Source organism: Podarcis erhardii (assembly GCF_964252035.2).
Source record: "Podarcis erhardii genome assembly, chromosome: 11".
Lineage (NCBI taxonomy): Eukaryota > Metazoa > Chordata > Lepidosauria > Squamata > Lacertidae > Podarcis > Podarcis erhardii.
Window position 1 is genome coordinate 8,738,991 of NC_138501.1, and position 121,712 is coordinate 8,860,702.

Sequence of the window (121,712 nt, forward strand, 5' to 3'; positions counted from 1 at the left end):
TACTTGCTTTCTGTTCTGCCCCCTGTCCCCAAATAATGTTACTTTTAAAAAGTATTTGGCTTTCTAGCAGCCAGATGACTTTTATATTCTGCATAATCGTTCCTGAGTTCTTACAGTGTCTTTCCCTATTTTAAAAATGAGATGCAACTGAAAGGAGAAGGGGGGAAGATTAAACCTTCCCAAGTGGATTTCGATATTTTCTATTCTCATTTTAAATAAAATGAGTCATCTTTCATTATTTTGATACATTATTTTGATACATTTACATTTCACTTTTCCTCCCAAATGGGATCTCAACAACAATTAAAAAACCAAATCATTAAGCATTTAAAACAGGGGTCAGCAAACTTTTTCAGCAGGGGGCCGGTCCACTGTCCCTCAGACCTTGTGCAGGGCCGGACTATATTTTGAAAAATAATAATAAACGAATTCCTATGCCCCACAAATAACCCAGAGATGCATTTTAAATAAAAGGACACATTCTACTCATGTAAAAAACACACTGATTCTCGGACCATCCATGGGCCGGATTGAGAAGGCGATTGTGCTGGATCCGGCCCCTGGGCCTTAGTTTGCCTACCCATGATTTAAAACATCAGTTAAAACTTTATAAAATTGTAGCAGTTGATACTTTCAGTTTCACATGAACCTATGCGATAAAGGAGAGATGGGAGACATGAGGCTCTGCAAATGTAGCTGGACTTCAACTCCCATCATCTCTGATCATTGGCCACGCTGGCTGGGTCTTATGGGAGTTGGAGTCCAGCAGTATCTAGAGGGTCACTGTTCCCCATTCCTGTTCCAAAGCTCTGGACAAATAAATTTGCTTTAACATTGTGCCTCATTTCGCCATGGAGTGAGTTCCACAAATGACATGCTGCCACCAAAAACTTCCTGTCCCGTGTTACCAGCCTCCTTACTACAACCACTGGTGATGAGCAGGGCTTCCTCCTCTGGTCGCAGAGTCTGGGTCAGAAGTGCGGAAGGCGGTCCTTCAGTCCCCCCAAGTCATTTGGGGCTTTGAACTGCTCTCTGACACAAACTCATTGGGAACAGCTGGCAGCAGGAAGGGAGGGAGTTAAAATGAGGTTGCACTGGTGAGCAGGCACTTGACTCGGAAATTACAATTAATCCAGAATGCGGCAGCTAGACTGGTGACTGGGAGTGTCCGCCGAGACCATATAACACCAGTCCTGAAAGATCTTCATTGGCTCCCAGTACACTTCCGAGCACAATTCAAAGTGTTGGTGCTGACCTTTAAAGCCCTAAATGGCCTTGGTCCTGTATACCTGAAGGAGCGTCTCCACACCCATCGCTCAGCCTGGACACTGAGGTCCAGCTCTGAGGGCCTTCTGGTGGTTCCCTCACTGCGAGAAGTGAGGTTACAGGGAACCAGGCAGAGGGCCTTCTTGGTAGTGGCACCTGCCCTGTAGAACGTGCTCCCAGCAGATGTCAAGGAAATAAACAACTATTTTACTTTTAAAAGACAACTGAAGGCGGCCCTGTTTAGGGGAGTTTTTAATGTCTGGTGCTGTATTGTTTTTAATATTTGGTTGGAAGCCGCCCAAAGTGGCTGGGGTATAAATTATTATTATTATTATTATTATTATTATTATTTAGAGATGCGCGTCCAACTGACCTTTCACACTTGACCAGTGGGAGGCGTACCAAATGGGAACTACTGCTCAGTCCTGGTGGTCTCAGCCCATCTAAGGCTGTCAAACCATGGACAGTCAGCTGCCTCCTTAGCCCATCTTTAATATGAGCAGGCAAAAATGCATCACCAGACTAGTCAGGGTGGAGTTGGCCAGGACAGGTAGACAGTGGGAGATACATGCTCCCCCAGTGTTGATCTGAAGTTTAGGGACCACACTGAAAGGTTGTTAGCCTGTCGCTATCATGTTTGTGCTCCCTGCAGGTCTTGTAAGTTACGAAAACTGCCCTTTTATCCTATTGGCTGTCTCCAGTCTTCATTCTTGGTTCTTTTTGGTTAAGGGCAGGGTCAAAACAACTTCTGCATACACATAAACACAGAGAAACATTTCTCCTCGCTTCCTCTTTTTCCACCGAAAGTTAGTTTATTGTTCATGAAGGCACTGATGCCAAAACACAATCCGTATATTTAGTAGATGCATTTTATCCCATTGGTCCAGCTTCCTCTGGAGGAAACTGCTCAAATGGACCATCCTTTGCAAGAATGCTTTCGTCTTATATCTGGATGAAGTCTTCAATGATCAGCTGAAATCCAACTATACTGATGTAATTATATGAAGTCATTGCCCCCGCATGCATTCATTTTACACAGATAAATGTCTGAAAAAGAATTAAAGTCTGAAGTTTATAGACTGGAACATTTATTTTCTTCCACCTGCCTGGATTCTGGGCTGTATCTATACATGCAGAGAAGGGAATAAATGTTCCAGTCAGACCTTTGAGATAATGATTGCATACCATGGGCGCACTCTGCAGAATTTCCAGCTGCCACCCCAGCCTGCAAATGCATCCCATAATGAATGTGGAAAACTGTATCCTAACAAAAACTAAATTTTCAAGAAGTAAATATTTAAAGAAGGACAGACACAGCACAACAAAGCGCATTCATTTATATTTCCATCCTCAGCTGCCAAGGATCTCTCGGGTTTATACCCATCTAATGTTCAGTGCACCATATGTTTCTGAAGCAGCGGATTAGAGAACTTCTCCATGCTTGTGAAAAACATTGTTGCATTTGTCCTGGCCATTTTCCCTCAGCATTTGTTGTTAATTTACAAGTTTCTCACATCCCTCTGATGATTTCTGTCAGCCTGTTTACATGTTTTAAATTTCCCATGGAATGTACGTTTGCCTTACTGGATCTGCGGCAGATTTTCCATAGGAAGAGTTGATTGAGCACAACTGTGCTTTGCCGAGCATTTCAGAGCACTGACATCAAGTACCTGTGGCACACATTGAGCTCAAATTCCCCAAGCATGACTGTCAGGAAGATATGTCCTCTGGTTGTGTGCAGCACTAGGATGAAGGGCTCTGTACATCCTTAGGAATGATAAAGTTAAAAGCCAGATATGGCTTAGGACCAGAATGCCCCAATGACTACTTGCTCTTGCATGAGCATCCCCAACCCAGATATCATCTTCAGAGCAACTTCTTCTGTCCCACCACAGATTGCTGGAGTCCAAAGACAGGGCCTTTGCTGTGGTGGCCCCCCCATTTTCAGCAGGTAAATGCCTTTCTATTTGCCCAAGGTCTTTTAGATGTGCTGATAAGCTTGTTTTATCTTACTAGCGTAGGGTTTTCAAATGATTATAATAATCTGCCACAATGGCAAATGTTCTGTTTTTTTTATTATTTAATGTGATGCTCATCGTTCTAAAAGGTCGGTTTTAACTATTCACCGCTGTATGGAAGCCTTTTATGGCTTGAAATGAAGAGAGGAGTTATCTGCAGGCAAGTAAATACCGTATTTTTTGCACCATAACACTCACTTTTTTCCTCCTAGAAAGTAAGAGGAAATGTCTGTGCGTGTTATGGAGGGAATGCCTACGGATGGCGGGGGGATCTGCTGCAGTCGTGAGCAGAGGATCCATGGTTCCCCTTCCTTGCCTGGGGCCACAGTGGTGCAAAAATGTGGTTACAAAGCATGGATCCACATGGATCCTCAGGATTTTTGCATTGGGCTACTCAAAACTCACTGTCAGATCACATGTCTGTGGCTACAGCATGAACTACAAAAAATCATACATCCACTGTTTCATTTAGAATATTTTTTTTTTCTTGTTTTCCTCCTCTAAAAACTATGTGCGTGTTATGGTCGGGTGCGTGTTATAGAGCGAAAAATACGGTAAGTAAACAGTACGCGGGTGCCGATCAGAAGGTCAGCAGTTCGAATCCCTGCGACGGGGTGAGCTCCCGTTGCTCAGTCCCTGCTCTTGCCAACCTAGCAGTTCAAAAGCACGTCAAAGTGCAAGTAGATAAATAGGTACCGCTCCGGCAGGAAGGTAAACCGCATTTCTGTGTGCTGCTCTGGTTCGCCAGAAGCGGCTTAGTCATGCTGGCCACATGACCCAGAAGCTGTACGCCGGCTCCCTCAGCCAGTAAAGCGAGATGAGCGCCGCAACCCCAGAGTTGGTCACAACTGGACCTTATGGTCAGGGGTCCCTTTACCTTTTTAAATAAGTAAATATTCAAGGCAAGGAAGAAGGCAAGGAAGGGGGAAAGGCAAATTAATCTCTGTAGAACTTGCAACACAAACCTCAGCCAAGAGACAAGTTGCTGAAAGGAGCCTCACATTCATACTTTTTGAATCTTAAAGCAAACTCCTCTTTTTTTTCTTTTTTAGTTAAATGTGTTCCTTGTCTGGCCTGCATATGGGTCAGTCTGGTTCAATGGAAAGTGTTGGATGGCTTTGGATCAAATCCTAACAGAGAAACAAAGTTACTGGGTGGCCTCCTATGTGTGACTCATACAGATCATCTTTGCAGAGTACCCTCCTTCTTCCTTTTCTCCCTTCCCTCCCATGTTTCCAGTTCAGATGTTAGTGTCAAACTGGCTGTGCACCAAAAAAGGAAGGCCTAATGGAATAATGTGTGCGAAATCCACAACCACCTTAGCTCAAAGGAAGCCCTGCTCTAATTCCCGTTTTCCGTGGAGATGGGGAAAGGGCCAATGCGTGTTAAGATCTGTGTGATTTCTGATAAAATGTGTGTAGTTATCCACACGTCTGATCTCTGCCTTCAGGCCTTAATTCCTTGCTTATGAAATTAGCAAAATTACTCATCTACCGCATCAAGCTGTTGCAAAGATGACTCACGAATGGGACTAAGGCAGTCCCATTTTTCAAAGAGGGCCAGATTTGAAGTGATGGGCCGTGAGTTGTTGACCTTTTTTAGCATTGAAGTTGTTGAGGTTTTTTTGGGATTTTACCCCAGGGAATAAACTGCCACAGACCCCCGGAACAGACTTTGGACATGCCTGGACTAGGGGACTGTTAATATTCCTGAGAATGAAGTATGGTATGGCCTATAAATCTCATCGCAACGGTGAATATGCCAACTTAAATGATTAAAAACAACATTTGAATATATTGTTATGAATTTTGAGGGTGGGGATGGGGCTAGAATGAATGCCTGGGCCTCTAATTCTTGGAATAACCAGGCTAGATTCCTGTTGAGGTAATAGGCCACTAATGGGAACAAAGGAAGGGGCTCTGTGCAAGATGGAAAATGGGTGAAGACCCCTCCTTCAACTCACGGGTTGTTAGAAGGACAAAAGCAGAGTTGAGAGCAGAGAGTGAAGTGACGTGAGAAAGAAGGAATACAGCAAGATGGGAACCAAGAGAGACAGAGAGATTTTGATTTCTGTTTGAATCCAAGGCTGCAACTATGGGAGACGCAAGGCCCCCTTGGGGTGTTAATACTGTGAATCTCTCCAACTCAGCTCAGGTTGTATATATAAAGAAACCATATATCATAAAGACACCACAGTCTCTGCTGTACACAGGGCCAGATTTAGGTTTGATGAGGCCCTAAGCTACTGAAGGTAATGGGCCCCTTTATATGTCCAGCTGTCCTTTGTCAACAACAAATTGTCACTGTTTTTTGTGTTGAATATATGCCATATGGTAATTTATGGACCTAAGAGGTATCTAAAGCCATTTGCACATGCAGAATGTAGGCACCCTATATATAGAAATGAGCAAACCAGTGATATTTTAGGGAGCAGGCTAGCAGGCGGGGGCCATTACTTACGTCATAGGAGCCTACGCAACACAAAACACTGTTGCTGTATGTAGGTTTTATTTTATTTCTTTTTTATCTTATATTTTGGAAATGTACATCCAGTTTTTTTCTCCCTTTACATTTTGGGGGCTCCCCAAGAGAGTGGGGCCCTAAGCTATAGCTTGTTTAGCTTATACATAAATCCAGCACTGGCTGTACAGTACCTCATTCTGAAGGAGAACCCTGGAATCTCACACCGCTAGGAGATTGGGGTGCCGTGCAACAATATAATAATGCCTTTTGGGACTGTTAAAGTATCATTCATTGTCATTCAGAATGAGGCACACCCAAATACCAAGCAAAAATAGAGCAGGTTGAGTACTGCCAAAGCCATCTGCCAGACAAACAAACCCTGAAATTTGCATTTGAATTTTTTGACCAATGTGTTTCCAATGTGTGCCTTCCCTTTGTTTTTTCTGTTTGGTGCATTCTGTGTCCCATACTTCCTCTAAGCAGTTCAGAGAAGAATTTTAGCCTTCCGGTGATATGCAGAACAGTCTGTAGACACGCCATACATTTAAAGCAGCCGCCTCCGCCCCCCAAGAATCCTGTGAACTGTATTATGTTAATGATGCTGGGAAATGCAGCTGTGTGGGGGTAAACTACAGTTTCCAGGATACTTTGGGGGGAGTGCTTTAAAAGTACAATGTGGCTTCAGCCCAGGGCATAAAGCTTCAAGGAATGGCTCACTCTTGCCTTGCTTCCATGTTCCAAGAGAGGAGAAAAGATGAAATATACTCGGAGTCAAGTGTGGATTTCATGCTCTTTATTCAGCTCATAGTGGTGAGGAGGAATGGAAGTTCTGCCAGAATGTCTGCTTTATATACATTATTTACACAATGGGCCCCACATGATTGGCTAATTCCGGGATTCTCCTGTAGGCCAATCAGGTTGCGGATTCACTTCCACCTGGAGTTGGATTGGGTGGCTCCTGCAGACCAATCAGACTGCAGCATTCTGAATCCTATTATTCTAGGGCCAATCAGACTGCTGCATTCTGAATCCTATTGTTCTAGGACCAATCAGACTGCTGCATTTTGGATCCTATTCAACTCAGTACATAACAAAAGAGTTGTGAGGAGAACTACACGGGTCAAGGATTATGGTAGTTGTAGTCCAAAACATCTGGCCCACACAAAGTTAGGAAGGCTGGTGTAGGCAAACAGCAGCTTTTAAGAGAGCGGAACACAATTTGAAAGGGGTTGTGAACTCATTCCAGTTGTGAACTCACATATTTTGTCTCATTGACTCTTCTCTTCAAACAGGGTTGACACATTTTTGTAACAGGGTAGCAGACCAAGCCTGCTGATCAGTGACTATTATAGACAGGTACACGTAATTGACCAAACTACGGGAGGCAGTGGAAGACAGGAGTGCCTGGCGTGCTCTAGACTAAACGACTAAACAACAACACACATCAAATACTGTGTTCATGATTTCAAACTGCTTTCAATTGTCTGAAAAAATCTTGCTCCTGCCTTGGAAAATGAACATTACATTAAAGTCCCTGTGGGCCCTGAAACTAAAATCAGTTATGGAATGATTCATTTGTTAATTATTTCTTCCCTTAGATTGCAAAGACGAAACAATATACCAGAAGCTATTCAAGTCCCAGTTCAAGTTTTCTGCTTTTTTTTGTGGGACGGATGTTTTTGCCCCAGCAAGAACTTTAAGAAAATTTCACCGAGGCTCTGCAGTTTGACCTACATTTGTTTCACCTCAAGATTTTAGTCCAATAAAACAGCTATGTTATATGGTTCCTGGCCAGAAGAACAGAACAGAGAAGTGTAATAACCACTGGCAAACATCTGTACTATGTTTGGGCTGTGTGTGCTAAAAAGACCTCAAATAAGCACCATTTCAAGGGCCAAGTTTGCTAAATCCCACAGCTAGATGGAGGGCTTGTGTGGTAGATAAATTTGCACAGTAATTTAAGCCCCTTGCTGCAGATGTTTGGAATTGCACGTGCTATCAGGAGGCACGGATAAAGAATCAAATATGGAATTAAAATGGCTGTAACTTAGGGAAGCATCACTAAAAGGAGGAAACGCATCACCAAAAATGAGGGCAGAAATTTGCAAAAATAAATAAATTGCACAATGCTAATTTATAGGTGTAGACGCAGATTAAGAAAGAATTACTGTTATTCAAATACAGTGGTGCCTCGCAAGACGAAATTAATCCGTTCCACGAGTCTCTTCGTCTAGCGGTTTTTTCGTCTTGCGAAGCAAGCCCATTGACGGCTTAGCGGATTAGCGCTATTAGCGCTATTAGCGGCTTTTAGCAGCTTTTAGCGGCTTTTAGCGGCTTAGCGGATAAGCAGATAACCAGCTTAGCGGCTTAGAAAAAGGGGGGGGGGAAAAACCCGCAGGAACTCGCAAGACATTTTCGTCTTGCGAAGCAAGCCCATAGGAAATTTGTTTTGCGAAGCACCTCCAAAACGGAAAACCCTTTCGTCTAGCGGGTTTTCCGTCTTGCGAGGCATTCGTCTTGCGGGGCACCACTGTATAAATAATATAATCTGGAGAAGGCTGGCCAGGGAAGTTGTGTGCCTGTTTAATTTACTACCCGGGTGCATTTTGATGGGCAATTTCAAGGCTTTTCCTGCTGTAGGGTTCCTTATCTTTAACTGGGGCAGAGCCATGGTGCCACCCTCCCAACCTCTGCCCCACCCCCAAGAATCCTGTGAACTGTGGCATTACTATGGTTTGCCTGGATATGGGTGAGATGCAGCAGGGAAGGAATGACAAGGTCAGATTTTTCAAATTCAAATTTCAAATTCCATTTGGAATTGGCATTTGAAAGATGAGGAAGTGAAATTGGTAATGATACACTGGGCAAAAGACTTTGGATATAATATATAGCTTGAAGAATGGGAAAGGTTGTGGAATGAAAGGATAAAATTTACAGCCTGTAATGTTTGAAAGAGAATATGATGAAAATGATGTATATTACACCAGTGAAATTAGCTAAAATGTCTAAGACAAATAATAAATGTTGGAAATGTAAAGAAAAAGAAGGAACATGTTATCATATGTGGTGGCAATGTAAGAAAGTAAAGAACTTCTGGGAAATGATATATAATGAGATGAAAAGGAGTCCTGGGAACTGTAGTTCCCCCCCTCACAAAACCATAATTCCAAGTACTTTTGACAGACTACAGTTCCCAGGAGCATTTGGGGGAAGTCATGCACTTTAAATGTCTGGTCCATTTACAGCGCATAATCTGGTTGAAGTGTCACAGTTAAAAACAACCAACAAAAGATATCCTGATCCGGCATTCTTGCTCACTTGTAGCCAGTTACAAATTGCCCTTTCAGACCTGACGGTATACCAGTTCCTCACAACATGCACCCACAAAAGTAAACTTGTGGCTTCAGCATGTGTGTGTGCAGGCGCATGCCTGGGTGCCAACGTATGCATGTTTTACGTAGAAAATAAGCGATGTGGACTTTTGCATGGCTATCTATCACAGAGTGTCCGGCTCAAGATGTAAACTTCTAGCACAGGGGTCAGCAAACTTTTTCAGCAGGGGGCCGGTCCACTGTCCGTCAAACCTTGTGGGGGGCTGGACTATATTTTGAAAAAAAAAAATGAACGAATTCCTATGCCCCACAAATAACCCAGAGATGCATTTTAAATAAAAGAACACATTCTACTTGTGTAAAAACACCAGGCAGGGCCACAAATAAGCCAGAGATGCATTTTTAATAAAAGGACACATTCTACTCCTGTAAAAAAACACTGATTCCCGGACAATCCGTGGGCTGGATTTAGAAGGCGATTGGGCCGGAACCAGCCCCCGGGCATTAGTTTGCCTAACCATATTCTAGCATTTTTCAAACAGATGCATCCGCAAAAATATTTATTTATTTATTTATTTATTCTTCACAAAAGCAATATATGCACTGTCTGCTCAGGCTACCGCCCAAAGAAATGACAGGTGCTTCTTCTCATCGCCCTCTTCATGTCCCAGCTCGTCTGAATATTAAAAGGGCCCATTTGTGCGCATGGGGGTAAAAGAAGGGTCAGGGTCATATTGTTCTCATTTTCCTTTGTTCCCTTAGAACAAAGCAAGGAGTCAAACTTGAATCCTCAGAGTGGAGGGAAGCCAAACAGCATGCTTGGGAATCTGTTTGCATCTGTAACTAGTGTAATGTTAATTAATTTGGAATAGACTCACAGGCACCCTCTGTCCTCACTTGGTTTGTTTTTTTGCTTTCTCAATATAATGCTCAGTTCACTCGTTTTCCTCTTATTTTTCATAGCTCAAGTGTTTTTTTTTAAAGTCTGCTATCTATTTATGTAGAGCTGCTGGTTAATTTTTTTCAAAATGCAAATTAAGAATTGTAGGGATGGTTAGGGTTTTGGATGGGGGGGTGTGTGTCACATTCCATTGTCATATTAAATTGCAATTCTGTTGTAAACCCAAACTGAGGTTTGGAGTTCTTTAAATCATACTGTATTCAATGGGGCTTACTCCCAGGTAAGTGGAGTTCGGTCTGCAGCCTTAATGGGTGATGTAATCTGTTGGGGTTACATTCAGACAGCACTTTATTCTGTTTTCCCATCCTTTCCTTACCTGATAATTGTTGCATCTTATGTGAGCTTTCAAATGATATAAAAGCCACTTCTAATGGAATCTACTAAAAGTCTTGGGCTCATTTCCATGCTAACTGCTTCCCCCTTAAAATATTTGCAACCCTGTTAAACTCAGAAAATCGCAGGATGACTTTCACTGTGCAGAGTGAAGTCAATAACCCAAAATGCATCGCGCTTTACCCTCAGCAAAGCTTTGTGATTTGACTCTTGCTTGCCACGCTAGACTTATGGGCACAACCTAAGAACATAAGGACAGCCAACTTGGGGGAGGCGAATGCGGCCTAGGGCCCACGTACCTATGGGACTGCCTCTCCTGATATGCCCCGCGGAGGACCTTACGGCCCACAAATGACAACATTTTGGAGGTCCCAAGTAGCAAGGTGGTTAGATTGGTCTCAACTAGGGCCAGGGCCTTTTCAGCACTGGCCCCAATGTGATGGAATGCTCTGGGACTTGACATCTTTCTGCAGGGCCTGCGAGACAGAGCTGTTCCGCCTGGCCTTTGGATTGGACTCAGTCTGACCCTTATGTTTCCCTCCCCTTATGGTTTTGGTCTATGGGCTACTTTTAAAATGAGGCTGCATTTTAAATTGCATTTTAACCTGTATTTTAAATTGGTCCCCCCCTCCTATTATGTTTTTACTGTAATTTTACTGGTGTTGGCCACCCTGAGCCCAGCTCTGGTCGGGGAGGGCAGGGTATAAATAAAAATTATTATTATTATTATTATTATTATTATTAATATTATTATTATTAATTGCCATTCTGGTCCAGCACCCTGTTCTCACAGTGGCCCGCTAGATGCCTGTACACAAAGTTCCAAGTGTTGCAGACTTCTCTCGTGGTGGGATTTGGAAAAGTTGGCCCAACAACAGCAGATCACCCCCCGCACTGTGACTTACGATTCCAAACATAGCTTTTAGCCGAGAGATTGGCAGAACCCTGCAGAATGGAAACTTAACAGCTCGGTGCCACATCTATTCACTCTGTGAGAGCTGAGATTACGGCTAATCCATAGAGGCTCTGGGCTACTTCCTATTGGAAACCATTCCAACAGTTTTGTGGGAACTTTCTTGAGGCTTTCTCAGTCTTTTTTTTTCTCCTTCCAGGATGCTTTCAAAGTCACCCCATGGCTGCCCTCCAAGTGCTAACAGGACACTGCTGAGGTCTGCACTGACACAATTTGGTCACCAATTGTTTGAAGGTTAGCGCTTAGTGGGTGGCATTGAATAGCTCTGGAATTCCCCCCCCCCATCTCCTTGTTACTATTTGGTTGTTTCTCTCCCCCCCCCCCATCTCATCTCCCCACCCTACTTTTCCCAAGGGAGGTGTATGGAAAGGGGTGTTTATGGTGGGTGGAAAGAGTCTTTGCAGCTAGCCTGAGACACTGACTGGTTTATTTACTCAAACAACAAACATTCGGCCTGCCGTGAGTGCAGTGACAGAGGACAGTTTCTGAATGGGATGGGACCGTGTGTCTTCAGAGGGGGCCACCCACGTCGAATGGGGCATCTTCCTTGCAAGGAAATGACAGCTTGAGTCACAGGCTGGCCAACAATGTACGTGTGTGATGCAAAGGGTCTCACAGGCTGTTTGCTAATAGCCAGGGGCGAAAACTGTGCTCCTTATTTTCCTTTGGCTCCTTCCTTCCCTCCCTCCACCCCCCAACTGCCTCCCCTCACAGCCCTCATTCTTCTCACACTTCTTCATGCAGCTGGCACTGAACACCAAAGTGGTCTCCAGGCTTCCTCCTTAGAAGGGCAGTGGGGTCGGGGTGCTGGGGGGGACGGACTGAAATGCTGGATAAACAAACAGAACAATAAGAACGTTTCTCAGTGCTGTGTCCAAAGCTGCCCTCTTGTTGGTTTTATGTCAGCCAGAAAACAAAGGGCTTCTAGGGGAGCCAAAATTGCAGGGAGGGAAACACGAACCCCCTTTGAGCGTCTGTGCCTGTTCCGAGATGACCGCGCGGAGCTCTTGAACTTGCGAGCTTTGAAAATTCAAGCTCTTTCTGTGTACAGTAAGCAAAATGTAAGAAAGCAAATGGGACATATTAAAAACAACTTGGCATTCTCAACCCACCCAACTCCCCGCAACCCGTCCCTGCTTGGCTTGATTTCTTGAACACACTTCGTAATCTTTCACTAACACCTCTGCTTGCAGTGCAAGCTTGCACATCGGGGGCCAATGGAGCAGTGACACCAACCAGTCCAGAGGGTGGCCCTGCCTGCCTGGTTCCACCTTCTTAGTCTCAGTGCATCCCCTCCGATGTTTCTCTGGGGAGAAAGTGTTAACAGAGAAATCTCCCAAGGGCTCCCTTGGGCAATAAAACAAGGACACCAGCCAGGAATACCAGAGCGAAACAGCAGCCAGTAGGTTTGGTCTTGATTGAAGATTGTTGCAACAGGACTCCCACCTGCCACAAGGTGAAACAAGATGGAAGCCCTGAACAAAAGAGAACCCAAACTTTTATTAGCTGCTAATCCCCATGTTAGGGACACGGGTGGCGCTGTGGGTTAAACCACAGAGTCTAGGGCTTGCCGATCAGAAGCTTGGCGGTTCAAATCCCTGTGATTGGGTGAGCTCCCGTTGCTTGGTCCCTGCTCCTGCCAACCTAGCAGTTCGAAAGCACATCAAAGGGCAAGTAGATAAATAGGTACCACTCCGGTGGGAAGGTAAACGGCATTTCCGTGCGCTGCTCTGGTTTGCCAGAAGCAGCTTAGTCATGCTGGCCACATGACCCATAAGCTCCCTCGGCCAATAAAGCTAGATGAGCGCTGCAACCCCAGAGTCAGCTACGACTGGACCTAATGGTCAGGGGTCCCTTTACCTTTACCTAATCCCCATGTTACACCCAAAAAAACTACATCACTAATACATCATGGTTACATCATGAAAGGGGAGGTCTGGTGGCAGTAATCTCAGCATCCTGGACCCTGCCCCATGGTTCCCCTTGTCCTCCACCAAACACCCATCAAGTGTAACAAAAGAGATATTTACATTTCCCTGTTTCCCAGCCAAGTTAATCACACCCTTTTGTCTTCATCTGGGTTTGGTATTTCTGGAATGGCTACCTGTCTGGCACTCAGGTATCAGGATGCCAGGGATTATCCCTCAGGCAGAGGGGCTGCTGAGTAGCTGAGCTCACAGGTCTATATGAATTTCTGAAGTGTTCCCAGTGAGCCAGTACATAGATACATTTATCAGTGAATTGTTACATTTGGTATTGTGCAGCAGAGACCGTTTGAATAGATAGGAAGAAACTGTGATGAAGTGTTTTGTGGGAACAAATCACAAAAATCACAAAAGTGATTGTGCTGATTTTGGTAGTGGGCTGCATGTGCATGATATCTGCTGGAGGGGCAACCGCCCCCCGCCCCCCCGCAACCTATACATAAATTCCTGCAACTAAAGTAAATCTGGTCTATGTGTTCCTGAACCCATTATCAGTATACAAACAGGCCTGAGTGTGCATTGAATCCATTGCACCAAGCTACTTTGAAAACTGAGGGGGAAATGCATTAACGGAAGGAATTAACCGCTGAGTCATAAAACTGCAGGCCCTGGAGCATATCTGACTGCACTCATGTACATCTGCTTCACAGAATGCCCAAGGACATAAGCCAGAACTACTGTACAAGTCCTTTCCGCTGGGGACAATGTGAAAGCACAGCAACCAGTCAGGCTGCCAGACTGAGTCGCATGTTGCACTGTAGGCGGCAGCACTTTCCAGATTAGCTGACTTATTTCTCTAGCCTTTTTTTTTTTTATTTTAAAAAAAGGTAGAACAATCACTGGTAAAATTCTAATCACTCTTCTCTTTTCCTGGAAAAAAAAAAGGTGTTCTAAAAGGTTCGAAGGTTGGATGTTGACAATAAGGGGGTGGCGGACAAGATCCAGCCAAATATATGCTATCGTGCTGAAACACTGGGAATGAAAAGCATTAGGTGTGGAACATAGGGAGCTGTCCTATTTAATCACCTCACCCAGAAATATCTCCTCTGACAGAGGTAGTAGATGTCTAGGGCTGCCATACATTACTGTGATTTCAATGGGCAACTGATGTCTGGGGCAAATCTCCAAAAGGCAGCGCTTTGACCTGGATCTTAGGTAAGTCAATGGAAAACCACATTTTGCCTAAAAAATGAAAAAGCTCAACAGCTCTTGGGGTGTCCTGTTTTTTATTTTATCATTTGAAATATGGCAACCCTAGCTTATGCCAACCTTGCCATTTTTCCAATCTGATATGCAGGCTCTGAAGTTTATGTGGACATACAGTGGTACCTCGGTTACATACGCTTCAGGTTACATACACTTCAGGTTACAGACTCCGCTAACCCAGAAATAGTACCTCGGGTTAAGAACTTTGCTTCAGGGTGAGAACAGAAATTGTGCTCCAGCGGCACGGCAGCAGCGGGAGGCCCCATTAGCTAAAGTGGTGCTTCAGGTTAAGAACAGTTTCAGGTTAAGAACGGACCTCCGGAACAAATTAAGTACTTAATCCGAGGTACCACTGTACCCTAAAGTACCATTACCAGCCTCATCTCTCCATCTCCTTGGCATAGGACAGGCTAAAAATCCAAAGAGAGAAATAGCCATTGTCTCTGGATAGTATTTAGAGACTAGAGGTTAGTGCCCATCATCTGTTATTGTTGCCGTTTGTTAAGGAGAAGGTACTTCTTGCTTCCTTTCTCTGCCCTGTTTCACGAGCCTCATTAATGAAAGGCTGCAAAAGAGAAAAACCAAGACAAAATTGGGCAGAGCAAAACACTGGGAGACCTGCAGCAGAGCATATTGAACAGCTGCTAGACCTATAGAATCCACACTGTTTCCTGCGCTGATTGTTCTAGGGGGTTGAGCTTATTGAAGTCAGGGCGACTTGAAAAAGCTGAGAGGGGAACTACTGACTGAAGAGCCCCTTTTGTATGGAACAGCATTGTCCCACAAAGGTTTTTTTGGGCCGGGCCACTTTTTTAACAGGAGGAATTTTAACAAGGAAGATTTCGTTCCTTTATGAAGTGGGTGAGCCCCATCCCTCGTTTCTCCACAGATTTAAGAGCTCTGCTCTAAGAAGCCCTCTCGTAATTTTGTGTGCTGCGAAAAGAAAAGACCAGCTTAGATTTTTGCGGTGCAAAACATTTAAGAGAATTTCTCCTTTTATTTATCGTTAGGCGGTTTCTGCAGCTTCAAGCTTCAGTTTTCTGTTTGCAAGGGAAGCCTCATGCAGGCCACAATCCACTGGCAACTTCCTGTGTAATGAGCTTGGTACTAAACCAGAAGCATAGAGTGATTTCATTAAAGAAGAGGCAGATATTTTCCCATGCTGTGTGTGCATGAGAGAGAGAGAGAGAGAGAGAGAGAGAGAGAGAGAGAGAGAGAGAAATTAGTTGTGTCAGCTGCATTCTGATTCTTCCATTTTGAGTTACAAGAGACACATGGACATTAATTGCAGACTAGAAATGCCTCTCTGTGCATATGTGAAAGCTGTCGAGTACCCTGTCCCAAGAATGCACCATACCCTGGCAGGAGAGCATTATACATGCTCAGGTTACGATTCCTCCCCATGTGCCCTGGATGGATTCAATAGCATATTGGATTCCTAAAGCAAATCCTTGTAGGGTTGCTATTTTTTTTTTCCTGACTTGCATTTTAACATCTCCAGGTCAGGCAGATATCCAGGAAGCTTCAGCTTTCCATAAGAATATAAGAGGTCTGTTGCGTCAGACCAAAGCACCCCCTAATCCCCACACCCTGTTTCCCACAGGTTGTGGGAAGCTCAAAATGTAGGACATGAGGGAGATGTTAGGATATAGTTCCGTTCCACCTTTAGAACAGGCATGTGGAGTTGTTGCATGTCACATGTCTGTTTACTTCCAGCACAGTCTGCTGGGAACTTCCATTGTACAGTATATAGCTTTTGCCTATGCTGTTTGCTTGGACACGAAGGGAAACAGACATGCTTTTTCCTTTGTCTTTGTTTTAAACAAAAATTGCCCTTTTCCCTTATGGGGTACCCAAGAGCCCATATAGAGTCCTTACATAGGTTCCCTACTGGTAGGAGAGAATAACAGAGGCCAACCAGAGAATATTGAGAAGCAAAGCAGCTAGTAAGCTTGATCTTTATTGAACTGTTGCAACAGGGTGCTCGCCTCACCCACAGGAGAGAGGGGGGACCCAGAAAAATGGCGTGTAAGGCCTTATAAAAACTTTTGAAATTTGCACCCTGTAGTTCAAGACCACCCCCAGAAACATCATACATACAACACAGAAAAAGCGGTCTAAAACAGAAATTTGAATATTGTTTTTCTCCTGTCGTTGTTTATCTCCTGTCTAGCAGGTTACCTGGCCAGTCTTTTGTAGTGATAAATACTTAGTTCCTGGGCCAGGTCACGGGCTCACACCCTATTCATATCTTAAATGTGTCTTTAAGACAGGATTTGTGAGGAAAGAGACAATGGGGAGGTTTCCCACTTTGACCTTGCAGAGAAAACATTTGGTCAGTTTAGGAATCAAAATGGTTCCAGGTTGGCCTTCCTGTGCTGATCTATGTATGTGCTTGGTTGGTACACTTATGAACATTACCATATATCTAAGACCATAAAATTCCTATCACATCTTGATGCTGAATAAATGCTTGTAAATATGCTTACATATGCCTCTGTCCGCTACTTCTGTTGCAAAGAGTTCTTATCTCTGCTGGCTTGTGTGCTAAGCTTCTGAAGGCTTCTGAGCCTTGAGTCGCAGTTTTGACGCTCTTCCAAGAACTGGAGTTCACCCGGCTGCCGGCCAGTGGGCTGGGGCCAGCCGGAGGCCTGCCAATTGCCCCCATCTCCCCGGACGCATCCCAACAGGAATAGGCTTATCATGTTGTTGTCCCCCAGCAACTGGCATTCAAAGGAAACAGCATAAGCCTTTATGGACAGCAGCCGCTGATAGCCTTACCCTCTATGAATTTTTCTAATTTCATTTTAAAGTCATCTAAGTTGATGGCCTTCAGCCCCAGCAGGCATGGCCAATACCCAGAATGCTACAAGTTGTAGTTTTGCAACTTCTGGAGAACCAAAAATTCCCCACGCCTGGACTATGCAAAGAAGAGCTGCCCCATCTCTGCCCCAAACCTTCCACCATTCAGCTTCATTGAGAAACACTGGGTTCTAATACTATGGGAGAGGAAGAAAACCACTGTCCACACTGTGCAGGATTTCCTTAATCTCTGCCATAGTTCCCGTTTTCTAAATGAAAAGGTGCAAGTCGTTGTCTCCTTTCTTCATGGAATTACTGCTCTTGTATGCCAGGCCTCCCAGAAAGTTTTCCAACCTTAAAAGCCCTGCCCAGATGCATCCTCCTATGGAAATAAATTTCCATTGGATTGTTATATGTTACTAAACCTTCTGGGGAGAATTATGAAACAATTCAGTTTTGGTTTTTGTTCATAGACTTTATGCATGTCTTGGAATAGCCATAATGGAATAGTACTAGGACTTAAAAACATGTGTTCTCTGCCACAGCAGAAGCAGCTAATTTATAGCATTTGAAGAAGACAGTCTAACCTGGAGGTACAACACTTCAAACAAAACCACCTGTATTTCATAGAGGATCTGTTGCAGAGAAAGAGCTGTTGAGGGCAGTAAATGGGAGAGAGCATCCCCACAAGCTCACTAATCTTAGCAGCTGCAAGATGTAGATTACAGTTATTCTGATTTCTGGATCAGATAAATACTGTGTTGGTTACAACGCTCTATGTGTGGTCTTGAAGGTGGAGTGTTTGCACTTGCAGTCTTCATTCTCCCTCAAAGTATAGGTGATTTGTGAAGCATATTAAATCTTAAAAAACTTCCAGGCTCTGTTGATATCAAACATTTGTGCTGTATTGAATTATATGCAGTTCTGAGACAGTAGAGTATTGCTTGGGGGAAAGAACCTCTGTCTGAGATGCCAGAGAGTTGCTGAGTTGGGAGTAGAAATATTGGGCTAGATAGACAAATGGTCTGGCTGGATGTAAGGCAGCTGCCCTATGTTTACCACACATGCACTCATTTCACCTGGTATCAATATCAACACATAAGAGACTTGCTGGTTTAGACCAGGGGTCCTCAACTACGGTCCGTGGGCCAATTCCGGCCCACCAGGGTCCTGAACCCAGCCCGCCCGCAAGCCCTGAAGCTCAGAAGTGGCTGAGTGGGAAGAGCCCTGAGGTAAAAGTGTGTGCATGTAACAAAGCCCTGGTAACGTGGTTGTTACCGCCGGCGCCATGGGACGCGGGTGGCGCTGTGGGTTAAACCACAGAGCCTAGGACTTGCCAATCAGAAGGTTGGCGGTTCGAATCCCCACAACAGGGTGAGCTCCCATTGCTCGGTCCCTGCTCCTGCCAACCTAGCAGTTCGAAAGCACATCAATGTGCAAGTAGATAAACAGGTACCGCTCCAGCAGGAAGGTAAACAGTGATTCCATGCGCTGCTCTGGTTTGCCAGAAGCGGCTTAGTCATGCTGGCCACATGACCCGGAAGCTGGACGCCGACTCCCTCAGCCAATAAAGCAAGATGAGCGCTGCAACCCCAGAGTCAGCCACGACTGGACCTAATGGTCAGGGGTCCCTTTACCTTTACCTTTTACTGCCGGCGCCAAGTGCTTGATAAAGGCGCACTGCACCTTTAAGCCGCCGGAGGGCGGGATGGCGGTGAAGGAACCCCTTCCATGCCAGCCCTTACCCTCCTCCCGTCCCCTCAGGCCAGCTCCATGCCCACCGGAGCAGCGCCTCACCGACTGGTTGCCCCCTTAACACACTCGTGGGTCCCATGCAGTGGCCTTCGCAACCTTAAAAGTTAGGGAAGCACCAAAAACACAGGCAACATATGCAAATAGAATTAGCAAGAAGAGAAGTCTGAATCACAACGGTTTATTGTACAAGAGAATCTCCATGTAAATAGTGGCGGGTTAATCTTTAAAATAAAGCTCTCCACCCAAACTTCCCCAAGTTTGAAAATAAACTTCAACAACAACAACAACAACAACAACAACAACAACAACAACAATAATAATAATAATAATAATAATAATAATTTATTTATACCCCACCCATCTGGCTGGGTTTCCCCAGACAATCTGGGCAGCTTCCAGCAGAATATTAAAATACAATAGTCTATTAAACATTAAAAGCTTCCCCACAGAGAGAGTCATATGCATGAATAACAACAGCATAAAAAATAACCCAGAAAAAGTGAAGTATAAAGGTGAGGTATAGGTAACTTATATTATTACTGGTAGCACCTGTTGTGTGTCTATTCTGGCTATTATTTTGAAACAAGGTTTTTTTTAATATAAAAAAAATATGAAAAAGATAAATAGATAAATGAGTCATGCGTACAGCTTTAAAACACCATTTCATCCTTTTCAAGTCAGCTATAGGACATTGGGCAGAAAACCTGCAGCCTTTCCAACTCTTCCAAACCACATAGGCTACTTTGATCGAGCCTCTTCTCTTCCAATATTCAGCTTCCAGCAAAACCTTCCTAGCCACAGCCTAAAATGTTAATATTGCTATCAACTTTCCAAAAATATGTAATGTAGTGTAATTCCTCCCCCCCCCCAAGTAACATGCTGGTGAGGCAGATCCCTGTGGCTTGTGAGTGGAGGGGGGTAGGGTTTCAATTCTGCTCAGTTTGACTGCATGTGAATGTGTTCTGCTAATGAGGACAGGCACCCTGTCAAAGTGTGGTGTGGGGCTGTTTAAAAGCCCTCTTGCAAACTTCTGTAGGCTGCCCTTTGGGGAGGCTGCTGGTGTCTCCTTGCTGCCCAGTGCTCTACCCCTGACAGCCCAGTATTGCCCTAGCTGGCCTAACCCAACTGGAGATCTGAGGTGGTCCGGACCCAAGTTGGTTGAACCTCATATCCACCCAAGTTAATCTGATTTGGTTTGGGATTTGCCTGGATCCATGCCAAATTTTTGTTAAAATCATTACAGTTTTGAAAGGTTCAGCTGGCCATCTTAATTCAAAATGGCAGCCAGTGGTATCCAGACATCAACTAAAACCTGCTGCTCCATCTCAGAAACTGTTGTGCTAAATTGTGCACATTATCTTCAGAGTTTGGAACGGTGTGGTCTACCATATTACTTCAAAATGGCATCTAACAGTATCCAAACATAGACCAAAACGTACTCCTTAAATTCAGAAACCATCACACCGAATTGGAATGACAGTATAATCTGAGGCATCCAAGTCAGTGCAGTTTGGAGTGGTTTGGTCGGCCACCTTTCTTCACAATCATGTCCAATTGTTTTCAAATAAAACCAGAAACCACTCCTCAATTTCAGGAACTGTCGTGGCAAATTGGGCAATGATATCTTCAGTAGCATCCAAATCAGCCCAATATGGAACTGTCGTGCTAAACTGGTCAACAACATATCCAGAGGCTTTCAAGTTGTTGCAGTTTGGAATGGTTTGGTCCACCATCTTACTTTAAAATGGCGTCCAACTGTTTTCAAACATAGGCCAAAACCTGCTCCTTGATCTTCGGAGCTATCACACCAATTTGGAATAGTGGTATCTTCAGATGTATCCATATTGGTGCAGTTTGGAACCAGCACACCAAATTAGGTGATGTTCTTGGCATTGCAGTTCACCATCCTGATTCAAAATGCCATCCAATAGTTTGCATTCCAAAACCCACTCCTTGATCTCAGGAACCATCACACCAGATTGGTGGACAGTATCTTCAGGGGCAGACGTGGGTGGCGCTGTGGGTTAAACCACAGAGCCTAGGACTTGCCAATCAGAAGGTCAGTGGTTCGAATCCCCGCGATGGGGTGAGCTCCCGTTGCTCGGTCCCTGCTCCTGCCAACCTAGCAGTTCGAAAGCACGTCAAAGTGCAAGTAGAGAAATAGGTACCGCTCCGGCGGGAAGGTAAACGGCGTTTCCGTGCGCTGCTCTAGTTCGCCAGAAGTGGCTTAGTCATGCTGGCCACATGACCCAGAAGCTGTACGCCGGCTCCCTCAGCCAATAAAGCGAGATGAGCGTTGCAACCTCAGAGTCGGCCACAACTGGACCTAATGGTCAGGGGTCCCTTTACCTTTATCTTCAGGGGCATCCTGATTGGTGCAGCTTGGAACTGACTTTATTCCTACTACTTACCTCCACCCCCACCCCCACCCTCTGCCTGCTGCTGGCGTGTACATCAATCTTTCAGATTCTAGAGAGGTGAAGTACCATATCCCTTTGAAAATGAGCACCAGAGGATTTTATATTAGGGGCCATTTTGGTCAGACTGATTTCATAGATGTGAACAGTGTGAAGTACATTGAAGTGCAATAGCTTCCACACTGTCCCTATTCAATTGCATATCAGCCAATTCAGGTTGCACAACGAAAGTGGATTGGGTGCTTTTGCATCACAAACCTTTCTCTCCCCCCCACGCCCCCCTAAAAAAGAAGATTAAAATGTGATGGGCAACGCGGCGAGAAGTGTTACGTAATAATTGCTTGAGAGGGTATCGTATAACTTTCCACATATGAAGGAGAATGAATGTTCAGTAAACAAGGAGACGCCTTATAATCTCCCTGCCAGCTTAGTACAAACAAATCAGGATGAACGCTCAATAAAACAGGATCTCTGGAAGCAGCCTCAGTCCCGCTGGGTCCAGCGGGACCTACCCCTGCATGAGCACGCACAAAACTGCAGCTGTAGTTAAAGCATGAGACGCTCTCCCCTTCCCTCCTCCCTCCAGCTTCAGAAGCATTTACAGGAATAGCCAAGCTTCCCAAAAGCTGCAGCTTTCCAGGGCCGTCTTTGAAGTAGAACAGCAGGCACGGTTTGGGGACACTTTTGAGCAAGCACTAATTGCCTGCAGCTGTGCGCTGCCTCCCCCTTGGGGGACCTCGGCCTGCAAGGAGGAGGAACCTCAGAATGGCGAACTGTGGCACTGTGTGAAGAAGATGCTGTGCCCCTGACAATTTAACTCTCGGCTGCCTGACTCTGGATGATGGCAGATGTGAAGCCCTTGCCGTTAAAAGCACCTCTCCGCGCTACTGCACAGTTGCTAGCCTGGCTTTGTTCCTGATGATATAACACAGCTGCGGGCATTAATTAACAACCCTCTTTTATTTTATTTCGCTCTAAAGGAAGTCATTCAGACCCTGGTGATGGAAGACTTCTGAAGGCATTTTAAACCTATCGCTTGTAATCACTGGCTCCCAAATCCACGATATGATCTTTTCCAAATGGGCGGGCAGAGCCTCCTATTTAATTTCCAAGGAAGTGACAACAGCCTTGGCAAAGAAGGAGCCTTAATGACACATCCAACACAAAGAAGCAGCGGAGAAGCCTTGGAGCCTCGGATTAACTGTTCACAGGGCAGCCCTTAAGCATCTTCATATGTTTATTATACTGGGGGTGGAGAAGAGATTGCTTTCTTCCTGAAAGCTCCCTGTGCTCATAAATCACATCAAAAAGAATACACAAACATGTACCTTCCATGCTAGTGTACCAGGACCAGCCCAATGTAGTCAGGTCTGTGCCAGAAAGGAAGGTGGCAAAAAAGCAGGATTTGGGGAACTCCAATTTTAATTCAGTCTCCCCCTGACCCTTGGAACAAGGTTGTCTCTAAGCTGTAGGGTCAGCTGCCCATTTCACTGCTGTCTCTTTCTGCTCGCTCCATAAAAACAAATGGAATGAAAGCCCCTTCACTCCACTTGCTTGCGTGAAGGTGGAGGTGCCACAAGGGTAGGACTTCAGGACAGAGGTCCAGGTCCTGGCATGATGAGCAGGACTGTGCCCAATTGCAAGTGTGCTGGTGTGGCATGCTTGGAAGTACAGTGGTACCTCAGGTTACAAACACCTCAGGTTACAGACTCCACTAACCCGGAAGTAGTACCTCGGGTTAAGAACTTTAGCTCAGGATGAGAACAGAAATCGTGTGGTGGCAGCGGGAGGCCCCATTAGCTAAAGTGGTACCAGGGGCGTCTTACCCATAGAGGCTAGAGGCGCAGGGCACCAGGGCACCAAGTTCTGGAGGGCACCAGGGAAGAGGCAGAGGCTGGAAGCAGTGCCTGCCGGCATCAGCTCGCTGCCCTCGCCCGCCTCCGCCATGCCGCTCCAAAGCAGCACCACGCCTGGAGCCTCCACCTGCTGTGGCCAGCACAGCACGGAGCGGCCAGCTGAGCCGGGAGCCGCCGCGTCCAGCCTCCACTTCTTCCCCGAGGAGCTGCCCTCCAGCTGCTGCCCACCTCCTCCAGCCCCGCCAGCAGTGCCGTCCTCCCTAAAACAGGTCGACAACTCTGGGAAAGGGGGGAGGCCACCGGCGGGATCTTCGCACCACGGCACCGGATATGCTTAAGATGACCTTGAGTGGCTGTTGTTGTTTAGTCGTTTAGTCGTGTATGATTCTTTGTGACCCCCTTCTCCTTGTGCCCTCCATCTTTCCCAACATCAAGGTCTTTCCCAGGGAGTCTTCTCTTCTCATGAGGGGGCCAAAGTATAGGAGCCTCAGCTTCAGGATCTGTCCTTCCTGAGTGGTACCTCAGGTTAAGAATGGTTTCAGGTTAAGAACGGACCTCCGGAACGAATTAAGTTCGTAACCAGAGGTACCACTGTACGGAAAGTGGTACACATTGCTGCCTAAAGCGGGGGGCTCCTGGAAGAGCAGTAAGGCCAGAATCTGAAGCTACCTGACTGTACTTCTGCATGGATCAGAGAAAAGAAACTCTTGAGGTAGCACTCCCCAAAGCACACACGCACTGCATAAGACGAGATGCTGGGGGTCCCATAAATTACACTCTGCCTCGGGCAGCAAACTAGCCTGAGCCACCTCAGCAACACACAGCAGATGCCAATTTGTCTTTCTCTCCCATTACAGAAAGTCAATCCCCTGACACGAGCAGGGTGGCCTCCAGGCTGATGATAATCACCTTGCTTCCCAGAATTGCTTCACTCTGTAAACGGTGCCGTCCACCCGCATCTGGGTTGCGAGCTAACTGTTTTGAGGCAACCACGGAGGATGTCAGTAAAATGTTGAATAATATTCTTTTAATGGGGAATAATCATGTCGACCTGGCAGCGCTCACGCAGCATCTCCATATGGCAGGCACATGATCCGCATTCCACACTCTGCACCAGTCCTCTCTCCGTCGGGTTTCAAAACTGCTTCAGTCTAGGCGATGATTCCGCAGCCAGCACGTGATCTGCGATAGCTTGCTGAAAGAATGACTGAGAGAGACAGAGAGGGAAACATGGGGAGATGAGAGCGGGACAGTATCATACACTGTTTGAGCCATGGGAATGCACTGGACTCCTGGAGCTGTCACTGAAAATGGCCTCCCCACAGCAAAGGCTGTCCATCTCACTCGTAGTGCTGGCGAGTTCTTTCCATGGGTGGGATTCAGCTAATGAGTCCCATCAGTGGAAGCCCTGCACAATGACTTCTGCTTGCATGACAGGGTTTGCCTCACTGGCTCAGGGTGTGTGTGTGTGTCAGAATCAATGTTGTGATTGGGGCATGTCATGCGAACTTGGCTGGTTGGGTGGGGTTATTCAACTTGTGGAGGGCATTTCCCCTATGAGAACCAGTGGTGCAGTTAGGTAATCACCCCCCTGGTTTACATGTCAGTGCCGGATTTACGTATAAGCTAAACAAGCTATTACTTAGGGCCCCACTCTCTTGGGGTCCCCCCCAAAAATTTAAAGGAAAAAAACCCTGGATGTACATTTCCAAAATATAGTGGTACCTCAGGTTTAGGTTAAATACGCTTCAGGTTACAGACTCCGCTAACCCGGAAATAGTACCTTGGGTTAAGAACTTTGCTTCAGGATGAGAACAGAAATCGTGCTCCGGCGGTGCGGCAGCAGCAGGAGGCCCCATTAGCTAAAATGGTGCTTCAGGTTAAGAATAGTTTCAGGTTAAGTACGGACCTCCTGAACAAATTAAGTACTTAACCCAAGGTACCACTGTATAAGATAAAAAAAATAAATTAATTAAAACCTACATACAGCAACAGTGTTTTGTGTTGTGCAGGCTCCTATGATGTAAGTAAGGGGCCCTGCCTGCTCGCCTGCTCCCTAAAATATCACTGGTTTGCTCATTTCTATATATAGGGTGCCTACATTCTGCATGGACTAGTTGCATGGCAACATGTGCCAATGGCTCTAGATTCCTGTTAGGTCCATAAATTACCATATAGCATATATTCAACACAAAAAACAGTGGCAATTTGTTGTTGACGAAGACAGCTGGACATATAAAGGGCCCCATTACCTTCAGCAGCTTAGGACCTCACCAAACCTAAATCCAGCCCTGTCTATATTATTGCACTGACTTCAAAATGCGGTAAGCCAGCATTGCTGTATCTGGGTACCTTCCTGAGTATTAAGCCAAGTGGGTCCTTGACTTCTGCCTAAATGGCAACCACCTGAGGTTGCTCAAGCCCAGCTTTCCTTCCTTCTCATCTGAAGAATGACTGTAGATCCTACTTTGCATTTGGGTGGGTGTTGTGGTGTCATTTTGGGGTGAATTAATAGAAGCAATCACTCACTTGCTTGGGTGGGTGGTGTTTCTGTGCACATGTATTCTGCAGCACGTCATTGACACCACCATAATGAATTAGCGGTGGATCAATACTGGACTGGCCACAAATCGTTCTGCTTTATTTAGCTGTTATGTTTTTGCCCCAGTGTTACTGCATTGTTGCTGTCGGAGGGGCAAACTCTTGTGGCATAGTACAACCAAACAGGACAAAGAAAACCCTGAAAAGTTATTGGTATTCAGCAGGAAGCTTCAGCAGGAAGCTACAGGACTTGCATGGATTGGAAATGAAGGAGGATATTTACCATGAAACCTCTGCAGGTGTCAATAGTATTGAAAGTGGGATTTCTGCCCTGATACCATCATGAGCACACATTCTCAGGAACGCACAATAAAAAGGACTTTTGGAGGGACAGCTTGGAAATAATATAGGAATCTGCTGCTCTAATTCTATCTACATTTAATCATATATGTCAGGATAAGTATGAAGGAAAGAGTGTGTGTGAGTGTGTGTGTGTGTGTGTGTGTGTGTGTGAGAGAGAGAGAGAGAGAGAGAGAGAGAGAGAGAGAGAGTTGTAACCTTTCCCTCAAGGCCATCATGATAAAATGTAAAAATATTAGGTAAAGGTAAAGGTACCCCTGCCCGTACGGGCCAGTCTTGACAGACTCTGGGGTTGTGCGCCCATCTCACTCAAGAGGCCGGGGGCCAGCGCTGTCCGCAGACACTTCCGGGTCACGTGGCCAGCGTGACATTGCTGCTCTGGCGAGCCAGAGCCGCACACGGAAACGCCGTTTACCTTCCCGCTAGTAAGCGGTCCCTATTTATCTACTTGCACCCGGAGGTGCTTTCGAACTCCTAGGTTGGCAGGCGCTGGGACCGAGCAGCGGGAGTGCACCCCGCCGCGGGGATTCGAACCGCCGACCTTTTGATCGGCAAGCCCTAGGCGCTGAGGCTTTTACCCACAGCGCCACCCGCGTCCCGTAAAAATATTATCCCATCTTAAAAGTTAAGTCCTAACAAATTACAGTACGTAATGCGCATGCAATGGGAGGTTAATGGGAGGTTGCCTGTTTTTTAAAACAACAAGCACAGAGGAAGCCAGGTCCAAAGTAAGTAGGTGGATTATTTTTTAATAGGTCATAGGACGAAATGCAACTCCAGCGAGAATTATCCACAGCTCATTGCCATTCGATAGCTCTTTGGTATTTCGCCTCCCCCTTTTTTAAACTGAAGGATCACAACATTGTCAACCAAAGCTTAGGCAACAAATCCATCGCTGATTGACTATTGTAATGTGAGAAGCAAGGCGGGGGGGGGGGGGAGGGACTTCATGGCTGTAATCCAACAGAGGAAGTGCAGAGCAATTGCAGGGGTGTGCAGGTACCTTGCTAAAGAAAGCTGAAACCCCACCAAGCAACTGACAGGAGGGGAAGGGGGAGGCTATTAGACTAAAGTCACCCCCTCCTCTAGTCCCTTTCCTGAGCAGACTGGCAGCATATGAGCTTCTAAAAAATAAATAAATTCTAGATATGCACGGCCTCGCTATTGGAACAGACAAGAGAATTGTGCTGTGTGTGTGTCTTCCTGTCCAGCAATGTGTGTGCAAGTCTGATTTCACACATATCTTGTCCCTAGCGGAGTGGGGCACATCAATGACTCCAGACCAGCATAAAACTAGGGTATTGTCGTCCCTTTCATACATTATTTTTAATATGCATTCATGACTGTTTGTGTTCATGATGGTTGTTGTTGTTTAGTCGTTTAGTCGTGTCCGACTCTTCGTGACCCCATGGACCAGAGCACGCCAGGCACTTCTGTCTTCCACTGCCTCCCGCAGTTTGGTCAAACTCATGCTGGTAGCTTCGAGAACACTGTCCAACCATCTTGCCCTCTGTCGTCCCCTTCTCCTTGTGCCCTCCATCTTTCCAACATCAGGGTCTTTTCCAGGGAGTCTTCTCTTCTCATGAGGTGGCCAAAGTATTGGAGGCTCAGCTTCAGGATCTGTCCTTCCAGTGAGCACTCAGGGTTGATTTCCTTAAGAATGGATAGGTTTGTTCTTCTTGCAGTCCATGGGACTCTCAAGAGTCTCCTCCAGCACCATAAGTGAAAAGCATCAATTCTTCAGCGATCAGCCTTCTTTATGGTCCAGCTTTCACTTCCATACATCACTACTGGGAAAACCATAACTTTTACTATACGGACCTTTGATGGCAGTTCATGATGGTATCAAGCCATTTATACACAATCACACTTTGAATACTGTTCGTGACTGCCAAAGTTTCAGAGTGGCATATGGCTTTGTTTCCATTTAGTAGGTACCTGCTGAAGACTTTTTTTCGGCCACCAATGTTCTGTTGCGCATGTGTTTTGTCCTGCATTTGTTGTGCCTCTTCAGATAGCGATGGTGCCCCAGCTGAAGCCTGCACAATAAACTCTCACGCTTAGCATTGCAGTGTGCTTCCTGCTTTGTGTGTGTGAGTGACACACACACACACACTCACACACACACACACACACACACACAGAGCGAGAGTTTACAAGTACAGCAATCCTACACCCAGTTTCTTGCCTGAGCTCAATAGACTTACTTCTGAGTATGCATGCATGCATAGAATTGCATTGTAAATATACTAGGCTCAGCATTCCTCTCCTCAGTTTCACCTGTCTGGACTCAGACCCTCCAAGTGTCCCTATTTTCCAGGGACAGTACTGGATTTACAGACGTCATCCCAGTTTCAGATATGATCCTGGAATGTCCCACTTTTCCTTAGGATGTCCCTATTTTCATCAGAGAAAGGTTGAAGGGTTTGGAGTTATGTGACCCCCTGAGCCAAGGAGAAAAGTAACTTTACAACCTTTAGAAGGCATCTGAAGGCAGCCTTGTATAGGGAAGGGGTTTTTTAAATGTTTAATGTTTTATGATGTTTTTATATATGTTGGAAGCCACCCAGAGTGGCTGGGGAAACCCAGTCAAGTAGGGTAGAATAATAGTAATAATAATAATAATAATAATAATAATAATAATAATAATAATAATAATAGAATAGGATGTCCCTATTTTCATTGGAGAAATGTTGGACGGTATGTGGACTGCACCACTTTTGACGTAGTTCTGCACTCAAGCAAATTCCCACCATATGGAGAACGAACTCTCAGGGAGATCTAGCTTATCGTTCCCCCAGAACTGCTCCTTTTCTATATTTTGGAAACTGTTTTTGCATGCAGGTGGCTGGGGGAAGCTTTTGTTGTATAAGCCCTCACATGTTAATCGTCTCCTCTATAGCTGCAAGAACAAGGCCACAGAAGAAAGGGAGCGAGAGGCCGATGGGTGGAAGCCGGCTGCTTGGAACTAGTAACATAAAACAATATTGCCCTCTAGTGGGTTCATGACAAGTTACTTGTCAGGCCATTCAAGAGAAATGGGATGCAGCAGCAGCAGTCAACTAAATGTGTTTCGAATCAGGATGGTAGAGAGAGAGAGAGAATAGGTTATCTCTTTTATAGAACCAATGTTTATTTGTTAGGAAAAACAAGCATGCTTTCCATTAATGTTTCATCATGCTCTTCTGTACCACAAAGAGCATGTGTGTTTTGCTTAAGCCTGGAGACAGGTCTGCAGAACTGCTTACATTGTGGAAAAATATTGTGTTTCTTTATCCCCAGGTGTTCCTTCATTCCATCATCCCTAGGTGTAACTTGAAACCTGCACATCACCCAGAAGATTACTAATCTATTAAGGCTTCTATCTCTTCCTCCAATGGATGGGGAAGAAATTTAATTTTTGTTTGCATTTTTGAACCAAGATATGAATGGAAACACAATCGCCCTTTGAAATTCATACTAAACGATTGAGTTCCTACAAATGCAGAACCGGTATTATGTGGCACCTGTAATTCCACTGACTGAAGCAGTCAAACAGGCATCTGTGGAGCAAGGTGATCTCATAGGTAAACTGGTCTCAAGGGCTTTATACGCAAATAGCAGCACCTTGAACTTGGCCCGGTAGCAAACTGGCAACCAACGAAGAACTCTGAGCACAGGTGTTCTCAGTGTTATATGCTGTCAAAGCTTCACTCCTGTCAGCAGTTGTGCTCCAGCATTTTTGCACTAACTGCAGTTTCTGGATCAAGCGTGACGGAAGCCCCACATAGAGTGCATTGAAGTAATCTGGTCTTGAAGCATGAACTACTGTGGCAAGGAATGCATGCCCTCCAACATTTCTCCGATGAAAACACAGATGTCCCCTCCAACATTTCTCCAATGCAAATAGCAGGTGGCGCTGTGGTCTAAACCACAGCGCCTAGGACTTGCCGATCAGAAGGTCAGCGGTTCGAATCCCCGTGACAGAGTGAGCTCCTGTTGCTCGGTCCCTGCTCCTGCCAACCTAACAGTTCGAAAGCACGTCAAAGTGCAAGTAGATAAATAGGTACCACTCTGGCGGGAAGGTAAACGGCGTTTCCATGCACTGCTCTGGTTCACCAGAAGCGGCATACTCATGCTGGCCACATGACCCAGAAAGCTGTCTGCGGACAAAACGCCGGCTCCCTTGGCCAGTAAAATGAGATGAGCGCCGCAACCCCAGAGTCATCCGTGACTGGACTTAACTGTCAGGGGTCCCTTTACCTTTACCTTTAAGGAAAAGTGGGGGATTCTGGGATCAAATCAGAAATCAGGACAGTTCCTGTAAATCCAAGACTGCCCCTGGAAAATAGGGACAATTGGAGGGTCTGGAATGGCCATAGCTGTGAAACCAGGCACAGTTTGTAAAAGGCTCTTCTAGCTGCTGGCATGTTTATTGCAATTTCAGTCTCTGGGCAATCCCTCAAATATGTGAGAATGTTAAGGACAGTAGGAAAGGATATACTGAATAAGTATTATCCTTCCTTCACTCATGCTAGTGAATATAATAATAATAATTATATAGTGAAGTCTATAATAATTATAATAATAATAATTATAGTGAAGTCATGTAGCAAAGCAAAAACTAGCTGGAAGCTAGTTTGCAGATTCATTTGAATCTCTTAGTTAAGATTATTTCCTGGTGTCCCCTTTAATCCTACTTAAAAGAATAAAGACACAAAAGTCTTTCTGAGCAAAGTAACAAAAAGTTTACTCACTTTATTTCAGTTCACGATATGATCCCTGAAAGGCAGACTCTACTTGGTAGTTACACAAAGAAACTGTGAGTTTATTTCCTATGGAGACCGAACTCATGTACTGCTAGCTGAGAACCAGCAGACAGCAAAAATTACATTGAGAGAATACAAAATGGCTGCAGGAGAGCAGCATGGCAGCAAGAGATAGGACAAGACAACAGACAAGAAGACAAGAAGACAACAGACAAGAAGACAACAGACAAGAAGACAAAACAGACTGATCAAGACTCAGAAAATAGCTGCATGACTGGGCTCTTTTATGGAGTCACCCACACGCCACAATCAGCAGCACTGATTCCACATTTAACCACCACCACCCCGGTCTGGAAGCACCCTCAGATAATCTGTCTGGAATTTACTCAATTAAATGCTGGTTTAGGTTCTTGATTGATGTTGCCTTGAGATTAATGCAGCCAGTCTGTGTGCTTGCTGCTGCTGCTCGTCTCATAATGCCTGTTCATGCAGGTCATTTGCGAATAAGTAGATCACTACAGAGGCAATATATATTTCTGGTGGAAGCCATCCCAGGCAGATTGAGCTGTGTAAAGGCTGACATGAATTCACAGGGTTTGGGGAAAGGAAGAAGCCAAAATGCTGTTCTTCAGGATCAGATTAGATGTGATTTTAATTGCATTTTTGTATCTTGAGCTTGCCATCAGCTACATATTTCTTCACAAAAAGCATCAGCAGGGGACAATGTGTTCCAGGACAGAAGCAGGGTATAGGGAGAGTTGCTATTTGCTATTTTTTAAAACAATTTATTGTCAGAAATACCATCTAACCTTAAGCATACAATGCATTGAGAAGGCAACCAGCTTTCACAACCAGCGAGTCGTTTCAAGGCAACAAAGTATTACTGTTTTTCAGATTCTCTAAATAGCCCCAAATGATAAGTTCACTATCAGCCCTTCTTGCATTTTTCGCGAAAACAATTGTGTTACTGTTGAAAGTATTTTTATGGAATAGGGGAAAACAACAGACCAGCACTACAGAAATTTCTGTACCAGTCGATCTCATTAAACAGAAGTGACATTGTATCTGTGCCACACAGTTTTGACAAATTAGCAGAAATAAGATTTCTGCCGCCACCCTCCCCTTATTGGAAAATTAATGCCATAGTGATTCCTATTCTCATTGCTCCTCTCCCTGATCAGAACTGTGGTGAAATTACATGGAACCCTCTCATAGGGTTGTTGTGTGGATAAAATAAGAGGATGAATAACCCTGAGTAACTGGGAGGAAGGATGGGATATATATTTTTTGAAGTGTAATCAAAATAGTGTAGTATTCATGTGGTTACTTTACCACAAAGTGGTCAGCAGTTGTTTGAATTATCGTGGCACTATAAACGTGGCTTTTGTTGTACGTTGTGCATTTCGAAGAGAAAGATGCTGAATTCTTTATGGACTCTCAGCATGTGGAACTGGTCATGAGGAAAAATGGGCCAATGGCTGATTTTGCCATAAGAGAAATACCGGTAATTTCCTTGAAGGAAGAGCTGCTCCATGGCTCAAGAATCTTTGCTTTCCGAAGCAGGAAATCCAAGAGTGCTCACCTCAGTAAGTGAAAAACATAGGAATTTATTTATTTATTCAATTTATATCCCCTCTTTCTTCCAAAAAGCTGGTTCTAACCCACTTCTCCATTTATCCTCAAAACAACTCTATAAAGTAGATTAGACAGAGAGACTGTGGCTGGCATAAGGGCACCGAGTTGGCCGCACAGCTGAGTGGAGATGTGAATCCTAGCCTCAGAGATACTAGTCCAGCACTCTAACCACTACCCCACACTGCGGTTTTAAAAATGGGGTTTTGTGTGTGTGTGTGCCCATCATACTCTGTGGTCCTCTGAAACTGAGTAGGCCATACTAAGGTAAATTCCAACCTGTTTTTACTTCCTTATTGACATTTGTGGCAAGCACTTCTCATGGGAAGGAGAGAACTCCTGATATAAACGCAGTGTAATGTAGCGGTTAGAATATTGAACAGAGAGTGGAAGAATCTGAATTCAAATCTTCACAAACTCGGTGAATTCACTGGGTGTACCCGCCTCCCAGCCTAAACTGCCTCACAGGATTATCATTAAGGATAAATGTGATTGGAGAACAATGTGCAAAACCCTGAGCTCCTTGGAGTAAAGGTGGAATAGGTAAAGGTAAAGGGACCCCTGACCATTGGGTCCAGTTGTGACCGACTCTGGGGTTGCGGCACTCATCTTGCTTTATTGGCCAAGGGAGCTTCCGGGTTATGTGGCCAGCATGACTAAGCCGCTTCTGGTGAACCAGAGCAGCGCATGGAAACGTTGTTTACATTCCTGCTGGAGCGGTACCTATTTATCTACTTGCACTTTGACGTGCTTTCGAACTGCTAGGTTGGCAGGAGCAGGGACCAAACAACGGGAGCTCACCCAGTTGCGGGGATTTGAACCGCTGACCTTCTGATCGGCAAGTCCTAGGCTCTGTGGTTTAACCCACAGCGCCACCCGCGTCCCAAAGGTGCAATACAAAGGTGATAAATAAAAATATAACTTGCAGCAGAAGCCATCCATTTTCCAGCAATAGCTGACCTATCTTAGAATAGTTGTTGTATGAAACAGTAGATTAATAATCCCCGTGTCATTTTCAATAGTTCAGAGAGCTGTAATAGACAGATTCCTGGCTTTATCATTTCAACAAGGTCAAGCAATGGGAGGATTTAAGACAAGTGTGAGAAAATGTCTCAGTGTATTTCATTATCTTGTCATTGATTTTGCAGTAGCATTTGGCACAGAAACCCAGCTGAATTTTTCCAAGCAGCTACTTTCGAAAAAGGCATGAATCCTGAAAATACATGCCGCCATTCCAGCTCCAAGGCCCAATCTGCCCTAGATCGCCCCAGAAGTTCCTTCAGGCTATGCTGCGACACCACAATAAAGTATTTCAGGCAAACGGCACATCAAATTCTTTCTCTTGCGGGTGGTCTTTTGAGAACAGTAGGGCCCTGTCTGTCTTGCCAGTCATGATAATAAGAGTGTTTACAACACTGGAGATCAATGGTTCACTTAAGCAAAAAGATTTACTGCACTGTAAATAGCTTGTCTAGACAGATTTGCTGCTCTGATCTCTGTAAAAGTAAATCTTTGACTCTCTTAAGGCTGCAATCCTCAAGCCACTTACCCCAGAAAAGTCCTACTAACTAGGGTGGGATTACACCACAGCAAGTGACTGCAGACCTGAAGCATTAGAGCTACAGGGCAGATGTAATCTGCTAGGCTGGGAGCACATTGTACATGGTCATGGGTTAAAAGCAGTTTCCCATCCTCTTAATCTGCTTTTCTTTGTGACTGACAAAGTGCAAATATTCTGCATGAAGCCATGTCCCCTTGAGGCAAGCTCAGCGACTGGAAAGTCTCAAAATGTAGTACACCTGACTGAGCAGAACCAGTTGACCTTTTTCTTGCAATTTCCTAGGGAAATACTGGCACCCTGTTTCCTGTGAGAGCTCATCCAAGATGCCACCAACATCGTCTTATGAGTCTAAGGCAGGCATAGGCAAACTCCGGCCCTCCAGATGTTTGGGACTACAATTACCATCATCCCCAGCTCACAGGACCAGTGGTCAGGGATGATGGGAATTGTAGTCCCAAACATCTGGAGGCCCGGAGTTTGCCTATGCCTGGTCTAAGATCTTGAAAGCTACTGACATCATGCCTCTCCTGGCTTGTCTTTTTTTGAAAGTAAAAAGCCCCTTACAGGAGTGTCAACTTGGCCCTGTAATTGTGGGTGTCCAGGGCTATCCAGCATGGCCCTGGCCACGAAATTTGTGGGTGCCAGGCCCCTTCATGGGAAATTTTGTGGGCACTCAGGCACCCAGGGCCCCATATGTCTCTAGAATATCACAACAGTTCAGGCAAAAGGATCCAACAGCGAGCTCATTACAAGTGTCTGGATTGAACCAAACCCAACCCAAATAAATGTTGAGAAATTAACTATAAACTAGGCCACATTTCACTGATGTTTTAATGTTTGTTATGTGGGTTTAAAAATGGAGGCAATGAACATAAAACAGTAAAACCAAAAGCAAACAAATGTAATATTATTTAGTTTATAAGACGCATTTATTAGTTTATCTTACTGGATATTAGCCATAACAGATGTATTAGTTAACAGTAGTTTGATAGTCTACGACTCGGCTCAAACTAGGCAAGATCACTACATTATAAATCAGCTAAGTTACCAGCCTAAAATGTTTAATTGGTTAATTGGTTAGATTAATAAACACTTTTAACCAAGTAAGAAGGTGTTCCTGATTTTAAAATTTATATATCATTTTAATACAAATGTTGATAAATACCGTTTTATAAAAGAGGCAGGTTCTTCTAAGATGGCACCTACTATGAAACAAGTTTCGTATTAGCTTCAAGCGGAGAAATTGTGCAACCCGATTCAGGACATTTGCTTTTGTCCAAATGCAACTTTAATCAATTAATTAAAATTTATTAAGTCATATGATCAAACAGCTAAGATTTGTTGACAATGGTCCCACAAAGCACTCATTTCTCCTGCTTGCTCCTCCTAATAACTAATAGAGTCCAACCCTTTGCAGGGCTGGGGCTGACGGAAGTTTAGACCAAAACATCTGGAAGTCATTAGGTTGGTGAACCTGTTTCTCATCCATGCTGGTGGAAAGAGCTTCTGAACATGCTCTTTGAGCCCCCTCCTGTCCTCCACCATCTCCTCAAAAACTCTATTCATATTTTTACATTTTAATTCTTTCAGACGTAGTGAAATAAATCTCCAGAACAATACTACACTGTGGCGATCAATGTTAAGATCAAATCAACATCAAAATCAATGTTGCAAAAATCAAATTACATCTAAGCGTGCGCCATCTGTAAACTCTGGCTCCAAAGGGACTACAGAAGCAGAAATACTTAATATATGGCATTGAAACAGGACAAAAAAAAGACAGAGGTTGTAGGGCTCTTCTTACTCATAGTGAAAGCCTTTCAACGAATCAAGCTCACTCCTGGCATGTTCATACCAGACAATCCAGACAGGATCTGCAGCAACATAAGCTCCAAAGAAGGCTTTCTCAGGTACTCTTCCCATTCTTCTTCTCTTTTTCTGCAAACCTGACTAGTATAGTCTCTTGTAACCATTCATTGTGGATGATCCATGCAGGAATGCACTTTATGATCCTTGCCTTTAGAAGGTATATATAAAAATGGGGAGACACATTAATACCTCATGCACGTGGTTAGGTTTCATAAGATTCAGGCTGATCGTTTTTGCATGTGATTTTTACAGGATAGCACATTGTGGGTGAATAGTAAACGCTACTGCTCGGATGAGGGCTTTCTTGGTGGTGGCGCCTGCCCTGTGGAACGCCCTCCCATCAGATGTCAAGGAGATAAACAACTATCTGGCTTTTAGAAGACATCTGAAGGCAGCCCTGTTTGGGGAGGTTTTTAATGTTTGATGTTTTATCATGTTTTTGAATATTCTGTTGGGAGCCACCCAGAGTGGCTGGGGAAACCCAGCCAGATAGGCGGGGTATGTATAAACAAACATTATTATTATTATTATTATTATTATTATTATTATCTGCCTTTTTAGAGTGGCAGTAAGAAAGGTGCAATGACAATCGGAGCTTCCAGACCAACTGTCTATTAAGCATCCATGCAGAGACGCTCGCACAAAAACTTGTGCTGAAATTATAGGACATTGCCTACTTATTGTGCAATGCACCTTACGTCTGCTTGCTCAGTCCACAAGCTGGCAAGGGGTTAGGATGTGGCAGATTGTCCACCATTTCACTCCCTAGCCCCCTTACCCATTTAGGATTGCACCCAAGGTTGCAATCCTAATTTTCATTGGGGGCTGAGTCCCACTGGACACAGTGGGACTGACTTTGGAATGGGCATGGATCGGATTGGGCAAGAAATAATGTTATTGAAGAATAGTCTTCAAAAGCCACCAGTAGCCCCTAGATGTTGATGATGGAGAATCCTAGCCATCTCCTTCATCTGATTAAAGTTTGCAGTTCAATTACCAAGAATTCATGAGCTAAGGATCCACATGTCTCGTCCCCAAATGTGACACACTCCAACGATTGTCGAGCAAAGTCTTCTGCTGACTTTACGAAGAGATTGGTCTCTACCCAGTTGGTCATTGGAGTAGAGACACCCAAAGGAGTCAAAGCCTAAACCAAGAAACAAACACAACAGCAGCAGCAACCTTTTCACAATCTTGAATGCTTTGTACATTATAGGAGGCTTAAATGACAATTAGTGAAAAAAGTGCATCTCCTAGGATGGACTAAAGGAGAGAAATGGACATGTTTCACATAATTAAGAAGAAAGAATAGAAAATGGCAAAAACATCCAAGGTCTCCCGGTATCTCATCTATGCAGACGATTTAGCTTTAGATTTATTGTAAAAGCAGAGAGATATAAATTACCTGTATGATAATTCCCTTTCCTTTATATTCTGCTTGAAGCACTTTGGAAAACATATATACAAAAGCCTAGACAGACAAAATTAAATACAGGTTAGTGTTTTGCACTTTAATTAATTGCCGAAACATCAAGAATCCCATCCCCACCCCCCAAACACTCTGATTTATCTTTCTTATCACTAGAGATAGAAGGATTTGTTAATTTTGGATATCTCCGTTTCTAATTTTTCCAATCTTAAATCCAGTTTGCTGGATCCATTTCTACAGCAAATTTGTGAATTTTATTTTTTAAAAAATCCTGATGAAAATTCATCAGCATTTTAGTGTGACTTTCTCCTAATAAACACAAGTTTTGCAAGTCATCCTTCCTCATATAGCACAATTTTGTAGTTATTAAATGAATGTATTCATTTATATGCACACTTTTACCTAATATGTGCATTTCTGTAAACATTATTTGGATGGAGAGGTGCATTGCCAAATTCGGATCAATGCAAATTTCAAAGGATACATGGTGTCAAATGCTTGGATTTTGGGTGATTTGTGATATGGAGGGAGAATATAAGCTGCAAAGGAATTTCTGGGTAGTCTGGCCAAACTAGGGCCATTAAGAGAGCCATTGTGGGTCATGACCAGAGACTGGAGTATCTACTCTGGAGGAGGCAAAGGGCTTCTGGGAAGAAGAAAGGGGAAGAAACAAACCAGAAGCTTTCTTATTAGGAATTTTAGGTCCAGAAATACCAAAACAGTTGAAAAAAACTGTTTATGTACGCTATGACAGCTGCGCGGATGTTGCTAGCCCAAAGATGGAAGGAAGTGCCTACAAGAGAAGAACGACTGTCAAAGATGATGGACTATGCCAAAATGGCGAAAATGACCGGGAAGATCAGAGATGAAGAAGATAATAAATTTAATAAAGAATGGGGAAAATTTATAAGTTACTTAAAAGAACATTGTAAACATTGGCCGGATTCTAAAAAACACACCTCCAATGTAACGAGACCTATGGTGAGAACTGAGTTTTAAGGAAGTATGGAGAACATTATAAGATGCAGTTGGAAAAGAATAACCAGGGAAACTATGGAGGGGTGGAGGGGAGTCAAGGAATTTGGAGAATCATACTGTACATGATTATGACTTATTTGTGATGCTAACTGTTAAAACGAAAAATGAATAAAAAATATTTTTTAAAAAAAGAAGAAGAAAGGGTGAAATCCATCTTGGCGAGGGAGAAGGACAGACTGCCTGTGATGCTTTGGGCCATGCTGTAAGATCTGGAACCCCTCCATGCAGACTGAGGGTGTAAATAGGTGAAAAAACCCTATTTCTTAAAGTGCGAGAGTCTCCACTGTGTCTTCTATTCTCCAAAGGGACACAGATCCTGTGCTGGTGCCTGTGACCCTATGTGCTCTGGACACTGCTTGACAGTGGGCTTTTGTAATAATACGTTTTGTTTCCTCTGTAGGTTGATGAGCATGCAGAAGAGAATCTTTTCTCCTTGTGGCACCCTCCTTGTGGAACTCACTTTTCCCTCAGAGATCTAGCAGATCCCCTACCTGATGGCGTCTAGACACCTAGAAAAACAGTTTTATTAGCGCATGCCCACAGTATATGAACAGTGTTTGGGTGTTTATTCTTATCTTAGCTTCTTCTAATGTGCTGCTTGTACTGTCTCTACATCCCGTTGCTCTGAGCTGCCTCAGGTGACCCATTGTTGTTGTTGTTTAGTCATTTAGTTGTGTCTGACTCTTCGTGACCCCATGGACCAGAGCACGCCAGGCACTCCTGTCTTCCACTGCCTCCCGCAGTTTGGTCAAACTCATGCTGGTAGCTTCGAGAACACTGTCCAACCATCTCATCCTCTGTCGTCCCCTTCTCCTTGTGCCCTCAATCTTTCCCAGCATCAGGGTCTTTTCCAGGGAGTCTTCCCTTCTCATGAGGTGGCCAAAGTATTGGAGGCTCAGCTTCAGGATCTGTCCTTCCAGTGAGCACTCAGGGCTGATTTCCTTAAGAATGGAGAGATTTGATCTTCTTGCAGTCCATGGGACTCTCAAGAGTTTGGTCAAACTCATGCTGGTAGCTTCGAGAACACTGTCCAACCATCTCATCCTCTGTCATCCCCTTCTCCTTGTGCCCTCCATCTTTCCCAACATCAGGGTCTTTTCCAGGGAGTCGTCTCTTCTCATGAGGTGAGGTGAATGGATAGGTTGGATCTTCTTGCAGTCCATGGGACTCTCAAGAGTCTCCTCCAGCACCAGAATTCAAAAGCATCAATTCTTCGGCGATCAGCCTTCTTTATGGTCCAGCTCTCACTTCCATACATCACTACTGGGAAAACCATAGTTTTTACTATACAGACCTTTGTCAGCAAGGTGATGTCTCTACTTTTTAAGATGCTGTCTAGGTTTGCCATCGCCTTTCTCTCAAGGAGCAGGGTTTTTTTAATTTCGTGGCTGCTGTCACCATCTGCAGTGATCATGGAGCCCAAGAAGGTAAAATCTCTCACTGCCTCCATTTCTTCCCCTTCTATTTGCCAAGAAGTGATGGGACCAATGGGATGGAAAGGCAGACAGGTAAAAAACCCCCCACATACAGTGGTACCTCGGGTTACAGACGTTTCAGGTTACAGACCCTTCAGGTTACAGAGTCCGCTAACCCAGAAATAGTACCGCGGGTAAAGAACTTTGCTTCAGGATGAGAACAGAAATCGTGTGACCGCGGCAGCGGGAGGTCCCATTAGCTAAAGTGGTACGTCAGGTTAAGAACAGTTTCAGGTTAAGAACAGACCTCCAGAGGGAATTAAGTTCTTAACCCGAGGTACCACTGTATTTACATAAATATACGTGTGTTGGAGTGTGGAGAATTCGGTTTGAGGTGTGTCTCCTTCCTTTCACAGAACTGCAGTTCTCAGTGTCAAAACAATTCATAGGAACTCAGGAAGCTGCAGGGAGACCCTTGCTCTATGTAGCTCAGTACTGTCTACTCTGACTGCCAGCAGCTCTCCAGACAGGGGACATTCCAAGGCCCACGTGAAGATGCTGAAAATCACGCCTGGGACCTTCTGCCTGCAAATCATATGCTTTACCCATGAGTGGCGACCTTGCCTTTGCTTCCAGTAGATCCTACTTCCACTGGAGATAAGGATAGCAGACTGCTGCTGCTGTAATTTCAATTTCCTTCTGGTCCCATAAATCCTAGAACGACACAGAAAATGTCTAAAACAAGCGCAGAATTCTTACCTTAGAGGCAGAATAGACTGCATATAGTGGACAGACAAAGGTGCCTGTGGCGGAAGAGACGTTCAGAATCAGTCCCTTTTTTCTGAAAAACAACATGACATAAAACTTGCAATGTAAACACTCTTTCGTTTTGTAACCTAATGTAAAGAATACCAAGGGCTTCCAATAAAAGGTAAAGGTAAAGGACCCCTGGACGGTTAAGTCCAGTCAAAGGCGACTATGGGGTTGTGGTGCTCATCTCGCTTTCAGGCCGAGGAAGCCGATGTTTGTCCACAGTGATCATGATGTTCTCCAGGGAGACATGGCCCTGGTTGCACCAAGTAACACAACTGGATTCTGGAAGTTAAACCAAAGTTCATTCCAGTTCGAAAGCTTCTTCTTGTGTTTTTCTGTTTGTTTGTTTGTTTGTTTGTTTGTTTGTTTGTTTGTTTGTTTGTTTGTTTTTTAAAATCTTGAACATAAGAAAGAGGTTTACCTTGACACCATCTGTTTCAAAATCATCCGTGTCATCTAAAAATATATATATTCATGAATAACAACAACAACAACAACAACAACAACAACAACAATTTATTTATACCCCACCCATCTGGTTGGGTTTCCCAAACCACTCTGGGTTGCTTGCAACAAAATATAATAATTTATATGAGCCAGAGCATTAACACAGAGTAGACCATCTGGAATGTGCTACATACCAAACTCCACAGCTCAACATTTCATGCAAATCCACCTAATTCACACTTCCTAAAACAATACTTGAGCCAAAACACAGCTATCCTTTTGAATGCAGGCTTCTCTGAATTTTGTGATCCAGTTCCCCAACCAAAAAACTGCATACAAAAATTACTGTATTTTTCGCTCTATAAGACGCACCAGACCACAAGTTTTTGGAGGAAGAAAACAAGAAAAAAAATATTCTGAATCTCAGAAGCCAGAACAGCAAGAGGGATCGCTGCGCAGTAAAAGCAGCAATCCCTCTTGCTGTTCTGGTTCCTGGGATAGCTGCACAGCCTGCATTCGCTCCATAAGACACACACAGATTTCCCCTTACTTTTTAGGAGGGAAAAAGTGAGTCTTATAGAGCAAAAAATACGGTAATATATTTGGGGACAGGGTGTAATTTGTAAGCAATTTTCCCAATATAATTTTTTAAAATGTTATATTTGCTAATCTGTGCCTTTTTATTGACATTTTCCGCGTTAAACACATTTTTAGCACATTTTTTGGTTAGAGAACTGCATCACAAAATTTGGAGAAGTGCCATTTTCAAAGCATAGCTGCATTTCAGTTCATGTATCATTTTGGGAAGTGGAAATCAGGTAGGTTCACATTAAACTGTGAACTGAACAGAATGTTCCTTCATCTTCTTGGCTCAGACAAGGCTTTCTAAGAATGACAAGCATTCCGTTCAAATGTTGCACTTTTGTTCTGGCAAGCACACAACCTACAACATGTATCCATAAAGTGTGAAGCAGCCCACAGCAACCACAATTCAGTTTGGTTCTCAAAAACTCCTCCAGGATCTTCTCAATGAATAAGAAACATAGCTATCACCAACTATCTACATTGTGTGAGAAAAACATCTTTGACCACAGCCGAGATGTCTGTGAAATCTCCCCCCCCCCAAAAAAATCTTTATTTTCCACACTGTGTGGTACATACCTTGGTGACAGAGAAGATGTTGCAGTTGATGAGGTCCTATAGGGAATAAAAAGTGGATTACATGAGAGGCTGACTGATCTGGTGGAGAGAAAGAGTTCCAGAAAGTTCAATTGCACATAATGTCTTAAACGGGAATGGAGAGCATTTGGCGCTGCAAGCGTTGTTGAATTTCATCTCCCGTATTCTCCTACCATTGGCCATCTGGCTGGGGCAGGACAGGGGTTGAAGTTCAACAACATCTGTAGGGCCACAGGAAAAAAAGGAAACATTTAAGGATGAATAAAGGTTGTCTGTGCCCAAACATGCCTTTTAATATAATGTGGTAGGAAAATAATGAATTTGTTTGCATGGGGCCACCCCACCAATAGGGATGAGGTGCCCTGCCCCAAATAACAGGCTTTGGGAGACCATTAAATGGGCCACAAAGTGTCAGATATAGCTTATTTATTTTAAAAAAAAAACCCACTACTCTCTCTGTGCGTGGGGTGTGTGTATTTTCTACCTTGGATATCAAGATGTTGTGGGCCATTTTTCCATCTGCAGAACCATCTTTTGAGCTATGCACTATCAAGAGCAGGATGATTGTTGTACTGTGCAACATCAGCTGCCCAGAGTGGCTGGGGAAAGCCAACCAGATGGGCAAGGTATAAACAATAAATTGTTATTGTTGTCAGCATCGCCCTGAGCCAGTGTCACCAACTGGACTCATGCACTTCAACCCCGACTGGGCTAGGCGAGCTGGGTAGCACTTCCAGAGACCACCTTTTGCACAAGAACAGGTCAAAGTGCTGTGGACTCACAGCTTAGAGTTGTGAGCACCGGATTCACTTCCACAATACAGTCGTCGCACAGCAGAGTATAGCAGAGTCTAGCAGTGTATACACGACTCGGAGAGCAGCTCTGTAGAATATCTCCTTTTATTCTATAACTACAACTATAATACAAAACTATATACAGAGCTAAATAGGTCTAAGCATAAATGAATGCTGCACTGAGTGTCTGCAGCTGCTCTTAGCAGCAACCTTATCTCTACACACGATCTCTAACACTCAGTCTCTCTCTCTCTCCGACACACTGACTGACTGACTGACTTGGTGCTGGAGCTGAATAAGTAGAAAGCAGAACACTGCTCCTCCTCTCTGGAGAATCAGCAGACTCGTCAGGAGATTCTTGGATATGGGAGGGGTGAAATCTCCTCAACTGTTGTTGTTGTTGTTAGATGCACAGTGAAGATGCACTTGATTTATTCCCCAGTGATTAGGGTCAGCGGCGGAGCAAGCCAATTGTGGTGTAGTGGTTAAGAGCGGTAGACTCATAATCTGGTGAACCAGGTTCGATTCCCCGCTCCTCCACATGCAGCTGCTGGGTGACCTTGGACTGGTCACACTTCTTTGAAGTCTCTCAGCCTCACTCACCTCACAGAGTGTTTGTTGTGGGGGAGGAAGGGAAAGGAGAATGTTAGCCGCTTTGAGACTCCTTCGGGTAGTGATAAGGCGGGATATCAAATACAAACTCTTTAAATTGGGTGCCTGGGATGGCACACATGCCCTGGGCCCTGGGCAGGGGCAGCCACCTGTGGGGCGGGGTGAGCCGGGGCAGGACGTCCCACGGGGCCTCCGGAGTCTGTCTGCCTTCTCCCACTCAGCCGCCCTACAGCTAAGGGGGAGGCGGTGGGCGGACCATTTGGGCAGCATGGAGCCTGCGGGCGCCCAAGCCACCGCATCACTCCCAGGAGAGGTGCATGGCTCGGGTGCCCTGCAGGCCCCGTGGTGAGTGCCGCCCGTCATTTTGTCACCCCCGTGGTGACACCCGGGATGGCCCGCCCCTACCGCACCCCCTTCGTCCGCCCCTGATTAGGGTGGCCATGTGTCCCACTTTGAGTGTTGACCAGTACACATCTGGTTTAAAGCGAAGGAATAATCAGGTCGCACAGGCACGGCTGAAACAGGAGACAGCTCAACTCTCCCTGTTTTACTGCGTGCAAAACTGCATGGCCACTACATCCTCCCCTTGCTAAAGGTACTGCAATCTATGCAGAAAAGATATAAATCTGGCTAGTAAATATAAGGCAGGGCACTGTCTGCTAGATCAGAACAGCTATTTGCTGGGACCAGTGAGATTTATAATATAGCCCTATTCATGTTTGTTCAGAAGCAAGTCCCATAGTTTTCATTGAGACTTACTCCCTGTAGGTGTACATAGGATGGCAGCCTCAATTTTGCTTTCTCTGTTCAGGCTATCATAAAGTTGGGCATTAGAGTTTAATTCTACTGCATTTCCCCATTCCCTTCCCTTGTGCTTGCAGGTTTTTTTCCTGTGGATTCTGCGGAGACTTTATCATTTCTGCACTATGGTCTTCGGGGAAATAAAGGAAGGTTTAAGGACTTTGGCTAAAAATAGCTGGTCCAATAACTCTGTGGAAATGTCTTATTTTAGGGGGAGTCCATGTGGTGCCCTTCAAATGTTGCTGGACCACAATTCCCATCATCCCTGTTCATTGGCCCTTCAGGCTGGGGCTGATGGAAATTTGCATCTAAGAACACCTGGAAGAACTTGTGATACTGGCTACACTTGCTCTGTTCAGATCAAATGTAACTTGATCGAAATTAATTCAATGAACAATAAATGTTGTTGTTGTTTAGTCGTTTAGTCTTCGTGACCCCATGGACCAGAGCACGCCTGGCACTCCTGTCTTCCACTGCCTCCCGCAGTTTGGTCAAACTCATGTTCGTAGCTTCAAGAACATTGTCCAACCATCTCATCCTCTGTCGTCCCCTTCTCCTTATGCCCTCCATCTTTCCCAACATCAGGATCTTTTCCAGGGAGTCTTCTCTTCTCCTGAGGTGGCCAAAGTATCGGAGCCTCAGCTTCAAGATCTGTCCTTCCAGTGAGCACTCAGGGCTGATTTCCTTCAGAATGGATAGGTTTGATCTTCTTGCAGTCCATGGGACTCTCAAGAGTCTCCTCTAGCACCAGAATTCAAAAGCATCAATTCTTCGGCGATCAGCCTTCTTTATGGTCCAGCTCTCACTTCCATACATCACTACCCTTGCCTACTATCACTACCCTCATGGATCACTGCCTTGCCATGGCGAAGGGGCTTGAATAACTCAGAGAAACTATGAGCTATGCCATGCAGGGCCACCCAAGGTGGACATGTCATAGTGGAGAGTTTTGACCAAATGTGATCCACCTGGAGCAGGAACTGGCAAGCCACTCCAGTATCTGTGCCAAGAAACTAATTTCTCTGTTCCATATGAAAGGAAAGTGTGGGCCTTCTGAGCAGTTGCTTTCAAGAGCACAAACATAGAAAAATCCTTACCCCGTCATTCTCTGGTCCATTAAGAAAACGGGTTGGAGAGGGGCCAGGAAGCATCCCAACGTTGTTAACTAATAAACAGAAACACAGTGAGTCACACAACTAGCTGGCACAACTACCTAGACCAGTTGCTGCTGGTTTAACCTGGTGCCTTCCAGAAGTTTGGGACTAAAGGACCCCTGGACGGTTAAGTCTAGGCAAAGGCAACTATGGGGTTGTAGCGCTCATCTTGCTTTTCAGGCTGAGGGAGCAGGTGTTTGTCCACAGACAGCTTTCTGAGTCATGTGGCCAGCAGGACTAAACTGCTTCTGGTGCAATGGGACACCGTGATGGAAGCCAGAACGCATGGAAGCGTTGTTTACCTTCCCGCCACAGCGGTATCTATTTAGCCACTTGTGTTGCTGTGCTTTTGAACTGCTAGGTTGGCAGGAGCTGGGACGGAGCAATGGGAACTCACCCCACCGTGCGGATTTGAACCGCCGACCTTCCAATCGGCAAGCCCAAGAGGCTCAGCGGTGGCGCTGTGTTTTGGACTACATCTACCTGGGACTGATAGGAGTTGTAGTCCAAAGCATCTGGAAGGCACCATTAGTAAAAGTTGCCTTAAACTGAGCTACTGTGAAGGCATGGCATCTGTTGAACTCATTCAGAAGATAATAGGCCTTTTAAACATAATACAAAATTGACCCCAGATCAGCCACTTGTAGGTCTGATGAGGACCAGTTTGACACTATATAATTTCAATAACTATGAGAGAAGAGTTTGGTTTGTTTTATTTACTTATTTGTTGCCTTTATCCCACCTTCCTCCCCTTCCAAAGGAGCTCAATGTGTTCCTGGTGTTCCTCCCTTTCCATTTTATCCTCACAATAACCATGAGAGGAAAGTTAGGCTGAGAAGCGGTGACTGACCCAAGGTCACCCAGTGAGCTTCAAGATGGCTGAGTGGGGATTAGGAACCCTGGTCTCCCAGGTCCTAGTCCAACAATTTAACCCAGGCATAGGCAAACTCTGGCCTCCAGATGTTTGGGACTACAATCCCCATCATCCCTGACCACTGGTCCTGTTAGCTAAGGATGATGGGAATTGTAGTCTCAAACATCTGGAGGGCCAGAGTTTGCCTATGCCTGATCGAACCACTACACCACACTGCCTCACTGCAACCCAAAAGGAACTCTTGAAAAGCGCTATTGGAAACTTTACCCAAAATTCCAATTTCTAATCCTTGAAGACCATCTTCAATGTCATTGTACACGTTCCTTCTGGTAAAGTCAGCTTGTATAATTTTCACTTTTCTCCCTGTGGACTGTTCTGCATTGGGGCGAGGGGGAGAAAGAGAGTCATTTTTGTGCTCTTTAAGAATTTCCTTGGCTACTGCTAAGACAGCAATGCATTTAGGCAATATGCTAGGTCAATGTCCCCTTCTCCCAAGACCTCTTGAATATTGTTGGGGTTCTCAGCAGACTACGTAACTTACTTATTTTGTTCTATAAAGCAAAACACATACATAAGTCATGTTTTAACAACTCTTTTCCTTAAGCACAGGCAGAACCACCAAAACTAGTGCTGTATTATGACAATCACAGGCCCTAGGCCGGGATATTGACAAGGGATTCTTTAACTGGGGATTTTGGTCACGACTGGACCTAATGGTCAGGGGTCCCTTTACCTTTACTAGTTGATTAATAAAATGAATTTTACAGGGCACTTTTAAGCCTGTTTATACAGCAAAATGTCCCACTGAATTCAAAGGCACGTCCTCCGGCACACTTAGGAAGTCTGCTTCGGGTTACAACCTAAGGCATAAAGATATCAAGTGATAACTTTTTCACATATTAAATACTTACCAATTTCAGAGGCTACCTTCTGCATTTTTGTTAGTGTTCTGCTAATCAAAACAATATTTAATCCACGTCTGGCGAGCTATGGAAGCAAGTCGTAAATATATTAGTATTTCAGGAATGATTGGGCTGCACTGATATGGCAGAAGCTACCCAGATGCTTGTTGAATTTGTCCTAATATCCGCAACTGCAGAGGATACACAAATGCAGATGAAAGGAAGCAATTGCTTTCCAGTTGTGGAATGCAGGTCAGAGTGAACTGGGAAATTCTGACTCCTAGTGGCAAAAGTATTGAAATGCTAATAAAGGGTGAGATTATGAGCACCATTCAAGGTGCTCATTAACTGCCTCTATTTCCTGGTGGGATTCAATCACATACTGGCAAATTCAGGTTGAACAATTATAGTGGACTGGGAAGTTTCATGTAACTAAAAGATGAAACTTTTTGCAATAAGGGAAATGATGGGGACCTGAACAGGAAGACGCAGAACACTTGCTCTGATGCAATGGCTTCTAATCTTCCCACAAACAAATCAGGTGAATGCTTTAAATAGCCAACACCATCTAATCTTCCTGCAAACAAATCAGGATAAATGCACAATAATCAGGTCATAGGGAAGTTCCCTAACTCTCTTCTTTACATTCTCTAACCTTCCGCCTCCCCCGGGGTATAAGAACTGGGAACCAAATAAGACAAGACTGGGGTGGGTGTGAGAAGTACAAGATATCACTCTTAAAATATTTGAAATAGTGTTACATAGCAGAGGACAAAGACTTATTCTCTGCTGTTCCAGAGAGCAGAACTAGATCAAATAAGTTTAAATTACAGGAGGGTGGGTTTTAGTTGAATATTAGGAGTAAATGAATGCAGGTCAATTATGGGACCATTTGTTTATTTGGAAATAATACCACAGGAAGTGGTGTTCAATAAAAAAACACACACATTCAAATTCAAAACAACGCATAAGCAATTGAATATACCAATAAAAAAACACCACAATAGGCAGATGAAGATGATGGACTATATGGAACTTGCCGAACTGACTGGGAGACTCCGAGACCAGAGAGAAGAGACGGTGGAAGAAGACTGGAAGAGGTTTAAGGAATATTTGAAAAAATATGTTAATATTTAAATCTTTGAATAGCTTTGGAAGTGGATATAGGCTGTAGGGTTAGAAGCAGAAGAAAGTGTATTTTAAAATAGTATTATTTGTGATAAAATGTGAAGTTATTTTAAGTTTGATTAAAAAAAAAGATAGTTAGAAACTATGATATATGTAAACTGGTAAAGATGAAGTAAAATGAAAATCAGATAGGTGGGACTTGGGGAAACCCACTTAACGATGTTTAGAAAAATAAGGATATGACAAGAATTTGTTTGTATAGAGTGTTTTTTTTGTGTGTTCTTTATTTGTGTTATAAAATGAATAAAAAAAATTGGGGGGGGGGGGACAAAATAAAAACAACCTATCTCAATTATAGCAGTCAGGAATCATTCAACTGGTATCAGGCCAAAGGAAGTTTGAGTAAATAAGTTGCATTTTTAACAGCCAGCAGAAGCTCACCACAGTTGGTGCACAATGTGTCTGGGTGGAGAAACAAGACCCTGGAAGTCTTCAAGCAGAGGCTGGACAGCATCTCTTTGGGATGCTTTGGTTCCAACACTTCTTGCATCCGACAGCAGGATAGACTAAGTGATCCACAAGGCCTCCACCCCAAACTCTATGATTCTCTGATGTGTCCACACAGGGGCGAAGAAAGGAGAACCGGAACCCGGGGCGGGGTGTCGGGGCGGGGCAAACTGCCCACCGGCGCATGCATGCGCGCCGTGCATATAGCGCATGCGCACATGCCGCTACTAGCACGTGTGGCAATCACACAGCGTCCCCGGACATTTCACCGTCTATTCATCCCTGTGTCACCACTTTATTTCTCGCTGCCACCACCCAGGCCCTACCTGGTAAAATACTGAGTCCAGTCAGGGTTAAATTGGAACATAAACTTCGGTTTATTTATTGCAGTTTAACAAGCGTGTGGTTTCATAAATGGTATCGGTCACTTACAATCATGGGGTGCCTATCCAGTCCTATAACTTCCGCTACCTGCTCTCACTCACTAAACCACCTCTCAGATATTTACTTGTCTTCCTAGCTCCTAAATGTTCCTGACTCAGCTTATTTCGCTACACTAACTCAACCTACCCACAGACTCTGTCCCAATCCACTCCCACTCCAACCAACCACCCAACTCCCAACAAACTCTTCCTCTCTGCTCCTCCCAGAGCTGGTTTTATAGTCCCTCTGACTCCACCCCCTGGGTTCTGATTGGGTAACCTGTTTAACTATTTCACCTCCAGCACTCTCATATGTTAACGTCACACCACGCATGCCGCTACGTATCGTGCATGCACGCACACAGTACGCACGGTGGTGGGATCCTCTGCTCGCGGCAGCAGCGGCGGAAGAGGGATCCCACCGCCATCCATACAGGGCAGGCATGCACGGTATGTAGCGGCATGGATACCGCCGCCGTCCATATGACGAATGTGTGCAGCCCGCGTGAGTGGTACGTACAGCACACGTGCATGTGCCACTGGGCAGTTTGTTGGTGGCGCCGCTCGAGCGCTGTATGGACGGCAGCGGAGGGTGCAGCCACGAACGGAGGATCCTTCACATGGGGCTGTGGCGGTGCAATGGCGGCAGCTTGTGCTGCTGCGCCCGGGGGCGGTGGGATGAGCCCCCCATGGTGTGCCTTCTTGTCACCCCCCCCTCAGAGATGGCACCATAGCTGTCAAGCGTCCCTTATTTGAAGGGACAGTCCCTTATTCCAGCGTCATGTCCCGCTGCTGTCCCTTATTGATGGATGTCCCTTAAATGATGTCCCTTAAATTTCAAAGGAAGCAGCTCCTCTCCCTCCCTCCCTGCCGGCCAGGGAGGAGGGAGGCTCCAACTGTGTTGCTTGGCTGTGTTGCTCACCCAATAAGAAGTCTAAGAACGACTGGGGGGTGGAGCTTGCATGCCTTGTGTGTGGCTAGTTAATGCAAGCTGAGGGGTTTTTTGAATGCTGGACAGCATTTTGTTGCACGTGCTGCTGCAAACTTTGCAGTGCAAAGCCAGGCCGGGGAGCCATCTTAAGTTGAGGCTGCATAGGCCTTGTGGTGCCTGTGATTCAGATTCTATTCAGTTGAACCTCTGGTTACAAAGTTGGTTGGACAGTGTTCTCGAAGCTACCAGCATGTGTTTGACCAGACTGCAGGAGGACAGGAAGACTGGAGTGCCTGGAACAGGTGAGGCTGCAGGTCCCTTATTTTGGCTGCTGGTCCCTTATTTTCAAGGCTGCTGGTCCCTTATTTTCAAATCTGTAAGTTGACAACTATGGATGGCACCCGGGGTGGACCGCCCCCCAACCCCTTCCTCCGCCACTGTGTCCACATCAGTCTGACCCTTATGTTTCCCTCCCCTTATGGTTTTGATCTATGGGCTACTATTAAAATTAGGCTGCATTTTAAATTATATTTTAACCTGTATTTTAAATTGGTTTATTTTTATTTTTAATTTTTAATTGTAATTTTACTAGTGTTAGCCAGCCTGAGCCCAGCTCTGGCCTGGGAGGGCAGAGTATAAATAAAAATTTATTATTATTATTTATTATAGAAGCTTCTCTTTTCCTGCCTCTTCAATACATCAGTGTTATGCAGAAGGCAATCCCCTTGCCCCAAAGACTGTTGGTTCCATGTTGCAGGAGCTTTGGGATAACATTTTCCCCAATTTCCTTTGTGAGTCACCATGGGGAGGCTGCAAAGAATGACTTTCTGTAGCAGAGAATCCCTGACCTGGCATGTAGCACTCTTTGCAACTGCCGCTAGGAAAATTAGAGCAAATTATATAGCCAAGATAGCCACCAACTGTAAAGGAGATGAATTTATTTGACCCTATCTACATCAAGCTATATTCTATCTTTATCACCAAACTCTGAATATAATTGCACATTGTACTAATTAATATTATTTTTTAATATATTAGTGGCCATGTGACGATTTTAGCCTATAAATTTTATTGTTTAATGTCTTAACCTGTATATTAAGGTACTTTTATAGCTCTGTTTACAGTAGGTAATGTCTTGATTATATAAGTGTTTTAAGTTTTTTGTATTAATCCAGCATATTTTAATTGTTGAATGATTCTTGTGTACATTGTGGCAGCCTTTGGCTATGTGCAATAAAACTGACTGACTGACTGACTGTGAGAAACATGTATGCAAAGCCCTATGAATAGTCCAAAACATGACATAAATGCAAAGAGATTCTGTACATATTTATCATACCTCAAAGGAATAGGCTTTTCCAATCCCGTCGCCAGATCCTGTGATCACTAAATGATGAGACAATAAAGACAGTATGTGATTTTTAGCTGGCTTGTTCTTTCTTGCATTTCAAACACTGTGGTTCCACGTGATTTTATTTTTTTCCCATCCCAGTCTCATTGATGGAGAAATGCAGAGACGGCACCCCTTGAGATATTGCTGGGCAATAGCTCCCATCATCTCTGACCATCGGTTTGGATGTTGGTCGGTTTCAATTATATAAAATAGCACAACTCCTAAACGACCTATATGCTGGGATTTGTTTGCTTTTTAAGCAGGGTGGAATCTAGACACATATAAAAAATGTTGTGAAAATGCTTTTTTTAAAAAAAAAAGTTTTGAAAAATATATTAATTTTGCCATAGCTCACCATCACCATCTAGTGTCACATTTGTATAATGCATTTTTTCAACACACTTATTTGCAGCCATACAGCCGTACCATATGGAACTCAAGGGAAGCAAGTTCCCTTACCTTTTTAATTTTAATTGTTTAATTGTTTAATTTTAATTGTTATTTTTGGTCTGGTGGGGCTGTAACGGATATACAGTGGTACCTCGGGTTAAGTACTTAATTCGTTCCGGAGGTCCGTTCTTAACCTGAAACTGTTCTTAACCTGAAGCACCACTTTAGCTAATGGGGCCTCCTGCTGCTGCCACGCCACCGGAGCACAATTTCTGTTCTCATCCTGAAGCAAAGTTCTTAACCTGAAGCACTATTTCTGGGTTAGCGGAGTCTGTAACCTGAAGTGTATGTAACCCGAGGTACCACTGTACCTCGATGCCTGAGCCAAAAATTCCCTGTATCTGTAATCAATAAAGTTGTGGCCATTTCTAATCCAGATCACTGTCTGGGTGTGTGTGTGTGTGGCAGCACTGTGACTGGGTCCACAACAAACAAACAAACATTTTGGCGAGTTCCTCCCTTTTTTTCCAGAAGAAAAGCACTGCATATGTATGTGTACAAGCTACTCAACTCCTCACATGAACAGAAGACAGACTTCTAAATATTGGTTCTACTGGAAAGAGTTTAGGGCAGCACTATATATTTTGGAGGTCACTATATATTTTGGAGGTCACTATATATTTTGGAGGTCCCAAGTCGCAAGGTGGTTAGATTGGTCTCAACTAGGGCCAGGGCCTTTTCAGTACTGGCCCCCACTTGGTGGAACGCTCTGTCACAAGAGACTAGGGCCCTGCGGGACTTGACATCTTTCCACAGGGCCTGCAAGACAGAGCTGTTCCACCTGGCCTTTGGTTTGGACTCAGTCTGACCCTTATGTTTCCCTTCCCTTATGGTTTTGGTTTGCTACTTTTAAAATGAGGCTGCATTTTAAATTGCATTTTAACCTGTATTTTAAATTTGTCCCCCCCCCCCCATTATGTTTTTACTTTAATTTTACTGGTGTTAGCCGCCCTGAGCCCAGCTCTGGCCAGGGAGGGTATAAATAAATGTTGTTGTTGTTGTTGTTGTTGTTGTTATTGAAATGGTAAGTAGTATGACTAGAAAACTTGTGAGTTTGAAACTAAATTGGGAAACAGACTTTAATTATGATACGTATTGAGAACAGAATGTGGACCAATAGACTAATAACCGCAGGTGTTCACTTCATCAAATCTGGCCCTCTTTGAAAAAAGTTTGGGCACCCCTGGAAGTTTTTGAAGAAATCTCTAAAATTATTAAGGAACCTATTCAATTCACCCCACAACTGGTACTCCTTTCTTTATTTGAGGAGGGTAATCATGACACAAAAGCAAAATAAATAATAAAAATACCACTTCTCTTATTAGCAGCAGCATGTCTCTCAATTGTACAAAAATGGAAAACTTTGTCTAACCTCTGTGTTTCTTCTTGGTTGAAAAATGTTTGGAATATTGCTCTTCTGCAAAATATTCCATGGCATGTGAGAGCTTTGTTGGACGTTTGGAATGTGTGATTCTCATTTTTTCAAAACCCCTGGGGACAAAATTATTTATCTGGTGTTTCTTGGCACCCTTGACAAAAGCTGTGCAACATGTCCATGACCTCTTTTTCTTTTTCTTATATTGTTATATTTTGTGTTTTACTTTTGGGGACTCTTTACTTTTTGTTTCTTTGAAAAATCACTGAAAATTATTGTTTTTAACTACTTTTACTCAGAGTAGATGTATTGAAATTAACGAACACGACTAAGTTAGGTCCATCCATTTCTTTGGTTTTGCTCTGCCTAAAGGTTTACAAAGCATCCATTATCTTAGCATCCAAGCCCATGGGTTTGTTTTTATTTTAAATTATCAGTTTGTAGTCACATCACTGAGTAGGAGATATGTCTATTCACTCATAAAAAATGATAATGCCCGGAGAACTTAGGTTTGTAAATCGTATTAAGATGATGTGGGCTAGGAAGCAGCCACAGGCAAACCAGTCATTGCCACAGGCAAAAGTAATTCTCATTGCTGTCTTGAATGTGTCTGTTCCAAAACAAGTTCCACTGAGTTAACTGGAGCTTACTTCCAGATAAATTTGTGTAGGACTGCAGCCTGAATTTCTTTGTATTTCAAAAAGATTGAAGTTGCATATTAATGTTTCTCAATTACATAACTCCATTAAAAAAACATTTCAAGGGTGCATGTGTCAATATTATAATATGTTTTTTGTGTTGAATATATGCTATATGGAAATTTATGGACCTAATAGGTATCTAAAGCCATTTGCACATAACAAAATACGTATTTTATCAAAGTAATTGTTGAACTAAAATACAATTAAGAAATACAGTGGTACCTCTGGCTGCGAACAGGATCCGTTCCGGAGCCCTGTTCGCATCCTGAAGCGAAGGCAACCCACGTTTGCATGTGCCTGGGTTGCGATTCGCCTCTTCCGCGCATGCGCGTGATGTCATTTTGAGCGTCTGCGCATGTGTGAGTGACAAAACCTGGAAGTAACGCATTCCGTTACTTCTGGGTCACCGCTGAGCACAACCCGAAAACGCTCAACCCGAAGCTACTTCAACCCGACATATGTCTGTATATTAATAGTGAAAGAATTATTGAGTTATTCTTAAAATGATTGGTGGCTCATTCCTTACATCATAGGAGCCTATACAACACAAAACACTGTTGCTGTATGTAGATTTTATTTTATTTGTATATTATCTTATATTTTGGAAATGTACATCCAGTTTTTTTTTTCCTTTAAATTTTTTTGGGGCCCCCAAGAGACTGGGGCCCTAAGCTATAGCTTGTTTAGCTTATACAGTGGAACCTCGGGTTACAAACAAGTCGGGTTACAAACACTTCGGGTTACAGACTCCGCTAACCTGGATGTACAGTGGTGCCCCGCAAGACGAATGCCTCGCAAGACGAAAAACTCGCTAGACGAAAGAGTTTTCCGTCTTTTGAGGTGCTTCGCAAGACAAATTTCCCTATGGGCTTGCTTCGCAAGACGAAAACGTCTTGCGAGTCTTGCGAGTTTTTTCCCTCCCCCCCCTTTTTCTAAGCCGCTAAGTCGCTAATAGCCGCTAAGCCGCTAAGCCGCTAATAGGGGTGCTTTGCAAGACGAAAAAACCGCAAGACGAAGAGACTCGCGGAACGAATTAATTTCGTCTTGCGAGGCACCACTGTAGTACCTCAGGTTAAGAACTTTACCTCAGGATGAGAACAGAAATTGCACGCCAGTAGCGCTGCGGCAGTGGGAGGCTCCACTAGCTAAAGTGGTACCTCAGGTTAAGAACGGTTTCAGGTTAAGAACGGACCTCCGTAACAAATTAAGTTCGTAAACAAGGGTACCCCTGTACGTAAATCCGGCACTGTCCATGAACCTTCAAAGATTGAGAGCTAGTGTCATGGTTAGAGGACTGGATTAGGTCCATCTAGATTCTAGCTCAATACTTCCCCACTCTGACTGGCATCAACTCTCCAGGATTGCAGACAAGAGTCTTTCCTAGCCCCGTTTGGTGATGCCACAAGCTGGGACCTTTTGTGTTGCAAAGCTGGTGCCCACAGAGTTGCTCCCCTGCTCCCATCCCAACACATCCGTTCACATTTCCCCAGAAATAAAAATATGAGGAAAAGTTGCTTTACCTGCCCATTCTCCCATGGAGCGGAAAAAAGACTCAGGCACAGTACTCCATACAAGCGGAGAGAAATATTTCAAAAGTCGAACGCATTTCACCAGGAAAATGAGACAAGTGATGGCCCCGAGGCAAGAGAGAAACTGCTGCAGGAATTCACCCATGATGAACCGATGCTGTGGGGCTCAGACAAGATACTGCCACTGTCTCTCTTCTGGTGCACTGCTACTTTTCCCTCTGGTAAAAGGAAGAAGAAGCCTGTCTAATCATAAACGTGTGAGTCATGTGAATTTTTTTTTTACCCATAGAGATCATAGAATAACTTTCTTGGCCCAGATATGTAAACTACCCAAACAAAAACATTATTTTTTTTTTGCATGGAGAGATGCTCATTCTCAGGGCACATTGTGGTCAGGGTCAGGCCAGCTGGTTTGCAGGATGATGTTGCCTTTGGCTCTCTGCTGTCTGTCGCCGAGATAAAAGATGTCCCGGAACATAACCCCCCTATGGATACAATATGCCTACTCCTATTTAAGATACTCACATACAGCTACCGAAATCACAGTCGTCTGTTATTCCAGACCTGGAATAAATCTCATTTCCAGCATCTGGGCTTTTTTCTCTGGGTGCCAGTGGTGTGCTCTCCTAGTTTTGTGACAGGACCACTTAGCTAGCTCTTGAATGAGCAGCGCAATTTTGTACACTCTTAGTTGGCTCTGCCCTTGAATCCGGTCTGGAAGCCGAAACTAGTAAACAATGTAGCAGCCAGATTTCTCACAGGAGCAGGTCATTGGCAAGATGTTATTCTACAGTGGCAACCAATCTGCTATCAGGCCAGGGGCCTGTGTTAATTCACAATGACTTAAATAACTTGCACCCAAGGTTATTTAAGAACCACCTCATTCCTTACATTCTGTCTCAGTCACTGAAATCTTCTGAGCGGGGACTGTTTGTGGTCTCACATGCCCCTGAAGTCTGGCTGGCCTTTACTTCTTTTTTCTTCTTTTTTTAATAAATTTTATTAACGGGCCAATCAAATCAAATTAAAGCACATCACATAAATTCCAAATTACAAAGCCGAATTTTAAATTTTGTTGGGGGGACCCATATTTCAAGATCTGAAGGGGGATTCTGATCATCTTCTTGCTACTGCGTTAATGTCCAAATCAATCCAAATCAGTCCAAACAGAGTTCATAATTCTATCCAGTCTTATCTTGCTGTTTCCACATCACATCCTGTTCATATATTTTCTCTTTTTTCTTTATGATCTCTTCTGATAGTCTCCTTAAGCCGATAAACACCAATAATAATCCTGTGTGAATTTTCCGTTCTTCCAATTCTCAAATCAAGATGGTTTCCATATATCATCTTCTTCATAGATAACATCGCTCTTTCCATCATTGATCTCGTAAAACTGTCGCTCTTAAGTCCTACTGAGGAGTTTAATCCACAATATATAAACAGCTTTGTTTCTCTCTTTCTCCTCCCAGACTCAAGACCTCTGACAGAGCTTCCCAATATGGCGACGGCATTTTTAACTGCGTCATTCCAAAGCTCTTATACATTCCACGCTCTTCTTAAAATATGCTTTGGTTCGAAAGTTTATCTCCACACAGCCTTAAATCGGCCTTTACTTCACTTCACTTCACTGCCTGGTGGAGGGGCTGAACCCCTAGTATGGCAGGCTGTGCCTTATGGTACTCCTTGCTAATAGAAGTTCAGCAAGAGTCATACCTTTCTCTTTATACATGTCTTCTAAAAACTATATTTATTAGGCAGGTTTTCTGAATCTCTGTTTCTTTGCCAACCCTCTCTCACTGATGTCTCTGATTTTCATTTTGTAATAGGGTGCTTTTAGCCTTATAGGAAAGTGCAGTGCATAAAATTTTAAAATAAATGCTCAAATGTAAATCTCACTAATTTCAGTGGGGCTACTTCTCAGCCTTTTGCTGTCGTTCAACTGTGTGATGGTCTGTTTTGCCTTTAAGCAAAAAAGTGAGGGTGGTGCTGTGGTCTAAACCACTGAGCCTCTTGGGCTTGCTGACTGGAAGGTCGGCAGTTCGAAAGCATGTAAGTGCAAGTAGATAAATAGGTACCACTGCAGTGGGAAGGTAAACGGTGTTTCCGTGCACTCTAGCTTCCATTATGGTGTCCCATTGCGCCAGAAGCAGTTTAGTCATGCTGGCCACATGACCCGGAAAGCTGTCTGAGGACAAACGCTGGCTCCCTTGGCCTGAAAGCAAGATGTGGGCCGCAGCCCACAGTCGCCTTTGACTGGACTTTAGCTTTAGCTTTGCCTTTAGGACAAAGGACTCATTACATGAAGGCACAAGGATTCATCACCAACCCTGGTGGCTGAGACCACCCAGGATCCAGAATGACCATCACAAGCCAGTTATTATGCAACCCCCTGAGGCTCCCATATGGACCTCCTGCCAGCATTAGAAACAGCAGAACAGCAACCAGTTCCTTGAGAAAGAAAAACTATAGCACAGAGCAGAGGGTGGAGGCACAAGACACTTTCTTTGACCATTGCTGACTGCTGGAAAAACCTGCTTTATCTCAAGGCACCTTGAAAGCATGTGCATAATGTGGGCTGAATCATGCATGTTTTTAGTGCTTACTACCACCAATCACCTGCTTGAGGGTGTGTGTGTGGGAAATGGCAACTGATCTAACACTCTACGCTAGAGTTTTCCAAACTGTGTGTTGTGACACACAAGTGTGTTGGCTGCAGGGTGTAGGTGTGTTGCGCGAATGCTCCCCACGCTCTTCCCGGGGCGGGAAAGGGGTTAGTTTAACCTCTGGTTTGTCAGTAAAACTGAATTATTGTGTTGCGAAATGATGCATGTCTGCAAAGTGTGTCGCCAACATGAAAAGTTTAGAAAGCTCTGCTCTGCGACCTACTCCCATACCCTGATCAGCAGTGCTAGGCCTTGTCAGTTGCAGCCCAAGCTCCTGAATCGAGCATTCAACCTGGGGATTCTCAAGTGCAAAGCTCCATTTCCCACTCTTACTAGGTCAGGGTAAATAGATTTTGGGGGTAAGTCACTTTTGATGATACTGGCACAAGATTAAGGGTCAAGCTTCCTCTCACTGCATTGCAGCCCCAATCCAATTCCATCCTTTTCTTTGGGTGCTCATGAGGTGCAGTGAGGCTGTTGTCTCAGGTGGGAGTCTGGAAAGGTGTTGATTGCAAATGAGACTGCTCATGGTAGACTTAGAATCATAGAACAGAGTTGGACCTCAAGGGTCATTTAGTCCAACACCTGAACGTGCCCACAGGCTCATAAAACTCATAAAAACACAAGGGAAAAGGGACAAGGAGGGGAGAGGCCAGGGCAGGGATCAAACTTAAGTACCAGCTTTTAAACAGTTATTTTTATAATGAACAGTTGGAATTAGGAGGTACCTAATTTCTTCTACTGAGGCAGACAAATAATATTTTATTATTGTCAACATATGCATTCTTATGTATACAGTGTTACATACTCGGGTTACATACGCTTCAGGTTACATACACTTCAGGTTACAGACTCCGCTAAACCAGAAATAGTGCTTCAGGTTGAGAACTTTGCTTCAGGATGAGAACAGAAATCGTGCTCCGGCGGCACGGTGGCAGCAGGAGGCCCCATTAGCTAAAGTGGTGCTTCAGGTTAAGAACCGTTTCAGGTTAAGAACGGACCTCTGGAACGAATTAAGTACTTAACCTGAGGTACCACTGTACTTTACCCTGTTATGGCTGGAGAACCGTATTGCAAAATTCAGAGAGGATCACATTTCAAAGGATGGCTGTTTGGGTTCTCATATTGCTTCTGCAAAAATGCAGATTTGCATAGCTGTCAACGTTTCCCTTTTTTAAAGGGAAATTCCCTTATTCTGAATAGGATTCCTCGCAAGAAAAGGGAAAAGTTGACAGCTATGGATTTGGTTGGTTTGCCTTTAAATGTGAACTGAATCGAATTTACCCCCCCCCCAATGATACTTGATCTGCTTAGTAAAATCCAGCACCCATTTTTCACTCACCCAGGGTTGTGCTTCCACTGGGAAATCAAGGCACAATGGAGTCTGATGATATGGTTTATTCACACATACAGTACCTGTGATTCTATGATATACACCTGAGTTTTTGGAGAGTTCTGCCCACTTCCTGCTCCTTCCTGTGTTGTAAAAAGGCACCCTCTCTTCCCGCGGTAACATCGTGGCCCCTGTTACCCTGGCAGCTTCTCCCTCTGTGCCTGGCACAACCTTCGACCTGGTTGAGGACTTCCATCGAGGGGCTGGCTATCAGCACCATAATTTCGACCCACCGTCACCAGGATGGCCTCATGAGGAGGTTAGTTGGCATTGCTCTCAGCCAAGTCCAGGAATCTGTGAGTTTGCTCAAATTCCCCGAAGGCAGAAGACATTATGGGGAGTCTGACTGGCCTGCCAAATTAATTACAATACGAAATGTAGCTCGACTTACATGCCACGCACTCAGCAGTGGGCCACAGTACACAGCGCACTTGCTAGCAGCTCAGAGGAAGCTACAGGTCAACAAACTCTCACCCGTCACATTCCCTCACCCGTCCTTTCTTCAGTTGGAGGCAAAAGGTGCCAGGGAAACCTGTCACACCCATATCCGATAAGCAGCAGCCTATCGTGTAAGAGGAGGGGAACATTGAAGTTTAACTTTTATAGGCTAAGGTTCAAAGGGTGCTGCATTTTTATGCATCTATCAAGAACGTGGAAACGAGAGGAATTTGAAAGTGCCCTTCTCAAACAAAAATGCCCCTTGCTTCTTCCATAGACTTAATTTGAAACGAAGGGAGAGGTCTTTTAAAGGGTGCAAAATGCGTCTGAGTCTTTGGCCTGCCTAACTAGATTCTAGTCGTAAGCTTTATCCACAAGAACTGTTTCAAGCTCATGCTCAGCAGCACCCCAAGAATTCTGGGAAATGTAGTCTGTTAGGGGTGCTGGGAATGGTAGCTCCGGGGGAGGGGTAAACTACAGTTCCCAGGATTCTTCGGGGGGGAGGGGTTACTTTAAATGTGCTTGAGAGGTATGGTGTTCACAGCCATAGACTGCATTTGAAATACCACGTGTTGCTAATACTTTCAGAAAATAAACCCTCCCATCCACAGTGAGAAAGGGTAGTATAAATGACCTTTGACCTGTGAAAGTTGGGCTCAGGTGATGAAACTGTGTCTGGGTACCACTTTAGATTGGAGGTATGAAGAGTCCCATACGTTGGTGCTGACCTTTAAAGCCCTAAAAGGCTTTAAAAAAAATAAAAATTAAAATGTGTCCACAAGCCCAGAAAGGTTGGTGGTATCTGCCTTAAGTGAATTCAACTTTCCTTTTTACATTACAGTGGTGCCTCGCAAGACGAAATTAATCCGTTCCGTGAGGCTCTTCATATAGCGGTTTTTTCGTCTTGCGAAGCAAGCCCATTGACAGCTTAGCGGATTAGTGCTATTAGCGGTTTAGCGGCTTTTAGCGATCAGCTGTTAAGCGGCTTATCAGCGGATCAGCTGATAAGCGGCTTAGCAGCTTAGGAAAAGGGGGGGAGGGGAAAAAACCCACAGGAACTCGCAAGACATTTTCGTCTTGCGAAGCAAGCCCATAGGGAAATTCGTTTTGCGAAGCGCCTCCAAAACGGAAAACCCTTTTGTCTAGCGGGTTTTCCATCTTGCGAGGCGTTCGTCTTGCGGGGCACCACTGTATAATCCTGCATTTAATAAATTCTTCTTCTTTTTAGATGCCAGGCTTTTAGAAGCTGGTGGGTTAAGTAATTTTAATGATGTTGTTACTTATGGAATTTAGGGAAATTATTTTAATGTTTCTGTTTATTGTATACAGTACTATGTTTTTATATTACCCTAGATTTGTAAACCACCCTGTGACCATTTTTGGTGATATATAGATTCCCCAATAAATAAAGATGCCATAGCTCTTTAGAAATTGTATGAATTTTTAATTATTGTTCTCAGCAGTTGACTGGTCACATGGAACTTTAGGTCAGATATACAAAATATTAAGAGAATTGTTATAAAGCAAGATGGCAAGCAGATTTGTCTATTCAAATACTGACAGACAAATGGTATTTGATTTGGAAACTCTTAAAGGAACGTTCTGTACGGATTTGACAGGATGGTACCTGACTCCTGCCAGGTTGAGTAAAATATTTTTGAGGGCCAGTGGCCCATGATGGAGATGTGGAATTTCTGATGTAAACATGTTTCATGTCATGTGGGCATACAAATTTGGGAATTTGTGCCGACAGAAATAACAAGCATCCTGGGCTATCATTTCCCAAAAGATCCTGTTGTAATTATAATTGGACAGAGTAAGGATATTAAAGCAGAAGAGGATTGGGAAATGACTTTCAGCTATTAATAGCGGCCAAAGCAGTCATGTGTCAGAGACAGAAAACTCCCATATTATCATCTCTAGATGCCTCGGGAGCTAAAGTTTGGGAAGCTGCTTAAATGATGAAATTTGCTAACTTCTAGGAAAGGGCAGACAAGGCAGTTGGAAAGGGGAGACAAAAAGACAGCGAATTCATTGCAAAAAGGATTTTATTTATTTTTAATTAAGTACAAGATGAAAGAATCCCCATTTTTTATTTTGAGACATATAAAAGGTCATAGTACAATGTGGTAAAATATAGGCAACTTCGTTCTTATAAGAGTGGTCTATAAATTTTAAGTAACAGAAATATCAATGTAGCAACCCTTTTCTTGAGGTTTTCTGTACCAGTGCACCATATTCTCTACAAACTAAGATGAAGTATTTGGTTGCTTCCATAAATTTATATGTGTATATAATCATTCTATCTATGGATTTATTTGTAATTATTTTGCAAAAATTTAAAGGGAAAGAACCCAAAATAATAATAGTGTCCAGGATCTTTCACACTATACTTGTCCTGGCTAATGTAAGATTCCTCCCCAGTTAATACTGGGGCTCTTTTCATCAGATCATTCTGAATATGGCATCTCTGTTGAACATACAGAGTCGTGAAAGTGTACTCAGCTTTTAACAAGTTTTGACTCATTGGGCAGGGAGGGAGCAGCAGCTGTGGTCTTCAAAAGTTGTTGGGCTAGACCTGTCATCACCCCTGGCCATTGGACATGTTCCCTAAAGCTGATGGGAATTGGAAAGTAATATATACAGAAGGCCACAGGCGCCTAACTTTAAGGATCACACAATCAGGCTGGGAGAAAACAAACAGGTCTCCACACTGATGTTTTAGAACAGGCATAGGCAAACTCAGCCCTCCAGATGTTTTGAGACTAAAATTCCCATCATCCCTGACCACTGGTCCTGTTAGCTAGGGATGATGGGAGTTGTAGTCCCAAAACATCTGGAGGACCGAGTTTGCCTATGCCTGTTTTAGAACCTGGCCTGGATAGAAAAATCTAAAGCCCGGGCTGGGTCAAAGTGAAGCTGTAGCTTTGCCCAAGTGGATTTTTCTGAACCTCGGAAGAAACGTGGTCTGGGTGTTTGTTTCCTATTCTTGATATCTCCTGCCCTGCACAGAGTTCCAGAAACCAGCTCTGATCTGTGATGGAAGATTGATGGTCTCTTACATGCCCAGATGCTCCTCATCTAGCATGGGTGAATCAAACCCAGAAGTGACCAGACCAACAGCCATTTAAGCCTGGAGAAGCTACAGGCCAGCTCTGCCCCTTCCATTGCAAGGTTATGAATGCTCTGCCTACATGTTTATGCTCTTTGGCTGTCCATTGCTTTTTCCTCAAGTGATCCAGCAGCAAAAGGGAAAACTACCTATCTGTGACTGTACAGGAAATGATTATGCAAACAGGTTTGGATATTGCTGAAGAAAACAGTTTCATGGAGAGAATTAAATGACTAATAAAAATGAACTCTCGTACTCAAGTATACTGGCTTGGGTCAAAAGATGCCATTGCCTAAGAGGAAATGAATAAAGGGGCTCCCTGATGTTGTCTATTTCCCAACTCCCACTGAAGTCGGCACCAAATTCTATGACATTCCATATAGTCCCTGTGGCATTTGCCTCCTAGGATGGGTCATAAGGAAAGGGTTAAAATAGGTGTGATATGATTGGCCAGTGAGAATGCAAGGGAGGAATAAAAGTTAGAGTGGGAGGTTTTGAAAGTCAGCTGAGAGTTTATTTGAGTTCAGTTCAGTTGAGGTTTGGGAGTTCAGTTGAGTTGAGGTTTGGGAGTTGAAGAAGGAAGAGGGAGGTTTAGGTGTGGGTTGGTAAAGTTGTATTGTGAGAGAGTGAGAGGAATTGTTAGGTGGAGTCAGATAGATAGTTGGGAATAATCAGTTTGGAGTTGTAGGAACTAAGAATAAGAAACTGACAAGAGAAAAATTAACTGAAACCATAAGCTTGTTCCTGCATTTAAAAATAAACTTGATCATTTTTTTATGTTAACAACTGACTAGACTCCGTGTGTCCCCGTGAGATACAGGGTGGTGGCAGCAGAAAAAGCAATCGCAGTGGTGACACAGGGTCAATAGACCGCCAAACGTGCAGGGGCCCTGTGTGTGTGATCACCACAGTCCCCTAACCAGAGAGGCTCTTCAGTGGGTCCAAGAGGGTGTAGCAGACAGGTGGGAAGTAGGGAAGGGATCCCATATCACTCATATCTCCACTGGGAGAATCACACAAGGAGTGTTGGGGCAATAAGAGAGAAATCCTCAATGCAAACATATTGAACACTTAAGCCTGTCCTTCAGGCACAGCAGTTTTGGGGCATCAGATCTGTTCGTTCAGAGTGTGCAAGCCTCACACAGTTCACTGCACCAGGTAGAGAATGGAACCATACATGCCCCCAAACCTGAAAGGGATTCTCATGGCACCATCGTAGGTTATGCAATCAGCAAAGGACATTTCTTTCCTTTATTTGACAGTGGCATCACAGAACTGACTGGAGCCATAGGGCATATACTCCAACCACTTTTCATGAGATAGGATATTTTGTATGCAAGAAACAGTTGAGAGAGTTGGGCTTCTTAATATATTAAGAAGCCTGATACCGGGAGGGATGGAAGTCAATAGGTGCGTAGAAGAACAATTCAAATATTTAAAGATATAAAGATATAAATGAGAAGACAAAGAAACGTAACGGAAATTGATATTATTTACATGTTATGTTTAGATATTTATTTAGTTTTTTTATGTGTTTTGGTGTTTTTTGCAACTGTTGTAACTGTTGATTTGTTTTTCTTTTTGGTGATTCAAGTGAAAAATAATAAAAAGAATTTAAAAAAAAAAGTTGAGAGAGTTGGGAATGTTTAGCCTGGAAAAGAGGAGACTGAGAAGAGATATGGTAGCCATCTTCAAATATCTAAAGAGCTTGCTTTCTTTTGCTCCGGAGACTAGGACCCAAACCAATGCCTTCAAGTTACAAGGAAGGAGATTCCAACTAAATATCAGGAAGAACTTTCTGGCAGTAAGAGCTGTTTGACAGTGGAACAAACTTCACTGAGAGGTGGTGGACTCTCCTTCCTTGAAGGTTTTTAAGCAGAGGTTGGATGGCCAGCTTAGTTTATAAACCTGCATTTAAGGATCCCTTCAAACTCTATGATTCTATGATAGTTCAGTATTGACTGTTTTGACTGTCAGCAGTTTCTTCAGGGCCTCCCAGCCCTCTTGCATTCATTTTTTTTCTTTTTTAGCTGAAACATCCTTCATACAGACCACATACTCTACCACAAAGCTGCAGGTCCCATTTTATGTATTGTAACATGTGTGAAATGTGGAATTGGTTACATGAATGATATATAACTGATACAGTAATTTGAATTTTAAAAATTTCTTCTTAGATTTTTCGTTTCATATTCATTCATATATAGCATAACGTAAATCTTATTCCTTTTCATCATCATCATCATCATTATTATTATAGAAAAGCCATAGAGGGAATTGACAGTTTAATTATAGATATGAACAAGTTATAAACAGAACAGATACTATTTTCATGACTTACAAGAAGGTATCCCATTACAAGATAGCTGAGTGCTTTCATATTTAGGGATATTTCCATTTCAAGATTTATGTCTGACTATCATCAATCACCACATAATTATCTCCTTTGGCAACTTGCCGACAAAATACATTCAATCCGCCATGTTCCTCTCCCTGAATTTCTGGATATTTCCATTTCTCTAGAACAGGCATAGGCAAACTCGGCCCTCCAGATGTTTGGGGAGTACAACTCCCATCATCCCTGACCACTGGTCCTGTTAGCTAGGGATGATGGGAGCTGTAGTCCCAAAACATCTGGAAGGCTGAGTTTACCCATGCCTGCTCTAGAACATATGTGCCACAATATTCATGTACTTAATCAGAAGTACTTACAGCATCTCCTTTCAATGCATTTGCACTGTGAAGACTGGCTAGCAAAAGAGACCCAAAACCTGATTGTCTCAGATATACAGTGGTGCCCTGCAAGACGAATGCCTCGCAAGACGAAAAACCCGCTAGACGAAAGGGTTTTCCGTTTTGGAGGTGCTTCGCAAAACAAATTTCCTATGGGCTTGCTTCGCAAGACGAAAATGTCTTGCAAGTTCCTGCGGGGTTTTTTCCCTCCCCCCCCCTTTCTAAGCCGCTAAGCCGCTTATCTGCTTATCCGCTAAGCCGATAAGCCGCTAAAAGCCGCTAAACCGCTAATAGCGCTAATCCGCTAAGCCATCAATGGGCTTGCTTCACAAGACGAAAAAACCGCTAGACGAAGAGAATTGTGGAACGGATTCTTTTCGTCTTGCGAGGCACCACTGTATTAATGAAAACCATTCTAGTACCTCTTGCTTCCTTAAACTGCAACCTATTTAAAGCTCCCAATTTAGGGTTTTTATGGGTGGGGAAAGGTAGCTGAATGAAATATTAAGAACATTTCCCCAAAATTTCTCCAAATGGTAAAGGAATATTAGAATCTCCTCCCTACTTGTGTCATTTGCTGGTGGTGTTCTGGGCAGAATCCTGAGGGTCAGACAGAGACCTGGAGGGGCCACATTTGACTCCACTTGGCCTGAGGATCCCAGCTCCTGCCAGGGAAATTTAAGCAAAAGCCAAGTGACTTGATCTGAGGTATTAAGCAGCAAACGGCAAGCAGCCAATATCTGTACCTGTGTTATTATTTTATGCCACTAGCTATGAACGTTCTGTACCCCAGTCTCCCATCTAAAACATTGCTGTACTAAAGGTGAAAAATGTCTGAGAAAGGAATTTTAAGAAACTTTGCCCTGCACTGTAGCTTGCCTAATACTTCAACCTCCATTGGCTTTCTCCCAATTAACCCAATTAGCCCAATTAACCTGGAACAGCCCGACCATGGCAGCATAGCAAGAGATGACGGAGGCAGGTTTGGATCTGGCTGAAGACAATTGTCGCACTGGGAGAATTAAACAAACAGAACCAGCACAGTAAGAAGGAAAGCCCTTAATAAAAACACTCCGGCTTGAACCCAAAGATTGTGTTGTGCCATTTTAGAGGGTTCCTTGACCCTCGTGGGCTGTCATAGGCTCAGCTGGAAGTGGGAGAGGGAAAACCCTAATTCCATGAGCAGAACTCCATTCAGAGAAATTTGGGTCCATGCCAGTGAACATCAACCTGCTACTCATCCTTAAGGCACAGAATGTATTTGGTATCGGATGTGCCCATGCCCTGCATGGCATATTTGGCATCCAGCGAGATCATTCAGTGCAATCAATCCCCAGACTGCCCAATGTATCTGGAGGTTGCAGATCACACTGGACACCTATGCTCCCACAAAACTGGTGGGGGACATTCACAAGATCACATTAATCTCTGCAATTGAATGGCTAGTTTCTGGATAGCACAGGAGTTGCCTTTGCAAATGACATATTTCTTGCCCTTTCGTCTCCAGCATCCTAGAGCTGGGGGGAGCCAAGGAGACATCTAAGTCCAGGGGTCAGCAAACTTTTTCAACAGGGGGCCGGTCCACTGTCTCTCAGACCTTGTGGGGGGCTGGACTATATTTTGAAAAAAATAATGAACAAATTCCTATGCCCCACAAATAACCAAGAGATGCATTTTAAATAAAAGGACACAATCTACTCATGTAAAAACACACTGATTCCCAGACTGTACGCAGGCTGGATCTGGCCCCCGGCCTTAGTTTGCCTACCCATGTCTAAGTCTATCCTTCAACCAGTACAATGTAGCCCAGATCTCTAAAGCTCTGAACTGAGGCAGCTAGATGTCGGCATGATAGATGTGTGCTGTCGAGTTCTTAACCGAAGTCCACACATGTGTGGCTGTTAAAAAGGTAAAGGTACCCCTGCCCGTACAGGCCAGTCGTGTCCAACTCTAGGGTTGTGTGCCCATCTCACTTAAGAGGCCGGGGGCCAGCGCTGTCCGGAGACACTTCCGGGTCACGTGGCCAGCGTGACGAAGCTGCTCTGGCGAGCCGGCACCAGCACAGCACACGGAAACGCCGTTTACCTTCCCGCTATAAAGCGGTACCTATTTATCTACTTGCACTTGGGGGTGCTTTCGAACTGCTAGGTGGGCAGGAGCTGGGACCGAAAGACGGGAGCTCACCCCGTCGCGGGGATTCAAACCACCGACCATGCGATCGGCAAGTCGTAGGCAATGAGGTTTTACCCACAGCGCCACCCGTGTCCCGTGTGGCTGTTAGCACAACAATATTTTGCAGTCTGTATCTTCTGGTCAATCCTTTTCAAAATGTAAGCAAGGAGTCTACCCATAGCTACAGGCAGTCTGGGAGAAAAGGCGATTCAACACGCTCGACAGAATAAACATGGAGGAAGGACCCCTGGATTTGACCCAGTGCAAAGATTTCCAGTGGAAGGAGCAAATTCCCAAACCCTGCCACCCATCCATCTATTGCAATTAGTCTTACTACATAAATAATGATCAAACATGCCTGCGGCTGGCTGTTTTCCAAGATCATGCCTTGTCTCACAAGGATGCCCTGGACTGCAATGCGAGATGAGGTAGAACGTCCCCTCCATAGCCACTTCTGTGTTGAACTTCCACAGGAGCCTGCATCCTCCCAGCTTCTCTTGCCTTTTGTTTCTGCTAGCTCTTGGCATCTGGCAATGCTTTTTCTTCATCTGTGGAGATCTTAGGAGTGTCGTTTCCCCGTATGGTTAGAAACGAGTATCTCAGTCCTCCTGCCATGCTGAAGGGGGAAAGCAGAGAACACACACACACATGGTCAGAAAGCCATGTCTCCTGTCCTCCATGTGAACTGGACATGCAATTCAAAACCCCCACTCACCAGATATTGAGCCCTATGAAGTTCAGCACGGAAAAGATATAGTCTCCACCAATTAGCATTCCAATGTAAGCGATGGACACATTCTGAAAATAATAAAGAGGCATGCTTTAACTTATTAACCAGTGAAGGCGGTGAAGGTCCTGTGTGAGTGTCTGGAGGCGGTTGGAAGATGGATGGCAGCTAACAGATTGAGGTTGAATCCTGACAAGACAGAAGTACTGTTTTTGGGGGACAGGGGGCTGGCTGGTGTGGAGGACTGCCTGGTCCTGAATGGGGTAACTGTGCCCCTGAAGGACCAGGAGCGCAGCCTGGGAGTCATTCTGGACTCACAGCTGTCCATGGAGGCGCAGGTCAGTTCTGTGTCCAGGGCAGCTGTTTACCACCTCCATCTGGTACACAGGCTGAGACCCTACCTGCCCGCAGACTGTCTCACCAGAGTGGTGCATGCTCTAGTTATCTCTCACTTGGACTACTGCAATACGCTTTATGTGGGGCTACCTTTGAAGGTGACTCAGAAACTGCAATTAATTCAGAATGTGGCAGCTAGACTGGTGACTGGGAGTGGCTGCCGAGACCATATAACACCGGTCCTGAAAGATCTTCATTGGCTCCCAGTATGTTTCCAAGCACAATTCAAAGTGTTGGCGCTGACCTTTAAAGCCCTAAATGGCCTCAGTCCTGTATACCTGAAGGAGCATCTCCACCCCCATCGTTCAGCCCGGAAACTGAGGTCCAGCGCCAAGGGCCTTCTGGTGGTTCCCTCGCTGTGAGGTTACAGGGAACCAGGCAGAGGGCCTTCTCTGTAGTGGCACCTACCCTGTGGAACGCCCTCCCACCAGATGTCAAAGCAATAAACAACTATTTTACTTTTAAAAGACAACTGTTTGAGGGACGTTTTTAATGTCTGACGCTGTATTGTTTTTAATATTCGGTTGGAAGCTGCCCAGAGTGGCTGGGGAAACCCAGCCAGATGGGTAGGGTATAAATAAATTATTATTATAATAATTATTACAATTATATTCTCCTAGTATCACTGTGCTGTAAGGCATACTTGTTCCCAAGAATTACAAGCAGTTAAGAAAATATTCTGATCTAATGTTGATGAACTGAAACTAACATGTACTTTTGGGTTGTCAGTAATGGCCACTACAGTGGTACCTCAGGTTACATATGCTTCAGGTTACAGACGCCGCTAACCCAGGAATAGTGCTTCAGGTTAAGAACTTTGCTTCAGGATGAGAACAGAAATTGTGCTCCGGCGGCACGGCGGCAGCAGGAGGCCCCATTAGCTAAAGTGTTGCCTCAGGTTAAGAACAGTTTCAGGTTAAGAACAGACCTCTGGAACAAATTAAGTACTTAACCCGAGGTACCACTGTATGTCTCAATAAAACTTCAAAATAATAATAATATGTGGGATCCATGGCAGCAGAAGAAAAAGATTCCCCCATGCTGTTCTGTTTTTTAATGCACACAGCAATCTCCCTTCATTTGAAACATTGTGTTGCCCTCCTGGGGAAACAAGAGATATTCGTTCAGTGAGTAACATCTCATCAGGCTATGAACTGCACAGAATGCAGATAAGAAGTATTTGGCCTTCATGATGGCACTGTCCACATCCTTTAGAATCCTAGGAATGTCCACAGTATTTATAAGCCCCCAGTTCTCATGATAAAGGGTTTTTTTTTTTTTAAGGGCAATTAATGAATACCTCTTTGTTCACCTCTCAGGGTTTGCTTTTCTTCCCCAAAATAAATAAACCTTTATCATATTTCTAAATTTTGATTTTCAAAAATAACAATACCAAAAATAGAAGAGAGGCGAAGAAAGCAAAAATGGTAAGAAGTGCCGCAGTACAATGTCAATAGAGCATAGCAACACATAGTACAGATAAGTACAGACATATTAGAGTCCTAATATGGTTTCCCCTTAAGAAATCATGTCTGGAAAAATCCTAAGCATTAATTCCACACCCCCCCTTTCCAATTTATTCCCTGTATAAGATTACTCAGACCAGACCCAGTCTTCATACGTCTTGTACTGTCTCCTATTGTATAGAAACTTGACCTCTTAGGTGTTTGTCTTACTGGTCCAAGATGCCTGTTTGCCTATCATGATAATATAGGCTCAGGAACGATTCGTCTCTGCCATTTTACAAGCTAACCAAAATAAAATTCACGCGCCCACAAAAAGAATCGTCTGTGGCGTATCCCGTCGAATCCATTTCTCTTTAGCAAACGGACTGTCACTCAAACAAATTAAGTTTCCCTATCGGAAGACGAAAATGAAATCTGAATGGATTCCATAGCTAGTTCTGATGCTGTCACTCATCAACAGGTCCTGTTGGTTTCGCTTACCTTTATAGCACCAACCACTGTGGTTGTGAGGGCAGAATTATAATGGCTGCAGAGGACTGTAGAATACATCAGAAGGAACCTAAAGTAATAATAATAAAAAAGTATCTTGATCCTGTGCTCCTTTTCCCAGAAGCAAGCATGCACAGGACTGCAAACTTATGATACCATCATTTCACTGCTCCTCTTAAACAGGGCTGTATATATTTTTAACACCTCAAGCATGATCTAAAAGAAGTTGAGCTGGAAGACTTATGTATAAGATAATTAAATAAAAACCTGGGCTTGTGTGGACTTCACCACCCATGTTTGACTATACAATTTTCACATCCTTCCATGTGGGCCAGAGTGGATAAAAATAAATGATTTTTTTAAAAAATAATTTTAAAAATCGGATTTTTTTTTATTTAAATACATTTTTTTTTATTAAAATCCATTTTTAAAAAACAATATATATTGGATTTTCAAAATAAAATGCTTTTGGAGGAAAAATCTTACTAAAGATAGTTTTCTATTTCAGTTACGTTATGGTCCAAAGGCTATTCAAGAGGAAATAAGAATTTGTTTTAAGTTTCTCATGTGTGCTAAAACTCAATCTAAGTTTTCTTTTTTTAAAAAACTGTTTAACTACATCAGTTAACAAACATGGATACATATGCAGTAATGTTTTCGTTTTAGTTAAATAAATTGTTTAAATTGTTCTTAAAGAAATGATTGTTTTTCTCCTTCCAATAAAGTACAGCAGAAAAGTTGTACAGATATAAACATTTAACTTATTAAACCTCACAGTTTAATAAGTTAACAGTTAACTTATTAAACCCCTGAAAATTTATTATGCCAAAAATGAAACCTTCATCTGGTTGTAAATATTAAGATTATACCAGTAAGAATGAGTCTTTCTGTAAAAAAAAATGATGTAAATCAAGCCTTAATGACTTGTGATTTAAATTGTGATTTAAATCAATTTGTTTTAAATCAAATCCACCCTGATGTGGGCTATCCAAAACTGCCACACAACTTGCTGTCAGAGACTTGACTGAAGGGGACGAGATTGAGGAGGAATGGTGGAAATGCCTGCCCCCTTTCTCCGGAAACTTCCAGACAATAGGAAGGCAGTACAGTAATACCTTAGTTCTGGAACGCCTTGCAACTCGAACGCTTTGGCTCCCGAACGACGCAAACCTGGAAGTGAGTGTTCCAGTTTGCAAACATTTTTTGGAAGCCGAATTTCTGACGCGGCTTCTGATTGAGTGCGAGAAGCTCCTGCAGCCAATCGGAAGCTGCGCCTTGGTTTTCGAACTTTTTTGGAAGTCGAACGGGCTTCTGGAACGGATTCCGTTCGAGAACCAAGGTACGACTGTATTGAATTAGAGCGGCGGTTTGAGGAAGGTCACAGCTCAGAGACAGGCGAACAGAAGAGCTGGGAGGTGTTGGGAGAAGAGGAAGGGGAGACAGAGTCAGAGCAGCCTGCTGACACGTTATAACTGGAGAGTATTTCTGACCCCTCTTCTCCCAGTACAAGAGCAAAGGACTCAAGAGACAATTAGCCCTTGTCGGCCACCCTAAGGGAAAGTGCTGTTGCTAGGAAAGGACGGGGAAGGAGCTCAGTTGGAGCAACGCCATTCATGGGAGACAGACTGCATTCTTTTGTCTGGTTGTGATGATTGAATAAACTCATTAGTCAGAACTCTTCATTGTTTTCTTTGCTTCTTGCTGCCACTGAGGGAGGGATAGAATTCCCAGAAGCCTGACGCTTGCTCAGTCAGAGACAAATGAAATAAGGGCCGCTGCTCTGCATCATATGATCACAGAGTCATAAAACTGTTAAGTTGGCAGGGGACCCCAAGATCATCTAGTCCCATGTAGAAATCGCAGCTAAAGGATCCCTGATAGATAACCACCCAAACTCCAACCAAGAGTCCACCACCTTCACAACCTTCCTTGTGCTTCAGAACACATGGTTCTGAATTTCCTGGCATTGCCCTAAAGATGGGGAATTAAAACCCTATTTGAACCTGTCAGGGGTTCAGGAGCAGAGACACAGGAGATGGAGCAAATGGAGAGTGAGGAGGAGGAATCCGAGGGGGGTGTAGGCAGTGACAGTGGTCAGAGAGATTCCACGAGTCTCTCCAGCGAATCGGAAGATTCACAGAGAGGAGCGCTGATGGCCAGGGCAAGGGGGGTGCCAAGGGGGAAACCCCAGAAGGAAGGGGCCAGCGGGGACTCCCTGAGCAGCAGTTGGAAATCAGGACCAGCTTCCCCACCAGAGCGCAGTGGGGGGGAGGAGTCCCAGGCATCGGGACCAGTGTTCTCACCACCAGAGAGAGGAGATGAGTCAGGATTGACCACGCCTCCATCGGAGAGCGGGGAAACGGTCAAGGGGAAAGTCACCGGCTGGGCGCGCGCGCCAAGTTCAAATGTACAGGCAAGCGGCACAGCAGGTAGCCCGGATAGGGAGCCAGGTCCTAAAGCCCGCCGGAAGGAAGGGCAAGACTCAGGGGGGTCAGCGTCAGAAGAGTCCAGGAAGGAGGAAACCCCAGGGGGCAGAAGGACCCAGAGGAGGAAGGAACAGCGCAGGAGGTGGAGCCGGGCTAGGATCTTAAACTGGTGCGGAAGGGGTAGTGACTCAGAGGGGACTTCGCCGATCTAGAACCAAGACGTAGGGCTGCACGCTCTGGGGTTTGAAATGGAAACTAAACTTCAATAAAGACTTTTGTACATTACATCAACCGGGCGTTGGTCCTCTGTGAGCTGGGACCTAGAGGCAGCTCTGACAGAACCAATCGGGTTTCTGATCTTTCTAGGTTTTTGCTGTAGTTATTAGCTGTTATCCCAACCTGCTGACTATATAAAGGTCAAGAGCAGATTTACCGGATGAAAAACAAAACAAAACAAAAAACCCAGTCAGCGATTACTTGTCAAAGACGCCTTACCCCAGTACACAGGAAAGAAGAAATTGAAAGATAAATAAAACATTTGTCCACTCCTTGAAGTTGGTGGCCTATAAAAATAAAGAAGGACATGTTTTAGGTATGTTTTATTGAAAATAGATATTCTAATAACCCAGTTAAATAAACAGAAAGATGACAAGGCTGATATATCTGATGCTTGAGAATTGCACCAAGGTGTCTCCTCTGAATTTAACCGCCAGCATTCTTTGAATATCACTTGCAATCAAGATGGATCTAAAGACCTATTCCTTAAGACCCCCCCCAAAAAGGTTAGATATGTGCTGTTTTCATGTCAGTTTCAACCCCAGACATGCATTTAGAATGTACAGAGAAGATAAAACAAAGGAAATTTAAGTTGCGCCCCATGTTTACTTGCGATCTCTCTAATTTCTCAAACCTGTTGCACCAAGTTTGCATAATGAGGACTTGTTTGCTGTTGGCCGCTCTGCAGTTGGGGAACTCCCTTGTAAATTTGAATCAATTCTTTCCATTTACATTTGGCTTTAATGGCCATTTTCAGGAAGACTTTGATTCTGCAAGATTCAAAGGATTAACCCCTTCTTCTTCTTCTTCTTCTTCTTCTTCTTCTTCTTCTTTCAAAAAGTGTTGCTACCCAACCCCTGAAACCATCTGCATAAAACATTTCCCTAGTTAAAACACACTTGTTCTCAATTGGGCAGAAAGACTGTTAATTTACATTTTTTTGTTGCAAATTGTTATTTGCAATCATGCTTCTAATTTCCAGTGGTTATAGTCCCTCTTCATTGTCAGAATTATGCCTGCCTTGATGAATTTTAGGGAACCGTTCCATAATGCTGACCTTGGGCTTTGTTGACCAGCTGCACATGGTCATTGGAAACCCTCTCTTCCTGGATTTTTTACTCAAAACTTCCCTAAGTTATCTTCTTTCCATGAGCTGAAGAGAACAGAAATGAGGATTCAAGTCAATGGATGTATTACAATGACTTAAGTGGTTTGCAAGCACAGCTTACCTGTTGGAAGTCTCCACTGAAGAAGCTTATGAGAACTGTAGGAATTACCATAAAACAGGCATTATAAAAAATGACTCCATATTTTCCCAGCTCCTGTATAAAACAGACACACCTGTTTGACAAGCTAGTTAAAGATCACTTAACAGCCACGGGTGGGGGTTTGTATTTAAAGATCTAATGGTACTCTAGCAAGAAAGCAATTCATCCATTTAATATATGCTTGCAGTTTCTGTAATATATGCTTCTGTAACAAGAGGTTTCTTACTAAATAATCAACTCAGTGAAGTCCCGCCTATGAAATGCTTGTGTAGGCCTGGTTAAAACTGACCAAAATTGGAGTAGACACTCACTCAAACATCTTACCATCTTTTGTTTATTTATATACCACTTTATTGTAAAAGACCTCAAAGAGAATCACACACACACACACACACACACACACCTCTCATATTGGTAAAAACAATTAAAACAATGATTTAAAACCTTCAAAAAAATTAAACCCTGCAATAAACTAAAAAATGCATTCCAGGCATCTAGGCAAGTTTGTCTAAACAAAATGTTTTTGCAGACGTCAAAACGCTGCTTGCCTAATATCAATAAAATATTGATTTTTTGGCAAACACTGAACAGGGATTATGTGGCACCTATCATAGGAAAAGGGACGTGGGTGGCACTGTGGTCTAAACCACAGAGCCTAGGGCTTGCCAATCAGAAGGTCGGCGGTTTGAATCTTCACAATGGGGTGAGCTCCCATTTCTCGGTCCCAGCTCCTGCCAACCTAGCAGTTCAAAAGCACGTCAAAGTGCAAGTAGATAAATAGGTACTGCTCTGACGAGAAGGTAAACGGCATTTCCGTACGCTGCTCTCGTTCGCCAGAAGCGGCTTAGTCATACTGGCCACATGACCCGGAAAAACTGTCTGCGGACAAACGCCGGCTCCATTGGCCAGTAAAGTGAAATGAGCACCACAACCCCAGAGTTGTCCGCGACTAGACCTAACTGACAGGGGACCCTTTACCTTTATCATAGGAAAAGTTCTGCAGATAGAAGCAGTCAAGTGGGACTATATGGAGTAAAACATTATGTCAGGTAAACTGGTCCCAAGTTGCTAAGTGCTCTGTATACTAATAGTAACGTTTTGAACCTGGCCTGGTAGCAAATAATCAAATCAGTGCAGGTCTCTGAGCACAAGTGTGATATGGCGAGAAGGTCTCACTCCTGCCAACAATCGTGCTTTGTCTAGCCGGTGCTCTGTCTATCATATATGATGTGAACTTCCTTTCTACCCTCCCTCCCCTAAAACAAGCTGAACCCAGCAAAGGTGGGGACAGCAAATGGCTAAGATAGCAAACACAGAAGTAGATTTCCTAGGAAGCAGAAGATCAATATTTGAGAAGTAGGCGGGAGGATGGAAGAGAAGTATGTTACAAGCAGGTGGGGAAGAAACTCTCAGACTGCCAGTAAAAGCCCATTTACATGCTACTATGCTCTGCTCATTTTTTCTCATGAAGAAACATGACCTGAATTTTACTATCTAGTGGTTATGTGCCTGTTCTAACCATCTCCAAACTGCAACACACCAGGGCTGTTAAAAATCTTCCCAAAGTGAGTTCAGCAAGGATTCAAGGAATAACATTCTAAAATGTTATTGCATAGCTGCCATACACCGTGCATTTTTTTTTAATCCAGAAAGATCTCGTAACAGTTATGTGAAGATCTCTTGAATTAGTCTAATGAAGGATACAGGAAATTGGTGTAGTGGTTAAGAGCGGTGGACTCGTAATCTGGTGAACTGGGTTTGATTCCCTGCTCCTCCACATGCAGCTGCTGGGTGACCTTGGGCCAGTCACACTTCTCTGAAGTCTCTCAGCCCCACTCACCTCACAGAGTGTTTGTTGTTGGGGAGGAAGGGAAAGGAGATTGTTGGCCGCTTTGAGACTCCTTCGGGTAGTGATAAAGCGGGATATCAAATCCAAATCCATGTAAAGGCAAGAGAAGCTAATGATATAACTGAATTTTGCTGATAGTTGAATCATGGGCTGGTCAACCTAGCAGCAACTCCTTGGGCCCCATGCAGCCCAGCTTTCCCAATACTTTAGCCCAGATTTACAAAGCTGCCTGTGTCTATGTTTGCATAAAGATCAGTTTCCTTCTTGATCTAGCAGCTAGCCAATCTTAGATTTCCTTTTCTGAGATGTTTCTGGCTTCTTAGAAAGATGACACATGCTTTTAGAATCATGACATCAGTCTGAAGGCCAAAGCTGGAAAACCATTAACTAAATACCTAAATATTTAACTCCCGTACTGTCAACCTCATAGAAGGGACAGTATGTACAAAATTGAAGTTGACTTTCACAATCTTACTCAAGTCCTAATTAAGGCTGTCTATGAACATATTCATAAATTCTTAGAACAAAGATGATCATTCCTTGGTTTTCCGCAGAAATGAAATCCCCACATAGTTACCTTGGGGTCAATTTTTTGTTTTGTGTAAACACCGTTTGCTGCTGTGAAGACATCATTCAGCAACACAGAGGCATAGCCTTCCATGCTGAAAGCTAGATCTGATCTGGAAGAGAGAATATAGAGATGAAGGCATTTAAAAGGCATCCTTTGAACAGTGTTGTGCGTTGCTGGCTTCCCAAACCAGTTCCATATTATAAAACCTGATGACACTAACAGCACGTTCAGAAGTCCGTAGCAGTAAAGACAACAGCAAATGAAACGAAACAGCTGGACAGTTCCAGATAGCATTTCACTCAGAAATCGCTCCGATTCATTCCTGGCAACTTCTCTAATGGTGACTTAGCTGATCTATGCAACCAAGAGCCAAAATCAGACTAATTCTCAAAAGAGATGGGCAGGAAATAGCCATGAGTGGACTTTTAACAGGTGTTACAGCTAAATATACCCTGTTCACTTCGACAGAGCTTGTGCTGTGCAAACCTCTCAAACAAGTTGGTAGCAGTTTATTGGTGGGTCATGACTAGGGTTTGAATCTTCCCTTAGGTCTGAGACCATTTCCCCACCTATATAACTATTGCAGACTCATAGAATTGTTGTGTTGGAAGGGACCACAACTATCATCTAGTCCAGGGTTTCCCAAACTTGGGTCTCCAGCTGTTTTTTGGACTACAATTCCCATCACCCCTGACTACTGGTCCTGCTAACTAGGGATGATGGGAGTTGAAGTCCAAAAGCAACTGGTGCCCCAAGTTTTGAAAACCCTGTTCTAGTTCAACTCCCTGCGATGCAGAAATCTTTTGCTCAGTGTGGTACCTTCCTTTTTTGTGGTGATACAGGAAAACCATTCACCTACTGTAAAAAGGTAAAGGTAAAGGTACCCCGGACCATTAGGTCCAGTCACAGACGACTCTAGGGTTGTGCACTCATCTCGCTCTATAGGCCAAGGGAGCCGGCGTTTGTCCGCAGACAGCTTCCGGGTCATGTGGCCAGCATGACTAAGCCGCTTCTGGCAAACCAGAGCAGCGCATGGAAACGCCATTTACCTTCCCGCCGGAGCGGTACCTATTTATCTACTTGCACTTTGATGTGCTTTCGAACTGCTAGGTGGGCAAGAACAGGGACCGAGCAACGGGAGCTTACCCCGTCGCGGGGATTCAAACCACTGACCTTCCCATCGGCAAGCCCAAATCTCAGTGGTTTAGACCACAGCACCACCCGTGTCACCTACTGTGTCTTGGGGCAATTCCCAGCAGAAGTACAAGGTTAGTAAATGAGAGTGAAGTGAAGAAATGACTTTGCTTAGGAGAGCAAGCACTTTTTATGTTGAGCAGAAACACGAAATGCAGTACTGACTCAGCTGAAGCTAGTTTTTAAGGGATAACAACAGCCCATCTTTTGGAACTGAAGAGAGATTTAGTTGTAGTTTTTATATGGTATGGAAAAGGCAGTGTGCTGTCAAAGGAGAGGAAATCAGTGGACCAGTGCTGAGAGTCGCTGAGGCATGTGCAGATCAGCGCATTGCTCTGCTGTCTCCAGCACCAATCATCAGGGAAACAGAGGCGGTTTTAGGGCGGCACAACTGGTGCGGCCGCACGGGGCTCCGTGCTGCGGAGGGCAACACAACAGCACTGCACAACTGAGAACGAGAGTTGGAGGTGTGCCAAATTTTAGGGCTGCTGAAATTTGAGAGCCCAATGTCCGCCACTGAGGGCAGCAGGGTAGGGAAAGAACCAGCTGGAAATGGTGACTGCAGGCCACATGGACATCAGCCAAATGGTCGCATGTGGCTCGTACATTATGTGATGTAAAAAAGGACTACGGAATAAAAGCATTTTGCACCAGCCATCTCCTGCACTAATTCTTCTGACAGTTCCTGACGAAATGGTTTCATTCTCGTGGTACACTCAAGAAACAACGATCCAACACAGAAGGAAAGGACTTTAAAATCTTACCCTGCTGCTATGAAAGCTCCAAGGATGATTGCGAACACACTAATTACAATGCTCAGTGAATAGCGCTTCCTGTAAAGAGAAACCGTATGGTTGATCCCATTCAGTTTATAATTAGGATGAACACTAATCAAACTAAACACTTATCTGAACCAGCATTATGCATCTCAGAAAGTGGTTTGTGATACAGCAGAATGAAACAAAAGAATTAGGCTTATTTCTTTTAATCATACAGCACCTGGAGGCTGACAAGATTCCAATTTCCCCCCATTCTAAAATATTTTGAAGCTTCCTTTAAAAAGGGTTGTAGATCCCAGATTCAATCCCTGGGATCTTCAGGAAGAGCTGGCCAACATTACCACCTGAAACCCTGGATGACACAGCAAAAAATGCTGAGCTAGATAGAGTAATGGTCTGGCTCAGTAAAAGGCCTATGCTCCCATTCTGTCTTACAAATAGGTCAGTCAAAGCCAGGGATCATTTGTGATGCCTTTCCAGGGATTTGTTTCTGATGCACATGCTCCAATGGCTTAGTGGAGTTCGCAGGGGATAGCTCAAAGAAGAGGGAAACTCCAGCCATGGAAAGGGGTAATGAAGTATCTCACACAAACAAAATCAAATGCATCTCCAGACAGAGTCATCTGTATCTTACAATGCAAATCTGAGACAGGTTTACTCACAATTTTGTCCCGTGGTACAGTCTCAGACAATTGTGTATAGGACTGCATACTTAATGATTCAGTGACGAGACAGTTACAGTAAGACATGGGTAAGCAAACTAAGGGCAGGGGGCTGGATCCGGCCCAATCGCCTTCTAAATCCGGCCTGCGGACGGTCCGGGAATCAGCGAGTTTTTACATGAGTCGAATGTGTGCTTTTACTTAAAATGCATCTCTGGGTTATTTGTGAGGCCTGCCTGGTGTTTTTACATAAGTCAAATGTGTCCTTTTATTTAAAATGCATCTCTGGGTTATTTGTGGGGCATAGGAATTTGTTCATTTTTTCCCTTCAAAATATAGTCGTCCCCCCCAAGGTCTGAGGGACAGTGGACCAGCCCCCTGCTGAAAAAGTTTGCTGACCCCTGCAGTAAGACAAGAGTATATGTAAACTCCTGAAAATACTCTCTGCAAATTGCTAACTGGTTTTACGATGAACTTCTTGCAATGCACTGGGCTTCTTGCAAAAGCTCAGTGCTAACTTTGAGTTGGGATTACATCCTCCCTCTCCGCTATGAAAGCATTTGGGAACTCCCATAATAAATCCCAATAATCTACATTCCAAACTTGTACATGATTCATCTGATTTTGGCAAGAATGCAGAGCCTTGCAGCTCTAACATCTTGCTTATGGCGGTGTCTGACGCTCCACAGAAAAGAGAAATCCTTCTCCTTTCATGTGTGAGTGAAATAAATTCAATTTGGGACATTAATAGGAGAAAACCCCTTTATGACCCAATCATTAAGGAGCCTGACTCAAAGGCATTGCAATCTTTACTGTATTGTGTGACACAGCCTGGCTGAGATGGTGTGACGTTATCATGTTCACAAATATTCCAAATGCTCTGAAACCAAGGAATCTTTGTGATCCAAATTCTGTGAGGTGGAGAACAGTTGTCAGTTTCGTTGGGATCATCTCTCCCAGGCCCTAGGAACAGGAAAAGCACGATACGCAGGCTACTGACGGGAAAGGAAAGATGAAGGAAGGGTGTCATGTTGGCAACGAACTGAGAACAGGAACCTGAAGAAGGTTCGAGAAGATGGAATACAAGGAGGTCAAGGTAAGTAAAGGAAATGAAACGAAGAAAGCCGTGTGCTAAAAAAATCTGGAAAACAATAAGTGATTGGGGCATGGATAAATCAGGAGCCAATGAGAAGGAGAAGATAAGGGAAGTCTGGGAGAACAAGGTTATGAGGTCCAGATGCGTACCATACCTTTGAGAGTTTTGTAGAAGATGTGGCTTCTGCTGTCATTCTACTGTGGGGCCAAGAAACCAGCGGGGTATTGTGGGGTGGAGGGCTGAACTTCACATACTGAGTCAAACTAACAAGCCAATTCTTTTGCTGCAAGTTTCTAGTGCTCGTAGATTAACTGGTGTCTGTTTTGTACCCGGTGCACAGTGTTCCGAGAAGCCCGAATATTATCGTCAAAATTCAATTAGCCAACAGGAACTACTCATCCATGCATTCTGGCCAGATAGCCTATCTGATAGATGGCAGTGGTATTTAAAAAATGGGAGGCAAATACTCACCCAAGAACAATCACTTCCAGCAGTAATGTGAGAGGAATGGTAAACTTCCTAAGGACTGTAAACATTGGCAAACTGGATTGTTTAAAATAGAAAGAGAGGAAAAAAATATCCATGTCATGTCAGTTTCAAGGTTTTTTATTACAATTAATGCTTCTTTGTCTCTGCTAATGATATCATCCTGCATTAAGAAATGTGCCTGAACAAATTCTCAGCCTCTGTCGTGGCCAAATGTCAGTCTGACACCACAGGCTGAATACATAACAGAATAGCTGGAAGTGACAATTCAAAAAATTAAGCAAAACTTGGAACTCTGCACAGCGCAATATTCAATGAAGAAAAAGTCATAGTATCAACCGATGAGGGCTTTAAGATCAGCTGGGGAGGCTCATAACATACAGCAGAATAATTCTTAGTGGCTGTACCCCACTTACGGAATTCCCTCCCAGTACAGATCTCCAATTGTCCCTCACTTTCTATGGATGTCAGGTGCCGAGTTAAAGTGAATTTATTTATTTTCATTGGCTTTTGGAGCACCAGGAGGATGGCTTTGTTGCAATGTTTTATTGTGCCACCGCCTGCTTTGGACTGCGGCAATTGTATTTCATGCCAACTAATTCATTTTAATATTGTGCTGTTTACTTCATCCATTGTTAGCCACTATGGGCTCTGCTCAGAGAAAGAGCAAATTATAAGCAAGAAATAAGAAGCAATGAGTCAATTAAGGTTTTGTGTAAACCATTTAAGAAGATGTTTTTTTTAAAAAAAAATATTCATTTATGCTTCTTGTTAAATAAATAAATGACATAATGTCTCCCACCAAACACTAGCTGTAGGCCAAGGTGTCAGGGCAGTCACTGCCAAAGGTATTGGGGCTGAATCAGCCTTGGTTGCCCTAATGGATGGTTTTTATTGAGAGAGGGTGTGCCACTCATGTCTTTCAGCCACTTTTGAGACCACTGACTATGGTAACCTCCTGGGCTGAGTGCTCAGGATGGGTGCTGGAGACACTGTATTTCAGTGATTTCATTCCTCCTTGCACTGAACAGTCCGGAGACCAGCAGATTCCACAAGGCGCCATTTTGTCCCTGAGGACAAACATCAACATTGGGTAGGGTCTCCCCGAACCCAACTCCAGAAGTGGCAGAAAAAAACACACACTCTATTTTCTCACACAAAAAGCTGAGAATAAGTCCCAGATACCTGCACCTCCCCTCCTCAGAAGGAGGATGGGGAATCCCCAGCGTAGAATCATATTACATCACCAACCAAGTACACCACATAATCCGGCATATTCTAGAAGACAAGGCGAAACAATGGGTCCATTTGGAGAGAGACGCCATCGAAAACATCCCCCACAACAGCATACCCATTTCTCCAAAACAACCTAAAGAAAATCCCCACAACTCTGAACAGGTTCACACAGGGAAAAGTAGGCAACTATCCCCATCCCCCTGGCCTATCACCCACTATTCCAACCCGCAGCACAAAACTTCTCGATAAAAACCTGGAAAGCCAAAGGCTTACACTGTCTAAAAGACTTCTACAAATACAACAACCCCATACCAAGGCAGCATTGGATATGGTCATTAGGAGTTTTGGAGCATGATGGCATCAGTACACCGGTGACACCTAAGCATTATTTCTCATCTGATTCAGGAGTGGCTGCCCAAGCCCTGGGCCAGTGCCCAAATGTTGTTGTGAGCAGGCTGAGCTCCAATAAGTGGAGTCAGAACCCTGGAAAGATGGAGGCTCTGTGGGCGGTAGCTCCTATAAACACAGTTCAGGCGGCTGACAGCATGGGACATCTCTGCTAAAGCATGTGCACCAGTCACCCACGTGTAATGATGGGGGCTAGTCTCAATTTTTAACGTGCTTTATTTCTGGAGATCATGGAGCTAGCATGAATCAAATGTAAAACACTAGCTTTTATCTGAAACATGGCCAGGAAGGTACAGCAAACATCATGATCGTTAATGCTTACGGAAAACATCAGCACACTAAACTTGAAGTCACCAGAAAGTTAATAATCACCCTCCTGTACGTAGGAACCAGGCTTCACACACACAATAAAATCCTCCTTCAAGGGTAAAATTATGATTTGGGAAGCATACGGTCTATCTGAGATTAAGGTTGTGTCCCTTCTGCTTCAAATAAATCTCAGCAAACAGGAATATACAATGGTTCAAATGACTAACGTATTGTGATATTCGCTCAGCCAGGAAGTCCCCTCCTCTCTCCACAGATCACAGTAGAACCCAGTGCTTTCTTCCTGGGGGTAGGCATACCCCTAAATGCAGTCATACCTCATGTTACGTTTGCTTCAGGTTGAGCGTTTTCAGGTTGCGTCCCGCGGTGACCCGGAAGTACCGGAAAGGATTACTTCCGGGTTTTGCTGCTCGTGCATGCGCAGATGCTCAAAATGATGTCACGCGCATGCGCAGAAGCGGCGAATTGCGACCCGCAGGCGCGGGTTGCATTCTGCTCATGTTGTGAACAGGCCTCTGGAACAGATCCTGTTCGCAACCAGAGGTACCACTGTATTTTGTGAATCTAAGTTTGGCCTCATTGAGGGGCAGTATTTCAATATGAGTAGGAAAATGAGAGTACAGTGGTACTTCGGGTTAAGTACTTAATTAGTTCAGGAGGTCCGTTCTTAACCTGAAACTGTTCTTAACCTGAAGCACCACTTTAGCTAATGGGGCCTCCTGCTGCCGCTGTGCAATTTCTGTTCTCATCCTGAAGCAAAGTTCTTAACCCAAGGTACTATTTCTGGGTTAGCAGAGTCTGTAACCTGAAGCATATGTAACCTGAAGTGTATGTAACCCAAGGTACCACTGTACCCCTAAACATTTTTTTTAGAAAAATAGCACTGGTGGAACCTAAACAATAATTAAACCCCAAGTTTTCAATGGTCAGGTAGCTCACAGCTCCAACAGGATCCCTGTAGCTGATTATCTAGGTTCTCTTACTGGAGGTCATATTTTGGTCTCTTACTCCCCCTTCCCTCCCTCCCTCGGCTTCCTCCCTCTTTGCTCTATGATCTCAAGAATTATCCCTGCACTTCACTAGACCACAAATCAGAGAATGGGTGTGAGATTCTGCTGCCTTGCTGGCATAGGATACGGAAGGGGAGAGCTCAACTCACATGGAAAGCATAGATCTCTATAGACTTGCACTCAGTTTGCTTCAAGACCAAGTACAGTACAGCCTCCCCTTTTTCTTTTAGCATGGGCCTGTGGCACATCGATACACCCACTCTCCAGGCTGAGGTAACTAAGGACTCTCTTTGCACTTTACAATTAAGCTGTGTGTGTGTGTGTGTTGTGCGATTTGCTGCCTGGGTGTTTGCTACCTAGCACCCTGAAGGAGCATCTATGTGCTCAGTCTCTTTTATTTTCATGCAATAAACCTATCTTCCTCTACATCCTGGTGCATAAACTTCTTTACTGGGTATAAGGTTCAAGGGAGGGGCACAATGACTCCAAATAAAAGATTCAGTTCCTCTCAGAGCTGTACTTTCGGTAGGGTTCCTCTTTTTCCAGGACCCACCCTCTTTTTCAGGGGTAAAATTTGAAACAAATTGCATTTATTTGCTTTGAACGGCCGTCATAGCGTCCTCTTCATTTTTGCTCTTCAAAATATGGCAACCCTAACTTCACATAGATGGTGGACATACACCTGGTTACACATATGCCACAAGGCCAGGTTCTAGGCTCTTGTATTGATAAACAAAGCCTTTATACCCCATCTCAGTCACTGAGTTCATCAGGAAGAGCTCTGCTAGTTCCCCATGTTTCAGAAGCCCAACGGGCTTCAACTAGAAGACAGGTCTTTAATGTTGCTACTCGCATGCAGAGAATACTCTCCCTGCCCTCTCTCTGCAGGCCTCCTTGCTGTTAACTTTCAGACGTCTCTTGAAGATTTTTCAATGCTTTTCACAGAATCATACAGCTGGAAGGAATCTTTCGAACCCTTGACCCTGAGATTAAGACTCTCATGCTCAACCGACTGCACTATACTGATAGGCATATTCAGTGGTTTAGATTTTTTATTTTTTTTGGCCAGTCCTTCTTCTTATTTTTATTGCTTTATATAGCTTATGTTTTACAGTGGTACCTCGGGTTACATACGCTTCAGGTTACAGACTCTGCTAACCCAGAAATAGTGCTTCAGGTTAAGAACTTTGCTTCAGGATGAGAACAGGAATTGGGCTCCGGTGGCGCGGCAGCAGCAGGAGGCCCCGTTTGCTAAAATGGTGCTTCAGGTTAAGAAGAGTTTCAGATTAAGTACAGACCTCCGAAACGAATTATGTACTTAACCCGAGGTACCACTGTATAGACATTTGTATATATTGTTGAACAGCACCTTGATATTTTGAGTGGAAGGTACATAAATATTTTTTTAAAATAAATAAATAAATAATAAATAAAATGAAATAAATCAACGGAAAGTATGTACTAATCCTTTCTAACTGCCTCACGCAGCACATAAGAGCAATTTTGCCCAGTGTGTGTTGTCCAAAACAATCTGTGGACGTGGCAATATGGCTCTCATTCAATCAATATGTAGCTACAACACGGCTTTCATAGTCACTTACAGGGGCTAAATAAAAACCAAACTGCCCGGCAACAACCCAACTTATGCTGTACCTTAACTTGCTTGTACTTGATAATCCACTTATGTGATTCCCGACGTAAATCAGAGGAAGTGGAAACAGCTGCAACAAAATGAGGGTACCATTTAGAATGAAACCAGTTTTTTCTCGAAACTGTGGAAGAAATCTATTCAAGTTAGTTCATACACTCCAGCACAGAGAGAAAAAAAGTAAATACACCAAGCGGCAAACTTTGTAAATGATTGCCACTTTTGAACTTTGGCAATGTTTTATACAACATTCCAGGCCCTGCTTTTTTCAATAAAAGAAGTTTGATCTCACAAAAATTAAGATTACCAGGAACCATGAAAATAAAATAAAGTAAAAAAATCAACACGTCGTGTTTACACCAACCACAATTTTGACCCTGCTAAGCCTAACAAAGGGATGCGGGTGGTGCTGTGGTCTAAACTACAGAGCCTAGGGCTTGCTGATCAGAAGGTCAGTGGTTCGAATCCCCGCAATGGGGTGAGCTCCCGTTGCTCAGTCCCTGCTCCTGACAACCTAGCAATTCGAAAGCATGTCAAAGTGCAAGTAGTAGATAAATAGGTACCACTCTGGCAGGAAGGTAAACGGCGTTTCCGTGCACTGCTCTGGTTTGCCAGAAGCAGCTCGGCCAATAAAGCGAGATGAGAGCCGCAACCCCAGAGTCGGTCATGACTAGACCTAATGGTCAGGGGTCCCTTTACCTTTACCTTTAAGCCTAACAAAGGGACGTGGGTGGTGCTGTGGTCTAAACTACAGAGCCTACGGCTTGCCGATCAGAAGGTCGGCGGTTCGAATCCCCGTGACGGGGTGAGCTCCCATTGTTTGGTCCCAGCTCCTGCCCACCTAGCAGTTCAAACGCACGTCAAATTGCAAGTAGATAAATAGGTACTGCTCTGGCGGGAAGGTAAACGGCATTTCTGTGCGCTGCTTTGGTTTGCCAGAAGCGGCTTACTCATGCTGGCCACATGACCCGGAAGGTGTCTGCGGGCAAACGCTGGCTCCCTCGGCCTGTAGAGCGAGATGAACGCCGCAACCCCAGAGTTGTCTGCAACTGGACCTAACAGTCAGGGGTCCCTTTACCTTTAAGCCTAACATGAGGGCAGCAGAAGGCAACCATTTCACATTATAAAGCAGGGGTGGACTCCAAATCCTTTCATCCCACATTGACTAGGGTTGATGGGAGTTGGAGTCAAACACCCTCTGGAAGGCCAAAGGTTCCACACCCCTGCTGTAAAGACGCAATAAACACGGGCCAAGTTGAAAGATTAAAAATCTCACGGAGCACTTTGTGTTGAATGGTGCTCATTTCCGGGTGACTGTAGAGAATTGCAGCCTATGTTTGTTCTAACGTTTCCAGCCCAACATCTGGGCTGAAAAAATATGGATCTACACAACACACAGTTCGCCAGGTAGGGACCAATTCAGAGGCAGCATTGAGCACAAAGTCCACTCTTTAACTGAATGAATAGGAGCGCAAGAGAGAAGCTGGCTGTTATCCTCTGCTCTTGCACGCGAGTGCTGCTGTTTTGGCTATATAAGAACTGGTACAGGGAGAAGCAAGGATGCTATTCATATACAGTCGTACTTTGGAAGTCAAATAGAATCCATCCCAGAAGTCTATTCGACTTAAAAGAATTAAAATATAATAAGATTTATTATTTATACCCCAGCCATCTGGCTGGGTTTCCCCAGCCACTCTGGGCGGCTCCCAACAGAATATTAAAAGCGCAATAAAACGCCAAACTTAAAAAACTTCCCTAAGCAGCCCTGTGGAACACCCTCCCATCAGATGTCAAGGCAATAAACAACTATTTTACTTTTAAAAGACAACTGTTTAGGGAAGTTTTTAATGTCTGATGCTGTATTGTTTTTATTATTCAGTTGGAGGCCGCCCAGAGTGGCTGGTGAAACCCAGCCAGATGGGCGGGGTATGAATAATAAACTATTATTATTATTATTATTATTATTATGCCTGCAGTAAACCATGGTTTAGCATTACATACTTTGTTGGAGAGAAAAACTCAGTACTCCCTATGGCGGCTAGACAAGCATGGGGCAAAAAAGCTCTAAAGCACTGATTATATTATGCAACATATAATATAGCATCAGATTAGGATTTTCGCTTTCTAAAATTATGCACTTTCTCTTACCTTCATAGGGATACTCTTATCAAAATCGGGGAAGTGAATGATTCTATTCAGTTTTGACACATATAAGATCAGAATAGTGGTTACCATCTAAAAAACAAAATAATAACAGTCAGGTACACAACAGCAAAATACTATTTCAAATATACGGGGGGGGGGGTGAATCACAAAACACTTTGTTAGTCTGCAGAAAAGCTGCATTGCTTCACAGCAAAAGTGGGTTCTCCTTTCAGTGACTCTAACAGGCATTCCATGTTTGCAGACTTCATCAACAGAGGCAGATCCTAACCTTGGATAGGCAGCAACCATTTTAGGCGTGTCCGATATGTGTGTGACCGCGCACATTTGCACTGCGCCAAACCCGGAAGTGACCGCAAAATGTCACAAAAACATTGCTAAAAGGGGCAGAATGGGGCAGAGCTGGAAGGGGGAGGAACGGAGGGAAAGGATTTGTTGATAATAAATCAAAATTTGAAATAGAATATTGAATAACAAGTATAAAACTTTGTCCAAAATGTATAAATTGCTGCTTGAATCACATCTGAAAGATGAAGAGGTAAAGTCAGTTATGATACATTGGGCCAAAGATTGTGGGTATAACATACAGTTAAAAGACTGGGGGAAACTATGGAAAGAAGGATTAAAATTTACTGCTTGCAATACTTTGAAAGAAAATGTGATGAAAATGATGTATAGGTGGTATATTACCCCTGTGAAATTAGCTAAAAATGTATAAAAACAAGTAATAAATGTTGGAAATGTAAAGAAAAGGAAGGAAATTTCTATCACATGTGGTGGGAATGTAAAAAAGTGAAAAACTTATGGGAAATGATATATAATGAGATGAAAAAGATGTTGAAATATTCATTTATTAAGAAACAAGAAGCATTTTTACTTGGCATTGTAGGAGATGATATTAATAGACAAGATGTTAAATTGTTTTTATATGCAATGACAGCAGCAAGAATATTATTGGCACAAAAATGGAAGCAAGAAGAATTACCGACAAAAGAAGAATGGCAGCTGAAATTGATGGACTATGCAGAATTTGATAACTAACAGGAAGGATTCAAAACCTGCGGGACCAGAAATTCTTAGAAGACTGGAGTAAATATACGAACTATTTGAAAAGTAACTGTAATGAACAGACTATGCTAGTAGGACAGCAAGAAGTTTTGTAAGGAGGACTATTTGAAATATTGCAAGAAAGACTATGAGAAGAATTATTAGTTAATAATAATTAAGAGTAATAGAGAAATTAAGAAATGCAGAATAAGTGATAAAGAATGAAAAATCATCAGAGGTGTTGATGGAAGTCTAAAACATTATATAAGATAAGAAGTTATGTTATATGATTGTTGGAAATGATATGTTAAAAAACCCACTAAAAATGTATTTTTTTAAAAAAGGAAGGGGGAGGAATGAGGCAGAGTGACCTTAAGTGGGCCCACACATGGGGGTCCAGAACATAACCACCGTGCAAATTGGTCACAGTCTGCACTGCACATCCAGAACGGCAGTGCCACTGGGAAGCTTTGAATGTCCCCTCTGCCACATTACTGTCACATTTCACATGTTGATAAGGTGCATGTCTGTAGCACGAAACCTTCAAGAGTAGAGAACGCCCCTGCGACAGACATGCACCTTCTCAACACACGAAATGTGACATGTGACTCAAGATCCTGATCAGGTGATGAAGCCAGAGATGGTGGTGCAATATAGGGGAAGCTACAGGGGCCCTGTCTGGGCTCTCCCATCTCACATGATGGGACATAGGAAGCTATCATGTCCTGAGTGAGACCATTGGTCAACGTAGCTCAGTATTGACACTGACTAGCATTATGGTGCTGGAGGAGACTCTTGAGAGTCCCATGGACTGCAAGAAGATCAAACCTCTCCATTCTGAAGGAAATCAGCCCTGAGTGCTCACTGGAAGGACAGATCCTGAAGCTGAGGCTCCAAGACTTTGGCCACCTCATGAGAAGAGAAGACTCCCTGGAAAAGACCCCGATGTTGGGAAAGATGGAGGGCGCAAGGAGAAGGGGATGGCAGAGGACAAGATGGTTGGACAGTGTTCTCGAAGCTACCAGCATGAGTTTGACCAAACTGTGGGAGGCAGTGGAAGACAGGAGTGCCTGGCGTGCTCTGGTCCATGGGGTCACGAAGAGTCGGACACGACTAAACGACTAAACAACAAGAACAAAGCAGTTCCACTCCAGCTATACCTGGAGATGCCAGGGTCTGAACATGAGATCTCTTGTGTGCAAGGTTCTACCACTGAGCTTCAGCCCTTTCCCACCCAAAGTTACAGAATTGTGTGAATAGGCCTCAAACCTTAATTGGAGGTCATGCAACACTGATATCCCAAGCCACTGACATCAACAAAACCCACATTTTGGAACTAGCCTTAAGCTACCTGTCATTTAGAACCTTTTAATCTTTGAACATACCTGTCCTACTCCAAGGAACACTGGAGATGGGAATCTAGAAAGAAAAGAAAACTATATCAGATGCAATTTAAAAACAAAACAAGATTTAGACAACGCTTTTTTATTTCAGAAAGAAACAAAGCTCTTGAAGATGTTGATAAAACGAAAGAAAATATAACAGCTCTTCAAGTTAGGTTCTGCTATTGCTTGATGGAAAATAAAATTGGCTTATCCCCTTTCAAAGAAGGTTAATGCAAATTAAGGGGGGGGGCAGTTAGCTTTTCAATACAATATTTTCATGACAATTGAAAGACAAGACAAGCAAAAGTCGCCAGTACAGATTATTTGGCAATTTTTCTGTGCAATTCTCATCAACAGCATATGAACCTATTTCTCTAATCTGGCAGGACTTTATATTTATATGAAAAAGCTGCCTGATTCTGCCTGATTTATATGAAAAAGCTGCCTGATTTATATGAAAAATTCTGAAGTTACAGACTAAAACTTCCATTGTTTTCACAAGCTGCTTGGAATCGTACTTTTGTGATCGCATTGAACACTGCCTGCTACAGAGATGTGGTATAATAATAATAATAATAATAATAATAATAATAATAATAATAATTTATTATTTATACCCCGCCCATCTGGCTGAGTTTCCCCAGCCACTCTGGGCGGCTCCCAATCAAGTGTTAAAAACAGTACAGCATTAAATATTAAAAACTTCCCTAAACAGGGCTGCCTTCAGATGTCTTTTAAAGATAAGATAGCTGCTTATTTCCTTCACATCTAAAGGGAGGGCGTTCCACAGTGTGGGCGCCACTACTGAGAAGGCCCTCTGTCTGGTTCCCTGTAACCTCACTTCTCACAATGAGGCAACAGCCAGAAGGCCCTCGGTGCTGGATCTCAGTGTCCTAGAACTTTATAGTTCCCAGCAAGCCTTGGGGAGAAACCACAACTGTAAAACTATTTATCATTACTTAGAAATAATTTTTAAAAAATGTTACATGGTGGGATGCAAAGATGCCCTTCTACAAGCAGAAAGTCTCTTCCATTCTCAAAAGGCTATTTCTGACTCGAGGGAAGTGTTTTGCACATGGAAGGTGACCCCAAAGCCAGGAGTTATTTTGCTTGTACAGGCTCAAGACTGTGATCCAGTGGAGTTTACATGTTACAGAAGGAGTAGGGAATCTTTCATCCTCCAGATGATGTTGAACTGCAACTCCCATCTTCCCTGACCATTGACCATGCTTGCTGGAGCTGATGGGAGTTTAATCATGAATCTGACGATCTTTCACGTCCAGCTCCCATATCCTCTCCCAGCAGCCACCACAGGACTTTCTGAGGACCATCTGGCCCTATGGGGAAAGCTGCCCCCCATCTAGCTCTTGCTGTTCTGTGTGAGATGGACTCTTTCCCCCTGTCAACTGCAACCACAGGCCTATTCAACAACCATCTTGTCCTATGGGAAGTTCTAGTTTTCAAAGAGCCCCCTCTCCACACAGCTCAAGATGGAAGATCTATGGTTGAGTGGCTCCTACGTCCAGGAGATAGGCCTGTTGCTGGTTCTAGATGGGGCTGCACTCTCTTTGTAGGAGAGCTCCACATTCTGGGGGTGCTACTTGATCTATCTTTTGTCGCCTCGGGTGCAGGTGCCCCCTGAGGCTAGGAATGCCCATTATCAGTTCCGGATGATGCAACAGCTGCAGCTGTTCCTGGACCAAGGCCATAGTGGTCCAAACACTGCTGGTTAAAGATCTCCGCTGGCAGTCAATATGCTCTCAGGCCAAATTTAAGAGGTACCTATTCACATATAAAGCCCAGCCCATTTGAAGGACCATCTTTATCCATACATTAGGGTTGCCATGTTTCAAAAAGTAAAAACCAGGACATCCCAAACTTGCTGAGACCCACCCCCCAAAAAGTGGTTTTCCTATTGACTTGTCTAAGATCAAGGACAAAGTGCCACCTTTCAGAAATTCTCCTTGGATGTCAATTCCATCTTTGAAATCCCAGTAAAGTTTGGGAAAATCAGAATGTATGGCAGCCCTAATACATGTCTGCCTGTCCTTTGTGATCTGCTGGAGAAGCACTGCTAGCTGTTCTGTGTGATATCTGAGTTTGACAGCTAAAAGAAATGGAGTTTATAATGTAGTACAGCCTGTATTGAGGAATTCACATATGAGGTGTCTTCTGTGCTTAGTTTTAGATACCATCTTAAAACATCTTTATTTGCACAAGCTTACCTTGCCATGTGGCCTGCGGACACTGCTTTGAGAAGCTTTTTTTTTGCATTTGATTTAAGGCTTTAGAAATGTATGGATAAACAAAGTAAAAAAGAGAAATTCCTGAAGAATGCATTCTTGAACAATGAAAGCTGTTAGTTTTGACTGTATGCGTATGATTCATGAAACACATTCCTGCATTTCCACTCTCCCAAGCTGGCTAACCACCAGAAAAAGCAACAGCTGAGGAAGAACTTTGGACTGAGAAGCTCTGGAGCTCAGTTCAACCTTTGCCACCAGAGCAAAAGTTGTCCAAATTTTGAACGATATTTATTGAATTCTATATCTCACTTTTTCCTCTAAGGAGGGACACACTGTTCTCTGCTGCCTCATTAATCCCTACAATAACCCTGTGTGGCTGAGAGAGAGGGACTGGCCCAAGGCCACCCCAGAGCTTCATGGCCCAGCAGGGATTTGAACCCTGGTCTCTTCCAGCGCCTAGCCCAACACTCTAACCACTACACCACACTGTCTCCCCAAAGAGTCCTGAACAGGAAACCTGATGTTCTCACACTGAGCTTCCCAGTCACCAAACACTTTGCAAAATGCAAGTGTGAGTTCCAGAAGAGATGGGGGGTGGCATTATTTGCAGAGGGGGTGAAAGAGAAGCACCGATGGAAGGAGGTTTGTGGCCCAGCCAGGAAACTACGAGACCAATGGGGTGGGTGGGTTGCCGTCGAGTTAGCAGGATCGGTGCCCAGAGGCGGCGGGGACGGACGCTGCAAGGAAGTCTTGGGTAGAAAAGTAGCTTTTGAATGGGGCAGAAACCGGATCTCACAACCACGATCGGGGAGGAGGAAGTTGGGGGGGGGTTGTCCCCCCACCTCCTCCGACGGTGCGCGGGATCGCCAGCCCTCCAGGTGCTCGTCCTCCTCCTCCTCCTCACCTGTAAGCCGTCAGCACCGCCTTGTTGACCAGGACGATGCAGAAAGAGCAGATCCCGTAGAAGAGGGCGGAAAGCAGCCGGAGCAGAGGGGAAGGGGCGGCGGCAGAAGCGGCCGGCTCCGGCTTTTCCTCTGGGCTGCCTTTCATCTCTTGGCGAGACCCGGGCGCCTGGCCATTCCGCGCGGCATCCCCGCCGCCGCCGCCGCCGGAGGAAGCCGAGCCAAACAGGAAGGAGATCGCAGCCAGCCAGCCAGCCAGCCCGCCCGTCTCCACCCACTCGGCGGCGGCAACGCGCCCTCTTGCGCTCCCGCGGAAACTTCTCGCCAGCGCTGAGTTTGGGGCGCCCTCTGGTGCCGCTTTCGCCTCTCCAGGCAGCGCAGAGCGGAGGCCGCTCGGGTTAGGGCGCACTGGCATTTAACGCGCCCCCCGGGACCCGGGCAAGAGTTATGGGGACTCAGTGCCGGATTTGTTGCTGTTAAAGAAATTGGAGTTCTTGTTGGAAGTACACTGAAAAGGATATGCCAAGAGCTCTGGCCAAAAGTTTCAATACAAGGAATAATTCCTACTCGAGAGTTGAAAAGAAAAACGTGTAGATTCTGCTAAGAATAACAGTTTTAAACTATTAGTAAATTGAAACACAACGTATAAGTGCGACAGTTTTAAAATATTAGTAAATTTAAACACAACGTTTAAGTGCAGAAATAATGTAGTTTCAAATATGCAGTGATATAGTATAAAGGTACATAAAATACTGTAGCACCCTGCTTGTGGTTAACGCTTAGCTGGAATGAAATATTCAACGCAGCAATAGAGAAATTAAAATAGTAATTTATTTGTCAGACAAATAAATAAGAGGCACAGTGGTACATGGTTACCAAGCTCTGGCCTGGCCTCCTGCCATTCTGGCCAGCACTTATATTCCCTTAATCCAGCCCCCTTTGCTCCTCCTGTGGCTGCCTCTGTCCAATCAGCCTGGTTGAAATTCCTATTGGCTGTTTGCTAGAACCAATCACAAAAAATACACCCACAAAAGATACACCCATTTCCTTGCCCTTATAAGGGAGACAAAGAGCTATATATATGACATATAAGTAATAATATATCTTACATGGAATCTTAATTACCAGCTCACCTCTTGCCCTTCTTGCCCTATTGCCTTCTAAAACAAATGTTTAATCTTACATTTTATGTTCAACAGATGTCAAGGATCTTGAGTTTCACATCAACATTGAAAGATTTCCTTCATTTAATGTTTCTAAACAAATGCCTGACAACTATATATCAAGACTGCTTAGATGGCGTCTTCTGTCTGGCAGGGGGGGGGGGGGCTGGTGGCTGACTTAATTTCAGGATAAATACAACTCTTACAACCATATGAAATAAGAATCTAGCATTCCTTAAATCCTTTGCATAATTACATTTAAGCCAATATATTTAGGCTAATATATTTCATACATTTATCATAGGTAGCCTCTTAAAAGAATAAAGCTTTTCAAAGTAAAAAGGAAGAAACTCAGTAAAACACAACTTTTAAAAGAAGCCTCTTCAGTTTGCACCCCTCCTTTCACAGCCAGCTAGATGCTTCTCCATTGCTCTTGGCCTTTGAACCTTAGAAAGAAGATCTGGCTCATTTTACTGGGAGGCACATTGGTATTATCTTCCCCATTCCTAATGGTGTTTTCTCAGCCTTGGGGCAGCATATGTAATTCTCCCTTTTTATGACTTTGAGAATTGTTTTTCTACTATAAATCAATGGGGCCCTCTTGTCTTAGGAGAATGGCCAAGGTTTCTTCTGCCTGGCATGAAACATTTGAAAATCCTTTTTTAAGCTCATTTTTAAATACAAGCCTTGATTGAAATATATAGAAGCTTTGATAAAAATGCAGGCTTATGGTTAGGTGCCTCAATACCAGTACACAACAATTGTTTTATACAAGTCTCAATGGCAGTCAAAAAGAGTCCATGTTATATAAAGTCAGAAGAAAGAATCAAATAGGGCCAAAAAGAAGTATCCGGAGTATGAATTAGATGTACGACTCAGTAGTGGTGACCAGGACAGGGCCCTGTTTCGGAGTAAATGCCTTCTTCAGCTCGGTTTTTTAAGGAATATAAATCTGTTGGAAGTCTGTATCATTCAATTCTTTTGTGTTTCTTTTTCAACATGCGTCTTAGATAAATGAATCCAAATTTTCTTGCGTTTCTCTGTGCGTTTCTCCAGGCAGCGCAGAGCGGAGGCCGCTCGGGTTAGGGCGCGCTGGCATTTAACGCGCCACCCGTGACCAGGGCAAGAGTTATGGGGACTCAGTGCCGGATTTGTTGTTGTTGCTTATTTGTTGGAGAAAAATCTATCAGAAATCCTCCATGTGGTCTACGGAATATTTTTCAGTAACTTCTAGGTGACAGCTTGGATATTAAGTGCTAGTGTAGCAAATGATAGGATTACAGTGGTGCCCCGCAAGACGAATGCCTCGCAAGACGAAAAACCCGCTAGACGAAAGGGTTTTCCGTTTTTCGAGGCGCTTCGCAAGACGAATTTCCCTATGGGCTTGCTTCGCAAGACGAAAACGTCTTGCGAGTTTTTGCCCTCCCCCCCCTTTTTCTAAGCTGCTTAGCCGCTAATAGCGCTAATCCGCTAATAGGGATGCTTCGCAAGACGAAAAAACTGCTAGACGAAGAGACTTGCGGAACGGAATATTTTCGTCTTGTGAGGCACCACTGTACGTTGTTATTTAGTCGTGTCCAACACTTCGTGACCCCCTGGACCAGAGCACGCCAGGCACTCCTGTCTTCCACTGCCTCCCGCAGTTTGGTCAAACTCATGCTGGTAGCTTTGAGAACACTGTCCAACCATCTCATCCTCTGTCGTCCCCTTCTCCTTGTGCCCTCCTTATGCCCTCCATCTTTATATGCAACTCTGCATATACAGGAATTCAAACTGTATGGCAGCAAGTTTGCCCTCTTCTATAAAAGCTGAAGTTTTATCAGTTTGTTGGTCTGGAGCATTCAGGCGTGTTTTAACACAATGCCAAGGAGGAAAGACGACAAGGCTCTTAGAGAAGCAAGTGCTTCTCATGAAACTGGGCTATCTCCAACCAATTTTACGCCCATCATTCTACCGTGGGAAAGAAAGGCTATTCAAAAATGGAAAACATTCAAGACAGTTCCCAATCTTCTCCGTGTGAGGGAGGAGAGCATGTTTAGGGAAGCTTTTAAGGTTTGATACATTACTGTATTTTATGGAAGCCACCCAGAGTGGCTGGGGAAGCCCAGCCAGATGGGCAGGGTATTAATAATAATAATTCGCAGCTGGCACAAGTGACTCAACATCAACACACCTGGCACTGAATTGCTAAAGAAGTTTGGATGACTATTCGAAGAGCTCAAGAATGATAACTACAAACTGATCAAATATATAGAACAATGACAAGTGGTACACTTGCTGATGATCAATTAAGCAAGGGCATTTGATTAGCAACCCCTGCCTGCTACTTAAGCCTCTTAATTCCTACGGAAGCAGTCAGGGTGTACTTTGATTTTCACACATGATTTCTCCATCTTGGCTTTATTTCTCTCAAATAAATCATGACATGATGTAGTATATGTGTTGTTGTTCATCACCTTAGGTTTTATGTACCCAATTTTAAGACCTGCTAAGGAACAAATAATTGCTTTTATGTCCTGATATGCAAAACCACAGAATTCAAAGAGCACTTTCTTTTTCCCACAGCTGTATTTGTAGCTCCTTCTCCTTACTCACACAGTTTAATAAAAATATTTTCCAGTGCTAGAATAAGCCCCTAAGAAAGCATATGAACCAAAACAGGCTTACAGTGGTACCTCAGGTTAAGTACTTAATTCGTTCCGGAAGTCTGTACTTAACCTGAAACGGTTCTTAACCTGAAGCACCACTTTAGCTAATGGGGCCTCCTGCTGCTGCTGCGCCACTGCCGCGCGATTTCTGTTTTTCATCCTGAAGCAAAGTTCTTAACCTGAAGCACTATTTCTGGGTTAGCAGAGTCTGTAACCTGAAGCGTATGTAACCCGAGGTACCACTGTATAAGTCAAGGTTTCAAATGCACACAAGGTGCTTTGCATTTCCTGTTAAATAACTTTTTAATTAGAGAGAGAACTGTACCAACCAGTTCTTCAACATACAAGAGTCAGAGACACAGAACTATTGTGCATGCACCAGAACTTCTGAATGTAGCATACATTCTAGGATACAATGCAAAGCAACAGTATCATCATAAACAGTTTTAAAACTCAGGCAACTTTTTATTCAAAGCTTATTAGAATTACAGCATTTTAATTCATGCCAAAAGTACAGCTTAATCATATGAAGCAGAGAATTCTTGAACCACCATTTCAAAATGCCAATCTTTTTCACAAATCTAACTTATTCTAGAGTTTTTCCAAAGATGTATTTTATACATAATTGGTAAAGCAGCTAAACTAGCCTAGAGCTAGTCAGTATGCAGGGTTTTCTTTAAAAAAATAATTAAATGCATATTTTCAATATGCATTCTGTGTAAATATAGATTGAAAAAAGGGGAATGTGTTTGTGTGTACCAACAATGAATTAGCTCTTGCTCGCAATACCAGATGTTGCAGTCCTAAGTTTACCTTTAAGTTATCAGTTGGATTCCATGAAGTGCAAAATGTCTTTCCCCTTTTGGGGAAAGCATCAAAGTTGGCATTTGAGGGTCCTTAGCCTTTTTTCCCCAAGGACTTCATGTGAATTGTTATGAACTCGAAAAATTCCAGGTTGAAGTGCTTTGCTTTAAAGAATCAAGAGGTGGCAAACAAACATAAGAAATTAACAAGCCAAAAAGTGACAGTGTAATTTTAATCCATCTACTGCACTACCTTCCCCCTTTCTAGCTGTTTGCCAGCATTAATACATAATTCTTAAGGAAATACAAAAATGACTTTGACACTAGATAAGTATAACCCTGGAAATGTATCTTTATCTTGCCAATGACAAGACATCTGTAATTAAACTTTATATTGGGAAATAACATTCTTTGCTCATTTGTTGTGGTCAGAAGGAATGAAGTCCAACAAATGCTAATAGGTGGTTGTTAGGTCAAGTATCACATAGTTTATATTTTTATGCCAACAGCCTTAATTTTTTTTCTAAAAACAGGAGCATAAAATTCTCTTAGTCTATTATGCACCTCTACTCAATTTGATCACAAATCGCTATAAAAGGCACATGCCTGGCATATGATAACTTAAAATATTAAGGCTATACCTTTTTTCCCCGTTGAGTGCTCAAGAGCACTAAGTGCTATCCCTATATCTTAATTTGGGGGGAAAGGGGAAAAAATACTAATCCATATATCTCACACTTGCAACTACTTCCAGAAGCCTAATTTACTAATTGTATAGCAAATATTTTTATCAATAACTGTACTAGCTAGTGAACACAAAACTTGGTATGTAACGTTTCAAATGGAAGCAATAAGGTGGCGTTATGCAAGAAATATCTATCTGCAATAAAATCTTCTGAAGCAGTATTAGTGTTTGCTGTCTTTTACTAAAACCAATGCTACCCTGTAAATATCCCCATTACCAAAAACAAATCCCATTGCTCTAGGGTCTAAATCTGAAAGAAATCCTCAATTGATGGAATGTTACCATGATGCCTAGAATTTGCAAGATGTATCACTCAGTTATAGGTGAGTCCAACAATGTGCAAATGCTCCCAATATTTTGTTGGGAACAAGAAGTGCTACTCAACCAAGAGACTGCCAAGACCTCAGCCTACTAAAAGGAAAGTCAGTCTCCATGTCAGTAGTCACAGTGAAGATTCTGAACGACATACTACCCAGTTATTCTATGCTGTTACAAGGTTACAACAGCTATTTCTAGCACTCTTGCGAGCAATGCTAGGTAAAATATTGATGCTTGAAAAACCATGGTTGCATCACTGTTTACATCCAATTTTTTTAAAAGAAGTTTCAACTATTTTCTTTGAACATACGTACCATTATTCTAATCTAGTGAGTTCAGAAAGTGCTTCCTGTGAAAACTTTATCAAAGAATGACAGGAATTCTGACTTTACACACTTTTACATAGAGGCAAGCCCCACTGATTGCAGTGACTTACTTCCACATAATTGTGATCAAGAGCAAAGCCCTAACTTTGCAAATCTAGCTTTCCATAACATGAGCATTCCCCACTCTGCATTATACAGTCTCCTATTTACAAAATACTTTAAAAAGCTTTACATCTGACTTTCTCATACAAAAAAAAAAAGTGCAATTCTCTTACCCCATTTTCTGGGGCAACAACATTCTTCATAAATTCTACAGAATAGCAGCCTATAGAAGCAAATAAGGTGCTTAGCTTATGCCCAGGAGCTAACTGGTTTTAAGTACCAAATGCAGGTACTTTTTATCAGCAGGTCCAGTTTGTCTATTACTGTCGTAATGGTGCCCCAGCCAGGTTGGCAAGCTCAATTAGTGCCAGTGCTCCATGCAAGCGTTCGCGCTGTTCTTGGAGGCGGCTACAGGAAACTGAATGGGCAATATTTTTTTCCTCCTCCTCCTCATCTTCAGACTGAAGATATTCCATGGGATCCTGCTGCTCCTGGTCAGGCTTATGAGTAGTTTTGCTTTTCAACGTAGGAGTGCGCTGTTCTCTCATCTCCCAGTACCTGTCAGTAAAGATGAATGTTAGCATTAGAAATAGCAACTGAAAACACTGTAGCCTGATAGTCCCTTGGATTTCATTTAATTAAGCTAAGGAAAGGATTGGTTCATTCAAAGCAAAGACGACTGTGAAGTAAGAAGGAATAAGAAGCCTTTAAAAAACAAGACTTGCCGAGTGTGGTTTGAAATGCCATACTTACAATACATCCAACCTGACGTGACAAAATGTTCTCAATTCTCAAGGCTTTTAAACTTATTTCATTTACGAATTGCTTTTAAACATTGCAAAGTATTTTAATAATAATAATAATAATAATAATTTAAAAAAAAACCAGCTTTGCATTTTATATGAAATAACTTACTTTGCCAGCCATTCAGCAACAGCTTTGTTCTCTGCAGTTTGCTTTTTATTCAGTCTGTCTGTTGGTTCTTCTCTCCTCAGCTTTGCATATGGATGTTTGGGACAATGACGGTTTGCATGCGTGAATCTGCTTACGCATCCTTATTAAAAAGACAAGACAGACATACCAATAATTTAAACAAAGACATTCTACTTTCTTCCCATGTTTAAAACACAAACACTGCTTGGCCCAGAAAATATAACATTAAAAACATACACCAAGTGGAGTTTTTCTGTAGTTAGTGTTACAAAGTAGACACCAGCGCTTGGCAACCAAAATTCTGGCTTACGTGTTCCAATCAGTGTATAAAACTCTCAGGTTCTGGGCCCCTTTAGTTTCCAAATTTCTCTTGCATTCCCTCTCCACTTATTCCAAAGATGTATTGCCCTATGGCCACACATGCTGACTGGCCATGAAATGGCTTTCCCCCCTTCAAGCTACATAATCCCCATAGGTCCTTCCTTCTAAGGAAGCAAGAGGCCTACACAAAATACTCCCCTCCTCCGTATTCAAGCACACAGCTTCAGCTTTCACCATTTTCAGCGATCCCAAACCCCCCACGCCCAGTCCTAGTGCCTCACTACATGATGCATTATTTAAAAAATGCTTTCTTTTCACACATTCCAGGCAAAGTAAAGCACTCAGTATCAGCAGTTTTATCTGAGAAATTAAATATTAGCTGAATACCCTCCCATAGATTTCAATGGATTTTTAAAGCACTTTATTTTACTGTTAATACTGTTCTTTTTTCAAGCTAGTAGTACGCATAATTTTCCTTCCCTCTCATATAATACATATTAGAAGCAGGACATCTTATTCCCAACTGTATTCACAGCAGTTTATTTGAACAAAGGTTAATTCTGTCTTGGCTCACCATTTTCTGCGCACACAAAAGGTTTTTCCCCTGTATGGAGACGTTGGTGCGTTTTAAGTTGACCACTCTGAACAAAAGCTTTCCCACACTCTGGGTAGTCACACAAATAAGGCCTTTCACCTGGGGGAAAAACAATCATGGGGTTGAAAAGGGTATTTGTAGAAATAAAAGCACTGAAAAGTGTATTATTTTTGTTAGTATTGTAAAGCTGTCAAATTTTAAAACGTTTTTAGTTGCTTTGAAATACAATTAAGGGACAACAGCAAAGATGTACATAAAATTCAGAATGGACCAAGTTCTGGTGCTCTAGCTGGCATGCTACTTGACTACACACCTTTAATTAATCTCTCTGATATACAGTCTCTGCTTCCAAGTTACTGCAAAAGGTACATTCCATCACGGGCGTAGGCAGGATTTTTGTTGGGGCGGGGGCAGAACCTCAGTTTGCTATTTTTATTGCTAGGGGCATGGGCATATTTTTATCCCCTGGGCTGGCTATGCCCATGAATCCTGTATTTCCTCATTCAAACAATTTAACAGAATGGGCATTATTCAAAGTTAAGATTCTTTGAAGTCCCATTGGTTTAAAGTTCTCCCATTGAAATGACAATCCTATAGCTCATGGGCAGGCAAACTAAGGTCTGGGGGCCAGATCTAGCCCAATCGCCTTCTAAATCCGGCCCACGGACAATCAGCGTGTTTTTACATGAGTAGAAGGTCCCCTTTTATTTAACATGCATCTCTGGGTTATTAACCCCCCAAAAATATAGTCCAGCCCCCCACAAGGTCTGAGGGACAGTGGACCAGCCCCCTGCAGAAAAACTTTGCTGACCCCTGCTATAGCCCTTTGGAGGGTGCCAGAGATGACACAGCAGGGAGTTCTGCTGTTGGATTTCCCTTCTGCATCAACCCCGAAATCTGAAGTGTGTTAGTCCAACATATGTCAGAACTTTGATGCTGTAGGCCCGATATGGGGCTTGTTGGGGGGATGCCAGGGGAGAAATGAGAAACTGCAGAATGCAAAATCATTCCTCCTTCACTTCTGCTCTGCTGGGTTGAACCTAGCAAGCCATTGTATTGGGCACCTGAACTGCCTTAGGTTCACTCCCAAATCTTAGCTGGCTAGTGGCCATAATTCCAAAGCAAGTGTCAAAAGCTTCAGAGTGTCTTGTCGTCACCTTCTGCCTGGATAAACTTGAAGAAGCAGAATCCTTGTGAACAACTTAGGAGTTTAAGGAAAGAGAAAAAAACAGAAGATTCAAACCAACCACCTACTTCCCACCTCAAAATGACAGGTAATCATCTTGTGTTTATTCACTTGCAAGCAAGACCCAGGCGTAGTATAAATGTAACTGAAAGACTATCACAGTATTTCATACTGTGTTGAAGCTACAGTGTTTATTAAGAGACAGGTTTACAGAAGAGCAACAAGGAAATATGGAACACATGCAGTTCAGGGGAATTATTTGAGCCTCCCCACAAATTAAATGCATCTCTCTCACATAAAGTTATAAGCAAGGAAGAAACTAAAGAAGCCTCTATTACATGATTAAATGTGTGAAATACCTGCTCTCATTTCTTTAAGTGTCAGCGATCATGGAGCTGGAAAGGGACCACAAGGGTTATCTAGTCCAAACCCTCGCAGTACAGGAATATTTTGCCCATTGTGGGGCTCAAACCCACAACCCTGAGATTAAGAGTCTCATCCCCTACCAACTGAGCTATCCCAGTTGGCACGCTTGGAATGAATACTTCCAAGACTATTCACCTGGATTTCAGATTGTAGCTGCAATGCGATTGTTGTACTATTACAAACAGACGGTATCATGTTATGAAATTCCACCCTATCACAAATTCCAATTAGTTCATAACAAACACCTTAGCCTATTTTTCTTCAAGATCCATGCTTTGACAGAATATCCAATGCTGGATTTTTCCCCTTCTTGACTTGTTCCACTTACCAGTGTGAGTTCTTTTGTGGGCCTGTAAAGACTTTTCTCGTGGGAATACTCTGTTGCAAACACTACAGCGAATCCTGCTTGAAGAGTGCTCTCCCTCGCTTATTAGATCTCGGACGGTGTCTGCTCTTGGTCGACCTCTTCTAGTCCCATCCTGGTAAAAGAACAGGCCGTTACCAAATGCTTCCCCAGAACTACTATATAAAAAGTGGTGGGGCATTAGACCTCAGCTCATAGGCCAGTGGAGCTGTTGCAGGCATTTCCTGGAACAAATCTACGGTATTCATCAGTCAGAACCTGCTAGAGCCCAAAACACTGGCATTTTTGTCAGCACCTGTTTGTTGAATGTGCGATCAATACATTTAATACGTACATTATGTTTAATTATATCTTAGTGTGCTTGGTATCTTATTGGGCACTTTGCACAATGCCAGTCTGGCATCGCATTGCATACCGTTCAACATTTCTCCAATGAAAATAGAGCCATCTTATTCTATAATAATGCCGATAATTTTATTATTTATACCACGGCCATCTGACAGGGTTGGCTCAGCCACTCTGGGTGGCTTCCAACATAAATGAAAACCAAATAAAACATTAAACTTTTAAAAACTTCCCTATACAGGGCTGCTTTTAGATTTCTTCTAAAGGTTGTATTACTTATCCCCTTAGTAAAATGCTGGCCTACAACTGAAATAAACAGATTGAATTGTATCTCCTTAGTTCGGGGGTCACATATCTCCATACCCTCCAACACAGGGGCACTTGGAGGGACTGGCATTGTGAAGATGCTCGCGCCTAGGTCAGCGTGTGGCTCCCTTAATTTAACAGTGTTAAACTGCGGCAGCGTTTGCAACCACTGGCTGGGGGTATGTGTGTGCCACTTATTCAGGAAACGTGTTCTCTATCAAGCTGGTGTAGTGTAGTTTTACACATTACTTGGGAAGACAGGCGAACTAATTCCAGCGTACTGGAAGAAGCAAAGACCACCAATGTTGAAGCAATGATTCTTCAACATCAAGTTCGTTGGACTGGTCATGTTGTGCGAATGCCTGATTATTGTCTTCCAAAGCAACTACTCTATTCTGAACTTAAAAATGGAAAGCGTAATGCTGGTGGTCAACAAAAGAGGTTTAAAGTCTCAAGGCAAACCTAATAAAAATGTAGTATACACACCAACAACTGGGAAACACTGGCCTGCGAGCACTCCAGCTGGAGAACAGACTTGTCATGGGTGTCATGGGCTTTGAAGACACTCGAAACGTGCTAAGAGGAAGGCATGCTTGGCAAACCCTCACCGTGATCAACTACCGCCAGGAAACCAATGTCCCCACTGTGGAAGGAGATGTGGATCCAGAATTGGTCTCCACAATCACTTACGGACTCATTGTTAGGACTGTGTTAATGGAAGAATGCAGCAGCTAAACTGGTGACTGGGGGCGGCCGCCGAGACCACATAACACCGGCCTTGAAAGACCTACATTGGCTTCCAGTACGTTTCCGAGCACAATTCAAAGTGTTGGTGTTCACCTTTAAAGCCCTAAACGGCCTTGGCCCAGAATACCTGAAGGAGCATCTCCACCCCTATCGTTCTGCCCAGATGCTGAGGTCCAGCGCCGAGGGCCTTCTGGCAGTTCCCTCACTGCGAGAAGCAAAGCTACAGGGAACCAGGCAGAGGGCCTTCTCGGTAGTGGCGCCTGCCCTGTGGAACACCCTCCCACCAAATGTCAAAGAGAAATACAACTACCTGACTTTTAGAAGACATCTGAAGGGAAGTTTTTAATGTGTGACATTTTAATGTATTTTTGATCTTTGTTGGAAGCCGCCCAGAGTGGCTGAGGAAGCCCAGCCAGATGGGCGGGATACAAATAATATATTATTATTATTATTATTATTATTATTATTATTATTATTTATTCGGATCGCCAAAGGAGAAAGAAGTGAGCCTCAGGCTGGGACCTGGGAGGTCCGGGTTCAAACCCCAATTCAGGTGGGTTAGAAATGTAAAATGTATAAATAAACAAAACGTGTCTGCCAGATATTTAGGAAGCAGGAGATTGCCATTTATTTATGAGTTGTATCGACCGGACCTAAGGAGGCGAAGAAGAAGAATGGCAGATGAAGATGATGGATTTTTCAGAGCTAGCTGACCTAACCCGAAGAGTCCGCAACCAGAAGGAAGAGTATCAGGAAGATTGGATCAAATTTAATGATTACTTAAACATGTTAAGTTAAACTAACTGAAAACAGCTTGCAGATACTTAATTGGCTTAGGATTTTATTTATGTTAAGTGTTGAATCAATAGGTTTAATTTCATAATCTGAAGATTTAAGGATGTTAATGTTTAAGTTAAATTTTATAAGAACTGTGATTTGGAAAACCGTTAAAAGGGCATGCAATGAAATTCAACCAAGTGGGAGCGAAGAAGTCACTTAATGTTAATAAGTGTAATTTTTAATAAGGTTATGATTTAGGTTTGTTTTATGTGTTTGTTTGTTTGTTTATAATAAGGTTTGTTTTATGTGTTTGTTTATAATGTTGTGAAAATCAATTAAAAAATTGGGGGGGGGGGACATAACGAGGCGAGGTTGCTACCGTCGTTGTTGTTGTTATTGAAAGGGCGCAGAGCGCGCGCGCGCCCCCTTGAGCACCTGCAGGTGCCAAAGGGAGCTGGTCCCGCGCGCCCAGCCGCGAATTTCGAGCGTGCGCGCGCGCGCTACCACGCGGGAAAAAGCGGCGGCGGTGGCGCGCGCGCGAAACCTCTCAATACACACCCCCGCTTTTGGCGCGCGGAGGTGTCGTCAGCCAGAGCGTGAATCACTCGCGGAAGTGACTTCACTGCACACACACCCCCCCCCCTAAAAAAGAGCACCCGAGGGGGCGGGGCCGGCCGGACGTTGGCCAGAACCCTTTAAAAAAAGATCCCCTTTTCCCCTCAACCGCCGCCGCCGCGCGCGCGCCTTTCCCTGCCCCGCCCCCTCCAGGGGCTCTTAACCCCTTCGGCGCCGCACTCACTCACTCACTCACCCTCAAGTGCCCGCCGCCGCCGCCGCCCCCGCTGTCCGGGCTGCCCGCAGCCTCCTCGTCCTCTCGCTCCGAGCGCCCCGCGGCTCCACGGACGCCGCCGCCGCCGCCGCCTGCTCCACCTCCGTCGCGGAGAGGCTGCAGCGGGGGGCTGAGGGTGACGTTGTGCGCGTTCTCCCCCCAGCGCCACGGGTAGACCATGAAGTCGCTGAAGCCCGGGCTGGTGGGGATGGGCGGGGGCGGCGGCGGGGGCGGCTTGACCGGGGTGGTCTTGATGACCGAGACCAGGACGCCGCGCTTCGGGGAGTCGGCCGGGCACAGGAGGGCGGGCGCGGGGAGGCCCGGCCGCTCCGACATGCTGCGCCGGGAGTCGCCCTCTCGCACGGTGCGCGCCGCCGCCCTCGGCTCTTCTTCTTCGGGGCCCGGAGGGGACGCCTCAGGGGCGCATGGCCGGCGAGCAGGCAGAGCTTTTCCCCCTCAGGGACGCCTCTTCCCACACGCGGCTTGTCACCCAGCAGCGGCCGCAACCCTGACCGCCGCCGCCGCCGCCGCCAAGACTTTCCCGCGTTACATTTCGCGCCTGGGCGGAACCAATCACCAAGTCGGGCGCTGACGTCAGGAGAGTGGCGGGCCCCCGCGGCCAATGGCGTGCGGGGAAAGCGCACTTCAAAGGCGGGCGGCGAGGAAAAGGGAGCAGCTGGGTGGGACTTAGCCGTAGCGGAGCTCAGCCATTGGCTGGCGCTTGCCCGGCTCCGGCCAACAGAATTCGAAAATCTCCCAGGGTGGGTGGGCCGCCGGCATCCCACCAAGGCCCTGCCCCCGGCTGTCCTCATGTGAAGAATGGTGCTTGGTGCTGATTGGCTGTGGGCTGGAAAGAGGCGGGTTCTGTCGCTGGCGGTTAAATGCGCAGTAAACAGGCTTGGGGCGCGTTTGGCGCGTTATTTGGTCCCAGGCATCTGGCCAATCACAGCTGCCGACGCAGCTCTCTAGGCGCGCTAAGCAAGAGGCCACCTGAGCGCTTATCACGTGACAATCTCTCTTTAAATGTAATTAATGAATCAGAATAGGAAAATGTGCAGTTGGACGGGAACGCGCTTATGTTATTAGCTAAAACTGTGATCAACAAGGAAAGACGTTGTGCCAGTCTAATATATTGGGCTTTAAAGCCCTGGTTCTCAATAAAGTGGAATTCCCAAAACCTAGAAGAAAATTGTTAAGTTGTGGGTGCAGGGACGCGGACTTATAAAAAATATTGGGGGGGCCCGGGAAAGCTCATGAATAATAAATAAGCTCATGAATATGCAAATAAAGTGGCGCCGCCTCCTCGTGAGCGAATAGGGGAGAGCGTGCTGCGCCTATTAATCAGCTCCAAAGGAAATTGGGTGGAGCTTTTGCTCGGGAGGGAGGGCAGGAGGCATGCAGCCCGCCCTTCCCTGTGCATTTTGGGCTGGGGGAGGGGCGGCGATGGCGCTCTGCTGGAGGGGCGCCGGAGATTATTGGGGGGGCGGAGCCCCCCCAAACGAATTTTTGAGGGGGCTCGGGCCCCCTCAAGCCCCATGGAGTCGGCGCCTATGTGTGGGTGAACATATCAGACGACACAGCCATTCTTCAATCAGCTCTCATTTTATTCACAGGCCAGAACAGAACTGAGCTGAAGGGTTCAGCCAGCCTGCTTATATAGAGCTCCACTAGAACGCAACTGTAACACTTTCTGTAACTATCCAATGACTGGATGTCACTTTCAATCCCTTATTTGCATAAGTGGACCTGAGTGAAAACTATCTACTGGCCGAGGGTGAGAACTTCAGTACATAACAAAAATAGTGTGCCAAAGTACATTCATGGCAGAGGCGAGATAACAGTCCAGCTGAATCAAACCAAAGGCCCGTCTAAGGAAGCCAGGGATTTGCTAGCATGCTGAGCCACGATTCTGTCAGCTCTTTGTTATACGCTTCTGGGACAATGCACTCTCATAGTCATGGACTGTATAAGAAAGTTGAAATTAGGATTTATGTAGCACATTTGTAAAGGTTTTCTGTAAATGAATACAATCATAGCTTTTTTTTCAGCTGGAACTCACCAGAACTCAGTTCCAGCACCTTTCAACCGGACTCCATTATAAGAGAATAAGGGAGGCATTCGTGATGAGTTCCTGCACCTCTCTTTCTAGAAAAACAGCAGTGAATACAGTATTGTCCGGATATTTACTGCATTTCCTTTCTGTGGATAAGCCAGGCAGAAATTCATTAAATATGCATCTTTGTTTAAAATCACCACATTTATATTCTACATTTCTTCCAAGGAACTCAAGGTGACAGGCATGTTTCTCCCACACCCCATTTTATACGCGGAACAGTCCTGTGAGGTAGGTTAGACAATCATTGTTTGCCATGGCTGTGCTCAGCTTTTCGTACGCTTCTGAATCCCAGTGGCTGGAAAGCACAGGAGGAGAGAGTGCTATTGTGTTCAGGTCTTACTAGTGGGTTTCCCACAGGCACCTGGTTGGACACCAAGAGAACAAGATACTGGGCTAAATGGGCCGCTAACATGATCTAGCAGGCTTTTACATTCTTAAATTGTGACTGGTCCAAGGTGAGCTTGATGACTGAGTGGGAATTTGAAACCCCGTCTCCCAAATCCTAGTCTGACACTGGTACCCGCCCCCCCCCCATCATTCATATACATACGTTCCTATGTATGTAAGGAAGTTACTGTATTTTTTGCTCTACAAGACTCGCTTTATCCCTCCTAAAAAGTAAGGGGAAATGTGTATGCGTCTTATGGAGCGAATGCAGGCTGCGCAGCTATCCCAGAAGCCAGAACGGTAAGAGGGATTGCTGCTTTCACTGCACAGCGATCCCTCTTGCTGTTCTGGCTTCTGAGATTCAGAATATTTTTTTCTTGTTTTCCTCCTCCAAAAACTAGGTGCGCCTTGTGGTCTGGTGCATCTTATAGAGTGAAAAATACGGTATTTTGAAAGCTGCAACTTGTAAATTTCTGTCGAGATCTCTCTCTCTCTCACTCACTCACTCACACACACACATATATATATATACAGTGGTACCTCGGGTTAAGTACTTAATTCGTTCTGGAGGTCCATTCTTAACCTGAAACTGTTCTTAACCTGAAGCACCACTTTAGCTAATGGGGCCTCCTGCTGATGCCGCGCCGCCGGAGCACGATTTCTGTTCTCATCCTGAAACAAAGTTCTTAACCCGAGGTACTATTTCTGGGTTAGTGGGGTCTGTAACCTGAAGTGTCTATAACCTGAAGCGTATGTAACCCGAGGTACCACTGTATATGTCTTGGGGTACTGAGGAAGCCTTGTGCTTTTTACAAATGCCTACTGGAGTTCATTAGCCTGGTAGGTAGCAAGTGATTTGGAAAGCTACATCTATTTGCTATATTTACTTCTAGCTATCCTAGGAACATAAATCTATAGTGGAGGTGCAGAATATACATCATGCAAATAAATGTACATATGCAGCCTCGTCCCCGGCCCCCGGCGCTGAGTGGTGCGAGATTTCAGAGGTTCCAGGTGCTTACCCAGAGTTCATGCTTCTTTTTGAGGCACAGTAGAGACTCTGGTGACTTGATGCTTTATTTACATGTACAGGCAATGCCCGATTTAGGCGTGTCTGAATGATGTGCGACTACGCACACATGCACAGCACTAAGCCCAGTAGCCCTAAGATGTCATAAAGATGTTATGAAAATGGGTGGAATGGGCTCCAGAACAGAACCCCTGTGCAAAGCGAGTATTGCCTGTATATACAATCTGAACCTACAGTGGAGGGGTTCACAGCATTAATACCCAAATAAAGCCCAGCTTCTCCCATAGCCACAGCTCTCTCTCTCTCTGCCTTTCCAGCCGGCAGCTTTTGCATTCATTTTCTAGCTCATATAACTCAACTTTCAACTCTGACCTTTTTCAGACAGCTAAGTGGGGGAGACCCCCCATTTGTCCTCTTGCACAAAGCCACTCCCTTTGTTCCCTTAACAGTAACAAACTATCTTTAGCAGGCTATTACCTGGCTGGCCTGGCTACTGCAGCAATTGAAACCATGCTGGATTCAGGAATTGGAAGAGGGGCTCAGGCATACCCCCCAAACCTATAACAATTACTGGCCTATGATTTATTACTACATCTGTCAGCACTTAATTGGACAGGCAACATTACAGATCTGGGATACCAGAGTTTAAGGGTGCAAGGGCACCCAGAACTGCTAGAGTTAGTGAATGTTAGATTAGAAATCAGTAAAGGGGTAGAATTTAGCTGATTTTTGGAGTATGAAGGAACAGTGCCAGACACTAGATTCACAATACAGGCCGAACCAGTTCTCCTGTTCAGGAGATTGCTGTTAGCGATGGCATTAAGAAAACAAGAAGAACTAAGTAGCGGGCCGTTAAAGAAGCAGGAATTATAGCAGGAGGCGTGATGTCACACAGGAAAAATGTGCCCTTTTTGGAAAACAGGTCTCAAGAAGGAGAGTGAAGAAACTGAAGGGGAGGTGCTGCGCTTTGCAAGGTGTTCTGGGAACAAGGAGGAGGAAGTAGAAAGAATTTCATGCGCTGCTGGCTGGAGGAGGAGCAAATGAGGAAGACTCTTGGGGTGCAATATTCTGTGTCCCATCTGTTGAAGGCTTTAGGTGTAAATATATTTAAAATGGGACGTGGGTGGCGCTGTGGGTAAAACCTCAGCGCCTAGGACTTGCCGATTGCATGGTCGGCGGTTCGAATCCCCGCGGCAGGATGAGCTCCCGTCGTTCGGTCCCAGCGCCTGCCAACCTAGCAGTTCGAAAGCACCCCTGGGTGCAAGTAGATAAATAGGGACCGCTTACTAGCGGGAAGGTAAACGGCGTTCTGTGTGCTGTGCTGGCTCGCCAGATGCAGCTTGTCACGCTGGCCACGTGACCCGGAAGTGTCTGCGGACAGCGTTGGCTCCCAGCCTCTAGAGTGAGATGAGCGCACAACCCTAGAGTCTGGCAAGACTGGCCCGTACGGGCAGGGGTACCTTTACCTTTTTATATTTAAAATGAACCATATTTCTTAAAGGCACTAGTCTATTGCTGCAGGGTTCAAAACTCCCATTGTTCTAGGCATGTTTTGAGACAAGGAATTTCATTAGCGAGAGCAGTTTCTGAGCTCTGGGCACAGTACTGCGTCTATGATTTCAGATTAAAACTACAGAGTGGAATGAAGGGAGGACATTTTTCTGCCTCCCCACTCCAAGCCCCTCTCTGAAGACTGGAGAAGAGACCCTCTTAAGAATATTAGGGGGGGAGGCAGGGGAAGCATGGCTTTGTTTTTTGCAGTCTTCAGATGAGGACTAGTCTATGTGAAAAATGAATATAAGATTTTAGCTGCAGTTCATTCATTTTCAGCTTTGTATTCTTGGTATAAAGAAAGTGTGTTTAGACATTCTGTTGTTTCACCCATAACCTAGGTTTAAGGTGCCATTTAGCTTCTAGCTTTCATATCTCAGTTTTTAACATTGAAGAAGAAGAAGAAGAAGAGTTTGGATTTGATATCCCGCCTTTCACTCCCTTTAAGGAGTCTCAAAGCGGCTAACATTCTCCTTTCCCTTCCTCCCCCACAACAAACACTCTGTGAGGTGAGTGGGGCTGAGAGACTTCACAGAAGTGTGACTGGCCCAAGGTCACCCAGCAGCTGCATGTGGAGGAGCGGAGACGCGAACCCGGTTCCCCAGATTAGGAGACTACCGCTCTTAACCACTACACCACACTGGCTCCTGTGCTATGCTGTGCCTTGATTTCCTAATGGAAACACAACCCTGTTGCAGAGATTGGGGGTGGCATGTAGCCTTAGTAACAATACATTGCCTCACACATGCTGTCATCCTCCACACCTTTAGGGAAGGATTTTCCCCTCTCCCTGACTGAAAGGGAATTGTACTCCTTTCACCCCAAGTTACAAAACATGCTCTGCATCAAATAAATAGTATGGAGTGTGTTGGTTAAGTTCATATTTCTTATAAATGCACTCTAGCCTACTTATTTGCACAGTGTGGCATCCAATGAGAGCTTTGTACTAGCAGAAGCACTTTTTTTTTTAATAAATATTTATTAAGGTTTTTAAATATAAATGCACACATAATAAACAATCTTACTTCTTTTACAACAATTTCAACACTTCTTTGGACTCCCTCACGTCTCCCGCTCCCATTTACATCGTTAAAAATTTTTTCCAAACAAATTATCAACTTGTTTACAATCTCATGTCAACTCATTCAAATATAATCTAGCACTTCTTCCAAAAAATTTTTATATTTTCTTTAGTCTCACTTATCATCAAATTTAAATCTAGTTTAGTGGTGGCCAATTTTTTTATAATCTAGCATCCTTCTTAACATTCAACCAAATTACAATGTTTTTGTAGATACATCTTAAATTTCTCCCAGTCTTCCTCCATCTTCTCTTCTCCCAGATCACGGATTCTGCCGGTCATCTCGGCCAGTTGCATATAGTCCATCAGCTGCATCTGCCACTCTTCCAGTGTGGGTAGATCTTGAGTTTTCCAGTTTTTTGCAATAAGAATCCTTGCTGCCGTTGTTGCATACATAAAAAATGTTCGATCCTTCTTTAACACCTTCTGGCCGACAATACCCAGAAGGAAGGCCTCTGGTTTCTTTGTGAAGGTATACTTAAATACCTTTTTCAGCTCATTATATATCATTTCCCAGAAGGCCTTCACCTTAGGGCATGTCCACCAGAGGTGAAAGAATGTTCCTTCATTTTCTCTGCATTTCCAACATTTATTATCAGACGAATGGTATATTTTGGCAAGTTTAACTGGGGTCATGTACCATCTATATATCATTTTCATTACATTTTCCTTCAGAGCATTACATGCGGTGAAGTTCAGCCCAGTGGTCCACAACCTTTCCCAGTCCTCAAACATAATGTTATGCCCAATGTCCTGTGCCCATTTTATCATAACTGATTTAACCATTTCGTCTTGTGTATTCCATTTTAGCAGCAAGTTATACATTCTAGATAGTACCTTGGTCTTTGGTTCTAACAATTCTGTTTCTAACTTCGATTTCTCCACCTGGAACCCTAACTTTTTGTCATTTTTTAAAACTTCTTTAATCTGAGCATAATGTAACCAGTCTCGCACCTTATCCTTCATTTTCTCCAAACTCTGCAATTTCCAATTGTCTCCATCTTTTTCTAATATCTCCCAATATTTTGGCCATTTGGCCTCCATATTGGGTCTTTTTCGGGCCTTAGCCTCCAGAGGTGAAAGCCACCTTGGAGTTTTATTTTCCAATAAGTCTTTGTATTTTGTCCAGACATTAAACACTGCTTTCCTGACAATATGGTTCTTAAAGGCCTTATTGATCTTAACTTTGTCATACCATAAGTATGCATGCCAACCAAAAGCATTGTTAAAACCTTCCAGATCCAGTACGTCAGTGTCTTCGAGAAGTAGCCAATCTTTTAGCCAGCAGAAAGCTGCGGCTTCATAGTACAACTTTAAGTCTGGCAGGGCAAAGCCCCCTCTTTCTTTCACATCTGTTAATATCTTAAACTTAATTCTGGGCTTTTTGCCCTGCCAGACAAATTTAGATATATCTTTCTGCCACTTCCGGAAGCACTCCGTTTTATCCACAATCTGTAATGTTTGAAACAAAAACAACATTTTTGGCAATACATTCATCTTAATAGCAGCAATTCGGCCTAACAAAGAAAGCTTCAATTTTGTCCAACTATCCAAGTCTCTCTTAATTTCAGACCAACATTTTTCATAGTTGTCCTTGAATAGACTCAGGTTTTTTGATGTTATGTTTACCCCTAGGTACTTTACCTTTTTAACCACAGTTAATTCTGTTTCTCTCTGAAACCGTTCTGACTCTATATCTGTCAAATTTTTTCCCAGCACCTTGGTTTTCTGTTTGTTTAATTTAAATCCCGCCACCCGACCAAAGTCCTGAATCAATTGTAATACTCTTTTCGTACTAGATTCTGGCTCCTGCAGGGTCAAAACTAGGTCATCTGCAAAAGCTTTAAGTTTGTATTGTTTCGCTCCGACCTGAATCCCTTCCACCAACCGGTCCCCTCTGATCATATTCAAGAGCACCTCCAGAACCGAGATAAATAACAAAGGGGAAATCGGGCAGCCTTGTCGTGTTCCTTTTTCAATTTTGAACTCTTCTGTAACCACATTGTTAACTATCAGTTTGGCCTTTTGTTCTGAATATATTGCATCAATCCCATTCTCAAACCCCCGTCCCACTCCCATTTCTTTCAAATTTCCCTTCATAAATTTCCAAGAAATGTTATCAAAGGCCTTCTCCGCATCTATAAAAATTAACACTGCTTTTGTATTTATGTCTGTTTGCAAAAGTTCCAAAATGTCAATAATGTTCCTAGTATTAGCAAACATATGTCTACCTGGGAGAAAGCCTGCCTGGTCTTTATGAATTACTTCATTAAGAACTCTTTTTAGTCTACTTGCCAAAATGTCTGCAAATATTTTGTAATCCACATTCAGAAGGGAAATGGGACGGTAGTTTTTGAGTTGTGTCTTTTCAGTTTCAGATTTTGGTATCAATGTGATAAAAGCTTCCTTCCACGATTCCGGCACCTTCTTCCCTTCCATAATTTCATTACAAACCTCCATCATTGGTTGGATCAGATAGTCTTTTAATATCTTGTAATACTTGGAAGTCAGGCCATCTGGCCCTGGAGATTTGCCCAGTTGCATGTTCTGGATGGCTTGTTCAATCTCTTGTTGTGTTATTTTGTTGTTCAGGATTAATCTGTTTTTTTGTGACAACTTTGTTAGTCCATTTCTTTCCAAAAATTGTTTAATCTCAGCCTCATCTTGCGGCCCTTGAGTGTATAATTTTTTGAAGTATCTCTGGAAGCACTTTCTAATTTCCATGGGGTTCTGAATGTTTCTTCCTTCAATTTCTAGGTTTGTAACTGTATTTAATTTCTGTCTCTTCTTCAACTGCCAAGCAAGCAGTTTCCAACATTTATTCGCCGATTCAAAAGTTTTTTGTTTCATTAATTTAATCTTCCATTCTATTTCTTGGTTTATCAATTTGGAATATTGTGCTTGGTATAGTTTAATTTCTCTCAGAATCGGCTGTGACTTCGGATTTGATCTTAATTTCTTCTCCAATTCTTTAATTTTCTGCAAGATCTTATCTTTCCTTTCATTTTGTGTCCTTTTCTTTACGACGTTCTGTTGTATCAAGAACCCCCTCATCACAGCTTTGCTTGCGTCCCAGATAGTTCTTTTTTCCACCGTAGTGTTCATATTTATTTCGAAATAGTCCTTCAGAGTTTTTTGGGCCTTCTTAATAATCTCCTGGTCTCTAAACAAGCTATCGTTCATCTTCCATCTAAAGGAGCCGGTTGGCAAAAGTGTCATATCCATCTTCAGCGCGTTATGGTCGGAGCAGGTCTTTGGGCAGATTTCCACTTTTCTAACCTTGGGTGCCAGACCTCTAGTTATCCATATTTGGTCGATTCTTGTCCAAGTCAGCTGGGCTTCAGAGAAGAATGTTCCCTCTCTTCCCAGGGGGTTCTTAGTTCTCCAAATGTCAATCCAGTCCATATTGTCAGTCATTTCAAAAAAGGTCTTTGGTAGTCTGCCGTCTTTTGTAACATTTTGATTTTGTGACTTATCCATGTTAGTCGATACGACCCCATTCATGTCTCCCATCATAATGATGTTGTTGTAGTCCAGATAGTCCAGCATAATCTCATGCAACTTCTTATAAAATTCCGATTTCCCGTCATTTGGTGCATAAATTCCTAATATCAAAATCTTTTCTCCTTGATGTTGTATCTCAATTGCTAAGATTCTTCCATGTTCGTCTTTAAATAAAAATTTAGGTGACAGGCTCTCTTTTGCATATATCACCACTCCTCGCTTCTTTACTCTGTCCGAAGATATAAATTCTTGACCAAGTCTTTTATTTATTAACACCTTTCTATGGAGCCTAGTCACATGTGTTTCTTGTAAGCAGATAATGTCCAATTGTTCTTTTTTTAATATATAAAAAATTTTCCTCCTTTTTTCCGGGATGTTACAGCCATTAATGTTCCAACTCAAAAGTTGCAGAGACATCCTGAATAAATCTGGTTATTTTTCAAGGGGTGGTACCTTATTTGAAGGTTCATCAGGGTCCAAGGGTGCAGGTACCTCTGGTGTTTCAGGCCCTGGAAGTTGATCAATTCCTTTGTGAAGGTCCTCTCCGTATATGTTCAGAAATTTATCTCTATCTTCCGATGTTCTGATTTTGATCTTCTTCCCTCTAAAGGTAAAAGATAGTCCTTGAGGAAATTCCCACCTAAAGATGATTGAATTCTTCCTTAGTAATCTTGTCAACTCCAAGTAGTTAGATCTAAGATCTAACAGTTGTTTAGGAATATCCTTGTAGATCTCAGTTCTTTTGTCCAGAATGTCCAGTGACTTTCCGTAGTGTAGGCCCAGAATCTTGTCCCTTTCCTCCTTTGACCTCAATGTTATCAAACAGTCTCTGGGCTTCTCTTTCTTTATAAGTCTTCCGAGCCTAAAAGCTGAAACAATTTTAAAATCCTTTTCCTCTAAGCTCCAAAATTTGGAAAATTCTTTGGTCAAAAACTCAGCTAGGTTGCCTTCTTCCACTTCTGGTATTGCTCTTATCCTTAAATTGCTCTCCCGGTTCCGCAGTTCAATCATAGATAGATAGGTCTGGTGTTCACCTACTTGTTTGCAGAGTGGTCTTACCTCTTGTTCTAAATTTTCAAGTTTTTGGCTGGTATCTTCAGCCAATTTCCGATTTTCCCCTGCAGCCTCCTTCAATTCTCCAATTGCTTGAGTATTCTGTGCAACTTGTCCAGATAATTTATTTAAACATTCTGTGTTCTGGTCAATTTTATATGTTTGCTCATCGGCCTTCTTGTCCAAAGATTCTACTTTCTTGTCCAAAGATTCTAATTTTTCAAAAATTTTCTCTAAAATAGCAGTGCTTGCCCCTGAGGCCATATCTTCCAATTGTAGTTCCTCAGTTTCTCCCTCCCCTGCCCGTGGCAGAGAGGCAGCTTCCTCCTCAGAAGGCAAAGTAGGCACAGATGATCTACGTGCCTGTGAGGCTGCGGTTAAAGTTGTCAAAGTTGTTTGTTTAGTTCTTCCTCTCCTTCTTGCACCACTCATTCCAAGTTATCTAAAAGTCAAGGTCAAGCTGAGTTGTTCCCATGAGAAAGCAGCGGCCCAGATGGTAACAGTCAACAGAGGGCCGGGAAAAGGAAAGTAAAATACGAGTCACTGCTATAAGTCCCAAATCCTCTAGGGGGAGTTTAAAATGTTTCAAGGAAGAGATCAATTTCAGTTAAAATAAAGTCAAATTTCTAAAGTCCAAGAACCTTCAATAAAAAATTTTTCAGCAGAGTTAGGGTTTAATACAGCAACAGTGTTTCTGGTGGTGCAAACTGGTAATCCAAATGCCTCAAAGTAGCAAGTTCAGACTCTCTCAGATTATTTCAAAGTTCAGATTCAAAGTATCCAAACTGCAAACTGCAAACTGACAGCTCAATTTCTCAGGCAGCTCCAGCACCTGGGGTTTTTAGTTAAAATGTAACTCCAAGAGAAGAAAGATATCCCCATGCAGCTAAAATTCATAAAGTCCAGTACATAAAATTGTTATTCCACTTGAGATAAAGTTCAATGGGTGCTCAGATCAAATAGTTTAAAAGGTCTCTCTTTGCCTCCACTCCTCCAGCTGTTTGCGTTCAAGTTCAACGGGAGCGGAAGACGGACTTCCTGTTTTTCGTCACTCCGCTTTCAGCCAAATTTAATGTTTTAAAGTTCCAAATTGCATACAGTCAATTATTTACTCACGGGTTGTTGTTTTCAAAGCAAAAATTTCAGGAAGAAAGGTCAGCGCTCACTGGCAACAGCTACGCGGCTTCACTCCGCCGATTGCGGAACGACCCTCAGCGCCGCAGCCTCCTCCACGATCCGGAGCCCCTTACGGGGTTCCTTCAACGTTTTGGGGGCCGCTACTGGCGCCCGCCGGGTCCCAGGACCGCAGGCTTCTGCCGCCTGCGGGTTTCCGTTGTGGGTCTCCGCTTTCGCCGTAGCGGACGACCCTTTCTCGAGCGGAGCTCCCTTCCCGGTTAGGAAAGGGCAGCCATTACCCTTCGCGCTGCCTCCGGAAGTCCTAGCAGAAGCACTTCTGCTAACACAACACTTTTACCAATCGTCCTTTTCCCTTTGCTGTCCTCCGTGTCATATGTACCAAATATTTAGGAGTAGGCTTCAGGGAGCATGAGCAGAAGCACTGGTAGGTGGGGGCAGCAACAATCAGGTGCAGAAGTGGAAGTGCTTCTAATGCAAAGCCTTTGTTGGAGACAAACCCTATATTGGCTTATACATGTTGGGCATGAGAACTAGAGGAGTAAGGAAAAGGCATCATAGAAAAGATGGGTTCCGAAATGCGACTGGACGGAAGTAAGAAACATAGTATTGCACAGGTGTTCAGAGAAGCAGTTCAAGTATATGGAGCAATAAGGAGGAGAGGCAGATTTTTTATCCTAGATTGTAGGATTAATCTACACCAGTGAATTATAACATTAAAATGTGTTATAAAAATGTGACACCAGAGAGTGCTGTAGAGCAGCCCATCTGTGGCCAATGGGAAATTGCACTGGAAGCTATATTTTTAAATAGCGTTTTAAAATAGCGTTTTCCAGATCAGCGTAGTTCCGGCCATAGTCTCCCTTCCATATATTATAACAGAGACCTTACTTACCATTAGCTGCAACTGAATCTAGGAACTCAGTTTTTATTTCACCTTCACCACATAGCCAATGTCAATGTCAAGTATTGATATATAGCAAGTTTTACAGCAAACTAGAGTCTATGAAATACTGAGTTGACCTCAGGGACCAAGCCTTGGAGAAATCCCTAGTCTGTTGCAGCAAAAACAAGTCTTGTGGCACAGTAAAGATTAACAAATTTATTGTGGTATCTGTTTTTTCAGATCAGATTCTTCATCAGATGACTGAAGGTTTTCCTTAGTAGGCAGTTAAATAGATAGATAGATAGATAGATTCTTTATTGTCATTACACAAGTGCAACATTGCACAAGTGCAACGAAATTGGATGCCATCCCTTAAAAACAACAAAAGCAAAACAACAACAACAACCAAACAAACCACATTCCAGCCACACCCACACCCACACCCATCAAACTCCCAGGTCACACTATCGAGTTACTGCATTTAAGAAGGCCACAGCTCTTGGACAGAAACTATTTTTCAGTCTATTTGTCCTTGACTTGATGTTTCTGTATCTCCTGCCAGAAGGCAGTAGTACAAACAGACTGTGTCCCGGGTGAGATGCATCCTGCAGGATATTGTTTGCTTTCCTAAGACAACGGGAACCGTACAGTTCTTCCAAAGATGGGAGGGGATGACCAATAATCCTTTGGGCTGTGGTTATGACCTTCTGGAGCACCTTCCTCTTCCTAGCTGTACAGCTGGAGAACCAGGCACAAATACAGTATGTGAGAATGCTCTCTATGGAGCCTCGGTAGAAGGACACCAGCAGTCTCTCACTCAGATTGTTCTTCTTTAAAAGTCTGAGGAAATAAATTCTCTGCTGGGCCTTCTTCACCAGAGCAGTGGTATTTGCGCTCCAAGTCATGCCCTGATCGATAGTCACTCCCAAAAACCTGAATTCCGCCACCCTCTCCACCCGTTCCCCGTTGATATACAAGGGCTGAATGTCCGCCTTTTTTTTCCTGTAATCCACCACCAATTCCTTGGTCTTAGCCGTATTAAGAGCCAGATTGTTCTGGCACAGTGGGGGGAAACTGTAAGCCATGTGACTATGAAATGCAAGAGCTACAGTTTGTGATATTCAATGTAAAAGTGTATATAAGTTAAACACAGTGTCTATTTACAACGGCATTCATTTGTGATATAATTTTTCATAGCTTTTTAATGTTAATTTAACATCTGAAATGGATGGGAAGCAATTATCGTGAGCCAGGGCTAAACAAATATAATTAAAAGTTACTGATAAACTCTAGTCCAGCAAATGTTCATTAGAGACTTCCTTTGAAGTGGTTATACTAAGTGTTTATACTAACGTAGACAGTATAGAAGTGCTAGGACTGGGAACTTCCAAGTTCAAAGCCCCACTCAGGCATGAGGGGATGGGCCGTAGCTCAACAGCAGAGCACAAGTTTTGTGTGAGAAAGGTTCAGGTACATTCCCTCTTTCATTT

General features: G+C 43.8%; 3 protein-coding genes and 1 long non-coding RNA gene across 7 annotated transcripts; 1 reads left to right on the plus strand and 3 right to left on the minus strand.

Moving 5' to 3' along the window:
• Positions 1-35,116: 35,116 nt before the first annotated feature.
• HSD17B3 (hydroxysteroid 17-beta dehydrogenase 3) lies at positions 35,117-60,552 on the minus strand. 4 transcript variants are annotated; one of them, XM_081881084.1, is made up of 12 exons: positions 60,423-60,552; positions 55,964-56,190; positions 51,864-51,910; positions 47,546-47,621; positions 46,902-47,009; positions 45,704-45,771; positions 42,382-42,417; positions 41,195-41,229; positions 40,720-40,801; positions 37,484-37,549; positions 37,076-37,225; positions 35,117-36,226 (listed from the first exon to the last, which is right to left on the minus strand). In XM_081881084.1, exons 2-12 carry the CDS (start codon positions 56,115-56,117, stop codon positions 36,116-36,118), a joined length of 933 nt encoding a protein of 310 aa, XP_081737210.1. In that variant the 5' UTR covers positions 56,118-56,190; positions 60,423-60,552; the 3' UTR covers positions 35,117-36,115. The 4 variants fall into 4 exon arrangements, with proteins under 4 accessions (XP_081737210.1, XP_081737211.1, XP_081737209.1 ...); XM_081881085.1 differs by lacking the exon at positions 60,423-60,552 and adding an exon at positions 60,076-60,205; XM_081881083.1 differs by lacking the exon at positions 60,423-60,552 and adding an exon at positions 56,498-56,628.
• On the plus strand, positions 60,203-78,807 carry LOC309352547. The gene is made up of 3 exons (XR_014161359.1): positions 60,203-60,331; positions 65,612-66,375; positions 78,797-78,807. It is a non-coding gene; the product is annotated as an uncharacterized lncRNA (long non-coding RNA).
• Positions 68,559-94,767, minus strand: SLC35D2 (solute carrier family 35 member D2). Its single transcript, XM_081881074.1, has 12 exons — positions 94,546-94,767; positions 91,396-91,429; positions 88,949-89,035; positions 86,806-86,873; positions 82,157-82,228; positions 79,913-79,981; positions 77,961-78,063; positions 75,496-75,588; positions 74,486-74,553; positions 71,556-71,634; positions 69,202-69,284; positions 68,559-69,102 (listed from the first exon to the last, which is right to left on the minus strand). Exons 1-12 carry the CDS (start codon positions 94,689-94,691, stop codon positions 69,000-69,002), a joined length of 1,005 nt encoding a protein of 334 aa, XP_081737200.1. The 5' UTR covers positions 94,692-94,767; the 3' UTR covers positions 68,559-68,999.
• Positions 94,768-98,798: 4,031 nt separating this feature from the next.
• Positions 98,799-107,901, minus strand: ZNF367 (zinc finger protein 367). Its single transcript, XM_081881075.1, has 5 exons — positions 107,463-107,901; positions 104,438-104,588; positions 102,477-102,596; positions 101,564-101,702; positions 98,799-101,206 (listed from the first exon to the last, which is right to left on the minus strand). Exons 1-5 carry the CDS (start codon positions 107,814-107,816, stop codon positions 100,969-100,971), a joined length of 1,002 nt encoding a protein of 333 aa, XP_081737201.1. The 5' UTR covers positions 107,817-107,901; the 3' UTR covers positions 98,799-100,968.
• Positions 107,902-121,712: the final 13,811 nt, after the last annotated feature.

Coding starts and splice junctions, on each gene's coding strand:
- HSD17B3 (XM_081881084.1), bottom strand. CDS start 56,117: ATGGGTGAATTCCTGCAGCAGTTTCTCTCTTGCCTCGGGGCCATCACT. Junction 47,622..51,863: donor GAAAAGCCTATTCCTTTGAG/GTATGATAAATA, acceptor TTGCTTCCATAG/CTCGCCAGACGTGGATTAAA. Junction 37,226..37,483: donor GAAAGGGAATTATCATACAG/GTAATTTATATC, acceptor TTCTTGGTTTAG/GCTTTGACTCCTTTGGGTGT.
- SLC35D2 (XM_081881074.1), bottom strand. CDS start 94,691: ATGAAAGGCAGCCCAGAGGAAAAGCCGGAGCCGGCCGCTTCTGCCGCC. Junction 79,982..82,156: donor CTGGAAGTGATTGTTCTTGG/GTGAGTATTTGC, acceptor TTCTCTTTACAG/GAAGCGCTATTCACTGAGCA. Junction 69,103..69,201: donor TTCATAGGGCTCAATATCTG/GTGAGTGGGGGT, acceptor TTCCCCCTTCAG/CATGGCAGGAGGACTGAGAT.
- ZNF367 (XM_081881075.1), bottom strand. CDS start 107,816: ATGTCGGAGCGGCCGGGCCTCCCCGCGCCCGCCCTCCTGTGCCCGGCC. Junction 101,703..102,476: donor TTTTGTGTGCGCAGAAAATG/GTGAGCCAAGAC, acceptor CTTTTTAATAAG/GATGCGTAAGCAGATTCACG. Junction 101,207..101,563: donor GTTGCTGAATGGCTGGCAAA/GTAAGTTATTTC, acceptor CTTTACTGACAG/GTACTGGGAGATGAGAGAAC.